Genomic DNA, 143,247 nt, shown 5'->3' on the forward strand with positions numbered 1-143,247 from the left:
CAGCCCTGCAGGATAGTCCACTGTTAAGATAGCAGGTCAGACATGGGGCTGAGGCTCCTTTGGATTCCCAGTCAACACCCCCCCCTGCCCCCCAGTCCCCTGCAGTTTGCAGCAAAGAGCAATCTACTTCATTTGACCCTTAAGACTTCCTCCTAGGCCAAATCCAGCACTCAAATACATGCGGAAGCCTTTTGCTCCACTGATTTGTGTGCAGACTACTTGCAACTTTTAGGGTGCAGTCATCATATGCCTGTTTAGACAGGGAAGAGTCCTATAACTCCCAGCATGCCCCAGCCAGGCAGGCTCATTGAGGGATGCCGGGAGTTGTAGGACTTTTTCCTGTCTAAACAAGATAGGATTGTACATGCTCCAAAACTCAAGTTTGTCACATGAAGACACCCAAGTGAGAATAATCTCTCTGTCTCTCTCTCACACACAAAGAGGGACCTCTAATACCAATACCCCGGAAGTAGTCAGGTGTGCTTGAGTTTTATTTTATCTTTCTATTTACATATTGCCTGACTTTTAGCAACCGCTGCTGCCCTTTCAATCTAACTCAGGGCATCTCTACACCAACCTAAAATCCTGCATTTAAAATGGGGCTTTCTGCTTCTGTTTTAAATGCAGGATCACGACGACTCCCCTTTTCACCCACTTCCTTTCCCCCTACCCCTTTCCCCCTCCTTCTCCCGGTAGTTGAGTCTTCCATTATCTTTCATCGATCTCGCTCCATTTCTTGCTGCTTTCCCTCTTTTCACGGAGGAAGCTGAAGCGGACCGCAACGGGGTAATTCGATAGCTCATGATCTGTGATCTATTTAAAAACAGAACAAAGGGCATTTCGTGCAGGAGACGCCTTGGATGATCGCTGTGTCATGTGAAAGAGTCCACCGACTTCTGTGAAGGAGCATTCTCAATCGCAGGATAAAAGCTCCGTGTGAAGAAAGCCTCAGTTATTCCTTATTTATGTTCTCAGTGACTGGGAAGTATCCTAATTTCAAAACACTGAAACACTGTTTCTCCACACATTTCCTGAGATATATACATTGACCCCCCCGCCAGAATTCAACAACTGCTGGACACCCCCAGGACCTATTGCAGCTTTTGGGGGCCTTTGGGCAAGACACCCTTCATGAGCCCCCTCCCTCAGCAAGCCTCCCTTCTCACTGCGGGCGTCACCAGCTCCCTTCTCACCGCGGGCATTTTGGGGGGCTCTTGTGGGCCCCTGGTGGGATGTGGACCTTTGGCAGGTGCCTGCTTTGACGCCAGCCCCACACCTCTGCTCCAAAGAGGCTTTATGGGCTCCCCGCATCTCCAAGCTGCATCTGTAGTATTGTGAACACATTCCATAGGACCCAAGTAGATTGTTCCCGGAATCAGTAAAATTCAAATCTGGAGTGGAAGATTTTAATTCCCCCTTGGCCTAATTTCAAAATCTTCCACATGCGATCAGCCGATTCACTGCCAACAGGCAGCCCACAACAATTACCCACGAGGGGATGTGGTTGTTGACACACACACACAGAAAGAAGTTGCACACCCCTGATCTAATGGTTGCCTTGAATTTCCTCCCTGGAGCAAATGGATTCCTTAAATTCCAAAGCGATTAAGTCTAAATAATGATGACGATTCCTGCAAATGTGCCACAGATTAGGACCTCAGCAGTTGACACATTTCATTTGCTGGTGCGGGCGTCATGCTATTCCTTTGTCCAATGTGTTGGTGGTTGATACTGGATTGCCAGTACTGGGAGTGGGGTGGAATGTGGCTTGAATGGACAATGGATGAAGGCCAGCCTTGGGTTTAGGGACAACCTGGCCCACGCCAATGCAATGCCTGATCGAGTTAAATTCAACAAAGGTGAACCGGCGTAAGCAGGCCAGCGGACACAATCTTAAGACAAATTGGACTGAAGTGAATTGCGGCAGCCCAACAATGTATTTGAACTGAAACAAGTTCAACCTAGGTGGAAATTTGCCCCGCCAAGATGGTTAATCATTCACCCTGGGACTGCATGAGAAAGCAATCCCAGAGTGAGATCAAAATAATACATTCAAACTCAATTCAGTCTAATTATCCTGATAGGCAACCCCTCCGCCCCTGAATACTTTCTCTGAAAGCCAACTAACGATAGGGAATTTCTGAAAGATTACACGTGTGGGTATTTTTGTGCCCTTGTTTGGTAAATGGAAAGCATTTGGGAATTTTGGGCACATAAGAAGGGATCTCCCCACCCCCAAAGGGGATCTTATTCCCGAAAATGAAATGGATGCTGATATTTTGGGTGCCGGTGTGGTGTAGTGGTTAAAGTGTTGGACTGAGACTCAGGAGACCCGGGTTCTAGTCCCCACTCAGTCATGAAACTCACCAGGTGACTTAGGGCCAGTCACTGATTCTCAGCATAACCCGCTTCACAGGATTGTTGTGAGGACTAAATGGAGAGGAGGACCACCACGTATGCTGCCTTGGGTTCCCTGCAAGAGGAAAAAAAGGGGACATATAAATGTAATAATAAATAAATATTAGGGTTGCCAACTTTATGGACTGGCCCTTAATGACGATGTGATGTGTGGAAATTAAGCAGATGTAAGTCCTTTTTGCATGGATACAAAGTGAAGAGGACCAGCAGTAAAGAAGGTGGCAACAAGGTTGTGCTGGAGCCAGGGCTCAGAGAGACACAGTGCTGGCACTTTTTTATTAGCAGGGACGCTGATCTTATCTTTGGGAGCTTCAGTTATTGGGCGGTATAGAAATGTAATAAAATAAATACTTAAATATCTGCCACCCAGCTCTGGATTCCCTGTTCCCTCCGAGCTTAGCTGCAATCATGGGCAGTAGTAATGTATTTTCCAAGCAGCATTGTACAGTTTCCTAAAACAAAGGATTTTTGGATGGCTTGGCCTTGAATTGGCAATTCAGAGCCATTCGCTTTACAAAAGACCTGCTCCTGGTGGAGATGGAAACTGCTAGAACTGCTTGGCGGATATGGCTCAAGACAGCTGCCTGAATTTCTGGACTTTCCTTGGGGGCGTGGCTAGGAGGGCTGTCATGATGAGGGGTGCCTGTGCTTCCAAATTTATCACTAAGCTACTGGTGGCAACGCAACCAAATATTGACGTTCATTTCATTCTCCGAAAATTAGCGCGATGGATATCAGGATTTAACATGGGATCCCTCTTTGGGCAATGGGCATGATCCCACTGAACTACCATGTATGGCTGCATGGTTTTGATATTGGATTTGTTTGTTTTTGACGTTGTGCACACTGTCCTGGGTTCTTGAGGATGAAGGGTGGTTTATAAATCTTTAAAAATACATACATACATACGTACATACCATGGCTAACAGCTATTGATAGACCCATCTTCCAAGATGACTTTGTTTTCCCCTTTTAAAAAGCCACCAAAGAAGATGGGCATAAGGTGGTGGAGTCCTGATCTGATAGAATGAACAGTACCATTTCAGGTCACAGGTAGTAAGATCACGTTCTGAAAGTCCCCTTATATTAAAAAAACACAATGACTCCTCAACCTCTGTGTAAATATAAAATTCACCCAGTATAGAGCAGGCTAATATTCCTTTATTTTTATCCTGCTTCTTAGCCAAAAAGCCTCCTGGAGCAGCTTTTATTTTATATTCAATAAAAGAAGACAGTCCCTGTCCACAGGCTTACAATCTAAAATACACAACATGCAAGGAAAGAGGAATAGGGAGGGAAGAGGGGAAAGCCTTTCTGCAGTGCTGGTGGAATATGCTAGCTTTTAACTGGCAAGGAGCTTAAAACATGGAGGAACATTCAAAATGGCATCTGTCCCCTGTGGCCTGAAGTGGTACAGCCCTCTCTACCTCCTCATTCTGCTGTATGTGTAGAGAAGGCCTTGCTAATCACCATCAAGGACCGTAGAAGCCAAAGGGGGAAAGGGGAGGAAGAACAGAAGACTGTTGAGATATGGCCACCATAGGACTATGTCACCATAGTGGGACTATACCAGCCTCACACTCTGAATTCCCAGCTGTTTTAAAAGTAAGTCCCTCGGCCCTTAACTCAGGAAAAATATGAGGAAAATGTACAGGTAGCATTTTACACAATCGCCTGTCGAACGACTGGGATGAGGAATGGAGAGAGCAAGAGTTTACTGGAACCAGATTGTCCTGAATCATTTAATGCCTTGTGCATTTGCTCTGTTCCATAAACCTCTCTCCTAGTTGCCCTTCCTTCCTTCCTTCCTCTTTCTTTCTCTGTCTGTCTCTCTCTCTCTCTTTGCTTGCTTGCTCCTTCCTTCCTTCCTTCTTTGCTTCCTTCCTTCCTTCTTTGCTTCCTCTCCCCCTTAATGGTAGCAGTGACTAAACAGAACAGTGGGGGAGAAAATCTGAATGTATATTTGTGTGTGTGTCACTTCCTCTGTTTGCAGTAGGAATGACTTTTCCTTCAGAGGGATGGTTGACTCTGTCAGTTTCACTTTTCCCCACATTCAGTTTTGTTTTGGATGTCAAGTTCTTTCCACCCCCTTCCTGAATACATTTGTGAATTTTGGCAAGTTCTTATCCAGAAATGAACGGAATGAAATTCTCACCCATCTACACAGGCCAAACCCAGCAGGTAGAGCTATTCCCGGCGTGGAGAGGACCACGATGTGCCTGCCTGCCCTTTAGCTGTTAAAGATGAGGAGCCTGTCAGAAAAAAGGAGACTGTGGCAACTCTTTTTCAGCACCACAAATGTGGCTGAATGCACAGGGATCCAAACCCTTTTAATTGCTGAGCACTCAAAGCCAGGGGCCTCCGTACAGTCAGTAAAAACAAGACCGGGAGCTGACTGTGGCTCAGATCATGAGCTTCTTATTGCAAAATTTCGGCTTAAATTAAAGAACGTAGGGAAAACCACTAAACCATTCAGGTATGACCTAAATCATATCCCTTCTGAATATGCATTCGAACTGTGGTGCTGGAGAAGGCTCTTACGAATCCCCTGGACTGCAAGGAGGTCAAATCAATCCATCCTAAAGGAAATCAACCCTGAGTGCTCATTGGATGGACAGATGCTGAAGCTGAAGCTGAAATACTTTGGCCACCTAATGCGAAGAGAAAACTCCCTGGAAAAGACCCTGATGCTGGGAAAGACTGAAGGCAAAGGGAGAAGGGGACGGCAGAGGATGAAATGGCTAGATAGCATCACTGATGCAATGAATATGGACTTGAGCACGCTCCGGGATAGAGTGCAGGACAGGAAGGCCTGGCGTGCTATGGTCCATGGGATCACGAAGAGTCGGACACGACTGAACGACTGAACAACAACAACAAAGCCAGGGTCTGCCTGGCTGGATTAATTGGTCAGTTTTGGTTTCTCTCACATTTGATTTTTTAAATCTCAAGTTTTTTCTGCCCCATTTATTTATTTATTTATTTATTCATTCATTCATTCCTTCATTTCATTTCTATATCGCCCAATAGCCGAAGCTCTCTGGGCGGTTCACAAAAATTAAAACCAAACAACACACAATAAAACAATTTAAAATATATAGAACATTAAAACCACAATATAACAATACAACCACAATAAAACCTAGCAGCAGTGCAGGAGTTTAAAATACAGATTTAAAACAGCAAAGCTAAAAGTTTAGAAAGCTAAAATGCTAAAATGCCTGGGAAAATAAAAAGGTCTTCACCTGGCGCCGAAAGGAATACAATGTAGGTGCCAGGCGAACCTCACTAGGGAGCTCATTCCAGAGCCGGGGTGCCACAGCAGAAAAAGCCCTCCTCCTCGTAGCTTCACTTCCTTTCGAAGAAACCTGAGAATTTTGGCCAGTACTTGTCAAAGAAGTAACCCAATCAAAGGCTCAGCCCTCCCTCCTCCGTATTAGGTGGTGCACCACGGGAAGGAGGAGCCGAAAGAGAAGCACAAGTCTCAATCCAGTGCCTGTTTTTTTAAATCAAGCCATCTTGCTGCAACTTACCTGGGTAAAGGAATGTACACCTCTGAGCATGTGCAGAATGCCTGCCACCCACCAGTAACAACTGCCCAGCCCCCATCCTCACCTCCCTCAACATCTGGGATTAAGGCAATCGAGGCATCCTGTCAAGGCAGACTTAAGCCCCGTCATGTCCTGCTATGGAAACAGAAAGTCTTTGTGAAGCATCTAAATACACTTGAGTCCAGGATAAGCTCTTTTCTCAATATCAAAATGGCAAGCCGGTGAAAAGAGTGCTCTTGGGCATGTACAGAGTGCATTTCCCTCACTACCCTGTAACTGCACACACCTTCCTACCTGGTATTAAGGGATGCTTCTCTCGGGCCCCATCTACACGGAGATGCTTTCCGTGGCGATTCCATTTAGATTCAGATTTTCATGAATTCGGGTTTGCTTCTCCCATGGCACATGTAGCCAGCAGAGCAGTGTATACAGTAAAGAAAAACCCGCTTTCGTGAGGCAAACGGCACCTGAAACCACCTAAGTTTGGAGTTGGGTGGGCGGAGTCCTGCGAGTCGAATTGAACATCATGAACTGCATGGGGATGGGGCAGTGAATGAGCAGAGGCTTGCTCCCCACTCGTCTCCCTCCCCCAGGGCTCAGTGTAGTGCAATGAGTTACTTCTGAGTAGACATGTTTAGCCAACACCTCTCCTCATGTCCATCCTTTCTTGGCAGGAATAAGGGTCATTTGGGGGTGATCAGTTTTTGAAATACTTAATGTGGCGACATTCCAGATGAGGCTGGACAGCCACCTGTCAGGGATGCTCTGACTTGGGAGTCCTGCATTGAGCAGGGGGTGCACTCGATGGTCTTGTAGGCTCCTTATAACCCTACTATTCTATGGTTCTATGAAAGTTTCGCAGACCTTCACCCTCCCGTAAGAGCAGAGATTTAAAGCAACAGGCTTGCTCCCCACCCCTCTCTCTGCTCCCGTGCTGAGTGAAGTGCCATGGAAGACAATGAGTTACTTCCAAGTAGATGCGCTTAAGCCCACTCCTCTCCTCATGTCCACCCTTTCATGATGCAACTTTCCCTTCTGCCTATCAGTGCTGCTTCCCTCCTGTGTACACGCTTCCCCCCCCAAAAAAGTCGGCCGTGATAGGCTACGTAAGGATTTACATAGCCTATCACGCGGCTGACTGCAGGGATGCAAATGGCGGCGGCTATGGCCGCCGCCATTTGCGTCCCGGCCGGCCAGGAAGATTCGCGGCCGGAGGGACGGGGTGCCTCCCCCCCGGCCAGAATTTCGGCTGGAGGGATGGGGCGCCTCCCCCCCGGCCAGAATTTCGGCCCAAGGGACGGGGCGCCTCCCCCCGGGCCAGAATTTCGGCGGGCAGGAATGGAGCGCCTCCCCCCCACCGCGAAGCAAGCTGCGGGACCAGGTAAGTGACTTTCGTCCATCCCTAAATGCAATCTAAATTAATACATGAAAAGTCCTACAACTCCCAGCATTCTCCAGCTAGCATGGCTGGCTGGGGAATGTTGGAAGTTGTAGGATTTTTTTTCTGTCTAAAACATGCATAGGATTGCGCCCAAAGTAACTTTAAACACATCAGGCTTAGATTTAGTCTTTTGCTGTTACATCCCTCTAGGTATGTATGGATTGCGTAAAATCCATTCTGTCTGTGTTTTGTGGATCATCAAGTGCCTTTCGTTCTGTGGGCCGCCCATCGATGACATTGGATTTTTTTGTTTCCAAATTTGCACAAATTTGCACTTGTGAAATGTGCATTTTCCCCCCAAATGCACATTTTCACCCTTTAGTCTATGGGGGAAATGCACATTTTTGGCCAGTTTTTTTTTTTAATTTTGCACATTTTTCTACAATGAAATTTGTGCAAAATTCAGGAAAGTTAGAAAAACACTCTGCAAATCCATGGAATCCACCTGACGGGAGAATCTGCTGCAGTTCTCGTCTGCTGCGGAAACTGCAGGTCAAATTCATGAAAATTTGAATTCATTTGGCTCTGTTGCAGTTTTCTCCGACATCCCTAGTCCCCTCATGTGCCCAGAGGCCCTTGCTTTTATGTAATGTTTCCGTCTATAGGCCTGTGACCACCCTCATATTTGTGGCAGTGAGTTCCATAAGTTCATCTGCTATCGTAAACATATGGAAGTAAAAACCCATGGAACCTTATAGGACTTACTTCTGAGTGAACACGCATAGGTTCACTTGATTGATTGATTGATTGCATGTCTATACCGCCCAATAGCCAGAGCTCTCTGGGCAGTTCACAACTGAAACCACAAAATACAGCAAAAAATACAATATAAAAGTTAAAAGTTTAAAATTATAGTATACAAGTAAAACCAGAATAAAACCTAGCAGCAGGGCAGAGATTTAAAATACAATTAACAGATTTAGAACAACAGAACTAAAAGACTAAATGCCTGGGGAAATAAGGATTTCGCCTGGCGCCAAAAAGAATACAACGCAGGTACAAGGCGAGCCTCTCTAGGAAACTCATTCCATAACTGGGGTGCCATAGCAGAAAAGGCTATGTAGCCTTTCTTTGTAGCCACCGGCTTCTTTTCCTTTGGCAGGGGTTCCCAGAAATGGTCAGCTGAAGATGACCTTAGAGTCTGGGCAGGTACACACATGGGAGGAGACAATCCTTCAGGTAACCTGGCCCCAAGCCGTTTAGAGCTCTGAATGTTAATACCAGCACTTTGAATTGGGCCTGGAGATAGACAGGCAGCCAGCACAGATGGAAAAGTACTGGCACAATATGATCATGTTGGCCAGCCCCTGTTAATTGCCAAATAGCCACTGGCCCAGTTCAGACACAGCATTAAACCATTACAGGAATGAGCACAATCTTTGGACGCACTTTCCCCATGCCTTCATCTCCTGCTTTGGACTCACCAGAAGGAGATAGTAAGCTCTCACTTTTGCTTCAGAACTAACTGCATTTTCCTATGACTTCTGAACTTAGGACTGGCCTCATTCAGACATTTGTCCCCTTGGTTGCATGTTCCTTCTCTGCCACGGCTGCGTGCTCCCCCCCCCACTTGCACCCCAACGTCAGCGTGGAGATCCTGGCTTGTGATAAGCCAAAGTTCCCCATTACGGCTACCCATCAGATCACATTCTGGCTTATTCTCCTGGTTAGCTAACTGGCTCTGTTTTAACGCAAGCTTGGAACATTATGGAGAGTTTCAGGCTTATATACAGAACATGTGGTGGTGGTAGAGGGGGAAAGACTTGTAAACAGGTCAGAAGAAAAATAAATGCAGAAAGTTCTGAGCGTGACAATCACATTATTAACAGTGGTCATTCGCAGTGTTGCGGATAACAGAATAATCCTAGAACGAGATAGGCCAATTAGTGCATGTAGTGTGATAAAAAAAACATTTGTCTGGATTCAAGCCTTTGGTGACAAAATTAAACCTGTTCATGAATTTGAACTCAGCATCTCTCGCTCCCATCTCCCTTTGAGGTTTGTTTGCTTCACAGGGGCTATGGGTTCTGGGTGGCTTGTTGCCGTAGGTAAGCGGCTGGGTTTGCATGACACGACAAGCTGCACTGCCAGGGATAAGTATGCTAATCCCCCCCGGCATGCAACAAGAATGCGCAGGGAAGAGAAATAAGCCACTGTGGCTTCTTTCCCGTTCGTGATCGTGTGATCCATCCAGGTAAGTGATTGAGTGTCCTGGGAAGCTGAAGTGTTCTGCCACTGATCAGACACCACTAAGGGGAAGGGCCCATTGCTGAGTGGTCAAGCACATGCCCGGGGATGATGGGAGTTGAAGTTCAAGACAACTGGTGGTCACCACATTGGTGAAAGCTGATATAGAAACCTGCTTTGAGATGAGGCTTTTACCGTGCAATCGCACTGTTGTGTTCGCAGAATTTTACAGGAGGTGGGTAGGTGTGTCCGGATGTTGTCGTCTGCAGTGTGTGCCCCCCCCGTGTTTTCCCAGTGCATCTTCCATCTGTTTTCTTACCTGAAAAAGAAAAAGAAAGCATTACGGAAGCAAAGATGGACTAGCTGCAGAAAATGCCTTTTGAGCACTAGCCACAGGTGCCCTCTGTGTGGAAACAGGTCTGCTTCTGAGTTACTACCAGTCAAGGATTCTTACGCAAGACTCCACTGCCGGCCAGATGGTCAAGAGTTGCCTTCCCCAACCTGGTGCCCTCCAGATGTGTTGGACTACAACTCCCATAATTCCCAGCCGGCTGGGAATTATGGGCGTTGTAGTCCAACACATCTGGAGGGCACCAGGTTGGGGAAAGCTGGTCAAAAGCAACCCACCCATATTTTGCAGGCGAGTAATGCCGAGACTGAGAGATAAGCAATGAAGCGATGGCCACGATCCCCCCTTCTCACTTGCAGATCTGAAAGAAGAGCACGCTGTGCGGGCGTGCGGGGACGCAACGCAACGCAACGCAACGCAACACGAGGCCCCGTTTCGCCGGGGGGGGGGGCACGGGCGCTGGGCCGCTCGCGCCCGTGGCGGCAGCGGGGAAGCGCGCCGGGCTGGGCCACCGCCGGGTTCGGTCGCGGCGACTGTCGCAACAGCTTTGCGAAAGAGAGGGCGCAGCGCGGGGAGCGTCGCTCGCTCCGCGGAGGCAGGAAAGGAAAAGGAGCAGCATCCCTCCAGTGCTTTCCCCCGCCCGGCAGTTTTCCCAACCCGGCGCCCTCCGGCGGTGTCGGACTACAAATCCCAGCATCCCCGCCCAGCAGGGCCGCTCCGCCCAAACCTGCCTTCCCTCCAACCCGGCGCCCTCCGGCTGTGTCGGACTACAAATCCCAGCATCCCCGCCCAGCAGGGCCGCTCCGCCCAAACCTGCCTTCCCTCCAACCCGGCGCCCTCCGGCGGTGTCGGACTACAAATCCCAGCATCCCCGCCCAGCAGGGCCGCTCCGCCCAAATCAGCCTTCCCCGCCCGCCGGCGCCCTCCAGATGTGCGGGGCACAAATCCCAGCATCCCCAGAGAGCAAGATCGCTGCCTAATTCCGCCTCCCCCCCTCCCGATGTGCGGGACTGCGACTCCCAGCTGGCTGGGGGATTCTGGGAGTTGTAGTCCAACGCACCCGGAGGGCGCCGGGCTGGGGGCGGAGGGCGCTGCAGATGCGGCGCGGCCCCCCCGTTCCCCGGCCGGCGCCCGCTCGCAGGCGCCCCGCCCCGCCCTCTGCCTTCCACGCCTTCGCCCCGGGAGGGGAGGAGGGGGCGGGGCCTCCAGGCGCGTCATGCCCCGCCGGCCCGCCCCCCAGCTGGGCTCCGGCCGCCGCCGGCCTCCTCCGCTGCCTATAAAGGCGGCGCGCCGAGCCGCCCGGCGCTGATCCGGCTCCGCGGGGAAGGAACGCGATGGTCAGCCCGAGCGCCGCAGCAAAATGCTGGATGGACACCGCGCGCTGCGAGGGCTCTTCTTTTCCTCCTCCTGCGCGCTCCTGGTGCTGCTCGCCTGCGCCCCGGGGCCGTCCGCCGCCTACTTCGGGTGAGCCCGCGGCACCGCGCGCCGCCTCGGGGCGAGCTGCGGGCGAGAGCCCGGCTGGCGCGCGCTGCCTGGCGGGCTTGCCTCCGGGGCGGTCCGGCGATCGGGCCGCGCCGCCCCCCGAGCCCGGGCAAGCTTGCTCGCGAGTGAGCCCGGGGGCGCTCCGGGGTCTTGCTGCGGGGTGAGCGTGCCTGGGCTCGGGGAGCGCGGCCGCAGGGGCGCGCGCGCGCGTGTACTCGGGGAGGGGGGCTGCCTCGCGAGTAAAGTCTCGCCAAAGGCGTGCCGAGCGCATACTCTCGAGTCAAGCCCCACCCCGCTCCCCGGGGCTGTGTCAGAGCCAGCGCGCTGCCTGTCCGCTCGGATGAGAGGGCGGCATGTCTTCTGCGATCCCTCTCCCTTCGCAAACCGGTGCAGTGCAACCTGTTGCCGCCCTGTGCCCATCGCCTTTTCATCCAGCCTGCCCGCTCGCCTAGAAGCCCTGCCTTCCTCCTCTCCAGGATGCTGCTTGCAGGCCCTCAGCTGCGGCTTGGGCTGGGCTCCTCTCTTCTTCCCCTGCGCCCTGCTTTTGATTCAGGGAACCCACCGAGTGCACCCCCAGCTCCCAGGTGACTTACAGCGATCTGACTGCCTCGGTTTCCCTTGGCGGCTCCCCTAGTCCCGTTTCATCTTCTCCGGCAGAAAGCGGCAGGTTATGGCACTGGCGGTAGCACTTTCTCCTCCTGTTGTACCATGTGTGCCTGCTTCTGTTGGCTGGGGATAATGGGAGTTGTGGGCCATCACATCTGGAGGGCCCAGGTTGGGGGAAGGCTCAGCTAGTTAGTTTTGGCAAACTTCTTTCAGCCCCCCTTTTCTGTGTGAGTGTGTGTGTATGTGTGTATATAGGAGTGAGTGAGAGAGAGAGAGAGAAAGTGTCTTCTAGATTCTCTTCCCTTAATCTCTGTCTTTCCTGGCCCACCTAACTTCCCTTCCCCTCTGCACCTTGCAAGTTTTTTTGCAACTGAATTCTGGACCATTGTGGCGCAACCCTTCCTCTTCTTCTGCCCCCGCTCCCCACTTATTTGGAATTGGGTCCATTCGGCACACCACCAGATTTCCCTGTCCCATGCATTTACGGGAGTGTTTGACAGAAATCCTGCCCGGAAAAAAAAAAAAAAACTGCTTGAGGAAAACAAGCAAACAAACCCTAAATGCACTTGACTGCATGAAGGGGGAGAGGAGGAATGTGTCTTGCGTGCTGTGCACCTTTTCCCTGTGAAGGCAAGTGACTGTTCTAGCTGGTGTAAGAAGAAGTATATATTCTCCCCCTGCCCCCCAAGTCCTCCCTGCAATGACCTACAGCCAGCTGTGGTCTTCCTGGGATGCAGTTTTGAAGGAATCTCTCCCCCCCGACACACCCACTCCTTTAAGATGTGTCTGGAGGTGTCCAAAGATGCTCTGGGTTTTTCCTTCCACCCTCCCGAGCGCATCTTCTGCTAACCAGATAAGAACAGGGGGCCCTTCTTTCTTATCGTGGGTTTGCTGGACAGGTTGTGAATTTTTTGGGGGGTGGGTGGGTGGGATGTGTGTTGCTCCTTTGGTTTTCTAGTCAATGCAACTAAATCAAGGCGTCCCCCCACCCCCACGTTGGGCTTCTCATTCAACCCATTATCTGAAGGGAGGCGAAAACGGCAGAATTGCAAGTTGATTAAATGCTTTCGGGATCAGCCGGCTGTTGGTATTAGGATGGTGCTGAGCTGCCAACCTGGCTCCCTCCTGATGTTTTCGGCATCCAGTCCCATCAGCCCCTGGCCATCATGGCCAATGGTCAGGAATGCTGGAAGTTGTGGTCCGAAACATCTGGAGGGCACCGTGGGTTGGGGGAGGCTGGTGCTGAGTAATCAGTGTAAATTTGAGTAATGATCAGGCACCAGTAGGAACGGCTTTCTGCTGAATAATCCCTCCTGTGTCTCTTGATCTTGCCTTGCTTTGACAGCCCCGGCCTTTCTCCACTTTTGCCAGGCCCTTTCCAGGTGAGCTTCACCTATGGAGTTCCGCCCTGTCCGCTGGGGGGAGGCGTGTTCACTTTTCTTCCAAGTGAGCTCTCCCTCCACTTTGGAAGGGTCTCTCGGTCTGTCCTGAATTTCTCTGGAGGCTGAGCCTTGGGAGCTCTTCCTGCTATAAAACGTTGTGCTGATCTAGACACTCCCTGATTTATTTTTCTTTTCCTGCCATGTTTAGTGTTGGCCCACAGTCGGTTTCTCCAAGCCAGCATGGGTTTGAATGTGTTTGGGTCCACCCTTTCTGTCTTTTGGGTTTTTTTTTTTTGCTTGTTTGTTGGCAATGGAATTCGATGCTGACTGTATTAGGAAATTGCAAGACACACTTCTGATATGGTGGGAGGCGTTTGCCGCCTGTAGAACTGGACTGGCAGAACAACAGTGCCACCTTTAGAGGCCGACTGGCTTCTTGTCGCACATGTTTCAGAGGCGACGGTCTACTTTGTTGGATGACAGCCGGCTTCTTGTGCGTGGCAAGGCGCACAATCGAAGCAAAAAAAAAAAAAAGGAGGGGGATTTGTGAGATGGCTCTAGGTGGTTTTCCAAATTCATTAAAATTTGGATGCGTCAGCCTTACCTTCAATGCCACGAATGTAGTAGCATGGCTGTCCTGGGGTATCTGTGCTAGTAACTGAAAAAAACAATCCTTCTTAGAACAACCCTTCAGAGCTGACTTTTAAATGTAGTCGAGTGGCGTTCCGGCAGTGTCGGGGTGCATTTTGGGAAGCTCCCGGAGGGACCTGCAGAGCCTTTCTTTAGATGTTTTAAGGCTGCAATGAGAGACAGGGTCTGGATGTCAGTACAGAGGGTTTGGGTTATTTGGCGAGGGCATCTAAAGTCACTCCAGTGAGTTTCGGTTCAGACCTGGTGAGGTTTTCCATAGGCCACTTGGGTTCTGTGTTGTGTGTGAGGCTTCTCTTCTAAGGGCCGATGGGCTCCAGTTACCCCTGTGTTTTGCAGAGGTGGATCAGAGGGCTGAAATGTGTTTCCAACACTCCTGGTGTGTGTGGCTGCTTTTCCCCTGGTCAAGGTGATCGTTCCTGGCATGAGCTTCCAAGGTTTGGCATTTGGTGGGCAGGAAATCAAAGAGAACAGCAAGGAGAAGCTGTTAGTTTCTTTCCCCCCATTCTTCCTGTATTTCATAAGCTTCTCTCCATGTCTGGGAAAGTCCCCCCCCTCTGTATTTAAAAAACACCCCCCGCCCCAGCTGGCCTGTCCTGGAAGTAGGTTCCCCCCCTCTACTGAAGCTGGTACTTCTGATCTTTGCCTGCTCCGGTTTCTGCAACTCCCTTTCTGGAAATGCAGAATGGGTGTGGAACTGTCATGGGGTCAGGAGGTTGCTAATCTCTGCTTTTTCCAGAAAGGGAGAGCAAAATACTGCATGTGGGTGTCTTGTGGTGCCCCCCCACAAGCTTGTCCATCTCATGTTTATTTCAAATTCTACGAGATAAGTGTAATTCACTCCTGTTGGATCAAATGCTGCCGTACGGCTTTTTGGTTTTTTTGCCCCTGGACTCCTCCTCCTAATTATGCCTGCTGACAACTGAGTTTCCTCTCCGGCTGTATAAAAGTTGGCTGCCTTGCCCCTAAACTCCTTGTCACTTGTTAAATTCTCCAATTTGGGCCGTGGGGGAGGGGTGCAGATGTTCAAAGTGCAGTACTTGCTCTTGCCAGCAGAGGGTTCCATTAACCCATGAATTAAAGAACGGCGCACACACACTTAGGCACACCAACCCTCTGGTGTTGAGACTTGCAGGTGTATCCTGTTCTTTAAGAAAATAAAATATTTTCATGGGAAAGTTTCTTTTGCGCTCTGCCCCCCTCCCCTCTTCTGTTCATTTCTATTTATTTTGTTTCTCTCTGGGAGGATCCATTCTCTGTAGACTGGAATTGGAGGCGGATAGCCAACCCCCACCCCAAACACCATACCAAGATGAAGTTTCTTTTATAGAAAGAGGAAAAATGCAGGGAGTTGCTTTAATCTGCATTGCTCTTGTTGGCTTTCGCCTCTTCAACCTGCTGAGGCCTTCTTCTTGCAGCAAGGCTGCTTTCCTCCTTTGAAGCACACTTCTTAATGTAGTTTTTAGCATCGGACTCCCAAGAACATCCCACACCAGCCTGGACCTCCAGATGTTTTGGACTTCGATTCCCGTCAGCATGGTCCATGGTCAGGAACGTTGGGAGTTGTAATCCCAAACATCCAGAGGGTCCGAGGTGGAAAGAGCACTGATGTAGGAAAAAGGTTAACAGCCATGCATAGATCTCTTGCTGTATGAGCCAGAGAGGTTTAAGTAACGAAGCTTTAGGAGAGTCATTTTGACCTTTTAGATTGTGGGGAAAAACTGGGGAACCACCAAATGATTGGCGGTTGAGGGGAAGGGGTGGGGCTTTCTAGGGACCCCTGGGGAGGGCAAATTGGGACCCCTGGAGGGCTGGAGGTTCTACAGCCCTGGACTAGATGGGCTTCAAGGGTGATCCATCTTGGCCCTTGTTGCGTGCCATGTTTTGCGGGCCAGGGTAAACCGTTGCTGGCGATGGACAGCAGTCCAAGGCTGCTTGTATTTTCTTATCTGCCTCCTGGATTCGCTTGGCACCTTCGGCTGACAGAATGTTGGGCAGGCACACAGAGTCTTGTGAACTGGGCGAGTGAGCAGAAGTCGTGGCTTTGAGATGAGGACGATGGGCTTGACCAAGCACCCTTCCAACCTCCTTCATCCAACAGGTCCGGAAGGCCCCAGGTTGGAAGGAAGCTGGGTCAAGCTTCTGGCTTTGTAGGGGAAAGGCTGACTTTTGCGGCAGGGTTTGAAAGAAGAGGTTGGAAGTGGCAGCGTGTGTAGGATTTATGGGTAGCGGTTCCAGGCTGAGGGGACGGCGGCATGGGAGAGCGGGCAGAGGATTGATGAGGGCAGGAGGCATTTGGGTGGCTGAGCGTTGGGAGCAGCTCTGAGAAGTAATGACTATATAAAATTCCTCGGGCAGAACGGCTTTTGATCACAGTTCAAGCTTGGGGCAGGTTGCACGCTGTGCTACAACGACTTGTGTGTGCGAGCCAAGTGCATTTAGCACTGATGTTGTCTCTTGGAAGGCATTCTGCTCTGACACTGGCAAAACTGGGAAGCCAGAAGTCGTTTAAAATTTCCCCCAGATCTGTTCTGGCTACAGCTGCTTTCCGCTCCTTGGAACCTTGTTGTGTGGAAACGTCCCTTCCGTCCTGGTGGTAACGGAGTGGGAGCGGGGACGGATGGTCTGTCCAAACATCTGCAACTGCTGCCCCTAACTACTTGGTTCCCAGGGCTTAGCAGCTGGGGGAAATTATTCTTTGTGAATTAACTCCAAAGGCTTTGATCGTATCATAAGGGGATCCATTTAAGAGCTTCACATGTCAAGTGGATGGCAACAGCCTTGGCTAGTTTGTACAATGGTTTGTGTTTGGATTACAGTTTTGTCAGCACTTCTGGGGCTACCACCCCATAGTTGTGCTTACAAACTGGCCGTTCTCTTTTTTTCTGCAGCAGTCTCCCTCTGCTGATGGCTCAGCTTCTGTGATGTCATGGCATGTCAGGCCCAGGCTAAAAGCTCTTGGCACACGAAGCAAGAGAGGATATTTTAATGACAAGAAATTTCACACAAGACCCAGGGACAGGAGAGGCTGTGCATGCTGGAAAGGAAAAATCACATGGGCAAAGGGGGGATCTGGTGGTTTGTGGATAGGGACAGGTGAATACATCGAACGTGACTTTTCTGGCCCAGGTTCTCATTTTTCCAAAGCCAAGTTCATTCCATCCTGATCCTGCTTTGGAGTGTGGTTTTTATTTTTAGTTTGCACAATTTGTGTACATTTCCCCCAAGTGTGCACATTTTTGTGTACACCCTTGCAAATATGCACATTTCTGTCTGCATTTTTGTACACTTTTATCTAACATCTCAATTGAAAAATGCATTTTTTGGGTACATTTTGGCCAATGCACAAGTTTTTGCGTGCAGTTTAAAACCATACATGATTTTGTTTGCAAACTGCTTTGTAAACTCTGGAAATCTGTGGATTTCAGGGGCAAACTGTGTTCTGACTCGTGTTTAGATTTAGAAAGTGTGAATTTAGGAAGTTTGTATTGAAATGTGAACCAAACAAATTTCTTGCTCATCCCTAACTGTGGATTGTAGAGGGCCAATGGGCTAGACACAGGGGTGGGTGACTTGTGGCCCTCCAGATGTGTTGGCTTACAACTCCCATAATCCCTTGCTGCTGGCTGGGGCCGATAGCAGTTGTAGGCCAAAACAGCAGGCAGGCCAAGAGTTGCCCACCCCTGGGCTGTAGGTTGGAAACTAAACATTCTCTTTTGGTTTGAACTAGGGCTGTGCAGGGACCCCTCCAATCTGACTTGGAAGCTGCTTTATGGCTTCGGCTTGGGCTGATTCGGGGGCCCCCTGACTTGAACCAGAACTGGGGTTCAGATGGCCAAACCCCGCTTTGGGTCCCCCGATGACACCCCATGCAACCCCCCAGCTCCTTACCTTGCTATCACCGCCGCCTCCTCACCCATCGCCACCGCCAGCTCCTGAGGCCTGGACGCATGCTGGCTCTTATCGCAGGGGGTTGCCATTTTTAAAATGGCAACTTCCAGGAGCTTCTTTTTAAAAATGGTGACTCCCTGCACTAAGAGGTGGCACGCATCCAGGCCTTAGGAGCTGCTGGTGGTGGAGGCAGCGGAGAAGGTGACGGCGGAGGCGGCAGCAACAGTGGCGGTGGCAACGGAGGTGGATGGCTCAGGTAAGGACCTGGAGCCGCTGGTGAGAGCCCCCAACACATGCTGGGTCACTTCGTGCCCCCTGTGCTTTGCCTTGGAAGGGGCTTAAAGTGACCCGAAGCAGCCCGCTTTGACGTGAGCCTCAGGCCGAAGCGGTGCACAGCCGTAGTTTGAACTAATCAGCCAGATGGTTAACCCTGTTCGCACTCTGCACCGCGGGTTGTAACTGCAGCAAGAATGCCAAGGCAAAGGCTTTGGGCGAGTTTGACCTAGGTTTCGGCCTTCCATTGCGTCTCCATAGATCCAAATGCTTCTGTCCACAGGTTTTGAGGTCTACTGGGCAGTGATGGTGGATTAGGTCCCTTATGACCATGATGCACATGAGGTGCTACTTGAAGGAGCCTCGAGATCAGGTATAAAATTCTTTCTTTTCGCCACCCCCTCCCCTTCCTAGGGTGGCCTGGTGTCCTACTTTACAGTCCTCAGTTCGAAGGGCTGTCAGAGGATGGTCCTCTCTTTGAAGGTGTCTTCTGTTTGAAGGGCTGCCCAGTCCAAGTCTGGTTGAAAGTGAAAGCCCCATAACAACGGAGAGCAGTGGGGGCTCGAAGGTCCCCATCCGCAGTTAGCACCTGGGCAACAGGCTGAGCCGGTGCACCCCGCTGATCTTCCCTGCTAGGCTGAGATACATTGTATTTCTGTTTAAATTCTAGTAGTATTTGCATCGACTCATATGCATGAGCTTATGCACATTTTATGCTCAACTTTGTGCCCTCTTTTGTCCTCTTTTTTTTTTGGTGATGCATAAATGCACCGTAGCTCAGGGGATGGGCCGTAGCTCCTTGGTCAGGACACATGCTTTGAGTGCAGAATGCCCCAGCTTCAATCCCCAGCATTTCTGGGCAGGGCCAAGGAAGGATCCTGCCTGAAACCCTGGCGAGCCAGTCAGTGTCAGCAATACTGGGCTACATGGCCCAAGCCTCTGACTCCGTATATGGCAGCTTCTTGTGTTCCATTCGTGGGAGCACTCATTCCATCTGCTGCCGAACCTCTTCTCATCCCAACAGCCTCTCTCGGCCTTACAAGGGCCTGAAAACCTGGGTCATGCAGTTAGCTGTAGTAGTAACAGCGTTGGTTGTCCCTTGAGCTAGAAACCGGCAAAAATATACTACAATACACAGGGCCTGTTCAGACGTCATGCTAAGCCACTGTGCTTTGTGTTTTTTTTAGCGAACTGTGTTGGCTTAACGTGTCATGTGTGGGGTCAAAATCCTGACCATGATGGCTAGGGAACCACCCTGGTTAACCACCCCTCTGTGGTGGGGTTAAGGGGGCCCGGGATGGCTTACTCTGTTGTGTGGCAGGATCTCAGTTGTTAAAAATGGCCGCTTTGCACGAAAACGCAGCCACCGTAGAGATGGCAGCCTAGAACATCCGCCACTTCTGGGGATGCTCTAGGCGGTGCGCCCGGCCTCTGGGTTTGCTGTCACATCACACTGAATGGAGTGGCCAGTGTGCACGATTTCCCAGTGCGACGGCTGCTGGGCTAGCTGGCAGTGGCAAAAGGATGATGCGGTAACCCCAGAGCGAGGATGAGTAAGAAAACCATGGTGTGCCGCATAGTTCCTCGGCGTGTGCTGGGCGTGGGCATTGCGGTTAGCCTAATCCTCCCTGCTCTGTAGCTACCCTAACCACCCTTCCCCCTTTCGCATGTGAACTGTTTGTAATCACAGGTACAGAACTATGCACTAGCGTAGGCCTGATGGACGCATGCAGAGTCTTGGGTAGAAGAATGGACTGTAGCACTCTAGACGCATCACAAGTTGGAAGGGACCTTGGGGGGCATCTGGTCAAATTTCTGAATGTTTTCCCTATGTGGAAAAAAAATCTCCTTTTTTGGGGGGGGCAGCCCAGGTAGGAGCAGGTCAGCCTACAACATTTCACCCTGCTGTGCTAGTTTTCACTGCAGGCATCTTTCAAAACACCTGTGGTGGAGGGACGTGTTCGAAAACGGGATTTCTTGGCTGTGGTCTGAAGTGGTTCAGTCCATTCTGCTGCCTCATTTTGTTGCACGTAGAGACCAGGCATGGATCCCCTTTTAAAAGGGGGATTAGATTAGTTCAAAGGCTAATCCCCCAGATAGCTCAGTGGAACCTCCATTTTCAGGGGCAGTGCATCTCTGCCTGCCCGATACTGGGGAGAAAGGAAGATGGCCATCGCCTTGGTGCCCTATTTGTGAACTGGACTAGATGGACTTCTGGTCTAATCCAGATGGTTACCTGTATTCTGGAGGCCACAAGAGTCTGATAATCACATCAGACAGTTGGTTAGATGCCGCCCTTTCTTGCTGATGGGCAAGACACAAGCTGTACCTTTTGGCCTTGATTCAGTGTTTGAAGAACCCTGAAGATGATTCAGTCCACTGCTAATTTCCAAGGAGGTGCAGTCGTGGGGCATGTGAGCCCACTGTGGTAGATTTTAGTAATAGGTCCCGATGTGCAAAGGGGTGCAATGTTTGTTCCTCAGCATATGCTGAAAGCTGTTTTCCATGCCTTGCCCTCCAATGCATTTATATCCCGCCTTTCTTCCAAGGAACTCCAGGCAGTTAACATGGTTCTTCACCCCCCCCCCCCTTATTGTAACAAACCACTCTGTGAGGTAGGTTAGGCTGAGAGACAGAGTGACTGGCCCAAGGTAGCTTGGAGAGCATCATGGCTGAATGGGGATTGGCACCTGGGGTCTCCCCACCCCATGTCTAACACTCTAACTCAGCCTCACCCAACCTGGTGCCCTCCAGATGTGTTAGACTGCAACTCCCATCATTCCCACTGGCCATGCTGGGTGGGAATGATGGGAGTTGCAGTCCAACACATCTGGAGGGCACCAGGTTGGGAGAGGCTGCTCTAACTGCTATGCCACACTGCCCCATCTTTGCTGTAGCTCAGTGGTAGAGCACATGCTTTGAATGTAGAAGGTTCCTAGTTTGATTTCCTCCATCTCCATGTAGGGCTAGAGAACAATCTTGCCTGAATCTCTGGAGAGCTGCTGCAAGTCAGTGTCGACAGTACTGGGCTAGATGGACCCTGGGTCTGACTCAGTAGACTGGCTTGTGTGATCACAGGGTGGAGAATAAGCCACGATGGCTTGCTAACCACCCCACACGTGCTGGCCAGATTTACATAATTACCCTCACTGGCATGGTTTGTTGTGATGTCCCAACTGGTGAGGGTGGTTGGTTGATTGGGATGGTTAACAAACCACCCAGCGACCCTAAAACAGTCCATGGGTTGCTGGGTGCTTTGTTAACCACCCCACCCACCCACCCTTTCCAGGTTGGGATGTCACAACAACCCACGCTGGTGAGGGTAATTATGGAGATCTGGTTGGGATCTGCAGGGTGGTTAACAAGCCACCATGACTTATTAACCACCCTGTGATCATGTGAACCTGATCAGAGTAAGGCAACCTTCTGTGTTCCACATGTAAGCTTTAGGGTGGTGGTGGCAGCTTCAGATAATTTTGACTATCAACACCCCCTTTCCTTAGGCTACATAGGCTGGGTTCACACAACATGGTAACCCATGTGCAGTGCATATAGACACACAGACTGTGGGTTGTTGTTCAGCTGTGCGTTAGCATGTTGTCTGAATGCATCATGTTTTCCACAGGGTGGGTTAGCGTGTTGTCTGAACCCAGGACATTTTCTGCAGTGTGGCTTGTTAACCACCCTGAGCAAGGGGGAAGGAAGGAAGGGGGAAGCAAGTTTGACTTGGTGGCTGGTGAGGAAAGGGGGGGGGCATAGATCCTGGCCCAGGGTTGCCCTCATAAAGGCTTAAACTGGGTGAACTGGAGTGTGGGTCTGTTTCAGTGCTCCCCCCAATCTGGTGTCTTCCTGATTGTTTTGCATGACAACTGCCATCATCACTGACCATAGGCTGGGTCAGCTGGGAGTTGTTGTAGCCCAAAATATCTGGGGGACACCAGGTTGGTGCGTCTGGGTCCACACAACATGGTAACCCATACTCTGTGGTTGAGTGTGGATTGTTGATGAACCATGGGTTAGCGTGTTGTCCAACCACAGGACATTTTCTGCACGGTGGCTTCTTTTTCTCAAAACACCTCGAGGGCCCATGGTTTGTTGTTGGTCTGTTCAGGGTGGTTAACAAGCCACACGGCATAGTTAACAAGCTGCCCCATCAAAAGTGTCCTGTGTTCGGACAACACACTAACCCACGGTTCAGCCAACAACCTACGATTTAACCATAATCCACACTCAGCCACTGAGTGTGTGTCTGTGTGCACAGCAGCAGCTCAGAAACCACAAATGCAGCACCTGCCGCTCTCCCCTCCTTGGGCTGGACTGCAGTAGCAGCAGCTGTCGCAATGTGCTTAATGCTGTTTTCCAGTGCGTCTCGGCGGCATGCATGTTTTCGCTAAGCCTCTGTCGCACTTGGCTGGATCTTTCCACTTTTGGCTGCATTGGGAGGCTCAATAGGACTTCTGTTCCAACCTGGTCTTTGAAGAACATGCTGGTGAAGGGGCAGTCGACCCCCCCCCCCACACTGCCCGCGCCCCTGGACAACTCTGGCACAGAATCCTGGCTTGCCTCATCTCCTGCAGATGCCAAGTCTACCTTAAGCTAGTCCCGGGTCCAGTTCACATGGAGGAGGTCGACCCATCTCTGAACTGCATTCGGATGGCCAAATATCCCTCAGTACCCAAGAAAAGGACAGCTTATTCCACATGGAGAATTAGTACGTTGAGTAGGGATGGACGAAAGGGACTTACCTTGTCCCGCAGCTTGCTTCGCGGTGGGGGGGAGGCACTTTGCTTCTCCCCCGAAGTTCAGGCGAGGGGGGGGAGGCACCCCACCTCGCCCGGCCGAAATTCAGGCTGGGGGGGAGGCGCCCCATCCCTCGCCGCCGAAATTCAGGCCGGGGAGGAGCGCCCCATCTACCCGGCCGTGAAAAAAAAAAGCAAAGTAAAAAAAAAACCACACACCCGCGATAGGCTACATAACGATTTACGTAGCCTATCACGGCTAGATTCCTAAAGTCAACTGTGATAGGCTACGTAAATTGTCACGTAGCCAATCACGGGTGACTTTGAAAAAAAAAAGCGCTTACGCAAAAGGCGGTGCCCATGGGGCGCCGCCATTTGCGTTCCTTAGTTTGGCACGTCTAGTCTACGTAAAGATTTATGTAGACTACGGCAAAAATAGGGGATTTGCGCTGCCCTTATTTTTGCCATAGCCTACGTAAATCTTTACGTAGACTAGACGTGCCAAACTAAGGAACACAAATGGCGGCGCCCCATGGGCACCGCCTTTTGCGTAAGCGCTTTTTTTTTTCAAAGTCACCCGTGATAGGCTACGTGACGATTTACGTAGCCTATCACAGTTGACTTTAGGAATCTAGCCATGATAGGCTACGTAAATCGTTATGTAGCCTATCGCGGGTGTGTGGTTTTTTTTTTACTTTACTTTTTTATTTTGCAGTGGCGACGGCGGCAGCTGGTCAGAAGACCGGCCGCCGCCGCCGAACTGCCACTGAACCGCCGCCGGGACCCACCGCCGAGAGGGACATTCGCATGAGGTAAGTCCCATCCTGGGGGGTGGGGGCGGCGGAGAATTTCTCCACCAGTTCCGGGGGGCCGAATGCGTTGGCATTCGGCCTCCCGGAGATTCGTGGAGAAATTCTCCGCCATCCCTAACGTTGAGGAGGAAGTTCTATCCTAGCCTTTCCCAAGCTGGTACCTCCAGAGGGGTTAGACTACATCTCCCAGAATCCCCAAGCCAGATGCTGGGTGATGTGATCAACCCATCTGGAGGGGGCCAGGTTGGGGAAAGCTGTTCTATGCAAATCATTGCGAGCTCCCAGATGTAGTGTGACATGGTTTGGCTTAGACAGTTGATGCTGCAGCTAGCCAGATCTGGTCATTATGAGGAACAGGGCTCTTTCTGTGGTGGCCCCCACTCTGTAGCACTCTGGCTGAGCATCATCTGTGCGGACCGGTGGTGGGTCTCAGGGCAGAGTGGGGGCATCCCCCACCACCGGCTCTACCTGATCCTTAGGAACGGCAGGTGCTGGGAATTGAACCTCTGACCTTGTGCGCACAAAGCATTTGCTCTGCTGCTGAGCTGTGGATCTCTGGTTTTAAAAAGGGGAGGCAGGCACCTTACAGAGGATGGTTAAACGAAAACTCGGCATTGCAGAGTTCCTGGTCCTTTTCAGATTGCAGGGCATGCTCTCTTCTGGGATAACCTGATTTGCTGGGTAACTCTTCCGTGGAAGAAACATCCCAAATCCTATGGAGCCACTGGCATTTGGAGGCTTTGCCATGCGCCATAGCCTTCCTCTTGCCATCCTCGCAGCCACCAAGAACTCTGACTTTTGAAAGTACTTGAGCTGCGTATTTGAACCATAACATTGAACACCAGGATGGGGAGGCTTCAACCCGCCAGACGTTTTGGATGACACCTCCCCTATTCTCTTACTGTTGGCCCAGCTGGCTGGGGCTTCCTGGAGTTGAAGTCCCGAACATCTGGAGGGCCAAAGGTTCCCTCCCTCGTTTTTAGGGGCTACCCATACCCATGCTTCTGGGAGATGATGGGAGCAGGAGTGGGCCATTCAGTAGATCTGACACGCCGCTAACTAAACGGTCTGTGCATGGAAGCTATTTGTGTCTGAATGGATCTCTGCTGTTAAGGCGAATGTCCTATTTCACAGCCTTCTGCGAAGTGGGATTTCTTTTGGGTATAGAGGAGTGGCCGTGTTGACGTTCTTTCGCATTCGGGGCACCAGCAAGCAGCCGTGTTCAGCAGAAGTCGCTTGGGAAAGGGCCACTGCCGCTCCCTTCCATGGTCTGCTGGAGGAATCGAGACAGCTGGGGCTAATCTCTCTTCCTCTCCTCTCCACACCCCCCTCCCCAGCCCAAACTTTGCTTTTATTTCAAGCAAAGAATTTTGGGGCTTTCCAAATGTGTGGCCTGCTCAGGAATTGGAGCAGTGGGATAGCAATCTTTCATGGTTGCCGGTTAATGGGATAGTGTCAGCCTGCAGCTGTGTTGTTTGTCTGGCCCTTTGGCTGGGTTGGCAACTGGAGGGGGGGAAGTGGGCAGTGTCAGGTGGTCCTGGGCAGTGTGGGCTAGTGACATCTGGATTCCTGGGGCAGGTCGATGGGCCTAAGTAGAGGCCTCACTAGGTGGGGAGGGGTCACACTGGGGTTTGAAAGCCCTTTAAACCAAGGGTGGGAAATACGCGGGCCACATGTAGCCCCCCAAGTCATTTGGGCGGCCCCCCAGCCACTGAAAATCACCAACACTGGGCCCTGATCTTGAGTGCTAACCAGAGATGTATCCAGTCTTTCCACTTGGTTCGGTGGCAGTGTTCGCTTTGTGGTATGACAGCTTTGGGACTCATTTTGGCAAGTCTTTATGCCACCATTGCAAAGGTCATAAATTGCGCGCTCTTGTTGTGGGTGGGTTCCCCCCTCTTTATCCTGGCCTAATTGTTGGCATGTTAGTTTACTTCTAAATTGGCCTTGGATTTCTATGCTATTTAATCTTTTGAGATTGGGGCTGGCAACCTGGGATTGCTTGTGGCCCTCCACCTTATTTCAAAAGCCCTCTGCATGCAATCCGTTCAGACCTCTGGCAAGAGTGATCTGTCCCTTCCTGGGCAACCTGTTGGGTGGGAAAGAAGAGAGAAGGGCAGGGAGAGAAATGGAAATAGAAAGGGGTGTCAGAGAAAAGGGGTGGCCCCTCCCAGTTTTAGCTCTGACCCCACCTACCTCTAGCATGCGGCCCTTGACAGATCCCTGGGGTCATGGGTTGGCCCTTGAGTAAAAAAACCAACGTTCCACTCCCTGTTTTTAAGAGGTACTCATGTCCTTATTCTTTACGTTGTTAAGCAAAGGTTTGAAAATATTGGGAAATATCCTTGGAAGGGGAAGGAGACAAGGAACAGATAGTGTGCATCTTTCATTGGCCCTATTCTGTCCAGTCTATGAAGACCTGTCCTCATTATGTGCAATTGTGCATGAAGCCGTGGCTCCTTTTCAGTCTGTGGATTCGCAGTGGTGGTCTGGGGACCTATTGCTTTCTTCAGGATGCTTATCCACTGTTGCAAATCTGGAGGAGAAATGGTAAAATGACACGGTGGTGCCATTTATGAGCTGACTTGTACCTACAGTCTCCCCTCTCCCAAATACACCTTAGGCCGCAGTCCTATGAATGTTAGGCAGAGAAAAGGCCTACAACTCCCAGCATTCCCCATCCAGCAAAGCAGTGGGCCTTTTCTCTGTCTAAACATGCATAGGACTGCGCCCTCAGTGACATAGGCAAGATGGGGCTGTGTGTGTTTGGGTTCTTCGATGCAAGCACAGCTCCCGCTCTAAATGTGCCGCTCTGCAAAGCTACTCTAGCCAGAAGAGGTGGTGGAAATTGGCCCTCATTCTAGACCAGCCATCCCCAACCTGGTGCTCCTCCTGATGAGTTGGACTGCAGTTCCCATCGTTCCCAGCCAGCATGGCCAGTGGTTGTTCTAGACCTAGCATTGAATTACGTTCTAGCAGTGGTGGTTTGGTAAATTTTGCAGTGCAGATGCTCATCATGACCGTCCCCGTAGCCTCCTCCCCCCAGGAGAGTCCAACATTGCAGGCAGGTATGTTGATCCATAATAAACCATTTCTAGAAGTTCTTCTCTCCTAGGAAGCAGGCCTGTTGTAAAGTTAGTGGGTCTTAATTGCCCATTCAAGACCAAGCCTCTCTGAAATACTTCATAACAAGGAAAAATACACTGTTGGGAAAATTCATCCCCCCGCCCTCGCAGCTACTGTTAAGGATCATAGCTGAGATCAGAGCCAGAAGGGAATTCTAAGGGGGGTGGCAGATGACATCAGTGACCCTGCTAATAAAAAGTGCTGCCTCTGCATCCCTATGAGCCCTGACTCCACTACACCACTGCTTATTAGGTAGTTGACTGTCCCCCTGCCCCGCTGGCAATTGCTTTAAAGGTGTGTAACGAGTGCCGTTAAATGATTCCCCCCTCCCCGCAAGACAAAGTGTGCAGGATTGCACTGACAAGTTAGTCGTGCTGATGGCTTACCAACCCTTGGCAATCCACTCGAACCACAGTCTCCGTAATATGCAGTAATTTGTGCAATTATTATGCTTGGCTGGTTTTGTATTTCCTTGCTCTTGTGGGGTTAGAAGTACTGTCTTGAGAGCAGCCTTAACTCTTAGAGTTTTTTCAAGTCCGTGTGATTCAGTGGGCTGTGTCACGAGTTCAGGAGAACTTTTCAGCTTGCTACTGTCTGCCTTGACTCTGTTCTGCTTGCAAAATGGGAGGGGTCTTGCGTTCCCCCGAAAGTGCTTCCGGCTTTCTGAAAGCACAGGGCTTCCTGTGTTGTTCTGGATGCTGTAGGTCAGGTTAGAGAGGAGTTGTCTAGATGGTAAGTAGCTCTTAAATCTAAAAGTAGAGGTTGCAGATTGGCTATCCTGCCCCAAAGCAGCCCAAGGCCCCCCCCCCCCCGTGTCAATCCATGACATCAAAATCTAAAAGAGGTTGCAAATTGGCTATCCTGCCCCAAAGCAGCACAAGCCCCCCCCCCTCACATGGTGTCAATCCATGACATCAGTGTAGGCCAGCTTTCCCCAACCTGATCCCCTTCTGGTGAACTTCAACTCCCATTAGCTCTAGCCAGCATGGTCAATGGTCATGAATGCTGGGAGTTGATGTCTACAACATTTGGAGGGCACCAGGTTAGAGAACACTGATGTAGTTGGTTGATTTCTGGAAGCCAGTGGGGTTGTCCAGCTGGCCCAGACAGTGGTCCCAATATGGGCAAGAAGAATCTTGGGCAGAAGGACCAGCGTGGCTCTGGTTGTGTCTACACCGGGCCCTGTTGGTGTGGTGCAGGCGTTTCTTTTCCTAAAGATGTGGAATTAAAATGGTGGTTCCACCCAGTGCTTGATATAGAGCCAGTGTGCTGTATTGGTTAGAATTGGACTGGGAGTTGGCAGATCTGGGTTCTAGTACCCAATCAGCAATGGAAGCTCACTGGGTGACTCTGGGCCAGATATAGACTCTCAGCCCAACCTACCTCATAGGGTTGTTGTGAGGAGGAGGATTATGTATGCCACCTTGGGTTCCTTAAGGGGGGAAAACGGCGGGTTATAAATGTAATAAATAAATGTGCTGTATTATCTAGCATTGCTTTTCCCAGGGCCAAGATCTTCCTAAAGTTTACTTTCAAGTAACACCTCTTCAGCAAAGGTTCTGAGCAACAGTAAGCTTTGTCTTTTCAGGTTCACACAGTGTTATTGTTTCCTGTTTCATGTGGCGGCGGTTACTGATGGATAGCCTCTTAATTGCTCTAGTGTCAGTTTCTGTTCCCATGAGGGGGAAGAGGTTTTTATAACTGCTTTCTCTCTCTCTCTCTCTCACTCTCTCTGTCTCCGTCTCCCCACCCCCAGTTTAAAAACAGAGGAAACCAGTCATTAAAGCCTCCCTACTTTATGGGTACAGATACTAATGGGGGGGGGGAATTAAGAGGCTGTTCATTGCTGTTCTCCCCCCACCCCCATGCTAATCATGAAGCAATAGAATGGGCTGAACCAGCAATTAGGAAGTGTTTAAAGCAGGAGTGAGCAACTTTGGGTTGGGAAGCCGCACTGCCTGCCAGAACCCACTGTGGATCACACCCCTCTCCTGTTGCTGGGAGGAAGTGGCGGTATGGGTGGATTCCCAGCCATTCTGCTTGGAAACTGAGTGTGTGGGGAGTTCTCAGATTGTTTCCAAGCAGAATCTCACTCCCCCTAGCTTGGCAAGGGGGCGGGCGGGGGGGCGGAGCATGATTCTAATGGGAAACAAGGCACACCCTTCCCATGTACCCTGTTTCCCAGCAGAATTACCATCTCTGTAGAAAACCAGGGCATATGAAGGTCCTGCACACTGTTTCAGTTGCCGGGAAACTGTTGGTGGCAGGGGACCCAGCAGGGGCTGTGAAAAACCACAGGGGTCATGTGTTGCCTACCCCTGGTTGAAAGGCACAGGAGACTTTAAAAGCCTCAATGGTCCATTTCCTGTTTCTCCCTAGAAAGCCCGGTGCTGGAATTCCACGCTTATTACAAAACAGCCCCCCCCCCCGCCCCAAATCAGGTCTGGAAATACCCAGGCATGACAGCACAGCACTGAAATCCCACCCGCTGACAGTGTTCTTTGGGTGCTCAGCAAAAATCAGTGAATCCCAAGGATGGCAAGTTCAGAGAAGGGCCAAGGTGGAAGGAACCTCAGACTTAAAGCAGGTGCTTGGCTACTTGGCAGCTACTTTTCCCAGAATGGCGCCCAGCTCTTTGGCGGAATAGAAACCCCATGGAGTAGTACTGCCAGCCGATTCATTTGTTCTGACGTGTCTCAGAGAGGTGCAACTATGGGCTTGAGTGGTCTCCATGCGCTCAGCAGGGCCTGGCAAGGCTACTCAACAGAAGATACAGTGAGAAGTTGTCATTCGCTTGCTCGGTTGATCACCATGGGCAAATCTGAGCATATTGGGTGTCTCTGTGTGCTGCGTCTTTATATGTTTGTATGTAAATGGTTTTTATGATGTGTTTTTTAATCTTTATAAACCGCCCAGAGAGCTTCGGCTATTGGGTGGTACAGAAATGTAATAAATGCAGTGGAATGAAAAATGAAATATTGCAGTGCTGTGTTTGGGTTTATGCGAAGGTTGACAAGGGGTGCTTCAAACCGTCCCCATAGTTTTGCAGTTTCTGACTGCATGTTCTCGGGTGACCTTGCTTTTAGGAACCACCAGTGTCCAAAGGATGGGCATTCTGTAATGTTTGAACTTGAGAATGCAGCAGCCCAAGACGTTCTTCTGATGAAAAGAATTTGATAGTGATCTGACGGGGAGGAGTTGGCTGAATTCTCCATACTGGTAGAACTGCGGAATCGGGGGGCTTGAATCTATTAATAATGGGGCCACAGCTCAGTGAGAGAGAGCACCTGCTTTGCATGCAGGAGGTCCCAGGTTCGATCCCCGGCTTCTCCAGGGAGGGCAAGGAGAGAATCCTGCCTGAAACCCTCCAGAGCCTTTTCTGCCAGTCAGCGTCGACAATACTGGGCTAGACGGACCAAGGGTCTGACTCGGTAGAAGGGGGCTTCCTCTGTTCCCGTTGGATCGCCACGGCACTCCTATGTATGATTTAATCCAGATTAAGGAGAAGGATCCAGGGTAGCCGCTGGTTTGGGGATCAACACATGGTTAAAGCAGCTGTGACAATGATTCACGGTTCAAGGTAAGCTGTCACTGAGCTTTGTGCGAGATGAGATTCCTGCTTCCTGTGGACACTCTGTTGCTGAGCAGTCGGAGCCTCTGACCCTTCATGACAACACACTGGGTGGGGTTCATGGGCAGCATGCTGCCTCTTGGATAGCCTGGGGGTGGGGGGAGAGGATGAGAAGCACGTCTGCAGCATGGCGGAGCCTCTGGTCCCAGGCAGACGCAAAGAGGTGGAAGGCAAGGTCAATGATTAACTTCTCCTTTTGCACATTGCTGACAGCAGTGGAATGGAAGCGGGGGGAGCACCCCCTCATTTTGGTCCCCCCTCCCCTACAGGAAGCCCGTTCTGTTTAATAATTAAAAGGCTTGTGCTTTATCTCTTATTTTAAAGTTTCCTGTTAGGCCTCCATAGCAGCAGGTAATTGAATTTGCATGATGAAGCAAGGAGGCTGCGGATCCAGGATTTAGAGCTGGGTACGGGAGTGGGCTGGGTGGGAAGGAAGTGACTGCAGTGCAAACTGGACATGGGCAGGGAATATTGGCTCTGAAGCTTGTCCGTGTTGGGGAGGAATATGCATGAGTTTGGGCTCATGCCACCAGTCTTCTGTAAAGTAGTCCACCTGGCCACCCTGCACAGATGGCGAGGGGGGATGTGGCAGCCTGCATACAGTGCACAATGATGACACCCGACATCATGGAATCATCCTGCAGCTGAGCCTGTCTCTCCCCCCTCCCTGCTTCTTTTTTTTCTGTTTTTGAGAGGGAGAATGAACGGCCCACCTATATTTTGAAGGAGGAACACAAACCTCATCTTGGTTTTAAATCTTCCCTGTTACCCAGCCTTTCTCATTTTTGCAGAATCACAAGGAAAAGCGCTAACGTAGTGGGAAGGAATCACTAAACGGTCTGGCAAATGCCGAGGTTTCTGGTCTCTAGATGGAAAAAGCAGAGTAAATCTACTCATTGCCGTTGCTCTGAGCAAGTTGAAATAACTTCATGTCCTTTGTGTTGCGTGTGGTTCTCGGCTTCTGTTTCCGATATTAAATCTCTTGTTTCCAGCAAGAGTTGAGGGTGGGGTAACTCCATGGTTTGGCCTGTTTATGTTAAAAAAAAAAAAAAGGAACTGAGGGTGGCAGGGGGGAGCATTTTAAGACTTGAAGCTCCTTCTGGCTTCAAATTTGGCAACTTATCTGCAACAGAGAATATGCAATAGGTAAGCCACCATGGCAGTTCATGAACTTTAAACAGATATGCTGCTGAATTCTGAAGCAAGCTAGAGACCCTGCCATGAGAATAAAACCAGGGTAGATGTTTTTTGAGATCTTAAAAATATGGAGTGCAAATAGGAACAATGATCTGCTTGTGAGTGATTCTTAAAAACAGCAACACAGCCCCTCCGATTGAGCTGGGGGAATCTAGGCTGTACCGCAGTAGCAGAGCATGTGATCTGCGTGCAAAAGGTCCCAGGTTCAAGTTCTGGCATCTTCAGGTAGGGCTGGGAAAGTTTCCTGTCTGAGCCTCTGGAGAGCTGCTGCCAGGCAGCATAAAGCAAAGCAAGATGTACCAGTGGTCTGACAGTTTTCTATGTTAAAGACAGTGTTCAAAGCAAGCCGCTATATCTGCGAATAGCCATTGACTTGTCAAACGGGGCTGTGAAGCCCCTGTTCAAAATTTCGTCCATGAACCTTTTAGGGGCCAGGGTAAATGCAATGCTGTGGGTTTCTCAAGCATGGTTGAAACATCAGGAGTGGGCCGGAAGGATCACATGTTCTCTCACTTATGAGGGGAAAAGGATTCTCGCCTGCCCTTGCTGTTCTTAGTAACTGCATCTGATGAAGCAGGCAGTGTCCATGAAAGCCTATGCCATAATAAATATGTTAGTCTTTCAGATGCCACAAGACTTGTTTTTGCATCAACCATGCTTAAAGTTAAGCACCCCTTCACGGATCACTGCCTTGTTGTGGCGAAGGGGCTTGCGTAACTCAGTGAAGCCATAAGCTATGCTGTGCAGGGCCACCCAAGACGGACAGGTCATGGCAGAGAGTTCTGACAAAATGTGGTCCACTGGAGAAGGAAATGGCAACCCACTCCAGTATTCTTGCCAAGAAAACCCCATGGACCGTATCACAAGGCTAAAAGAGATGACGCCGGAAGATGAGCCCCTCAGGTTGGAAGGTGTCCAATATACTACTGGGGAAGAGCAGAGGGGATTTCCAAGTAGCACCGGAAAGAGTGAAGCGGCTGGGCCAAAGCCGAAAGGACACTCAGCTGTGGATGTGTCTGGTGGTGAAAAGAAAATCCGATGCTGTAAAGGACAATAGGAATCTGGAATGTAAGGTCAATGAATCAAGGTAAGCTGGAGGTGGTCAAACATGAGATGGCAAGATTGAACATTGTCATCTTGGGAATCAGCGAACTAAAATGGACAGGCACGGGCAAATTTAATTCAGGTGACCATCATATCTACTAGTGTGGGCAAGAATCCCTTAGAAGAAATGGAGTAGAACTCATAGTCAACAAAAGGGTGGGAAAGGCAGTTGTTGTTGTTCAGTCGTTCAGTCGTGTCCGACTCCTCGTGACCCCATGGACCATAGCACGCCAGGCCTTCCTGTCCTGCGCTCTCTCCCGGAGTGTGCTCAAGTTCATATTCATTGCATCGGTGATGCTATCTAGCCATCTCACCCTCAGCCGTCCCCTTCTCCTTTTGCCTTCAGTCTTTCCCAGCATCAGGGTCTTTTCCAGAGAGTTTTCTCTTCGCATTAGGTGGCCAAAATATTTCAGCTTCAGTATCTGTCCTTCCAATGAGCACTCAGGGTTGATTTCCTTTAGGAGGGAAAGGCAGTACTGGGGTACAGTCTCAAAAACGACAGAATGATCAGTACGAATCCAAGGCAAACCATTCAACATCACAGTAATTCAAGTCTATGCCCTAACTACTGATGCCGAAGAAGCTGAGGTTGATCGGTTTTATGAAGACCTACAACACCTTCTAGAACTAACACCAAAAAAAGATGTCCTTTTCATCATAGGCGATTGGAATGCTAAAGTAGGAAGTCAAGAAATCACCGGGATAACAGGCAGGCATGGCCTTGGTGTACAAAATGAAGCAGGACAAAGGCTAATAGAGTTTTGCCAAGAGAACATGCTGATAATAGCAAACACTCTTTTCCAGCAGCACAAGAGGTGATTCTACACATGGCCATCACCAGGTGGTCAATATCGAAATCAGATTGATTATGTCCTTTGCAGCCAAAGATGGAGAAGCTCTATACAGTCAGTAAAAACAAGACCTGGAGCTGACTGTGGCTCAGATCATGAGCTGCTTCTTGCAAAATTTCGGCTTAAATTGAAGAACGTAGGGAAAACCACTAAACCATTCAGGTATGACCTAAATCATATCCCTTATGAATATACAGTGGAGGTGAGGAATAGATTTCAGGGATTAGACCTGATAGACAGAGTGCCTGAGGAACTCTGGACTAGGGTTGGCGGAGAATTTCTCCACGAATCTTCGGGAGGCCGAGCGCCGACGCATTCGGCCCCCCGAAAGTGTTGGGGAAATTCTCTGCCGGCCCCCCGCCCCCCCCCGGGATGGGACTTAGCTTTGGCAAATGTCCCTCTCGGCGGCGGGTCCCGGCAGCGTGTCGGCGGGGGCGGCGGCCGATCTCCCGACCGGCTGTTGCTGCCGCCGCCATTGCAAAAAAAAAAAGTAAAGTAAAAAAAAAAACCACACACACCCATGATAGGCTACGTAACGATTTACGTAGCCTATCACGGCTAGATTTCCAAAGTCAGCCGTGATAGGCTACGTAAATCATCACGTAGCCTATCACGGCTGACTTTGGAAGAAAAAAAAAAGCAAAAGCATGTACGCAAATGGCGGCGCCCATGGGGCTATTTGCGTTGCCCTTATTTTCGCCGTAGTCTATGTAAATGTTTACGTAGACGAGACGTGCCAAAATAAGGAATGCAAATGGCGGTCCCCATGGGAGCCGCCATTTGCGTACGCGCTTTTTTTCCCCTCAAAGTCACCTGTGATAGGCTACGTGACGATTTACATTGCCTATCATGGCTGACTTTGGAAATCTAGCCGTGATAGGCTACGTAAATCGTTATGTAGCCTATCACGGGTGTGTGTGTGTGTTTTTTACTTTTTTTTTCATGGCCGGGTATACGGGGCGCTCTTCCCCGGCCTGAATTTCGGTGGCGAGGGATGGGGCGCCTCCCCCCCGGCCTGAATTTCGGCCGGGCGAGGCGGGGCGCCTCCCCCCCCTCGCCTGAACTTTGAGGGGAAAAGCGAAGCGCCTCCCCCCCACCGCGAAGCAAGCTGCGGGACGAGGTAAGTCCCTTTCGTCCATCCCTACTCTGGACGGAGGTCCGTAACATTGTTCAGGAGGTAGAAATTCAATCCATCCCAAAGAAAAAGAAATGCAAGAAAGCAAAGTGGCTGTCTGATGAGGCTTTACAAGTAGCTGGGGAAAGAAGGGAAGCGAAAAGCCAGGGAGAAAGGGGAAGATATATCCAACTGAATGCACAGTTCCAAAGAATAGCAAGGAAAGACAAGAAGGCCTTCTTAAATGAACAATGCAACGAAATCGAGGAAAACAACAGAATGGGAAAGACTAGAGATCTCTTCAAGAAAATCGGAGATCTCAAGGGAATGTTTTGTGCAAAGACGGGCATGATAAAGGACAAAGAAGGCAGGGACCTAACCGAAGCAGATTAAGAAGAGGTGGAAAGAATATACAGAAGAACTATATAGGAAAGATCTGAATGTCCCTGATAGCCATGATAGTGCGGTCACTGAATTTGAGCCAGACATCCTGGAGAGTGAAGTCAAGTGGGCCTTAGGAAGCCTTACTAACAACAAAGCTAGCGGAGATAACAGTATTCCAGCGGAGCTATTTGAAATCCTAAAAGATGATGCTGTTAAAGTGCTGCACTCAATATGCCAACAAATTTGGAACACTCAACAGTGGCCACAAGGCTGGAAAAGGTCAGTTTACATTCCATTTCCAAAGAAAGGCAACGCCAAAGAGTGTTCAAACTACCGTACAATTGTGCTCATTTCACATGCCAGCAAGGTTACGCTCAAAATCCTACAAGCTAGGCTTAAGCAGTATGCGAACCGAGAACTACCGGAAGTACAAGCTGGGTTTCAAAGAGGCAGAGGAACAAGAGATCAAATCGCCAACATTCGCTGGATCATGGAGAAAGCAAGAGAATTCCAGAAAAACGTCTATTTCTGCTTCATTGACTACGCTAAAGCCTTTGATTGTGTGGATCACAACAAACTGTGGCAAATTCTGAAAGAGATGGGGGTACCAGACCACCTTACCTGTCTCCTGAGAAACCTGTACGAGGGTCAAGAAGCACCAGTAAGAACCAGACATGGAACAACTGATTGGTTCAAAATTGGGAAAGGAGTACGACAAGGCTGCATATTGTCGCCCTGCTTGTTTAACTTATATGCAGAGTACATCATGAGAAACGCCGGGTTGGATGAATCACAGGTCGGAATTAAGATTGCTGGGAGAATTATCCACAACCTCAGATAAGCAGACGATACCACCCTAATAGCAGAAAGCGAAGAGGATCTCAAGAGCCTCTTGTTGAGGGTGAAAGAGGAGAGTGCAAAAGCTGGTTTGAAACTCAACATTAAAAAAACGAAGATCATGGCATCTGGCCCCATCACTTCCTGGCATATGGAAGGGAAAGAAATGGAAGCAGTGACAGATTTTATTTTCTTGGGCTCCAAGCTCACCACAGATGGTGACTGTAGCCATGAAATTAAAAGACGCTTGCTCCTTGGGAGGAAAGCTATGGCAAACCTAGACAGCATAGTAAGAAGCAGAGACATCACCTTGCCGACAAAGGTCCGTATAATCAAAGCTATGGTTTTCCCAGTAGCAACGTTTGGCTGTGAGAGCTGGACTATAAGGAAGGCTGAGCACCGAAGAATTGATGCTTTCGAACTGTGGTGCTGGAGAAGACTCTTACGCGTCCTCTGGACTGCAAGGAGGTCAAATCAGTCCATCCTAAAGGAAATCAACCCTGAGTGCTCATTGGAAGGACAGATCCTGAAGCTGAAGCTCAAATATTTTGGCCACCTAATGCGAAGAGAAAACTCTTTGGAAAAGACCCTGATGCTGGGAAAGACTGAAGGCAAAAGGAGAAGGGGACGGCAGAGGATGAGATGGCTAGATAGCATCACCAATGCAATGAATATGAACTTGAGCATGCTCCGGGAGAGAGCACAGGACAGGAAGGCCTGGCGTGCTATGGTCCATGGGGTCATGAAGAGTCGGACACGGCTGAACAACAAAACAAAAGTTAAGCAGTTTCCCTCTTCACCAGGGTTTCCCAACAAATTTCATATGCAGGGTTAGGAAGGTACCCTGATTGGCATTAATGTTGCTTCTGGTGTAATGATTAACTCTGGTTAACAATGGAGGAATTTGTGAGCTGGGGTAGGAATACCCTATACTGTGGCCTCTGACCCCAGGTTTTGGAGGGCCTTTGGGCAAGATAGACTACCTCAGTGAGTCTACTTTCTCACCAGGATGGTCACCAGCTTGTGAAAGTTCCCCCTGCTTCTCGTCTTCATCGTGGCTCCCTCTTGCTTGCTTGCCAGGAAGAGCCAGTGAGCAGGTAGGCAGTGGCATCTCCTGGTCCTCCTTTTCACCACCATCATTTGAAATTCCCAAGGTTTGGCAAATGCCGACCAAAAACTAACTGCAATGCAATTCTCACCTATCCCTGTTGAGTGGTCCTGTTGCGCCGCTTACAGCTGTGCATGCTAGGGATGTGCGAACTCACCCCTGTCTGGGTTCTCCAGATGCCTGCCCAGCCCCTGCCCCTGCTTGCCAGTCCCTGGACCACACTCACGCCCCTCCCACGCTCGGCGAACAGCATGCACTCATTCCAGTGGCCTTGCCGAGCTCTGCTGTTGCCATTTTTTTGAAAAATAAAATGGTTATCGCAAAAATACATGTGTTTTTGTACGCATGAAAATGCACATTATCCTTCTCTCTTTTTCTCTTATTTTATTATTGATGGGTTCTCTTAAGAATACTGTAATTTTGGAAACTGTAGAAGATGATTATGTTGTTGGTGTTCCTTATTTCATTTATAAAGATAAAAGTAGAATAAAAAGTATTATCAAAAAGAAAAAGAAAAAAGAAAATGTGCATTTTCTCATGTATGACATGCGCTTTTTTTTGCAAAGGTGCATATTTGCATGAGTGTAAAATGCACATTTTTAAAAATACACATTCTGCACATACACAAATATGTGCATTCACAAAATGCGCATTTTCGCAAATGTGAATATGCGCATTTGCAAAAATGCGCATTTTCGTATGTGTGCAAGTATGTGCATTTTTGCTATCACCATTTTATTTTGCAAAAAAGGGTGACTGCGAAGCTCAATGAGGCCACCCAGGCGAATGCAGGACATTCTCTGAGCACGGGCAGAGGGTGAGCAGGGGCACAGCGAGTGGGGCTTGGGGGTGCGGGCAGGGGCAGTTCCTCTGGATCCCCAGACTGAGTCGAGCACCCACACCATCCCTAGTGCATGCTGCCTTCTCAGTGTGCTCAGCTAGGCGCTAACAGTAGCTCATTAGTTTAGGAAGAAACACTGTTAGTCTGCCAGCCTGAAAAGAAGTTAAACTCCTGCAATGGCTAGACAATGCCCCACCTTGCATTGCTGTTTCCCCAGAGGCAAAAGCACTTCTGGGTTGGCCCAAGAACTAAAATGAGGACGTCTCTTCCCCCACCCCCAAGCTCAACAGACCGGCACAACGTATAAGCCCAAGGCCATGCACAATGAATATGGTTCCAGGCCAGAGTCTGAAGGCACATGAAGCGGTCACCTTGCTGAAGCTAAGCAGGTCTGGGTCTGGTCAGTGCTTGGAGAGGAAACCACCTTGGAAGCAAATGTAGCCACCTCGGCTTCCAACATGGAAGAAAGGTGGGATATAAATGTAATAAAATAAATCAGCCTCCAAGCAGAACACAAGCCTGACAACTGGGTAGCATAGCCCCAAAGTGGGTAACACCCACAGTTTTTGCATTCCTCTGGTGGGCCTCGCCACCCACATCCCACAGGCCAACCTAATATGGAAAGCCAACTGGGCAGTGCCAGGTCCAGGTTTTGGAAGGCCCTTGGACAAGACACCCTCAATGGCCCCCCGCCCTCAGTGAGTCTTCCTTCTTGGTGCCAATGTCAGCTGCTACTGCTTCATTGTTACCACTCGCTTGCTTGCCAGGCAGAGAGCCAGTGAGCCAACAGGCTGTGGCATTTCCAGCCCCTCCTCACCACCACCACCACCGTTGTCTGGGCCGGAGCAAGAGGCAGGTGGACAAACAAGGGTGAAGAGCACTAAGGGCCTTTTCTGTTGTGGCACCCCGGCCGTGGAATCTGCTCCCTAGAGAGGTTTGACTGGCACCTACGTTGTACTCCCTCCAGTGCCGGGTGAAGACCTTTTTATTCTCCCATTATTTTAGCGTTTTAGCTTCCTAGTCTTTTAGTTTGGTGTTTTAAATCTGTATTTCAAGTCTCTACATTGCTGCTAGGTTTTATTCTGGTTGTACTGTTATATTGTGGTTTTAAGCTTTCGTATTTTATATTGTTTTATGCTGCGCTTTGTGGTTTTAATTTTTGTGAACTGCTCAGAGAGCTTCGGCTATTGGGTGGTATAGAAATGAAATGGAAGAAAGAAAGAAATAGGAGGAGCAACTCCAGGGGGCTCTTATCAGTGGGTCCTTGCTGGGGTGAGGGCCCTTGGCAGGTGCCCAGCCATGCCTACCCTTGATGCCAACCTTGTGTGGCCTGCTCCCTTGTCTATATTTAAGGGATCTCTGGTGGTTTTTGTTTGCCAAGGGCAGAGTCGCTAGGCTAACATTGGGAAAAAATGGTCTGACTTACCGGGTTGTTTTGAGATTTAGGGAAGTTGATATGGTGTTTTAGAGTCATGTAAATGTGCAGGGGCAAGGAGTTTTTGACTAGTGCAGGTAAGAGTCCTGGAGTGGGTGGTTGTCTTTATTATGTTTTAATTGTGTCTAAATTTATGTATGAGTTTCTATTTCGAATATCACTCATGGCTTTTGTGTGTGCATTGAAAGTTTGTAATGCCTTGCGAATGGATGCAGTTAGTCAACGGTATTTCTTATGCTGTACATTTTGGATGTATAAAATCATAATATGTGGTAGCCTCTGAGGATGGAGTTCATCTCTGAAACGTTGGGTGGGCTGGCACTAAACAAACCAGCACTTTTGTGATTTTGTGTTGCTTTTGTTTTTTTGGATGCTGCTTTCACCACTGTGGCACGGAGGGCTTTAATAGGATTTGGCTTTGAATGGGAGTTTCCCCTCTAGATCGCAGGGTAATGTTCAGATTAGATGAAACTGGGGCAATCCAAGCCTCGGGGAGGAAGACATGATTTGAGGGGTGCGGGTAGGCCTTGGGTGGTCCTGTGGGGGCCACGGGGATGCTGCTAATACCTTTGGCTCTGAAAAAGCCTGGCCCATGGTGGATGCGAAAGGGACTTAAACAGAGAGACTAGCAAGGGCTGCCGTAAAAGCCTTGGCCGCTTGGGCCTTATTTTCCTTGGTTCCAGGCCACTTGAGTTGCCTTTTTTTCTCCGACAAAGCAAACCATGAATGGAAATAGCTCTGGAGGCGTGTGTGGATGTGTGGCCCAGAGCCACGCCACGATGGGCTGCAATCTCGCCAGGCTGCTGAGTCAAAGCAGGTCAGTGATGGAACGGGAGACCTACAATGGAGAATGATGCATTAGTACAGGGTCTCCAATGCAACACCTGCAGGAACGTCCAATGGCGTCGGCGATGCTCTCCGCACCCTGTCCCCTTCAAAAAATTATTTTTAATTAAAAAACCTGAAAAATATTAGGGTGCCAGGTTCTCCTTCCTGTTCCTGAACCTGCCACTGATCAGCTGTTCAGTGGGCAGGAAGAGGAGGAAAGAGTTCCTTCCTGGCCTCACCCAATCTTCTTCCATCCACACAGACCTTTCCCCTTTGCTCTCTCTCTGTTTCTTGCCCCCCACTCACAGCCTCTAGCCTTGCTCTTTCTCTCCACCCAACCCTTTTCCTCACTATTTCTCTCCCTTCTCTGTCCCTAGCTGCCTTTCACTTCCTAGCCCCTAGCCTTGCTCTTTCTTTCCCACTCACCCCTTTATCTTGCTGTTTCTCTCTACTCCTAACCTCTAGCCTTGCTGTTTCTCCCTCCACACCTCACTGTTGTTTCTCCCCCTCCTAGCTTCTAGCCCTGCTCTTTCTCTTCCCTCCACCTCTTTGCCTTGCTATTCTCCCCTCCCTTCCAGCATCCAGCCTCAATATTTCTCTCCCCCACCACACACCTCTTTTGACTAGCCACACCCTGATGGCAGCCATGTCCGCCATGGGAACCATTTTGTGATGGTGCCCACAGCAGTTTATCAAATTCTCAAATGTGCCCATGGGTCCAAAAATGTTGGGGACCCCTACATTAGTGGCTTCCCTTTTACGTTCCTAGGTGGAGCTGTGTGGGATTGGAACAGAGGTCCCATCTAGTCTAGAATCCTGTTTCTGAAGGCGGTCAGCCAACTTGCTTCTGGGAAGCCTACCAAGGGGGCATGAAGGCAATAACCTTTCCATGTCCTGTATTGAGGGGTGGACTGTCCCTGAAACTGGGGGCTCCATTTAGCTCTCGTGGATATGTCTTACCAAATGGGGTCTTCCGCTAGCTTCTCTAATTGTCTTAGAGGTTGCCTAAACCAGGGGCCATGACTGCATCATGTGTCAGTGCATTCTATACATCAGCCTTCCCCACCTTGGAGCCCTCCAGTTGGGTTGGGCTGCAACTCCCAACATCCCAAGCCTAGGGATGGGTGAACAAGCGATGCTCAAGATTGCTAGGATTCTCTAAACATCTTCTTGCCGCTCGTCTTGTGTCCAATTTTTGTTCCAGTTTCTGATCATAGAATCATAGAATAGTAGGGTTGTAAGGGGCCTACAAGACCATTGAGTCCAACCCCCTGCTCAATCACTGCTCACACAGTGCGAACGTGTGCAAATTCAGCAGTGATCGAATGTGAAATTTGAACAGAATTCCTCCATAGACAAAAGTGGGGCTTTCAGTCTGTTGGGGGAAATTTGTGCAAATTGGGAAATTTGCACAAAACTGAACTGGGAAAGTTTTGCAAATTGAACACAAACTTGTCTGGCAATTTGCGGACATTTTCAACAGACATGTGCTTTCACTCACATTTGGGGCTTCGAAGAGGGCATGTTTGCATGATTTGCGAGCAAAAATGAAATTCCCATACACTCCTACCCCAGCCGGCATGCCATGTTGGGGAAGGCTGCCAGAAACAATGGCTTGGGAAGTATTTGCTCTGAATCTACTGCCCTGTGGTTTCCATGGATGACCCAGAGTTCTAATGTTGAGGGGGAAGGTCTGATATTTGCTCTGTCCATGTACCCATTCGCCCTGTGAAATGATCTTGTAAGCTTCAATCCTGCTGTTCCCTCTCCCCCCGTTGCCCTGCTGGTTAACGTTTTGCTAAAATAACTCCCCCACCCCCTTGCAATAATATTTTAGCCTTTCCACATAGGGAAGGTGCTCTAGCCCCCTGATAGTTTTGGTTCTCATCCTCTGTGCCTTTTCCATAATAAACTGTGACTCGATCCAGACGAATTGGGAGGTATGGTTAGTGGATGGCACATCCACCTGGGTGAGTGGTGCTCAAATTGTTTCAGAAGGGCTTGCTTTTCTCCTAAAGGAATCAGATTTGCGGTCTGGTGGTGCTCATTAAACCAGCATTGTCACCAAAGCAGGGATGGGCAAGCTGTGGCCTGCAACTCCCATCATTCCTCATATGTGGTCTAGGGCTGATGTGAATTGTCGGCCAAAACATCTGGAGGACTACAAGTTCTCCACCCCTGCGCTAGAGGCTCAAATGGCCTTTGTGGCTCGAAGCACCTGTTAGCCTGGCCTCCGCAGATCTCCCAGTCAGACTATCACAGTCACTTTGATCTGAAACTGCAGTTGGTTCAAAACAGGGCTGCAGGATTACTAAGTGGAACCTGGGTGCTTTGGTTGTGTTATGCCAGTGTCCCCTGTCTGTTTCTGGGGCTGATTTTAAAGTGCTGGCTTTAAACATTTAAAGCCCTAAATGGCTTGGGACCGGCTTCCTGGAAAGATTGCCTTCTTCCATACCTACTTACCTATCAGGTCTTCTTAGGTGGTTCTGCTTTGTGTGCCCCTGCCAAGCAAGGCGAGGTGGGCACCTACTTGAGCGTGGGCTGCCTTGGGGGTGGCACCCCGAATGTGGAATAGCACCCCCAGAGGCTTTCCTGGCTCCCCCGTTATCATATTTCTGCCTTATGGGGAAGACCTTTGAATTCATCTAGGCTTTTTAAACAAGTGGCATTTTCAAACAAAATTGGAGCTGCCCTGTGCAAGCTGTGTCTGGTCATTTGAGCTGCTAAGTGATTTTTTTTAAAAAAAAATTCTCCACCAGAGAGGAATCCTCTTACATTGCGTTTTTTAAAATGTTTTTAATTATCTTGTGTTTTAATATTGCATGTTGTTGTGCTTTGTTAGCTGTCCAGGGAGCACGTGTTGTTGGGTGGCCAGATAAATTCAGTAGTAGTTATGGTGGTAACTGGTGGTGGTGCAATTTCCTCTTTGAGTTAAGGCCTGTGTGGGCTCATGGCTGCCTCCGAAAGATTGCGGGAGGGCCTGTTGCATTCAGTGCCGGGTGTCTTGGATTTAGGGTGGCCGGGTGTCCTTTCTTCTTTTTCTTTTATAGTGGACAGTCCTCTATTTGAAGGGCTGACAGGGGAGTGTCCACTATTTCAAAGTATCCTCTATTTGAAGGGCCAGTTTAAAGAACCATAAGAACTCTTGCCCATCAACACCTAGCACCTGAACAGCAGACTGAACAGGTAGGCACACTGGGCATCGGGTCATGGTCATCTGTACTATGGTGAGATGGACTGCATTTCTAGATAAATTATAATTATTTCTATATTTGCGACTGTAGGTATGAATTAGCAAATGCAAAGTTGTGTCTTGTCCTCTTTTTTAATGATTCCTAAATCTCCCCTACCCTACGTAGATTGCTTCAGGTATAATGGGGTACTGTAAATGTCTTGTATGTACGTGAAGCTGTAGAGATGCAGTGGGCTGCATCTGAATTCCTGGAGGCAGGCTGCGATTGACCCCTGTGTGAAATATCAAGTGTGATAGGTAGTCTTGGTGCAGGCTTGAACAAATTTTGACCCAGTTCAGCAGGGCCGGCTTCAAGGGTGGGCACACCCAGGCCCCTTCCAAGGGCCAGCACCCCAGCAGGGGCCCACTGACAAGAGCCCCCAGGACTTGTTCCTCCTCTTCACCGTTGCACCCTGCTTGTCCACTTGCCTCTCGCTCCGGCCCAGACGACGGTGGTGGTGAGGAGGAGGAGCAGGAAATGCCATGGCCTGTTGGCTCACTGGCTCTCTGCCTGGCAAGCAAGCGAGTGGTAACAATGAAGCAGTAGCAGCTGGTGACATTGGCACTGAGAAGGTAGACTCATTGAGGGCGGGGGGCCATTGAGGGTGTCTTGTCCAAGGGCCTTCCAAAACCTGGACCTGGCACTGCCCAGTTGGCTTTCCATATTAGGTTGGCCTGTGGGATGTGGGTGGCGAGGCCCACCAGAGGAATGCAAAAACTGTGGGTGTTACCCACTTTGGGGGCTACGCTACCCAGTTGTCAGGCTTGTGTTCTGCTTGGAGGCTGATTTATTTTATTACATTTATATCCCACCTTTCTTCCATGTTGGAAGCTGAGGTGGCTACATGTGGTTCCAAGGTGGTCTCCTCTCCAAGCACTGACCAGACCCAGACCTGCTTAGCTTCAGCAAGGTGACGGCTTCATGTGCCTTCAGACTCTGGCCTGGAACCATATTCATTGTGCATGGCCTTGGGCTTATATGTTGTGCCGGTCTGTTGAGCTTGGGGGTGGGGGAAGAGACGTCCTCATTTTAGTTCTTGGGCCAACCCAGAAGTGCTTTTGCCTCTGGGGAAACAGCAATCTTGCTTCGACATAGAGATACAAGGTGGGGGGGGCATTGCCTAGCAGTTGCAGGAGTTTAACTTCTTTTCAGGCTGGCAGACTAACAGTGTTTCTTCCTAAACTGGACAGCTGGTGTTGTACTGTTAGCGCCTAGCTGGGCACGCTGAGAAGGCCAGGAGAGGCAGTGTGCACGGGCATAATTAGTGTAACAGGCCCACTCAACAGGGATAGGTGAGAATTGCATTTCAGTTAGGTTTTTGGTCGGCTTTGGCCAAAACTTGCGAATTTCATCATATTTAGAGTAGAAAGAACCTGAGATTTTTTTTAAAAAGGAAGAATGTGGGAGAAACCAAAACTGACAGATCCTTCCAACCCGCTCCAGGACTTCGACTGCTTAGTAGTCTGAGTTTGAATCCTTGTGTAATCAGCCACAATTAATTCAGTTAATGGTACAGAATTAGGGTTGCTACCTCTTTTCCCCTGACAGGTTCCACGTCTTTAACAGCTGTATGGCAGGCAAATACAACATAGTTTTCTCCAGGTACCTATTGAATTTGGTCAGCGCAGAGCGGTGAGAGTTTAAATTTGGTTCATTTTTGATAAGAATTTACCGACATTCAGAATTTTTTTTTCATATTCGAGATGGGAGGAGCTTAAGATTTTTTAAAAAATCAAATGCAGGAGAAAGAGAAACTGACAGATACGTCAGTCACTAGTCCTCAAGACCAGGTGATGCGCTGGGACTCTATTCGTGGTGGGCTGCCTGAGGCCGGGGGACATGGCTCCTGCCTGTGTCCTCTGCATCTGTAAGCTGACCTAGTGAGGCACTAGGGTGCCCTTTTGGGGTCCTTGTCCCAAAAGGCCAAGGAAGTGCTGCAAGAGATGTCTTGGAGTCCAGGGCTGAGCCTGCGATACCCTCTTCCATATAGGAGCTAAGTCCAGGAATGTGAAGTAAGCACAGAGTGCCTTTTCCCTCACCACTGAGTAGCCAGGGTCCTGAGAATGGTCTGACGAGAGCCATGCTTGCTAGTAGCCATGGTTGTTTGCAATGAGTAGCCAGCTTCTAATGTAGACAATTGGGCAGGAAGCCAGATGAGTTTATTTAGGCTACTAACGTGCCACAAATGACAGCCAGACCGACTAATCTATTCTTGGCAGCAGGGGTTGGCTAGTAACTTTTTTTTTCTTGTGGGCGACCTGCAAAGCTGCATGGTAAGAGAGCATGAGAGCCTGTGTGGTGTAGTGGCTAGAGTGTTGGACTCGGAGCTGGGAGATCCGGTCCCTGCTTGGCCATGGAAGCTCACCAGGTGACTTTGGGCCAGTCAAAGACTCGCAGCCCAACCTACCTCACAGGGTTGTTGTTGCAAGGATAAAATGGAGAGGAGGAGGATTATGTATGCCACCTTGGGTTCCTTAAGGAGGAAAAAAGATGGGATTTAAATGTAATAAATAAATGAATAAATAAATTTAAATAAATAAATAAATTTAAATAAATAACAGTGTTGCTGCTGAAGTTGTGCCAATCTGTCTCTGTTGGCTACCCAGACGGGAAGTAGCCTGGGAACTACACCTTAGCCACTCTGTGCTCTTTGGAAGAAAGTCACCCTGCAGGTGAAACTGCTGCCCCCCTTTCCTATTAAGGAGCAAGGACTCTACCTGGCTTGCAGGAAGCTTTGAGTGCCACCTCCCTCCTTCACCTCCCTGAGAAACATGATCACTGTGGCAAGGCAGGAGGCCTGTAGCATTATGTAGCATGGAGGGGAGGGGGCAGGTGAATTGACTAGAAGGGGCAGTTGAGGGGCGACCTAAGCATCCTGCACTGTTAGATTTAATTTTCCTTGCTAAGTTCCAGTGCTGTAGATTTGGCATTATGCAATGGCATGTTTTGCGAAGAGAAAACTCTGGAAAAGACCCTGATGCTGGGAAAGACTGAAGGCGAAAGGAGAAGGGGACAGCAGAGGATGAGATGGCTGGATAGCATCACCGATGCAATGAATATGAACTTGAGCACACTCCGGGAGAGAGCGCAGGACAGGAAGGCCTGGCGTGCTATGGTCCATGGGGTCACGAAGAGTCGGACACGACTGAACGACTGAACAACAACAACAACAATGGCATGTTTGGATTTACCGTACCTGTTCCACTTTGCAGAGGACAGTCCTTTATAGCGTTAGGCGAGCGAGCCTTGAATGCATGTGCTCGCCACCCTCCTCTGGAACAGCTGCAAGGGGATCAGAATAATTTGCTTCTCGTTAAACGAATCATAGTTTGTCTGTGTTGACTATGGTTTACCCCAACCTTCTCCAACCTGATGCCTTCCAGTGGCCATGCTGGTTGGGAATTCTGGGAGCTGCAGTCAACACATCTGGAAGGCACCAGAGTCGGGAAGGCTGATTTATCCAAACAAGCCAGAATCATTAACCTCAGTTGGACAAACCACAGTTAAGGCTAACCACAGTCCATCCGAGTTTGCACATAACAATAAACATGGTTGGCATCCCATGGACCTCCATTTGATCAGGATTCAGTTTCAGTTTGTTGGCCCCATCCAACCCATCACTGCATCCAGACGCTGCTCCAGGACCTGCATAGCCTGTCCTGATTCAGGCGTAACAGAGAAATAGAGCTCCTAATGATCATGCTCCTAATGACTTCTCCCAACCACTTCATATGCATGTTAAACAACATTGGGAGAGAGTAGTCCCAGTGTCATGGCCCTTGTACCCCCTTCCACAGTAAAAACCACAGGGCCCTGTTACGTGCCTTGGCAGCTGACTGCACATGAGAGCCAAGAAGCATACAGAGGGGAAGACTTTTACTAGGCAGGTGGGAGCTATAGGGCGTTTTGCTTGTGGCTAATCTCCCGCGTGAGCGTGTTGGTGGAAGGAGCCAGTGTTGCTGGTCCATCTGACATTGATCAATTCAAAACCTGGTCCAACCAGGAATTCAGGGAGTCGCAGGACATGTGAAGGATGATGGGGCCATATGGTACAGCTGAAGGTTGTACCATATGGTTCAGACCTGGTGAGTTTCTGGATGGGGCATGACCTGGGAGACCTCCGTACACCAGCATACATAGTCTCATGAAATGCAGATGGGGGAATAAACGTAAGCTATCCTTGGTATGCAACAGTTTAATGTGCAAATGAGACAGTTCTTCACAATCATGTGTATAGTACTTTTTGGTCAGCCGGAGTTGCTGCCATTCCCTGCCAAGCTTACACTTCTATAAGCCTGTGCCTGCTGCCATATAATGTGTAAGGCCCTGCCCCCCATGTTGGGGGCAGCATAGAGTAGGGCGCAATAAGAGTTTTGTTGACCCATGTGATTGTGGATATATTGAGGCACTGGAAGCCGAAGTCTCCTTGGATTTGGATGCTTCCACTGAGGTGTGTGTGTGTGCGCATGTTATGAGGCCTCTGTATGAGGCCACTCTTACCCTGTAGTTAAGGAAAACTCCCAACTTTAGAGAGCTGAAACTTGGTTATTTCGGTTGCAAGACAAGGCCCATCTGAGGTACTGTCGGCTGCCCCTTCCCCTCATGAATCTTTTGTTTGTGTATCCCTCCTCTTGTAAAAGGGACGGAATCTGCCTATTGCAATGGAAACGTCCCATTCCGTCAGGGAGAACTGTAGTTTTCAGGCCGCAGCTTGGGAGAGGACCTCGGCTGTCCGCTGCCGCGTCTCTCTCCTCTCCAGGAAGTTCAGCCAGAGAAAATATCAACAGTTCCATTAAAAAGTCTGCTGGTTTTGCTAGAGTAGTGAAATAAACATACCTGTAGGCAGAGCAGATTGAACCGCACAGGAAACATTAACTAGAGAGAACACACACGGAGCCCCGCTCGCTCCCCCCTATATAATCTAGCCGATAAAAACATTGCGCATGCATATGGCGAGGAATAAATCAAAGCAACTGTGGGGACTGTGCTGGGCATGGGGAGGGGGTGGTGGTGGTGGTGGGTGGGGTGGTGGTGGGAGAGGAGAGACCCAGCTTGGGTCGAATGCAAATGGGGCTGCTGCACAGCCAACGAAGAAGCCTCGTGCCATAGAACTTGAGATGCAAAGCATGAAACTGGAGCTGTGAATGCAGCCTGAGCTAAACTGGGCCACTTTGTGACTCTCCATTTGTAAGTGGGCAGGGGTGGGGCTGTGGCTTGGTAGCAGAACTCATACTTTGCACGCAGGAGGTCCCAGTTCCAGGTTGAGTCCCCAGCTCCTGAAATCAAAGGGCCTTGATAGGGCTGGGAAACCTGAAAACGCTGCTGCCGGTCGGAGTGGAAAACAGATGCTCCCACACCAACCAAGGGTTGGTAGAAGGTAGTTTCCAGTGTTGGAGAGCGTGCCTTGCGGGGTCAGGCCAGGGTCCATCCTGTCCAGCATTATGTCTCTAGCAGTGGCACAGGGACACAGGAAGCTGCCTTATACTCACTCAGACCATTGGTCCATCTAGCCCAGTACTGATGCCACCGACTGGCAGTGGCTCTCCAGGGTTTCAGGAGGGAGTTTTTCTAGCCTTATCTGCCGGGGATTGAACTTGGGACCTTTGCATGCAAAGCAGGTGCTCTACCAACTGTGCTATGCCCAGCTACATGCTTCTGGGACCTCAGGAGTAGGGGGGTAGAAGGTGATGGCCCTGTTACCTCCAGAAGCTGGTGCTCAGAACTGTGCTGGGAGGGTCCATTTAGCAATTGTGAGTAATGGCTGTTGAAAGGACTATGCTGCATAGCCTTGTCTGGCCTGAATGTGTTCATGCAGTATGCATCCAGGACTTCCACACTGCCCTACATGCTGCTTGGCTCTCTGCCCTGCCTCTGCATTTGTTTCTGCCTTACGCCATCACTGATGCTAGCTGGGCATGTGCTAAGCAGTGGGTGTCATGAACTGAAATGCCGAAGCTGCAAGAGGCACGCAGCTTAGAATGTTGTTGAAGGTTGTGTGTGTGTGTGTGTGTGTGTGTGTGTGTGTTGAAGGGGTGTTGTGTTAAGGGGTGTAGCAACTTGGAGGTTGTGTAGCGCAGTGGTAGAGCAACTGTTTTATATGCAGAAGGTCCTAGGTTCGATCTCCAGCATCTCCAGGTAGAGCTGGAAAAACTCCTGCCTGAAATCCTGGAGAGCCATGGCTGCCAGTCAGTGTCGACAGTCCTGGGCTACATGGACCAAGGGTTTAATTCGGGATAAGGCAATTTCTTATGCTCCTAAGTGCTTCTTTGGGAGACATTTGACAATGGAGGTGCGAGGCACACCGGGGAGGGATGAAGGCTGAGCATTGCATTGGTGTGAAAATACAAAGTAGATCTTTTCACTGCAGGCCCTTTTGCAGAGTACTGAGAAATGTCCTAGCATGTGCATGTCACCATGAGTCTGGGAGACATTCACTAATATTTTGGGTTGAAACTAGAGGTTGATGGAGTGCACATTTTTCCTGAAACACATGGACTGGACAGATATTTGAGTGTGAGAATCTGCTCGGTGCTGTTGTGTAGGACCTGTTGTGTAGGACCCATAGTCCTACTCATCAGACTACATAGTGACCCGGAGAGTGTCCGGCATGTTCCGTCTGTTGTGACATGGATGTTTCTGGGTTGACGCAACCAATAAGACCTCTCTTACACCAGCGTTCTCCAACCTGGTGCCCTCCAGAAGTTTTGAAGCAGAGCTCCCAGGATTCCAAACCATTGGCCATGCTGGCTAGGGCTGCTGGAAGCTGAAGTCCAAAACATCTGGATGGCATCAGGTTGGAGAAGGCTGACCTGCATGATATCAGGACAGTTTCACTTCACAAGGGGATGCTGATTGCCAGGAGGCCCGGCGGTTCTGATATGACCACAAAGTTTGTCAAAGGCAAGCAGTCTTGGCTGGTGTGTGCGTGTGTGTGTGCGCGCGCGCGCGCGCTATTTGTAGGTCCCGTTTCTTTGGGGAGGGGCTGTAGCTCAGTGGTACAGCCCCTGCTTTGCATGCAAAAGGTCCCAGGTCTGATCCCCGGTATCTCCAGGTAGGCAGGGAAAACGTCTGCCTGAGACTTCGGAGGGCCTTTGTCAGTCAGTATGGACAGTCTTGTGCTATATGGCCTAATGGTTTGACTCTCTATAAGGCAGCTTCCTAGGTTTCTGTATCTTTATGCAGTATTGCTACATCCACTCTGTTCAAACTAGACCCTCTTCAGAAAGAAAACCCCCATCTGTTGATTCCTAGCCAGCTCTTTGGGTGTAGCAGTCTCTTTGCCTCATAACTTCGTTTTCCCGTTCTGGCACGTTATAATCTGGCAAGAAGTAATTCCACTGGAACATGCTGTGTGAAACCTGGGCAGTTCCAGGGGCCTTCCTCTCCAGTTTCATTTTAAAAAAAATACTGGGCCCTCCTTGGCAAGAGAATTTACCATCCTTCTCCTCCTCATCTCCCCCCCCCCCAAGTCTTCTCCTCTCAAGGATGGATGGAGATGAGTGAAAACTTGGCTGGCGAGGCAGAAAAGCTTGGCAGGCAGGCCTCTTGGTTGACTCCCATCTCTCGGCATGAAGGCTGGTGAGTGGTGATGAAAGCACTAAGATTCCAAGTTCGGACAAATTAAGAGGGGTGGGGGAGAACCGTAGCGTGCCACTACAAATCACAGCTCCTTGCAGGCTGTCTGGAGCAAAACAGGCCTCTGTTTCTATGGTAACCTAACAGCATCTTTGAAGCGTGCAGTGGGGTGGTGGTCTGGGATACTCCACTGCTTAATGTGCGTACTCCCGAGGGACCCATCTGACTGACCACCCGCCCAACTTGCGTGGAGTGACAGGAAGCGGAGAGCCAGGCTTGGCTTCACTTCACTTCTTTGTGGGCCTTCGGGGATGAGGGCATTGGTTGAAGGCTGCACATCTGACCTTTCCAACCCCCTTGGCCAGGTCTAAAATGGATGCCTTGGATGACGGGTACTTTTCAGGGGGCTGGGAAAATAGTGGGCAAATTCCTTCCAATTGCCACTTCTCCAGTACCCAGCATGGCCTGCCTTTAAGCATGCTTTCCGCCTCTCTGGGCCTTTCTGCTTTTTGTGGCCAAGTGTCGAACCCCAGCGGGCCCATTTCATGATGCTAGCCAGTGTAATTCCTTTATTGTTTCCACTACAACTTTGCTAGATGAGCCCTGAGTGATGTTTGAAAACAGGGGACCTCGTGTTCTCGTTCTGGTGTAAAAATCTGGCTTCGCAAACGCAACCTGCAAATGCGGATGCCTTTCGAGCTTTAAAAACAGCCCCTTATTAGCAATGCAAAGACCTTCTGGGCACTTCATAATCCAGTTAGCTTTACAAAAGAAGTTTGTTTGTTTATTTATTTATTCATTTAAAGTATTTATATACTGCTCCACATCAAAAGATTTTGGAGAGGTGAACAGCAAAGATGAAAGAATAAAACACGGTGTTAGAACAATTAAAACATTTCAAAAGAAACAAGTTCTGAATGTAATAACCACAGCTGGTCACTCAAGGAAGGCTTCTCGAAATAACAGCATCTTCAGGAGGTGCCAGAAGGAACACAATGTTGGCGCCTGCCTGACCTCCAAAGGCAGGTAGTTCGACAGGAAGGGGCCACCACACAGAAGGCACTTGCTCTTCCATTCCTCTGATTTTTCTTGGAAATGCAAGAGCTTCTGTATCCCTAGAGCCACCAAAGGCCTAATAGTCCAGCTTTCCCTTCTGGTATATCCCCAATATAAAGGACATGGGTGCCCACTCTGGTTGGATGGGTGCATGCTTGCTAGAGGTTGAGCATGTTCCTAAACTTGGCAGATGGTTGACTTACAGTGCCTTTCCCCAACCTGGTGCCCGCCAGATGTGTTGGACTGCAATCTCTGCCATGATAGGGGTTGTGATCCAACCCGTCTGGAGAGCACCAGGTTGGGAAGGGCCGGCCTATAGGCAAGGCCTGTTCCTCATGTAAAGTGCGTAGGCTTTTTGAAGCGCTGTGGGTGTTTCCAGATGTGGCTCTTATTGTGCAGTCACCTGCTTCCATTCAGAGTTTTGCTGGGCTCCAGGGTTTGTCCTCCGTTTGTAACCTTGCTGCTTTTCCCCACCGCTTCCGTCACTTTTCTTACCACAGAAAATTGGTTAAGGAAGGAAAGACACAGGGGCACTGCTTGGCCTGGCCCCATGGGGCTACAGCCCCAAATCGATTTCTTAAGGCCCTGGATCTGTTCCCCATAGCCCTCAGGTTCTGTTGGTGCCAGTAGAAGGTTTTTTGTTTGTTTGTTCGTTGTTTGATTAATTGCCATGCCTGGGGGCAATTTACAAGGGGGATTGCAGCTGGGAAGGAAAGGGTTAACTCTCCCCGCTCCTCATGTTGTTACCCCGCCCCCCCCAATCATCTCTCCCTACATGGCAATTAAATGGAGAAAAAACTTTTTTCCCATTGGTTTAGTTTGAGGTGGGTCAGGGTGCAAATTAATTGAAGTATTTATATATTTTGAGATTCTTTGGGTGAGAAATTAATTGACTGGCTTTGCCGTCTGTGAAGTTTAAATAAATCCAGTAAATATTTCTACATTTGCATATGTAGATATAAATCAACATAGAATCATAGACTCATAGAATAGTAGGGTTGGAAGGGGCCTACAAGGCCATCGAGTCCAACCCCTTGCTCAATGCAGGAATCCAAGTCAGAGCATCCCTGACAGGTGGCTGTCCAGCCTTGTCTTGAACACCTCCAGTGTGGGAGAGCCCACCACCGCCCTAGGTAATTGGTTCCGTTGTCCTACTGCTCTAACCGTTAGGATGCTTTTCCTGATATTCAGCCGGAATCTGGCTTCCTGTAACTTGAGCCGATTATTCCGTGTCCTGCACTCTGGGATGATCAAGAAGAGATCCTGGCCTTCCTCTCTGCGACAACCTTTCAAGTACTTGACGAGTGCTATATCTCCCCTCAGTCTTCTCTTCTCAAGGCTAAACTTGCCCAGTTCTTTCAGCCTCTCTTCATAGGGCTTTGTTTCCAGTCCCCTGATCATCTTTGTTGCCCTCTGAATCCTCTCCAGTTTGTCTGCATCCTTCTTAAAGTGTGGTGCCCAGAACGAGTAGTTCCCGGGATTTGGAAGCTATGCTTCTATTAATGCAGCCCAAAATAGCATTTGCCTTTTTTGCAGCTATATCACATTGTTGGCTCATATTCAGCTTGTGATCGATAACAATTCCAAGATGCTTCTCGCTTGTAGTGTTGTTGAGCCACGTATCCCCCATCTTGTAACGGCGCATTTGGTTTCTTTTTCCTAGGTGCAGAACTTGGCATTTATCCATATTAAATGTCATTCTGTTTTCTGCCCAGCACTCCAGTCTATCCAGATCATTTTGAATTTTGTTTCTGTCTTCCAAAGTATTAGCTATCCCGCCCAATTTTGTGTCATCTGCAAATATGATCAGCATTCCCTGCACCTCCTCCTCCAAGTAGGGATGTACGAAAATTCCGCCACAGATCTCGGGGAGGCCGAATGCCAGCGCATTCGGCCCCCTGAAATCGGTGGCGGAACGGCCCGCCTCCCGGCCCCCCCTGGGACGAGACTTACCTTGGGCGGATCTTCCTGGCGGCGGCGGCGGTTCGGCGGCGGCTGCGGCGGCCGGTCTTCCGACCGGCTGCCGCCACCATTTCCAGTAAAAGAATACAAACAAAAAAACGTGATAGGCTATGTAAAGATTTATGTAGCCTATCACGGCTAGGTTTTTTAAAAAAACCGTGATAGGCTACGTAAATGTTTACGTAGCCTATCACGGCTAACTTAAAAAAAACCAAAACGCGCGTACACAAATGGTGGCGGCCATGGCCGCCGCCATTTGCGTTCCTTATTTTGGCACGTCTTAGTCTACGTAAACATTTAAGTAGACTAAGACGGCGAAAATAAGGGGAACGCAAATAGCGTAGACGCCATTTGCATATGTGCATTTTTTTTTAAAGTCAGCCGTAATAGACTATGTAAACATTTATGTAGCATATCATGGCTGACTGCTGGGACGCAAACGGCGGCGGCTACGGCCGCCACCCTTTGCGTCCCTGCTAGCCAGCAGCCAGATGTCTGGCTGCTGGCGGAACCGGCTGGCGGCTGCGCAGAATCGCTGCAGAGCACAGCCAGCCGGCCAGGATTCCGGGGGGGGGGGGGAGGAACGGAGCACCTCCCCCCCCCGGCGAGGATTCCGGGGGGAGGGACGGAATGCCTCCCCCCCAACCATAAACATAATTCGCGAAAGGTAAGCACCTTTTGTACATCCCTACCTCCAAGTCATTAATAAAAATGTTGAAGAGCACTGGGCCCAGGACTGAGCCCTGCGGTACCCCGCTCGTTACTTCTCCCCAGTTTGAGAAGGTCCCATTGATAAGCAGTCTTTGAGTCCGATTCTGTAGCCAACTGTGGATCCTCCAGATGGTTGTTTCATCTAGCCCACTTTGAGCTAGTTTGCTCATCAGGATATCATGGGGCACTTTGTCGAAAGCTTTGCTGAAGTCAAGGTATATGATGTCTACAGCATTCCCACGGTCTACAAGGGAGGTTACTTGATCAAAAAATGAGATCAGATTCATCTGGCAGGATTTGTTCTTGACAAATCCATGTTGGCTTCGAGCAATCACTGCATTGTTTTCAAGGTGCTTCCAGATGGATTGCTTTATTATCTGCTCCAGAATTTTCCCAGGGGTTGATGTCAGACTGACTGGTCTGTAGTTCCCAGGTTCCTCCTTTTTACCCTTTTTGAAGATAGGGACAACATTAGCCCTCCTCCAGTCATCTGGCACTTCCCCCGTCCTCCATGATTTCTCAAAGAGAATAGACAGCGGTTCTGAGAGTTCTTCTGACAGTTCCTTTATTCCTCTAGGATGCAGTTCATCTGGCCCTGGAGATTTGAACTCATTCAAAGTAGTTAGGTGTTCCTTGACCATATGCCTATTGATCTCAAGCTGCAATCCTGCCCCTTCAGCCTGTACTTTGCCTTTGCCAGGGGGGTCATAGACCCTCTTTTGGGAGAAGACTGAGCCAAAGTAGGAGTTGAGCACCTCTGCCTTTTCTTTGTCATCTGTTATCCTTTTGCCATCCTTATTTAATAGCTGAACCACCATTTCTTTCCTCTGCCTTTTACTATGCACGTAGCTGAAGAAAACCTTTTTGTTGTTTTTAGCATCCCTCGCTAACCTCAGCTCGTTTTCAGCTTTAGCCTTCCTGACGCCATCCCTGCAATTCTGTGCTACCTGCCTGTACTCTTCCTTTGTTACTTGGCCTTCTTTCCACTTCCTATATGTGTCCTTTTTTGTTTTCAGGTCATCCCTAAGCTTTTTGTGAAGCCACATTGGCTTCTTCTGTTGTCTTCCACCTTTTCTTCTTGTTGGAATTGTTTGTAATTGTGCCTTGAGAATTTCCTTTTCTAAAAACTCCCACCCATCTTGGACTCCTTTTCTCGTTAGCGTCGCTTGCCATGGGACCTTCCTGATCATTGTTCTGAGTTTATTAAAATCAGCTTTCCTAAAATCCAGGGTACGCATTTGACTGCACTCGGCTTTTGCTTCCCTTAGAACCAAGAACTCAAGTACAACATGGTCGCTTTGACTACCATTTGCTATTTGCGTTGCCCTTATTTTTGCCGTAGTCTACGTAAATCTTTACGTAGACCACTGGGACCAAATAAGCTTTTGCTTCTGGGTAATCTCTTTGTCTTCCAGCTGATTGTACAGTGCATGCTGTGTGTGTGTGTGTGTGTATGAGAGAGAGAGAGAGAGAGAGAGAGAGAGAGAGAGATTGAGAGAGAGAGAGACCTGTATTTGGGTCAGTCTAATTCAGGCTAGTAAATTTCCCTAAATCTGATAGCTTGGATCTATTTTTAGGGGGTTAGAAATCCTACATGGTATCTCGGGGAGCCCCTTACACAACTAGATCGCTCCCAATAGTTGTGGGTCTTGAATGTAGCCTGATTGGACTGAAATACTTTGCTATGTCTTTAAGGCTCGTGTTTGTCCCACTTCTTAAAAGGTGATGGAGTAGAGATCTTAAACGGAGGTTGGTTTGGTGGCCGAGAAGTCTAGTGTGCCTTGGCTACCTGTTTCACTGGTCGTCCTATCTGGGGCCAGGAAATAGTTCTGCCTTTGCCTGTAGCATGTGACTTGTGAATTGTAATCATTGGTAGGCCTCTTGCAGTGCAGTTAGAACCTTGTCTTGTGGATCGGTGCCTTACATTGGATGGTTTATCGCTGTCCATACCAGGGGTAGGCTGCATGCGACCCCCCCCCCGGCTGTTTTTGAGCCCCCCCCCATTTGCTGCTGTGCTGGTGAAAAATTATGGTTTTCCTTTCAGACAAGGTGCACGGGGAGTGCACACCTTGGTGGAAACATGATCGTGCTCCCAGAAGCCTCCCAGGAGTGCAATATTGTTTCCCAGAAAGATATGCACTCTTGGCATGCCTTGTTCTAAAGGAAAAGGGCAGAGATTTCTTCTCTGCAGTGGCAAAAAACATTACAGGGGTGGCAATTTTGGCGGCAGGAGGGAGGGGTGTGTCCCCGGTGGGCTTGGGGGGGGGGAGAGCGGAATTGACTCCCAGACCCACTGAAGTGACCCACCTCTGATCCATACCGTTGGATGAAATCCATGCTGTATGGAAAGGGAAGAGGCTCTGGGTTCAGAGATCCAGATCTGCACTGGAATGGTTGGAAGGTTTTTTTTAAGAAGTTGGAGCTTGAGAAATGCTGTGAATTCCTCTGTGGTTGTATGGAAAGGATACATGCTGCAGCCCCACCAGGTGCCTAGAAAATATGGTACATATGAACCTGCCTTCTATGGAATTGGGCCACAAAACTACTGACCACTAGAGCCATTTTGTAGCTGTAGAATATGCCTGCACAAACTTGTGACCCATGAAATGGAATGGCTTTTCAGCCTGCTACTGTTCTATCTCAAACCAGTGGCAAACTCAGGAGCCTGGCTGAGTTACCAGGGGGCACTGTTCAGCTTCGTGGATCGCAAGGTTGTGCAGGCCTCTGAGGGGACTGTGTGTGGGTTCGGTAAGCAAGCGCAGGCCTGCACTGCCTGTGCAGCAGCGTGCCGGCTGCAGAGGAAACCAGAGGCCTTCAGCACCTGAATGGCTTTTCTTCTGTCTTCTTGTAGACCATCCTTCCCCAATGTGGTGCCCTCCAGTTGAGTTGGACTATAACTCCCGCAGTCTCCAGCTAGCCTGGCATTAGTGATGGCCTCCAACAACTTGGACGGCTTTAAAAGGGGATTAGACAAGTTTATGGAGGATAAGGCTGCTGGACTTGATGGCCTTGTAGGCCCCTTCCAACCCTACTATTCTGTGACTATTCTATGAAGGCTATCAGTACCTATCACCATCATCATCTACATTTCTATACCGCCCCATTGCCAAAGCTCTCTGGGTGGTTTACAGAAGGTAAAACATTAAAATGCAATATACAAAGTTTAAAAGCCATTTACATAAAAGCACACAGACAGTCTACACAAACAACATATAACTAAAAACAACTTTGAACAGTCAGTCAGAACTAAAGACACATGCGGAACCGATTAAAACTCATTGTGTGCTGCCCAATGCCTGGGAAAAGAGAGAGGTCTTAACCTGGTGCTGAAAAGATAACAATGTCGGCGCCAGGTGGACTTCGTCAGGGATCTTATTCCACAGATGGGGGGCCACCACTGAGAAGGCCCTCTCCCTCATTGGCGCCTTCCAAGGCTCCCTCGGAGGAGGCACCTGGAGGAGGACTTTAAATGCTGAACATAAAGTACAGGGGGGTTCATTTTGGGAGAGGCGTGCTGTCAGATATTGCGGTTCCAAGCCGTGCAGGGCTTTATAGGCTACTAGTCATGATGGCTATATTCTACGTCTGGGAGCCAGTTTGCCTCTGAATGCCAGGTGCTGGGAAAGAGCAGCCGGAGTGTGAAACCGCGCTCTGGTTTTTCCACTTTGGGAGCAGCATGCTGGACTAGAGAGGCCTTTTGGTCTGATCTAGCAGGACTGCTGTTACCTTCCTATGCCTTCCATGAACTTGGTCATCAGAAATGAGGGGTGGGATGGGGTGGCAGGAATTCATTCAGTTTGCATGTTAATGTCAACTGATGTCATTTTTCACCAATAGGCAAACCGAAACTCAGTTCTCCTTCAAAATTCGCACTCCTCCAAATTTTGCAGTGGAGTGCTCTGGTCAAAACAAAACAAAGTGCCCCCAAGTGTCTATATTAGATAAACCTGCTCACAAAAATGCATGTAATAGTAAAAATGATGTTCAAAAATACATTATTTTAGAAAAAATGTTCAAACGATTTGTGTATTAGGTAAAACTGTGTACAAAATGCACATATTCAGAGAGATGCACACAAAAATGTGTATGAATTTTCATGCCATCTTTAAAAAAAAATTCTCAGAGTTTGAGATGAATGGCGGAACTGAGAGAAACTGAGACTGGTTTGTCCATCCTTAAATTGGGGGTCCATGGGTGGTTTTCCCTCCAGTGGAACTGTTGCCAGTGGAAAGGTGCAAATGAAGTGTTATCTCTAGCAACCAGGGTGCAAACCTTGTTCCATCACCCTAATGGTGCACACAAATGCAGGCATGAATGTGCCCATTCAAAATGCTTAGTGATTTCTGCAGTTGCAGGTAAGCCCATTTGAATTTGCTCCTAAGCCCTGCCCTAAGGTATAGAGTGGAATCGAATTCTAGAGTATGGGACATCAGCCATTTTTATATGAGATGCTGTTGGTGTGCTGTGCAGCCGTGTTCTTTTATGCAGCTGTGCCTTTTAGATAGTGTATCTTTGACAATTGTGAACATAGGAGATTAACAGTCATATGTGGCGTTAACAGGGAGAGGCTTGTCTCTACCTTGCTCTTGCAAGGACTCCCATCACAGCAACTAAATTACGCCGTGTCTGTGACTGGGTTGGTGTCTTTCTTATACAGAAAGGGGGGAAGCGGGGTGGGGGGTGGCAAAGGAAGAGAAACTACATCTCAGCACAAGTGAACCACAGTCAAGGAACAGAACTTTCATGTGCCACTTTCTGTGGGTTTTGCACTTGCTATGCAGAAGGGATTTTGTATGTAGCAAGCTCAATGTGCAAAGCAGCTTTTAGAGAGAAGAGAGATGGACCTGAAGAAACTAGCTCACGTGAACCCGGAGTCAATCCCTTTCATACAGGATGGATTTGTTCTTACGAATCGGGATGGATGGACTCACCTCTCTCCAGTTCAGCCAGGGGCTCCTCCTCCCCCCATCAAGGCGCTTGTCTTTGCGGTAGCCGGGATGGGAGGGGGAGAAAGGACGAACACCCCCACCCGCTGAGCTGTGTGCCCGCAGCTGCCCATCCTCTGCCCATGTAGCCATTATACATAGAACCGGTGACTTGCTATTTTCTGTAAATTAAATTTTGCACACAGTGGCCGGCCGGAATGTGCTGGCCATTGTGTGCGAGTTTTAATTTATGGAAAATAACAAGTCACCATTTCTACATATAATGGGGGCTTGTAGAGAGGACGGATGGCTGCGGGTAGAACTGATAAGTCCCGGTGGCTTGCGCAGCTCAGTGGGTGGGGCTCAGCGAGCTGCATCCAGGAGACCGAGCAGGGTGGAGTCTGTCGGACTCCACCCCATACATGGGCACTTGCGACATCCTTACTTATGAAACTGCCGCACACAAATGCAGACCCTTGATCCTTTGGGCCCAGTATTCTAGCCTTCTCTAACCTGGTGCCTTCCAGCTGTATTGGACTACAATGCTCATCATTCCCAGCCAGCCTTCTTCTCTTGGGGCAAGGGCAGGCAGCCCAGTGCTCTCCAGATGTTTTGGACTGCAACTCCTATAACCATGGACCATTGGCTATGCTGGAAGGGGATGATAGGAGTTGTAGTCCAACATATCTGGTGGGCACCAGGTTGGGGAAGGGTCGTCCATCCTGGCTGGCAGCTGTTCTCCAAGGACTTGGCTGGAGAAGCTTTTCCAGGCCCTGGAACTGGCGGCTGAACCGGAGACCTGCATGCAGGGCAGTTAGTCTGTCACTTTGCTGTGTTTTGACAATCGAGTGAAAACGTCTCCTCCTCTGTGTGTCCTCAAGGCTCTGCTAGCATGTATTGCATGAATGAACTGGTCCAATAGCAGGATTTGCACACACGCCAGATAACTCGCCCCACTATAAACGATACTTGTGTTCCTCCTGCTGCCATATAGTGGTGTGTGTGTGTGTGTGTGTGTGTGTGTGTCCCTTCCTTCTGCCAGGCTCAGCTGTCTGCTGACATGTTTTTAAGCCAGGGCGCATCAGCTGCAAACCACCCTTGGCTCTTGTGTTTTGGGAGGGGGTAAACAATGCCGCTTATCGGTGCTGGCAGAGCAACGCCCAGCCTGCAGCAGGATGGCCCGTCTGTCACGGAGCTGTTTAAATTTAGGAGGTGAGACTGAACAAAAGGCTGTGCGAGGTGTTAGGGAGACAAATGGGTGGCTGAGTACAAAAGTCAGCTATGTGTTCTCTGGCGCTGGCAGGAGCGAGCCGAGACTGACATGCACACATGGGCCAGCGGCGAGCATTGCCGGAGTGCTGCCGGGGTTCTCGAGGCAGGAGAGCTTGGCCTCGACATACGAACTGTTCTGGGCGATCCTCGGACAGGTTCCCTGCCTGAGCTGCGAGCGAGGGAAATCCAGCTCGAGCACCACGGGCGTCTCGCTGTGATAATGTCAGCGCCGCCTGTTGCAGGAGTGACTGTGGCAAACTCTGCCCATCGAACAATGTGTCACCTATGCGTCCTAATTTATGGGCAGGGCTTGAGGGGGAGAAGCAAGTCTGGCTTGCGCAGGAGGAGGCCATCCGGCTACGGAGAGGCACCGTGCGGCCACCTCAGTTGGGCGAGTGCGTGGCGGTGGCTGGTGCATCTTGGCCTTGCGCAGTGCCACTCCCCTTCAGCCCAGCGGCACTCGACGTTTTGAGCAAGGCTGCCGCAAAGTCCTGAGGTTTGAGCAGTGGAGGCTGGCGGCTCCGATGTCAGTGGGACGGTGAATCCGCTCCAGGTTTCGGTCAGAACCAGTGAGAACTCTAAAGGAGCTATCCAAGGTGCGTCGCATTGACACTGCCCCACTGACGTCAGAGCCACCAGCCTCCACTGGGTTTGAGCACCGCCGACATGCACGTGGCGTTACCCATGTGGCATCCCTGCCTTTCCACCAGGTGTAGCTTAGATCCAGGTCTGTGGAGCCAGGGAGAAGTCACAGGAGCAGATGGAAGAAAAGAGGGCTGACTCCCCCCCGCCCCCAGCCAGACTTGTGGGCTCTTGTGTTCCACTCCAGGAGTGTCTGTAGCTCTTACCTGTGCAGCTGGCGGCTCCTGTGCTACCGCTGAAGTTTTAGCCCCAAAGCCAGCCCCTTGGCGTTTTGCATCCCTGTCCCAATGCTTCCTTCGTTCTCTGCGCTGCAAGTGCAGGGTGGCTCTTGCTGCCAAAGCCATTGCGATCACGCTGTTGTGTTCTATGCTGGCTGCGGGGTTCTGGGAGTTGTCGCTCAGCGCATCTGGGAGGCCCCAGGTCTGGGAAGGCAGGCACAGCCCCCTTTCCAGAGGGTTCGGTGCACTTTGCCCTGCAAGGTTCTTGTAAGGATGGCTGGATCTCTGCAGGCTAGTATTATCCCTATATTTGTGTATGTGCGGCTTGCTGAAAGCCAACCAGGGTGTTCACGGCCGAACTAGCTTCCAGATCTGGAGTCTCTCTCTGTTTGAGGTGAAGATCGAAATGCACGTTGCCTTCAACCAGCGTTCCCTAGCTTGATGCCCTCCAGATGCTTTGGACATCAGCTCCCATCAGCCCCAACCAACATGGGCAATGGTCAGGAACACTGGGAGTTGTAGTCCAAAACATCTGGAAGGCTGCAAAGGAGTTATCCCGGTTTCAAAAAGAGGGTTAACTTAGGGGTTGATAGTACGTGCGCTTGGTTGCCTTAAACTCATGGTGACTGCCCCGTATATCCTCCCAGTGATGTTCAAGTCGCCATGTGTCTTTATGCATTCAGTGTTCCCTTGCTCAAGAAGGGCTTTTTTTTTTGCTTGCAGGGGACAGAGAAATGCTCAGGGTTGACATAGCAACGTGCTCCTTCCTTAAATATTATCCAGAACTGCAGAGAGGTGGCTGGTGGCGGCCGTGTATTTAAAGTAACTTGCAGTTTGTTCCTAATGTTCTTGGCAATTTGAAGGCTTGCCATTTAGCCTTACTCTGGCAGGCTGCGCCAGCTGTTGGTGCCAAACGCTCAAGAATTAGCTACTCAATTAGGCAAAACTGAGAAATCCTTATCTCCAAAACATGTAGTTTTTTATATGGCCAAAACGAGATACGTGGAGTCTTTGTAGTATTTCAGGTTCTTTGTGGCAGGGAGCAGAGTTGAAGGAGAAGCAGGTACATGAAAGGAAATGGGAGTCTTTGGGGGTGAAGCCCTGGGATCCAGTGTCAGCCCAGTAATATTGCTGTGTGTCTCCGCATGCATCCCTTTGTGTGTTTGCCTCTGTGTGTGTGGGTGTGTGACAACTGGCTTTGTTGGTTTAGTTTTTCGCCCCCTCCATGGTACATTGTGTGAACCCTCGCAGGCAAAACACTTACTCAAAATCAAACAAGCCTTCTGTCAAACAGAGTGGCCCTTAAACTGTAGGACAGTTGGTGATGGTGGGGAAGTTAACCATATCTATATTGCAAAGAATTCTGGGGGTGGGTGGGCTGCCTAGAGCTGGCAAGCCTTTAGTTGTGGGAGGGTAGGAATAAATCTTGGCAGCCATGATGCCAAAAGGTTAAAGCAAAAGGAAGGGGGCACCTGAGATGAAGAGTAAAGAATTCCAGCATTCTCCCATCCACGCACATTCCGTTGATGCCGCAGTCATTTTGAAGCCAGGAGAGAACTCCTTCTCTTCTCCCTCCTTCTTCTTCCTTACATGTTCAGCCTTGAGAGAATGGGCATGGATAGGTAATGATGGTTGCTTTGAAAATGTGCATGATTGCTAACTAAAACCTCCTTCAACGATGCCAGGCTGGAAACCCAGGAGATACCAAAAGTGTTGCTCAAATAGACCTAGCAGTCACTCTAGCCTGCTGACTTCCTGTCCATAAATTCTTGAGAACATCTAAAGGAGATGGAAAAGGTTCAGAGGAGGGCAGCGAAGATGGTCAGGGGACTGGAAACAAAGCCCTTTGAGGAGAGACTGAAAGAACTGGGCATGAGAAGAGAAGATCCTGGCCTTGAGAAGAGAAGACTGAGGGGAGATACGATAGCGCTCTTCAAGCACTTGAAAGGTTGTCACAGAGAGGAAGGCCAGGATCTCTTCTTGATCATCCCAAAGTGCAGGACGCGGAATAATGGGCTCAAGTTACAGGAAGTCAGATTCCAGCTGAACATCAGGAAAAACTTCCCGACTGTTAGAACAATATGACAATGGAACCAATTACCTAGGGAGGTGGTGGGCTCTCCCACGCTGGAGGCATTCAAGATGAGGCTGGGCAGCCACCTGTCAGGGATGCTCTGACTTGGACTCCTACATTGAGCAGGGGGTTGGACTCGATGGTCTTATAGGCCCCTTCCAACCCTACTGTTCTATGATTCTATGAGATTTCCTAGCCAGCTTTGATGCCCTATTCCAAATTGACCCTAAATCTACCCTGCTCTAGTTCTGAAATCCTTGTTCATCCCATCTCAATACATAGATGAGAACCACTGTTTGCATGCAAATCCTTGCTGCTGCTTATTTTATTACCACTTTTAAACTGTCCTCATCCTTTTGGCTATATTGGCTGGGGATGACAGGAGTGGCCATTCTAGGTGGGGATGATAGGAATTGGAGTCTATCAGTCTGGAGGGCTGCATCTTGGGGAAGGCAACTCTAGACCTCTGATTCTTAAACTGAGATCTGCAGGGCCCTTTCAGTGGTCTTTGGGAGCCCAATGGAAACAAAAGTGTTATCCAGAATAGATGCCCCATTAAAATCTGTTGGTGCTTCCAGATGAGGCTTTTATTGTGCTTTTGCCATGCCTCATTCACAGATGTCATAGGGGGAAGTGGAGAGCAGACGTCTTCCATTTGTAACCCTTCTGTGTTTTCCCACTGCTGCTTCTGTCTTTTTTCTTAAAAGGAAAAAAAAAAAAACTACGGAGGAAAAGACAGAAGTGCACAATGCCTTTTGATTGGAAGGGGTCGTCAGCATGGTTAATGAGCAGTGTTAAGGGAGTTATTAGAGAAAAGAGGGCTTCCTTCAGAAAATGGAAGTCTTGCCCAAGTGAGGAAAACTAAACTAAACTAAAGGGAGCACAAGCTTGCACAAAGGCGATGCAAGTAAGGGTTGCAAAAAAGCATTTTGAAGAGCATATCGCTAACAACTTCAAGGCCAACAATAAAGAATTCTTTAAATATATCAGAAGCAGAAAACCAGCTAGGGAGGCAGTTGGATCACTGGATGACAACAGAGTTAAAGGAGTACTGAAGGAGGATAAGGAGATTGCAGAGAAGCTGAATGAATTCTTTTCATCTGTCTTCACTGCAGAAGATATAGGACAGATACCTCTACCTGAACTAATGTTTTCAGGAAGGGAGTCTGAGGAACTGAGGCAAATAGTGGCAACAAAAGATGAAGTTCTTGACCTTGTTGATAAACTGAAAGCAAAGAAATCACTGGGCCCAGATGGTATCCATCCTAGAGTTCTCCAAGAACTCAAATATGAAGTTGCTGATATGCAACATGTCCCTAAGATCAGCCTCTATACCAGAGGACTGGAATATGGTCAATGTAACACCCATTTTTAAAAAGGGATCCAGAGGGTATCCGGGAAATTACAGGCCCATTAGCTTAACATCTGTTCCGGGTAAATTGGTTGAAGGCATTATTAATGATAAAATTAGTAAGCATATAGAAGGATAAGCCCTGCTGAAAAAGAATCAACATGGCTTCCACAAAGGTAAGTCCTGTCTCACCAACCTTTGAGCATTCTTTTAGAGTGTCAATAAACATGTAGACAGGGGAGATTTGGTAGACACTGTTTAGTTGGACTTCCAAAAGGCTTTTGGCAAAGTCCCTCACTGAAGACTCCTGAGCAAACTTAGCAGTCATGGAATAAGAGGACATGTCCTCTTATGGATCAGCAACTGGTTAAAGAACAAAAAGCAGAGAGTAGGAATAAATGGTAAATTCTCCCAATGGAGGGAAGTAAATAGTGGGGTCCCACAGTGATCTGTTTTATTTATTTATTTATTTTATTTTATTTTATTTTATTTTATTTCTATACCGCCCAATAGCCGAAGCTCTCTGGGTGGTTCACAAAAATTAAAACCAAACAACACACAATAAAACAATTTAAAATATATAGAACATTAAAACCACAATATAACAATACAACCACAATAAAACCTAGCAGCAGTGCAGGAGTTTAAAACAGCAAAGATAAAAATTTAGAAAGCTAAAATGCCTGGGAAATTAGGAACAGTGCTTTTCAACCTGTTCATACATGATCTGGAATTAGGAGTGAGCAGTGAAGTGGCCAAGTTCACGGATGACACCAAATTATTTAGGGTGGTTAAAACAAAAAGTGATTGTTAAGAGCTTGAAAAGGATCTCTCCAGTCTGGGAGAATGGGCATCTAAATGGCAAATGCAGTTCAATGTAAGGAAGTGTAAAGTGATGCATGTTGGGGCAAAAAAAAAACCAACTTCAAGTATAGCCTGAAGGAATCTGAGCTAGCAGAGGAAAGAGATCTTGGGGTTGTGGTGGACAGTTCAATGAAGATGTCAACCCAGTATGTGGCCGCAGTAAAAAAGGCAAACCCCATGTTAGGCATAATTATAAAAGGAATTGAGAATAAAACTGCCTAAATCTTACTGCCTTTATACAAATCTATGGTACGACCACACTTGGAATACTGTCTCCAGTTCTGGTCACCACACCTAAAAAAAGATATTGTCAAGCTGGAAAAAGTGCAGAAAAGGGCAACTAAAATGATCAAAGGGCTGGAGCATCTCCCCTATGAGAGAAGGTTACAACAGCTGGGATTGTTCAGCTTGAAAAAAAGGAGGGTAAGGGGAGACATGATAGAGGTGTACAAAATGATGCATGGTGTGGAGAATGTGGATAGGGAGACATTTTTCTCCCTCTCTCAAAATACTAGAACCCAAAGAGGTCATCCTATGAAGCTGATTGGTGGGAGATTCAGGACAGATAAAAGGAAGTACTTTACAGAGTACATAGTTAAACTATGGAATTTGCTACCACGGTGTAGTGATGGCCACCAATTTGGATGGCTTTAAAAGGAGGTTGGACAAATTCTTGGAGAAGAAGGCTATCAATGGCTGCTAGTCCTGATGGCGATGTGCAACCTCCAGTACCAGAGGCAGTGAGCTTATGTACACCAGTTGCTGGGGAACATGGGTGGGAGGGCTCATGTTGCGCTCATGCCCTGCCTGTGGGTTCCCTGTCAGCAGCTGATTGGCCACTGTGTGAACAGAAAGCTGAACTAGATGGACTCTTGATCTGATCCAACAGGGCTCTTCTTATGTTCTTATGTGCTAGGAACCCTCCATCTGGAAGCACCATCAGTTTTTTTTTTCTGTTGCAGCTGCATTTGAATTTGCAGGATGAAGAGAAGCTGCCTATTACGTAGGGATGTCAGAATTCCTCCATGGACTCCAGTGAGGCTGGATTGTAAAGAATCTGGCCCGCCGGAATCCATGGCGGAACGGCCTCCTGCCCCCTCCCACCCCGCGGAATCCCCCCGGGACAGAGCTTACCTGGGGCAGCGGCGGCAGCTCCGGCTGGTCTCCCGGCTGGCTGCTGCCGGGCTGCTGTGGCTGCAAGTGGCTACGCCGTTTGCGCCCCCGCTCTTTGCCGTGATAGGCTACATAAATACTTACGTAGCCTATCACGGCTGTCTGCAAGGACACAAATAGCGGCCACTACGATGGCCGCCCTTTGTGGCTGCAGCAGCCTGGCCGCGGCCAGACCCGGCCGGCGGCTCTGCGAGCTGCTGTGGAGTGGAGCTGGACGGGGAGGATTCCGGGGGGAGGGACGGAGTGCCTTCCCCCCACCACGGATGTCCTGGTGCAGAGCCAAGTAAGTGTTTCATACATCCCTACAATTATGTGGCAGTGACTCAGCAAACCCCTCCTTGTGACGGTGACTGCTGCTGCAATGAGCGACTTGTGCCAGCGAGAGCAGCCTGGCCTGTGGAGGCCGTAAAAGTTGCCCTATGCGCTGATGTGTACCTGACAAATAAGGGACGAGGAAGAGCAAGTGACTTGTACTTCCTGTTTCTCTGCACTGCACGTCGGTGTGAAATGAGACTGTGGGATCTCTTCTGATAGGGTGATGAAAAAGCTGGCCCTGGGGCAACAAACATATGAACTTCTCTCTGCGCTGAAGAAACATGCAAAGTGACCGTTTCACATGAGATCGAAGTGTGGAGGAGCAGGAATGCAAGGTGTTTCCTTCCTCTTTCCTTTGCATTGTCACAACACCCAGAAAACCAATGGGTAATGGAGTCTATGCAGGGGAGAGCAACCTTGTTTGTCTCTCCACCATGCTGTATTGGCCCCAGGAGCGTAGCCAAGTCATTTGTAGTGTTAGAGGGGCCTAGAGATCCATAATGCTTGCTTAAGTTCATTATTGGTGCAATTCGCATGCTAGTAAGCCTCTGAGCATGTGCAGATGAGTCAACAGGCTGATAACAGCCTTCTTGGTGCATTCCTTGCTAATGAGGAAAGAGTCTTTATGTCTGATGTGCCTGGGAAGCAAAGTCTGTTCACAGGTGGCTGTGCTTGAGAACCAAGTGCTGTTAGTTTATGCTGGGAATGAACGCTAGGGGCACTTGCTGCCATTATGCTGCCTCATGGCTGACATGTATTGTATAAAATCCATTGGACCCCGTGGCTCGGGGTTCAGAGAAGCTGTGTGATCCAACCATTGGGTATGCCTGTGTGCTGTAAGTTACCCAATAAAGTACTCCTTGTAAGTAAACCTTTGAGTCTGATTTATCACTGTCTTGGCACCTCTAACCTAAGAGTTCAACGCCCACTGCAGGGGTGACACACATGCGTATTTTTGTCATGGGTATGGCTGCACTGGAGTGCACAAGGAGTTGAGTTTCTCTTTGGAGTCTTTCATGTTGTCTCCATATGGCTTCTTAAAACAGACTGTTTACTATGGACCCTTGATCAGCCTCTTAGCAACTCAGCATCCCTCTTCTGTGTCCACTCCTGCTATAGCTATTGGGCTTATGAGGGCATCTTCCCAGCAAAGGTACTGTTTGGAGCTCCCTTATGGTTGGTATTGCTAGGAGGAAGGTTGGCAGGCAGTAGAGACAGGGCCTTTTCAGTAGTGGCCCATACCCTATGGAAGTTCCTCATGAGAGAGATACAGCTGGGCCCCATCTCTGGCTGCTTCTAAGAGTTTCAAAACCTCATCTCTTCTCCCTAGCTTTTAATCAAAAGCTCTTACATTAATTTGCTCCTAATGGGTATTTTGAAATGGCAGTTTGTTGACACTGGTTTTATTTAAAATGGTTTGATATGATTTTATTATGCTTGTGTTGTTTTTATGATGTAAACCACCTTGGAAAGACGACGGCCTTGAAAGGGGACAAGCAAGTGCATATAATAATTAATAATAATTAAAAAGTTGACTTGGTGGTGTAGTAGGATAGTCTGAACCTTAGTCTGAAGGCCCCGCCATATTAATGCAGCTGCCCTACTCCAGAAGCTTAACAAGCCATTTCTGCCTTTAACATGGCGAAACTTTCCCTGTTGGCATGAGCAGTTTGAACAAGCTGGGTGTGTGTGTTTGTGGGGTGGGAAGGGGGAGGTGGCAGGAAGAGAAGAATTGGACTTGGCGTAAGTGCAGGTCTGCTTATGTCTTTTTCAATCCAAGTCGTTTGCTTTTCTGGAGTTTTGCTTTTTGTTTTAATCTCCAGGAAGACTCCTCCAGCGAGGGAGGTCCAAGGACAGGAATGCAATATTTCAACAAGCCTGTCACCCCTGTTGGCCGTTGTCGGCTTTTGCTCATAGGCGATGGTGGGCAGGATTCGGCGTGTAGAGAGGAGGGGAGTCTTTTGATCTCTGCAGGAGCGAGGTGCAGTTCTGTGTCTTGAGCCTGAGCCCCAGATCAGAGTTCCAGGTGAGGCTTGTTTTGCCAAGGGAAGCAGCCCTCGACTTGGATGGCCCGGCACAAGGAAGAGGCGAGCATCCCTGGGGTTTAGTGGAGGCTGGTGGCTCTGATGTCAGTGGGGCTGTGAATCCGCTCTGGGTTTCAGTCAGAACACTAAAGGAGGTATCCGAGGTGCTTCACAGACCCACTGACACCAGAGCCACCAGCTGCCACTGCTGGTGTGCTCTGGAGGCCATGACTGTGCTTCTTCCTGGCGGAGTGAAGAGTGGGGCTGGTACTGTGCTGGTTCCGTGTTCTTGGAGGGTGGCTGAAACATGGCTTTGGTGGATCTAGTCCTTTCCATTTTCCCCCAGTGGTCCAATCCCCACTGCCACACACAGGGAATAGGGAGGTGGGAGCACCTTTGTCGACCACCACTGCTCTCTCACTCTCCTGAGTAAGCAGCGGTGGCCGGTGCACACTTGCCTTCTCCAGCCCTCTAGGTGGCACAGTAGTGAGGATTGGGCCCGCTCCCCAGTGATTATTGGTCACCTCTTGGCAGCTGTTTTCCCCTTAGCTCGATGACCATTTTCCTTGTTTTTCTAGGGCAACACGGTCTCCCTCCAGGAAGAACGTATCCCACGTCTGCCACCAAACATAAGCTAGTCAAACCAGGAGGCATCATACCTGCTTTTCTTGGGCTTTCTCTTCTGGATAAAACTGTATAAACAGGCAGTGTTCTAGCTATAGCTGCTTCTCTCTTCCTTTTAGTGGTAAGGATGGAATGTTTAGTAGGGATGTCAGAGAAATCCGCTGCGGATTCAAATGAGCTGGATTCTTTGGAATCCAGCCTCAGGAATCCGCAGAGGATTGGGACCACTTATTTCCACTCCAGGAGGAATGGAGGCGGAATGGCACTCATCTGCTTCTTGCCAGCCAGAGCCGTTTGCCTCCTCCCCGTCCCGGCCGATTTCCCTTTCTTTCTTTCTCTTTCTCTTTCTCTTTCTCTTTCTCTTTCTCTTTCTCTTTCTCTTTTTCTCCTCCTTCTCCTTCTCCTTCTTTTTCAAAAAGGCGATCGGCAGGATGTGCCCATAGACTTATAAGCAAAATAGAGCCATGAATGTTGCATATAAGCCTATGGGAACATAGACTTAGATGCAAGATTTATGACTCTATTTGCATCTAAGTCTATGGGCACATCCCCCCGATTGCCTTTTTCTTTTTCTTTTTTTAAGAAAAGACATGGCAATCGGCAGGGACAGGGAGGAGGTGAATGGCTCCAGCTAGTGGGAGGGAAGGTAAGCAGCCCCCAAGCCGCCCCCCTCCCCCCGGAATCCTCACGGAGCGGAACTGCTCCAGAGGATTCTGGCGGGGAGGAACGGATTGCCTCCCTGCCCACAGATTCCCCACCGGAACAGACGGTGGGGAATCCGTTTACCCCTAATGTTTAGTGAGATGGATGAATCCAGTGTGAAACCACTTGATGGACCAAATGCCCCCTCTTCACTGAGTGGCAGATACCTTTTTAATTAACACAAGTGCCTATAAACTACACATGCAAAGCACTATCTTTCCAAGGCATTATTTCCCATGTGAGAAAGGTGGTGCTACTTTTAAGATGCTCACTGCAACGCAAGTGTGTGTCAACTTACAGTACGCTATTTTTAGAGCTATTGTCTGTGCCACACAAATTTGTGCAAGCTTAGTCACTTAATCGTATGTGCATGTTCAACTGGATGAGACTCCAGTTTTTTATGACCTAAAACAGATTATAGCTGTGATCCTGTAAAATGTGCCTATCTCATTTTTTAAATTCAGTTGTCTTAAGTGCTATTTCAGCCTATTCACGCAACCATCAGGGCATAGGGCATTTGTAGGGGAAAGGCTTTTAGAGCTTTCTAGTGTGGAATGCACATGTTTTCAAAGAGCTTAATTCTGCATGGGTGGGTGGGTGGCACATGGCTAGCCAACTTCAAGTGAGGGAGGCACTGCTATAGGTTCCTCCCGAATTCTCTTCCTGGGGCTACTATGTCCCCTATGAATAGGCTGTCATTTCAAGGTAGAAAAAATGTCAGGTAGGGATGTCCCTACTTTGTGAAATCTGTCTTGTATGTGCTTCATGGATTGTGCAGTGTCATTTGTTCCGTCATCAGTTGACAGACGGATTCGATTCCCCCCCCCCATTATGCAGAAAAATACTCAAATAATTCCGTTACAGTGTTTGCAGCAATTTACACAATTTATTTTAGTATGTAACATTTAGCGTATTGTCCCCCATTCCATGCAACTTTTCCCCGCGTATATTTTCCAGATTGGCATATGTGTCAGCTGAACTTGTTTATTTTTCTATGAATAAATTTGCGTAAATTTCAGGAAAGTACCCTGACCCCCCAATCCATGGACTCCAGGCAGCCTGAGGAGGCTGGTCTCCAGGGGATTCCACAGGTCAGATTCTTAGAAATCTGATCCTGTTTTACTCTGTCTCAAATTTCTCCAGCATCCCACGTGTCAAGCCGCCAATTCTTCAGAAAAAGTGCCTTTTCACAATGCATAACTAACGCAGGTAACTTACTGCCACCTGATATGGTAAGGGCCAGTAGCTGAGAGCTTTTTTCTTAAAAATAAAAAAAAACATGTATTGTGTGCAGGTTAATTATTGAATGGCTACTAGCCAGGGTGGCTCAGTGGAATCCCTGTGTATACAGTAGTATACTGCTGAATACTAGATGCTGAAACAAATGGGATGACATCACTGTCTCCTTCATACTTGTCTTGTGAGCATCTCAAGACATGATGTTGGCTAAGGATGGGAGAGGATTTAGTTTGGTTCACATTTTGATGCAAAGTTACGTAATACACACTCTCTGGGCTTGTACAAGAACCGGAACACAGTTGCGCTTCAGAATCCACGCACTTCTGAATGTTGCGGTAAAGTTGGTTGGTTCAAAAATGTACACTTAAAAAAAACAGCCCATATTAGGGGAAAGCGTGCACAAAATTGCTATATACAATGGAGGCAAAATGTACAGTTTTTTTTTAAAAAACACCTGCATACAAATATTGGGAGAAATGTGCACAAAATTGTGAACTCATTTTCACACGGACTTTAAAAAAAACAAACTTTGCAGTTTGACGTGGAAAAATGGGATGTAACAAACTCAATGGAGGAAATCTGACAAGCTGAACGAAAGTGAACATGACAGGTTCATCCTCCCTTAGTTGGGATTAGATGTGGTCCCAGGTCTTGCCTTCGCGAATCTGTGAACTGCAACCTTGGGTTGTGTGTTCCTTAAGGTAGGGGTGTTGCACTTCATGAGCACAGACCAAATCCAGCCCATCCTGGGGTCCCAAACTGGTCCTTCGGGGTTATTCACAAGGCCATGCCCCCTTACCTTGGCTGCACCCCCTTTCCCCTGAGTGCTGATCGTCTGATGGTTTTCTTACTTATGTGTTGCTTTCCACTTCTAAAAGGCTGAAATGCTTCTCCTACAGCTTCATTACTGGCAAAAAGAGTTTTAAGCTAAAATATGCTGGCTTTTCGGCCGAGCCCCTTTGGCCAACCCCCTGTCTTTGTGTCTTTGGCTCCACCCACCACTGGAACGCAGTCCCCGAGAGCTTCTCCAGAATTGAATTTGAAGGCTAAAAGAGGTCCAACGCCCCTGCCTTAGCGACAGAAGCAACTCGGATATTAGAAGCGCGGCCAGAGGACACCCTTGCACTTGGCGTTTCAGTTGGAGTCTCCGGTGAGCTTGTGCCAAGCCTGGCAAAAATAGCTCCGTTGCTGGAGTGCTCAGTGGGTTTCTGACACAGTGACCTCAGATGGTCCCTCCGTCCCACTTTCCATCCCTGCTTTAAATTGCATAAAAGGGTTTTAGGGGATTACATGGGTGCCATGCAGAGGCTGCTCGCAGCTAATGTTTTAAGCCATGGGCATGGATCTGGCTTGCAATGCCTGTCCTTGTTAGCTCTTTCTAAAAAGAGAAACTACCTTGGCCATGAAACATCAGTGCTCTGTAGCAAAGCTCCGGGGCGTATCTGTTACACGCACAAAGCCTTTGCCTGTGACAGCGCGACATGCAGCCACCCTGGGTGGAAAGGGCTCTTTCCTTTGGGGGAAAGGTATCTTGCAGCTTCTATTCTGGTGCTTCAGTGGCGGCCCATCCAGGCAGAAGAGATTTCTTTTCCTGTCCCAGACCACAGTATTGTTGGCATTGAGCTCCTTGCAGTCAACTTAGGTCTGAGATCATGAAGACAGATAACGGCAGAGCGGGGTGTGTATGTGTGTGTGTGTGTGTGTGTATATATATATATATATGTGTGTGTGTGTGCGTGTATCAGCAAAACTTGACCACGCCAAAGTTCTCTGACTTCCCCCTTGACTCTCGTTCTGACTAAAGCCCGTATCAGGTTGCAAGCATTGTTGTTTCATTCCGCATGGAAATCCGTGTGTATTTTTCCATGTTTTGTTCCAAATGTGTTTATCAGTTGCACGCATCTTTGAAATGTACCCTTTGGTTAACATTTTTGTGCGCATTTTTCAAAAATATTCATTTTTTCATGCGTGTATTTCAAATGTGTGCATGTTGTCAAATGCATTTTTGGGGTCTGTGAATCGCGCTGAAAGCTCAGAAATGTAGAGACTTCAACCACAGATTGTGTTAGAGTCTGTGTTCAGTCTGGAAGGTTTGAACTGGGTAAATCCTGATCAAAACCGAACTGAAACAGATTTCTCATACATCCCTACAACAAAGGGGGGGTGAAGGGATTGCGCCCCTTTTGCCCAATGGAGACCTCTCCCATGGACCAGAAGGCCTTTAAGGAAGGCATCATAACCGCAAGACTCTTGGGAGCCCAGGAAGCTGCCTTATGCTGAATCAGGCCGTTGGCTCCTGTCGCTCAGGGCTGTCGACAGTGAATGGCAGCAGTGGCTCGCCAGGGTTTCAGGCAGGTTTTTTCTCCCCAGCCCTACCTGGAGATGCTGAGGATCGAACCAGAGACCTTCTGCATGCCAAACAGCTGCTCTACACCCAAGCCACAGTGTCTCTTGCTCAGCAGACTTGCTCCTGGCTCTTGAACTGTTTCAGCCAGTCCTTCTGGCACTAGAAATAGTTCTTTCATTTTTTGCCCTTCAGTGCTGGAGAAATGTACTCAAGCTCGTGTATGGTGACTCTTGCTGACTTGCTCCACTGTGCCCCCCACCCCACCCAGCCTGGCACCCGGTTGGAAGAAAGTCTCAGCCAGTGGACTGGGTGACTGGCAATCCAGCCCGTGAAACCAATCCCAGTTCTGACAGATGTTCCTGCAGCTTGGGTTGACTCTCCAGGAGCTGGTGCCAGCCTGGTCCCCATCCAGCATGTTGTCACACAAGGCTGGGAACAGGATCTTGGCTTCTCCTTGTTGCACGCGTGTGTGTGTGTGTGTGTGTGTGTGTGAGAGAGAGAGAGAGAGAGAGAGAGAGAGAGAGAGAACAAACACAGCAGGGCCTGGTACTGTGCAGACTGGGCAGGAACAGGATGGAATAGCTTCCACTTGAGTTTGTGTGCTTGTTTTGAAGGCTGCCGTGCCAAGAATTAGAGTGGCCCGTAACAGTGTTAGTAGCTTGTATCTGGAAGGGTTGCATATCTGGGGCTTAGCAAGTTCCTTTTCCAGAAAGGGCTGTGTATTGGCCCCAGGAGCATAGCCAAGTCATTTATAGTGTTAGAGGGGCCTAGAGATCCATAATGCTTGCTTGAGTTCATTATTGGTGCAATTCCCTTGTTAGTAAGCCTCTGAGCATGCGCAGATGAGTCAAAAGGCCGATAACAGCCCCAGCGCATTCCATACTAATGAATGCTAGAAGGCCTTATCAGGCCGTGCCTGGGAAGTGAAACTATGTGTTTATGCTGAGATACAGGTGGCCGTGCTGAGAACCTAGTGCTGTTAGTCTATGCTGGGAGTGAACGCTATGGGCGCTTGCTAGTGTTATGATGCCTTATTGCTAACATGTATTGTATTGTACCCCATGGCTCTGGGTTCAGAGAAGCTGTCTGATCCAACCATTGGGTACGCCTGTGTGCTGTAAGTTGCTCAATAAAGTATCTCCTTGTAAGTAAACCTGGATCTGATTTATCACTATCTTCGCACCTCTAAATCAAGAGGTCGATGCCCATGGCTGGGGCAACACAGGCTGCTGCTTGGATGAAAACAGGGCTGAAAGATGGCGCTTTGGGCAGGGTGTGTCCCCGCTGTCAACGAGTGCTCATGTAGCACTTACCATTTTCAGGGGACTTGAGCAGAAGATCGCTTGGCCGTTCAGGCATTTGCAACCTTGAAGCTGGATGGCTGCCATGACCTTTATGTGGGGCTGCCCTTTAGGCTGCTCAGGGAGGTGCAGTGAGCTTCAGCTAGGGGGTGCTGAGTGGGGCGACTAATCAGCAGCCTATTACACCTGTGTTGAAGGAGCTGCAGTGGTTGTCTATTTGCAGGGCCAGTCCAAGACATTTTGCTGCCCAAAGCAGAGAACAAGATGGCACCCCCTCCCATTTCATCTGTTTTCAACACTGATGATGGTACAGCACCCCCCATTGCACCTGAAAGCTGCAGGCTAACTTAGGGGGCACAGAGCAGGCTGCATGGCCCACATGTTTTTTCTCCAACACCTTGCTGCCACCTTCCAAGATCTTCTGCCTGGGGCAATTGCCTCATCTGCCTAGTGATAGGGTCTGCCTTGCCTATTTGCTAGTGGGCCACGTTTCAGGTTTTGTTTCTAGTATCTAAAGCCCTAAATAGGGATGTACGAAACTCACTTACCTTTTTGTGGAATCTTTTGCGGTGGGGGGGGAGGTGCTCCGTCCCTCCCCCCGGAATCTTCGATGGGGGGGGAGGCGATCCGGTTCTCCCCCCTGAAATCCTTGATGTCCGGCGGTTCCGGTGGCGGTGGCTCCTGCGGCGGCGGCTCCTGCGGCGGCAGCTGGTCTCCTGGCCAGCCGTGGCTGGGCTGCTGCTGCTGCCATTGCCATCCTGGCTTGCAGCAGTGATAGGGTACGTAAGAATTTACGTAGCCTATAACGGCTGGGTAAACAAAAAACAAAAAAAACCCCAGTGTATGCAAATGGTGGCGGCTATGGCGGCCGCCATTTGCGTTCCCCATTTTTCGCCGATTTATCTTACGTAAATATTTATGTAAGATAAAAAGGCGAAAAATAGGGAATGCAAATGGTGGCAGCCGTAGCCGCCGCCATTTGCTTACACTGGTTTTTTGTTCTTTTGTTTTTTACCCAGCCGTGATAAATTCTTACGTACCCTATCACGGCTGCAAGCCAGGATGGCAATGGCGGCGGCAGCAGCCCGGCCGTGGCTGGCCAGGAGACCAGCCGCCGCTGCCACCGCCGCATCCGCCCCAGGTAAGTACTGTCCTGGCGGAATTCCGCGGGGGGGGCGGGGGGCAGGAGGCCGTTCCGCCACGGATTCCGGGGGGCTGGATTCTAAAAAATCCGGCCTCACTGGAATCCATGGCGGAATTCTCCGCCATCCCTAGCCCTAAACAACTTGGGTTCGGGTTACCTGAGAAGATTGCCTTCTCCCCCATGGACCCCTTTGAGGTCCTCTTGTGAGGTCATCCTGGTGGTGCCACATACTCTGCAGGCCTGCTCTCCAGGGGTTTGGAGCAGGAGGTAGATCTCCAGATGTTTGGGACTTCCAACTCCCAGAATTCCTGATCATTGGCCATGCTGGCAAGGGCTTCTGGGAGTTGAAGTCCTAAACATCTGGAGATCTACCTTCTGCCTACCCCTAGTTTGGAAAAGGGCCTTTAGCATAGTGGTGCCCACTGTGTGGAATAATCTACCCCGAGAGTAGACATGTGCCAATACATTTTATCTTTAGGTGCATGTTGAAGATACATCTGTTTATGCAAACTTTCCCTGTTGTAATTTTGAAAACAGAAGGAGGTGAGCACCCAAAGTAGATCACAAAGAAGAGAAACAAGTTCTCAGGATGCAAGATTGAATTTATTGGGAGAAGCCCAGTATGTTTTGGCCTTCCTCCCGCACCAGTAAATTCAACCTTACATCCTGAGAACTTGTTTCTCTTCTACGTGACCTGTTGTAATTTAGCCTACTATCTTATGCATATGTAGATACATATATTCTATTTATTGGTTTTATACATTGATAGTTTTGATATGTGTACACTGCTTTGAAATCTGTAGCTGTAAGCGGTTTATAAATGCTTGCAGTAAGTAAATAAATACCTGACAAACCATTGTGTTTGCCCACGGGTGAAATGTCACCTTCAGCTCTGGGCACCCAGGCTTTCACTGCAAGGATGTGGTAAGGGCAGAGAAGTTTAAACTCGCTGGTATAAAATTCAGATTTCATTTTTGGGCCAAGTTTAGGGCGCAATCCTATGGGCATAGGCGGCCGCCTCCGAACTCGGAAGCAGCCGCCTATCCAATGCAGGGCAGGAGAAGCACGGAGGGGATCATTCCCTCTGTGGTTCTCCTGCCCTGCATTTGCGGCTAGGCAGCCGATTTTGGCTGTCTAGCCACGGGAAGCCGGAGTGGGGGAGGAGGCTGCTGGACGACACATTGGATGTGTCGTACCAGCATCCGCCTTCCCCACCCTGGAACGCCCCCTGGAACGCCCCGTTTTGGCCATTCCGTGCTCCTTTTCCAAGTGCAGAGCACAGGGCTTTTCCACGCTGCCTCACAGGCAGCGTGGAATGGGGGGGAAGGCCGGTTTTCTGGGAACTGACCTTGGAGCATGGGCTCTGAGGTCATTTCCTGGAAAACCACATATCCTATGGCCATCTAGCTGCTGACTAGTGGCCATAGGATTGCTCCCTCCAATGTTTAAATGAGACAGTGATTTTCATTTACCTTTTTCATCACTTGCCCCAAAGCCAGATCACTCTGGGCGAAGAACAGATTAACAAATTAAAATTGCAATTCAGTAAGACATCAGTCTGTACTGGGACAACATTTCAGTAAAACACAATAAGCAAACTGAGTGGTGATTTAACCTATTTCAGCCCCAATTGTATGATACGGAAAGACATGCAACAATCCACATGGACCTAAGAGCTTCCATCCTAAAACCCCAATGAAATGCAGAGACTAGGATATTACAATAAACAATTTAAAAGGCCTGGGGGAAATAAAGTCTTTGCTTGGCAGTGACAAGACATGAAAGTAGGCATCAGACAAGCCTCTCTGAGTAGGACATTCCATAGGTGGAGGGCATGGCTGAAAAGCCCCCCCCCATCCCGGATTGTGGGGACACATGACGCGTCTCCACTAATCATCTCAGGGTCCGTGCAGGCACATGTGGGAAGAGGTGATCCCCCACTTAATACAGCACCATTCTAAAGAGCTTTGTTGTGATCCAGAATGGTTTGTGCTTTTTTGTTGTCCATCTTGAATGGTTTGGGCTTTTTATAGTGAAAGTTCATATGTACGTTGCTTCAGGTGATGATCAGGTGGCTGTGCCCCTCTCAGCCCACCTGAGAGCTCTTCAGGTTACTCACAGAACTCTCTTTTCCTCCCCAGGCTGACTGGGAATGAACCCCTGACCATCCTCCCTCTGACTTCAGAAATGGAGGAAGCTGCCGTCAAAGCCCATTATAAAGTGTGCGACCGCCTGAAGCTGGAGAAGAAGCAACGGAGGATGTGCCGGAGAGACCCTGGGGTGGCCGAGACCCTCGTGGAGGCCATCAGCATGAGTGCCCTGGAGTGCCAGTATCAGTTCCGCTTTGAGCGGTGGAACTGCACCCTCGAGGGCCGCTACAGGGCCAGCCTGCTGAAGAGAGGTGAGCAGGCTAGGGGTGGGTGAGAAATTCATTCCGTCCGAATTTTGGGGTGCATTTACCAGATGCGCACCTGCCAAAGCCATGAGCGAACAGACCAAAGTTGTGCACGCTTTGCCAAACGTAGTGCTGCAGTTCTCCTCTCAAAAATGTGCATGCAGTAGTGTGCACGTAAGGGGAAAGTGTGCACCAAACGCCAAAAGTGCACACCAAAATGCATGTATTTGGAGACATGGACGTGAAAATGTATATGAATTTCCATGTGGATTTAAAAATAAATAATCGGTATGTTTTTGAAATTCACCAAGCTGAAGGCTGGAAGAATGAGAAACTAATTGGAGCTGAAATTGGCAGATTCTCCCATCCCTAGAGTCTGGAGTGAGGGTGGTGGGAGGCAATAAAGGATGTGTGGGAACCTCAGTAATGCAGTGGGAGAGCAGAAGTCACCACAAGGTAGCTACTGCACTGGTTGTGATTCTGGGTTGGAAGGTAATCCAGACATGTTGAGATCATTCCATCGGATTTGGCTCTTGAGGCCACAAAGCTAATTGGATGGAGATCGTGTGGAATGCAACATGCAAAAGATGCTGGAACTGGGGTCAGAGGGTAGGCTGGCAACTTCAGAGGGACAGATTTGGCTCTGAAGCTTCTGGGGAGTACCAGCTGCCTCCCAACCTGGGGCTGAGAGGGGCGTGGGAAAGGAGTGTGGTTGTAGGGAGGTGCTGGCAGTCCTCTTCAGGGATGGCTGGAGCAGGGAGCTCCTGCTGTTAATCCTGTCCTGCAAAACCCAGTTGCCAGTTCCAGACTTGGGTCTGCAGTGCATCAGGGAGGAGGTGGACAGGGTCACACATCCCGTGGTTTTGAGCAATAACGAGAGGAGCTGATTTCAGCCCAGGGCTGTCATGGAAAAGCTGGATTCTGTGACTTGTATGGGTAAGGCAGATTGAGCAAATGCAAATGCTTTGCATAATTTTTGTTTTGCTAGCCCTTGGGAAGGGGCTGAATGCACTACGCAGTGCATGGAAACCTCCTCTCCAGTATCCTGGAAATTTTGCTTAGTCTGGCTTGCAGAATCTCAGCAAAGACTCTTTTCCTCTAGCCATATGGGCTAGAAACTTGCTTCTAATTTTAAAACAAGGCCAAGGCTCTTAAGAAGCTGAGTTGCTAGCCAGATAATGCATGTGAGCATGGTCCTGAAGAATCTGTGAACGTGCCTAGCTCTTACCTGCATTGTGGCATCAATGTTGTCATTGTCGTCCTCCCTCCTCCTCCTCTGCAGGTTTTAAGGAAACGGCCTTCCTTTATGCCATCTCTTCGGCAGGGCTCACCCACGCCATGGCCAAGGCCTGCAGTGCTGGGCGCATGGAGCGCTGCACCTGCGACGAGGCCCCCGACCTGGAGAACCGTGAGGCCTGGCAGTGGGGCGGCTGCGGTGACAACCTCAAGTACAGCAACAAGTTTGTCAAGGAGTTCCTGGGGAAGAAGTCCAACAAGGACCTGCGAGCCAGGGTGGACTTCCACAACAACCTGGTGGGCACGAAGGTACGCGCATGCCGGACTTGCATTGCCCTTGCAGACAAGCAGCACTGTGTGTTGGGTAATGCAATCCTATGCATGTTTAGAAAGAAAAAGGTACTACAGCTCCCAGCATGACCTTTTTCTGTCTAAACATGCATAGGATTGTAGGACTTTTTTCTGTCTAAACATGCATAGGTCGATAGGACTTTTTCTGTCTAACGATACATAGGATTGTGTCCTTACTGAATTTGCAGTAGGCTGTGCAAGTAGGGACAGCCTTCCCCAACATGTCGCCCTCCAGGCATTTTGGACTACAACTCCCATCCACCCAGACTGCTGGCTGGGCCTGATGGGAGTTGTAGTCTGAAACATCTGGAGGGCCCCAGGTTGCAGCTGCTGCGGTAGTGCCATGGCATTGTTGTGGGGGGAAATGGCAGCTGTCGGCCTGGGATGAGCACAGGCGAATTTTGCTGTCCCAGCTTGCAAAATTAGCTCTACCTCCAAAGCAGCCTTTGGCCCTTCCCCTTGCCACTCACACGGCCTGCGGACAAGAGTCATGGAAGCAGCTGGATGAGCTGTGTGTTCGATTTGCCCGCACCTAGTTTCTAATCTGGCACTGACAAAGATGTGGAGTCTGATCTATTGAGCTACATCAGGAGTGAGGAACCTCTGGCCCGTGGGCCTAATGTGGCCCACAGGCCCTCCTGGGGTCTCTCCAGGGGGCTGCTAAGCCCTAGTCAACATACATCTCATTCCGCTGCCGGAGCGCTGGTTTGCATTCTTTCGGACTAGGGACGTCCGTCGTTTGCCAGTCCGGCCCTTTTGGGGCCTGATGGATTCCCACTGCCTGCCCAGTTCGGCCTTCATTTGTGTGCCGAGCTGCGGGTTTCCCCTGAAATCCAGGAACGTTCCCAGGTTTTTTCTCTCATAAACAGAAATTTGCACACATTTCTATTTACAACCCCACCCCAGAAAACCCATGAGCTGGCCCAACTCTGTGCAGATCGAGTCCGGCCAGCTCACAGGGAAGCAAGCCAAAGTAAAGGGGGCCGAGCTGATGAAACCTCTGCGAGCTGCACCCCCTGGATGGATTTCTCTGACATACCTACTTCAGACTGGATGGGGAGGGTTGCACGTTTGGGTGCTCGCAGCTTTAAACCCCCTGCAGTGAAGCAGCACATCAAGCCCAGGGGCGCGGGAGACCCACTTCCCCTGATGTGTTAGTCTCTTTATATGCAGCGCCTTCCTTTTTCTTTTGCAACGCGAGCATTCCCAAGAGCATCCCTCGCTTGTAATCTGCGTGGGGCGGTCCATCCTACCACTCCCGTTCTGCTGCATGCGCAGATCCAGCATCTGGTCCTGGTGCGCACGTGTAGCAGAATGAGGTGGCAGAACCTTAAGGTTTGTGGCAGGGAGGCAATCCACAATGCAGTTCTCCACCCCCCCGCCCCCCAGTCGGTCCCTTGGCAAAGAGCTTTGCAAGGAACAGAGTGAATGGGTCAGAGTGAGCAGCAAAAGGCAGTTGTTCCCACCCCGCTTTGAGGTGGCTGCTGTTTTTTTTGGAGAAAACTTCAGTGCATCTCAAAATGGATAGTGTGGAACCAAGAACAAACCCCACGAAACTTTGACGCAGCCCTAGGAGGTGGTGATGGGGGAATGAAATAGTTTGAACATTTGCCCCGTCTCCTCTTTCCCTGCTGCTAAAGAACCGGGGCATCTTGTACCGAAGCCTAACACGGCACCCTTTGGGCATGCTGGACTGCAACTCCCATCACCCCCAGGCATGTGCTGGATGGGAATGATGGGAGTTGTAGTCCAGCACATCCGGAGGGTGCTGTGTTGGGAGAGGCCGCTGCTGTATTGGAATGTCTCTGTTGCAGTGTAGGCCTTTTTTTTTTTTTTTGCAACTGGCGCTGAACTGCCCTGAACATAGACGGCTAAAAAGCTGGTCGAAGCCGCTGAGATTATGTTTCAGTGAAAACAAAGAAGGCCTGCATTGGGGGAATGGGGTGGAGGGGGGCAAGGGGGAAGCTGATCGAGGTAAGCTGATGCTAATAAGATTTGGGTTGGAGCAGTGTGTTAATCAGACTCGTGGGAGTGTTGCCATGGGGATGGCTTTGGGGTGTGGGCATGGGTGTCGGCTTGGCCCTCCCAAGAGCTGTAGAGAATGCTTTGTGCAGGCGCATCGGACAGGGTGCATCAGATTGTGGAATCTGCATGTTTGTGCCGCACTGAGAAATGAGCTTTTAGGGCACTGAACAGGGATTACGTTTCTGCCCCGTTCTTACACCTAGCAGCTCAGGACAGTGTGTGTGTGTGTGTGTGTGTGGTTCCCCCCCCCCCTTTTATCCTTGCATTACTCCTGTCTGGTAGGTGAGGTTCTGATTATTTCTTATTTTTTTCATTTCTATACTGCCCAATAGCCAAAGGGGTGTGTGTGTGTGTGTGTGTGTGTGTGTGTGAGAGAGTGAGAGAGAGAGAGAGAGAGAGAAACTGGCCCAAAGTAACCCAGGAAACCTGATGGCTGAGTGGGGATTTGAACCCAGGCCTCCCCAGTCCTAGTTGGGCACTCCAGCACACAGTTCTGCCCCCTGTGTGGGGGTGGGTCTTAAATTCTAATGTAGGGATGGAAGAAACTGTCTAGGAAGCTTCTGATTTTGCCCTATGCTTTCCCAACATCACCTTCTCTCAGCTTTCCATTCCTCATTCTTTGGGCCATTGTCATGTTCTCCTGGCCCTGTGACCACCACGCTGTAGGCAGCGGAGGCTGGTGGCTCCGACATCAGAGGGGTGGTGAATCTGATCCGGAGCACTTTGGGTAGCTCCTCCAGAGTTCTGCCTGAAACCCGGAGCGGGTTTACTGCCCCACCGACATCGGAGCCACCAGCCTCCACTGGCTGTAGGCGCCCTCCAGATGCTTTGAACCACAGCTCTCAGCACTGGCCATGCCGGCTGGAGCTGATGGAGCTGGTCTGGGGCGGGGGGCATCTGGCTGGAGAGGGCTGCTGTAGCTGTATGTGGTAATAAGCCCCTGTTAAGGCTATGCCGTAGTGATGCTGTTACTGGGCAGGGCTTGAGTTTTAGAAACTGCACGCCAGTGGGAATTTCTGAAGATGTCTCCTCCACAGCACAGGCTCTGTGGTCTCTCGGCGGTATGGAATGTTGTTTTTCCATTACACATACAAACGCTCCTGATCCTAATGGGTCTCCCGAGGCTTGGTAGACGGGTTTAGACCCCCCAATCCCTTGAGCTGGAAACGGGTGGAATTGTTTGCTGCTTCTGCACAAGGAGAACTCTCTAGGCCTCATGCTGGAAAACAATTCCTGGGTAACGCAGCTCTTCCAGTGCCAAGTTCAAAACCCCTCCTCACCCCCTTCCCGGCAAAACTCCGGGTTAAAGCATGTGCTGCGAGAAGCTCCTTGATGGAATTTCCCCCCTCTTCACACCCTCTCCGGCTCAGCTGCGCATGTTTGCCGCAAATGGTGAAATCATCACCCGCCCAAGCCTGTTGCGCCCATTTCATGCCTCGCTAAGCGCTTACGATATGACCTCAACGCCAGCGACAAGGCGAGCTTGTCTGGCACGGGCGATGAGGTAATTAGCGAGAAGGACTTCTTCAAGCGCCTTCTCTCTTTATTGATGAGTGGAAGCTTTAGAATATGCAGCTTATTTAAAAAGAAATCCCCCCCTGCCAAATCCGTCCAAGTTCATTCAGGTATTCTGGGATGCGGAATTGGTTTTTTTGGGGTTGGGGGGGGGCTGAAGGGAGAGGGAGTGAGAAACTGCAGGTCTTCCCCCCCTTGAGTACTTGCAACATTGGGTGATCTTTATGTATATTAAAACGTGTTGCCGTATTCGACCAGTTCTACCACCACTCCTGTTTTCTTCCGATACTGCCCCCTCTCCCAAATTCTCCCCTCAATAGCGTTCCTCCCTTTGTATCCCGTTAATGAAAAGTCAAGAGTATTAGTACACTTGATTTGTTCCACTAGGCCTGAGTTAAGTGATGTTTTAATTAAATTCCCCCCTCCCCTTGTCTGTGTTTCTCAAAGTATCATTAAACATGACTTTCTAACCACATCTCTCTGGAGCGTTGCTAAGTTCCTTAATCCCCAGAAAGGCTGACCCCTTCTCTCTCTCTCTCTCTCTCCCTCCCCCGTTCCTATTTTCCCTGGAGGTATGTCTGGTCAAGCATGTCTTACAAGTCTGAGGGGTGCTAGGAAAAGCAGTGCTGTTATCCAGGGCAAAATAATATCCCTGTTCGCATCACCTTTCCTAGAGAGAGAGAGAGAGAGAGAGAGAGTGTGTGTGTGTGTTTTGCCTCAGGAACTTGGGTTGAATGTGGGTGACAGTTTACCTTGCAGTGGTTTCATCATCTGGCAAGCCTGTGAGTCAGGAGCTTTCTACCCCTTGGCTGCACTGCCCTGGAATTCTGATTAGGTGCAGAGGAAGGGGCAGAAGAAGAGTGGCCACCTTGTTTGCATGCCAGAGGTCCCAGGTTCAAACGCCTTCATCTCTAGGTAGGGCTGGATCCAAAACCGTGGAGAACTGCTACCAGTTTGCAAAGACAATACCAAGCTTGATGCACCAACGGCCTGACTCTGCGTAAGGCATAGGAACACACGAAGCTGCCTTATGCTGCGTCAGACCCTTGGTCCATCTAGCCTGGTACTGTCGACACCGATCGGCAGGGGTTCTCCAGGGTTTCAGGCAGGAGTTTTCCAGCCCTCCCTGGATGTTTCAGGGCTTGAACCTGGGGCAACCTTCCTATTTTCTTAGATGCATGGTAGAAATTATCCTTGCCGCTTTTCAGTGCTCGAGCCCCCCAACGACTCTGAGGTTAGTCAGTTCCTTCTCTGTAGCCACATTCAGATGTTCTGTTTCTGTGTAGATTAAATGTGTGAGAAAGGGAAGTGCTCTAGCCCTGACAATTTCTTGCGTGTTTTCTTCACCCTGTACTCACTGGGCACAATCCAGTGCTGCCCATCTGCTAGTAGAGCTGGCCGCTGATTCTGCTCTGTGCACAGCCAGCTCTGTCAATTCCGTTCCGCAAGCGGTCACTACCACTCGTGGAACGATGATTCCGTGTTTCTGGGGGCAAGCCCTGAAACAAGCGGAAATGCTCATTTCTGGAAGAGGGAAAGGTCAGCACAGCTCCCTTATGCAAGTTAAGTATGTAAGATGTGTTGACTGGCCAGGAGGAAGAACTGCGTAGGGTACTGAAACCCCCATGCCGCTGTGAAATGTTACCAGGAAATGCTCTCTTCATAGCTTTCAGAAACTTGCTTTTTAAAAAAGAGCAAAGGTCCTTAAAACACCTGCCCACATCATCGCGGATTCTATTTCCAAACTTCAGAGGAGAGTGTCCCACAATTATGTGGCTAAAATGGCAGCACCCATGCACAAGAGGGAGGTACCCGCACGCTCAGGAGAACCTGAGGTTTGCAGAAATACAAAAAAAATGTTGAGGGGGGAAATATGTAAGGGGGGGGGGAACTCCTAGAACAGCCCAATGTGGAGGGATCCTGCTCCATAGGCATAGACTGCTGACTGACGTGTGTGTGTGTGGGGGGGGACACAAAACCAAGGGGGAGGGATAAGGAATGTCCTGGAAGAGGGCATAGCCTATTGCTGTCCTAGCTTAGCCTATACTGAACAGGAGATCTCTGCATGGCCATGTTTTGTTGTGGCTCCCACTTCCCTTCTGAATTAACGTTGGTTCGTTATCTGCAGGTTATCAAAGCTGGCGTTGAGACCACCTGCAAATGCCATGGCGTTTCAGGCTCCTGCACCGTCCGGACCTGCTGGAGGCAGCTCTCCCCGTTCCATGAGATCGGCAAGCAGCTGAAGCAGAAGTACGAGATGGCGCTCAAAGTGGGCAGCACCACCAACGAGGCCACGGGGGAAGGTGACATCTCCCCACCAAAGAAATCTGTCCCAGGCCACGGTGACCAAATTCCACGGACTACGGACCTTGTCTACATTGACGACTCCCCGAGCTTTTGCCTGATGAGCAGGTACTCACCTGGCACGTCGGGCAGGAAATGTTACAAAGATAAGAACTGCGAGAGCATTTGCTGCGGCCGCGGCCACAACACCCAAAGCCGTGTGGTGACGAGGCCCTGCCAGTGTCAGGTCCGTTGGTGCTGTTACGTGGAGTGCAAGCAGTGCACACAGAGAGAGGAGGTCTATACATGCAAAGACTGATGTGGAATGAGCGCCCTTGTGTTCGAAGTGGATAGCCCTTAATGGCGGGAGATGCCACCCTCCAGCGAGCGCCCGTGGAGGCAAGACAGGGTTTTGTGGTGACTGAAAGCTATGCCAAGATGAGTTAAGCACTTTGTAGGGTACTGGTGACCCAGCTGTATTTCTTTTTCTCGACTGTGTTCCCTTCTCTGCAAACCCTGATTGACTTTGGGGCTCCAAGTGTATGAAACCTAAGTGCCCGTCATGTGGAGTGGGGTGCTGACTTGGGGGCGGCCAGGTTATTCCCAAAGCAACGATGGAACACTTCGCCTTGACTGGATGGGGCTGCTCGCCCTTCCATCCTGGTCCTGTCTCATTGCTGTCCTTTGCAAAGCCCGAGCTGAATAAGGAATTCTTCTTAGAAATTGAACCATGTGGCATGTATTCCAGATGCTCATGTTTTGTTCCATGGCTGGCCTGACTACGTCAAGAACTGCAATAAGGAACTAAAGAAGCTGTTTTTAGGGAAGAACCTGACACCAAAAGATGGTCGAGGAAAGGGTTGTGATGGTGGATTTCTAGTTTGACACCTCTGAAGCAGGAAAATTGAAATGGAGAAGCAGTATCCTGTTTGCAGGAGATGCTAGTATTTCAACATGGCTTGCTAGAAGGAGAGCTGTTGTGGTTCCTCAAAGGGGAAATATTTGCTTCCGCCACCTGCACTTCATAACAGACGCTGAAGTTCAGCCAGCACAACTTATTTTTCTTGTTGCATGCTCAATCTCGAACTACCTTTTGCTTTTTACTTGTCACCTTTACTTTGTAAACGATGAAAACCACTAGAGGCCTTCTTAAAACGTCCTGTAGACACCTCCCCCCCGCCCATTATAGATCTTTTTTGGTACCTCTTACTGCTCCAAAGTCACCCTGTGGAGGCTGCTTTTAAATCCCAGTATGGAACATAAGCCCAGTTTCTGGATGTGTGGTTTGACAAGTGGCCTTCTCGGGGATAGAGAACACCTATTGCCTTATGGATAGTTAATGCTGCTTTGAGCTTCCTTGAATTGTAAGCCATTCTGGACAGGAACACACCTCCCAAGATTCTATGTCAATGAGAATGTCATTCCATTTCCTCGCAGCAGTGGCAGCGATATGAACTGGCACAAATCTCTATACAGACCTTTAACTTAAACAATAACAACAACAAACCACTAGAGGCATGTGTATTAGGACTTCAGCAACAATGCAAATACTGAGTTCCAAGTAACCGTTATCAAAAGATCAAGAGGGAGAGAGAGAATCTGGAGGAGAAACTGAAATGACAGCAGTGATCAAAAGCACTGCTGGTGTGGGCTACTTGACATCCTTCTGTTGTTTTGAATTGGGATATTACAAATTTGCGACTTGGACGTGGCAACTCTTCTTCAACAATACTACTTGGATCGGAAGCTGCTGGCTGATGTCCTGGCAAAGGGTCCACACAGTCAGCAATATTGGCAGTGGGCCCTTCTGATTCTCCCGTAGTAGCAATTTCCCAAGTTTAACCTGTTGACCTGGTTTTCAATGGGAGCTGGATTAAGAAACCTTCTGCATAGTTTCCATTTGGTTGTTTGGGGCTGTCCAGCCTTCTGAGGACCCTCTGTCTTGACTGGAGCATCTTTAAAATCCAAATTAGCCACTCTTTATCTAAGCTTTATGATTGTGCATCTACTGGGTGGGAATGGCTTTGGATGGCTTTGTGTCCTTGTGAACAACCAACCAAATTACAGCCTGGTATGTTGGTTGACTATTGGAGGGTGGCCGCAAAAGAATGGCAACTTTCATTTTGTTGGGCCAGGATCCTTCAAAAATGGAAGACAGCTACCTGTTGTACATCTCTTTGAGACCGGTTGAGACCAGTGTTGAAACCCAAGACCACCTATTCCTGTCCCTCTCTGCCCTGGTGGCTCAGCATGGCTATGCGCAGCAGAAACCCTTTGGCATGAATTGTCCTTGGCTTCCACGCCAGGTGGGCCAGTCCTGAAGCTACATGCAAATGACTTAAATACAAAACCAAACCAGAGACAGAATAGAAACCTATTATCTAGTGTGGACACACACACACACACGCGCCTAAATATAAACATTGAACATCTATTTATTAAGCCTTTCAGAAGGACCTTCTTATGGTTTCAATGTGGTATTATGTTCAGTCCTCTCTTGAGCATGCGCACTCTCTCCCCTTTTTGCACGCACATGCACGTTTTGTCCCCAAAGTGTCTCTTCAAGTTTTCCAACAGCATTGGGTGTAATGATGGAATTAGATGCAGGCCATATTCTTTAGGGGAGGGTGGGTGGGTTGCTTGGGTGACGAAGGATCTGAACCACTTGGCTTTGTCCCATCTCACTGGAAGAATGGATCCCAGATGAGTCCCTTAAAAACTGCCACTGTTGAGTGCAGAATACCACCTCCTGTTATGTGCAGGGCCAGTGCAAGCTACCTTGCACCTTTGGGAGAAAGGTGTTTTTAATTTTGCTACCCCCTGCATATTGGGGCTTTTGTTGGGGGGACGGGATGCAATTTGCGCTTTTTTCTTGGAAATATTTTTTTTCCTCCATTTATTTCTACAAAGCAAGGAAGGATATGTAATCAGAAGCTGGGGGTACTGTGGTGGAACAATTCCCCTGCCAGAGATGCCGCCCTCGAAGATTTGGGCGGAGGGAGGAGAAACTGAGTTCCCTCTCCCCCTTCCCAGTGAATATTTACTTGGTTTTGGGTTTCTGCTTTCAGCACCAAAATGTCTTAAGTTGTCTCTAGTTTCATGGAATGATTCTGTCCCGTCTCCTCTGTCCCAGCAATGCTTGGTGGACTTCCTAGCAGAAACTCAAGCTGAAGCCTTCTGAATTGGGAATCCTTCTGAACTGGGAATACTAGAAATCTCTTAAAAGTTAAAACATGGAAGAACAGGTTTTAAAAACTTATTGGCACTTCTGGGAATATGGGCTCAAGTCGTGTACAGCTTTCATACACCCTTGCTTTTAATTCAAGCATCATGTGCAATGGTGCAGGGGGAGACGAAAATGAGCAGATGGGGCACATCTCTTGCAGGCCAATCCTATGCATGTTTGCTCAGGCGTCAGTCTCACTGAATTCAAGAGGACTGGCTCCTAAGTTAGTTTGCACAGGATAGCAGCTTTTGAGATGAAGAGATGAAGGAGTGAATGAACTACTGAGTGGGAAAAAGCTCTTTGTAAAATAATTCACGCACTGAAGCCGAGGTGTTTCTGTAAGTATTTAAAAATGTATTTATGTTAATGCAGATATTATTGTTGCTTTCTTGTTATATATTGTAAATAGTAAGGTTTATGCTCCTGTGGTTTAAAAAGTATATAAATATAAATATATATATATATATATATATATATATATAAAAATAGTACTGAGGCACATGCATTAAATGTATAGGCAGGTGTAATACATATACTATTAAGTTAACCCCCTTTTGAAATTGAGATAATGTCTTTGAAAACTGGGGCAGCCTTCCACAACCTGGTCCCCTTCAGATGGTTTGGCCTATAGCTCCCAGCATTCTTGACCCTTGGCCATGCTGCCCAGGACTGATGGGAGGTGAAGTCCAAAACACCTGGTGGGCACCAGCTTGGGGAGGGCTGACCCAAGGTTATAACAGAAGTTACCGGGTGGTGGTCTTGATGCCAGCCTTCAGTGCTTTCTCCACCTTTAAAATGTTGATAGGAAGGCATGGGCCAGGATCCAAAGACTGACTCTTCAGGAGCATCCAAGGCCTGTCCCATGTCCTTTGAGACTTTCCTGACTAGAAACGGATACCCTTGTTCTGTCTCAAACTGGGCCTTAGCTCAGTTCTAGAGCACATACTTTGCAGGCAGAAGGTCCCAGGTTCAGTCTCCTGCAGTATCTCCAGGTAGGGCAAGGAAAGAATCCTGCCTGAAACCTTGGAGAGTCGCTGCCAGTCAGTGTCAACAATACTGGTCTAGGTAGACCCATGGTCTGACTCAGTATAATGTAGCTTCCTATGTTCCCCTCCATGCAAAAAATCTTTGTACCGTGTGGAATGGCGTGGGTCTGGTGGTTGAGGAAAACCTCTGGGAATTAGCCACATTGATTCTTTGGACCCTGGCCATGGATTAGAAGGACTGAGGCCAAGCCCTTCATGAGTGAGGCCTGCAGTAGTTGAGAACCAGCAGTGTTCTTATATCCTGTATCTTCTATTTTGCTTTCCTTGTTGCTTTGATCCTTGGGGGATGTTTTTTAATGTTTTATAATGTTTTTTAATGTTTTTAATTAATGATACATTAATGTTTTTTTAAGCAAATGCTTGTTATTTACATGGAACATTTTAGAAAGACATATATATCATGGGTACCTACTGCAGAGCACTCTTTTGGCCATGGTGCCATGCAGCATAGACCCATGTGAGGAAAGACATCAGTGTTCCTGCATTCCGTGGGTAGAAAATCAGTAGCTTAAGGGTCAATGTTTGGATTTCAGATGACAAAACAAGACATGGTATATTGAAGCCATTGAAGAGAACCTGTGACCTTCTATCTGGTCAAATCCTGAATGGCCAATTGGTATGTTCAGACAATGAGTTGACTTTATCTGTGCAGAGTTGGGCACCCAGTGAATTGTATCTGGCACTGTCACAGTGCACAGGGAGATGGCTTCAGTGAGTGCCAAACTCTAGCTCAGGGTGCAGAACCTATGGGAGTTGCTACCACAGGATGTTGTGATGGCCACCAATTTGAATGGCTTTAAAAGGGGGTTGGACAAATTCCTGGAGGAAAAGGCTATCAATGGCTATTAGCCCTGATGGCTACATGGTACCTCGGGTACCAGAGGCAGTGAGCCTGTGTACACCAGTTGCTGGGGAACATTGGTGGGAGGGTGCTCTTGTGCTCATATCCTGCTTGTTCCTGGTCGACAGCTGGTTGGCCACTGTGTGAACAGAATGCTGGACTAGATGGACCCTTGGTCTCATCCAGCACGGCCCTTACGTTCTTAACCTCAGGTCCATGGGCCAAATCTGCCCCACCTGAGGTCCTAGTCCAGTCCTCCAGGGCTCCCCAGGTGGCCTCATTCCCTTCCCTGACCCACCCCTTTCTGACTGCAAATCATTTGTTGGTTTCCTGGCTTTTGCTTGTTTTTTCCTCATTCTAAAAAGTTAAAATGCCAGTCCTAAGGGTTAGTTAGTGTCAGAGCCTTAAGCTAAAATAGGCTGGTATATTTGGGGCCCACCCTCTTTGTCCTTGGCCCCACCCCCTTTTGCCTTTGGCCCCACCCACCACTAAAATGCAGCCAGCAGGAGCTTCTCCGAAATGGAATTTGGCTCTCGGGCTGAAAGAGGTTCAGTGCCCCTGCTCTAGTTGGAGCCAATAAACCTCTGCTCTCAAAGGGCCAGTTTTGTTTCGTGGCATACTTAGACCTAATTAGATAGGTTTTCTGGGCTGTCTATTGTTGAAAAGGGCCTTGGCCTACTTGACTCTAACATAGGGATTGTGCCTTAAGGTAGATGGGGCCCTGGTCTGCAAGCGAGACCCTCCAGCTCTGAGCTGCTTCTTCAGACGTAGTGCTCTTAAGAGAGCTGGTTCTGCTGCACCACTTTCTAGGGATAATCACAGGGGTTGGCTGTTTCATAAAACCTGGACCATTCATCTTTGTCCAGAGTCGAAAATGGAAAGCAGTTAGCATTTTCTAAATCTGACTCCATAGTAGACCTAACTGAAGAGGGGGAGAAAATGGAACACAAACCACCACAGCCATGCTAGACCCTAACAAATTGGGGACACTCTTGGGGAGGAGGTAGGGGTGTGCTGAACCAGTAGCCCTTTTGCCTTAAAATGGTGGCTTTCAAACTGTGTTCCAGGGCACTCCAGATTTATTTAGGAGATTATTAGAGTAAGGGAGGTATCTTGCCAAAGAGACCAATATTGGTGGACGAGCTTTCTTGAAAGACAGCTTGCCTCTTTCTACTGATTTTCCCCATGGGTGCAGCCACAGAGAACATTGGGCGGTTCTAGGTCACACCCTCTGTCCTCATGGAGCGATGGGTGAGGATTCACAGTCCTGTCTGCTTGCATGACTTGTGCCTGGAACATGACCCAGAACCCTTGGCAATCCGTGGTTCCATGGCTGATGAGTTGATGTGGAATGGGTTCCCTGAAGGTTTTACTGTACGCCTCCCAGAGTACTTGGGTTATTGGGCAGTTTAAAAGTGCAATAAATAATAAAATAAGGTTGGAAGGTTTGAAAACAACTGCCTTAAAACAAGGGAATACTGTCTTTGTTGCAGGGTTGCACTGATATACTCTCCCACTCAGGCCAACTTTGACTCTGAAAAGGGGATTGTGTTAACGTGAACAGAGTTGTGTATGCATACCCAAGGGGTCACATGATCCAACCACCCTCCCCACCTCCATGTGCTGACATAATTGGGTTATTGAGGTGAACCACCCAGTTTTGCAAGCAGCATACTAAAAATGCCCTGCACTTGCAACTTGGATCCTGTTACATTTTGCTCAATGGTAGTGTTCTTTCGAGATATTTAAAGGAAGAGGGTGATTGGATCCAGTTGGTAAACCAATCCCACCGGTCACTGCTAGAAGAAGAAATGACCGTCTTTAGTGTCCATTCTCCTCTTCCTCTTTGGGCACGAGTAGACATCCCAGTGTCCTCTGGATGTCTTGGACTTCACCTCCCATAATCCCTGAACATTTGCCATTTCGGTTGGGGTTGATGGAAGCTGGAGTCCAAAACATCTGAAGGATACCAGGTTGCCTGCCTGCCTGCCCTAATATAACAACTCAATGAATGAAAGCTGGGCCATCATGGATTAATGAATTAAAAAGTTCATTGCTGCACCAGTTAAACAGATAAGGCTTGTAGCTCTTGGAGTAGTCTGAACTGAATGCAGGGCATCTTGGATCAGCACAGTCTCAGTGGATTGTGCTCAAGGTGGATCATTTTGGTGGTGATCTTGCATCTAGTTCTTTGCTTCCTTCTCCACATTTCTGTCTGTCATGGATGGTTCTTCTTGCCCAGTCAACCTTACCGTGCCAACATTCTCCCTATAGGGGGTGCAACCATTATTTATATTTTATTAAATAGTATTTTAGTTACATCAGGTTGGGGCGGTGGGATTTTTTTTTTTTTGTAAATGAGACAACTTTGTGGTAGACTTGCTGATTTTGTATTAGAACCCACAAAATGTTGCACCAGTCTTTGTGTGTGTGTGTGTGTGTGTGTGTGTTTTCTAAAAAAAAGTAAAATCAAATCTGTCTTGTGTGGCTGCCTAATGTGTAGTATTCAAAGATGTGCGCAACAAGTCTTAAACTTCCATCCCATGGTTAAGTGGTCATGTGGTTGTGTGTCCCCGCCGTCAAAGCGCAATTCAGCACGTGCTGGGAAATGTTTTTGAAAATGGAGAATGAGCCAGGTTAGGAGAGGTGGCTGTTTTGTTTTTGTAAGGTGGCTGCAATGAGTAGGTGCCATACAGGGGTTAGGATCAGAGCCCATGTTTGGGAAACTTATGAGTAGACACATGAGGGAAAGGAGAAATTTACCCTCTTAATGCTAGAACTGTGCATTGCACAGGGTATCTAACATGGGACCTCCGTGTTAAATGTTTGGGGAAGAGGGGAAAGAAAACTATTCAACATCTCTTCCCTTCATGTGTCATGATGTGGAGTGGAGATGGGGGAAACTCTCTCAATGGGATGTCCAAACCACTACACCCCACAGTAGTCTTCCCCAACTGAGGTACTTCTAGATGTTTTGGCCCACAGCTCCCATCACTCTTAGCCAGCATAGCCAATGGTGAGGCCTGATGGGAATTGTAGGTCAAAACATCTGGAGGTACCTTGATTGGGGAAAGCTGTCCTAAAGGTTCCAGGTGTGACAATGAGTGTTCCATAGGGAGTTGTTTAGAGCTGCGCCCTTTGTCCTTTAATGGTTTCAGCCCCCTTTTTGGTTCTCAGCATTCAGAGGGATCACTACTTTCCACCATGCACCAAAAGTGAACCCTTAATTTTTAAAATTGCCACCTGACTTGAATTAGTGCAGGGGCGTTGCTAGGGACTTCAAAGTTTTGAGGCCCACAGGCCACAAATCTGCATAACGTTTGCATATGTTGATTTATATCTAGATATACAAATGTAGTGCTGGGAAAGACTGAAGGCAAAAGGAGAAGGGGACGGCAGAGGATGAGATGGCTAGATAGCATCACTGATGCAATGAATATAGACTTGAGCACGCTCCAGGAGAGAGCGCAGGACAGGAAGGCCTGGCGTGCTATGGTCCACGGGGTCACGGAGAGTCGGACACGACTGAACGACAACAACAATACAAATGTAGAAATAATGAGTAGAATTCATTTCAATTTCAGAGGAGGCAAAGCCTGCCAGTTAATTTCTCATCCAAATAATCTCAAATAAAATAGCCATCAGTTAATTGGCACCCTGCCTGAGATTATCCCAAACCAAAAGAAAAATGTCCCCCCCCCCCTGCTAAACTTAATTGCCATGCAGAAGGATATTTTTGGTGTGGGGGGAAGAGGTTGCAGCGCATGGGGAGGGGAGACTTAACCCTTCCATCCTCAACTGCAATCCCCCTTGAAAGTCACCCCCTCCATGGCAAGGAAGCTAAGGAAAAAAAACTTAGGCGCCAATGGACCCTCTGGGGAATAGATCCAGAGCCCCAGGAAATAGATTTGGGGTTGGGCCCAGGCCTTGCAATGCCCCTGGCATTTTTCTGTGTTGCTGAGGTATTGATCCTTTTTATCCAAAATCTAGTGGAGGCTGGTGGCTCCAGTGTCAGTGGGGCTGTGAATCCACTCTGGGGTTCAGTCAGAACCAGCCAGAAGGAGCTATCCAAGGTGGTCCACAGAGCTCCTTTAGAGTTCTGTCTGTTTCTGACTGAACCCTGGAGCGGATTCACTGCCCCACTGACAAAACCATATCTGGGCCTAGGATGTCACTGTTCTCTGATCTCGCAGTTCCCCTAGGAAGCATGAAGGTGGACTTGGAAGGCTTGTTGCGTTCACCCCTAAAGAAAGTTCCTTCTGGAAGGGTTGTGAGGAGCAAATACTAACATATGAAGGATTTGTAGTATTTTATTTCTCTCCGTGGGGTGGGGTGGGGGGTGGTTAACGTCTTATGGGGAGCCTAAATTATTATTTTTTTCTCTCTACCTCATATGTACAGCGTTGTAGGTATAAATCTGATTCTTGAGTGACTGTGGAGAATGTATTTAAGTTATTTAACATCTTTGTATAACAAATGAGAACAAATGAAACAATAAATGTATTTTAAATTATACATGGAGACTGGTCTGATGTGTTGCGGAGGTGGGATCATGGTTATGAATTCCCCCAACTTCTGCGCCGCAGTGGGGCCAATGGGAGGGAAAATGCCATGCAGAGGAGCCAAGACCCACCCCCTGGAGGAACCCATGGCTCCATGGGCCAGACTGGGGACTCTGGTGGGCCTACAGCCACCAAGGCCTACAGTCACCAAGACTTCTATGATCATCAAGGTTAGGCCTACAGTCACCAAGACTTCCAAAAGTTTCCAGAAGCAAATACTGACAATGGGAGAAGTTGCCAACTGCCTATGTAGCATGATACCATGCCCAATTCTTAACTACAGTGAAGATGGATGCCCAGGACTGCCCAGATAACGTGGGTTAGGTGCCTCCCAGAGCCAATTGAGCTAAATAGTTTTGTAGCCTCGTCCTTTGCATGTTTACTTAGAAGCAAGTTTCATCTAGCTCAGTGGAATCGGGCTAACTAGCTAGCATGTGACAATTTGACATTTTGACCCTAAAGTGAAGATTGGTGCTCTGGTATACTTAAAATAAGCATTAATCCTGACCTGCTGTTGCCAGTTGCTATCTTGCCATGCTTTTATTCCGAACAATATTCCAGGGGCTTAGTTGAATTTGGATCTTCTAATCCGATCACGGAAGCAACACCCTTTTCTCGTCTTGATGTGGTTTTGGCAGTATGGACCTTCTCATGCAGTGATATTAAAATACCCTGTTTTATTTCATGAACCACAATGAGATTTTTTTTGTGTTAGTTTTGCTTGTATAAAACAAAGCAAGTTCTTCCAGTGCAGGCTGGGAACCTGATCAGTCAAACCTTAATGAATATCAGTTCTATGTGGTGGTTGGTCTGGAGCAACTACTGTTTTTGAGGGCGGTGTAGAAGATACCTGTGGCTTCTGCTTTAACTTAAACTGAAAAGAAATGACACTGATTTTTTTTCATGCAACCACAATCCAAGTGAAACTACATTTGCGCAAGTGGTTTGGCATAGCTCTCATGCAACCCGTTGTGCATTCCACTTGTGCAACCTGTCATGTGTCAGGGTGGACACTGAGCCCATAGAATCCCAGAGTAGTTCTGATGCTGAGGAAGAGCAGTCGCTCCTTCGGGAGAGGAGCGCACTCCTTTTTTCCCAGGACCAACAGCTGATGGAGCTTCCTCCCACCCACATTCCTAGTTTAGAAAGCAGTCCAGGGAGTGACTCAGCACAGATAGCAGACTGGGGGGGATGCGCGGCGCAGACGCAGAGAGCGGCGCCAAATGGTTCACGCTCAAAACGGTTGCGCCCAGAGGATCCAAGGGAAAAGGGGAGGGATTCTCCCTAGTCCTTATATTCAGGGGTCTGCCAGTAATTGCCCTTCAAACGGGGACCAACTGTTCTAACTTAGGGCATAGGGATGCTGCTGCTCAGATCTAGTTGCTACCTGTAGAGCTGTTAAGTTGTAAAAGAAGAATAAAGCTTTGAAAAGAATCCCTTTGTCCGTGTCTGGACTTGGCTACTGGATTAGACTGAGAGCCCTCCAAGGAGCCCTTGACATCGTGCAACCAGTTGTGCAACCGTTTGCACAAGCGTAATGGGCAACCACAATCCAAGCGAAATTACATTTGCACAAGAGGTTTTGCATAACTCTTGTGCAACCCGTTGCGCATTCCACTTGTGCAACCTGTCATGCAACTGCTTGAACAAGTGTAATGCGCAACCACAATCCAAGTGAAATTACATTTGTGCAAGCGGTTTTGCATAACTCTTGTGCAACCCATTGTGCATTCTGCTTGTGCAGTGGTTACACTACTGCTTGCGCCTGTGTGCAATGCAGTGGGCAACAGAAAGATTCAGCTGAGCTCCACTAGCACCATTTGCATTTGCGGAATGTCACCATTAGATACTGCCCTTTATCTTCACTTTTATTCCTCCAAGTAGCTTAGGGTATGCACTTCTATCCTCACAACAGTCCTGTGGGGCAAGTTAGGCTGCAGGGTAGTGACAGGCCCAGCGGTTTGACCTACTGCTTCACTCAGACCATGACTACATCGAAACACACTGCTTCTCAAATACTGGTGATTTGGGTAGGGTACCTCTGAGGCTGTGCAGAATTTCTGTCCGCCTAATGGTAATTGCTTCATTTTTTTTTAAAGAAGTCAAAAGTGGATGCAAACTTAAGTTAAAGGCTTCCTTGGAAAAGGATCCACAATTTTGCAGTAACTTTGTGTGTGTGATAATTACAAAGCCCCAGTTCTTTCCAGGTTGCCAGCATTAACACTGCTCCTTGTAGATGTTAACAGCTAGCAGTTCTGCAGAAATGAGTAAGTGGTGGTGGTTTCCATGCTGTGAGGGGGCACTGAGGATCTTGCCCAAGAGTCCCTCAGAACCTGGAAACTGGTCGCAGGTGAGCTTGTGTTACTTATTTATTTTTATTTATTTAAAGCCCTCCCAAGGTGGCTTACAACAATAAAATACATAAAAACAGTTAAAATATTAAAAGTGACAAAAACATAAGAACAATAAAAGCCAACAATTAAAACAACAATTAAAACCAATGATGTTAACAGCAGCCGTAGAAGTCATTAATAAAAGGCCAAGGTAAAGTAGTATGTTTTCAAGGCCTTCTTAAAAGTCTGCAGTGATGGGGTGTGGTGGACCTCCAACGGCAGCTTGTTCCAAACATGTGGGGCCACTGCAGAGAAAGCCCTCTCATGTGTATTCACCCACCTGATTGCTTGCGTGCTGAGTAGGAAGCAGTCTATTTCTGCTCCATGATGCTTCTGCAGGTCTTCATCCCCCAGTCTGTTCTGTTCTGTTCCTGCATTAATTTGCTCATTTTTCAAATCTGCACAAATTTATATTTATATCTCCTTTGGAATATATTTTGCTACAACAAGATTCTCTAAATGTATGCTATCCACAAATGCTCATCTTGAAAGATTTTTATTTTCAGTTGAGTGCTACATCATAAGTTCAGAGGGGCACAAAATCCATAGGTAGCAATATTCTCATTCACACATCAGTCTGGCAGTTGTGGCAGTGAGTTTCTGGTACAGCAGAATCCAATGCCCACCATTTTGTTTTTCTTTAGACCAGCCTTCCCCAACCTAATGCCCTCCAGATGTCATTGGACTACAACTCCCACCATCCCCAGTCTACATGGCCAATGGTTGGGAATACTGGCAGTTGTAGTCTGCTATATCTGGAAGGTACCAAGTTGGGGGAGGCTGCATGAGACCATGTTGACTTCCCATGGTTAAGTGTGTTCAGAGCTGTACAGGTGTGGCTTCTTTGCAGGACATGCAGCATGCCCAACTGATAAGACTGACCCTACTGTCTCCTCGTGAATGCCTTGGGAAGTGTGTGGTGAGACCCAGCAGACATTGTGGGCTTCCTTTCACATCCAACATGTTTATTCCATGAATTTATTTTCTCCCAGGTTCCACCTAAACATCAGGGTGCTTTGTTTTTAAGCTGCTACTTCCACTAAGCCCTATTCAACCCCCCCCCCTGCAATTCACATCCTTACTCAAATAAACATTTTTATATCCACTGACAACTTTTTTTAAAGGTATTTCTCTGGAATTTCTCACTCACATCTTTCCTGTGGACAAGACTGCCTGGTATTAAGCTACCCCCTTAAAGTTGAAGGCATTTAGAATGATAGAATCATAGCATAGTAGGGTTGGAAGGGGCCTATAAGACCATCGAGTCCAACCCCCTGCTCAATGCAGGAGTCCAAGTCACAGCATCCCTGACAGATGGCTGTCCAGCCTCGTCTTGAGTGCTTCCAGTGTGGGAGAGCCCACCGCCTCCCTGGGTAATTGGTTCCATTGTCATATTGCTCTAACAGTCAGGATGTTTTTCCTGATGTTTAGCCGGAATCTGGCTTCCTGTAGCTTGAGCCCATTATTCTGTGTCCTGCACTCTGGGATGATCGAGAAGAGATCCCGGCCTTCCTCTCTGGGACAACCTTTCAAGGACTTGAAGAGCGCTATCCTATCTCCCCTCAGTCTTCTCTTCTCAAGGCTAAACATGCCCAGTTCTTTCAGTCTCTCCTCACAGGGCTTTGTTTCCAGTCCCCTGATCATCCTTGTTGCCCTCCTCTGAACCTTCTTCAATTTCACAACGTTTGGTTGAATTCTGTGTCTTCTAAGTTCTCAAAAAGTAACTCAAGTGCCAGGGGGGCTCCAGACTCCACTGAACCCTTGGCATGCTGCTGCTGATGGCCTCTGCTGCCCAAGTCTCCTGCCCACCACCACCACTGAAGCCCCCCGCTGCTACTACTGAAGCCCCATTGCAGCCACCCAGCTCCTCCCTCGAAACCCCTCCACGCCCTGCCCAAGCCCCCAGCCAAGCCCCCCACAACCATCCTGCCACTTTTTTTTTTACCTGGGGCAGAAGTGTCTCCTCACCTAGCCATCCTCTGGCAAAGTGCCTCAGCACCCAGGCGGCCAAGTGCAAGTAAACATTTTCTTTCGGTACTTAAGTTTTGAGTAGCTGTGATCTGAACCAATCAGATGCTGCCTGTGCGGGGACTTAGCCAATGAGGGCACAGGAGCATGGTAAAGTCTACCCTGTGCCCTCAAAATGTAAGTAAAAAAAATATTGTCTTTTTAAATGGGGTGCTGTGGGGCCTGCAGGCTTGACGATGGCACATCCCAGGTGGCCAAGGAGGAGGATGGCAGGGGCAGGGATGAACTCCTGGGCCCTCGGCAGCTGACCGCCCATGCCAACTCCTGATGCCAGGCCTGCGAAGGGTGCAATCATATGCATGTTTATACAGAAAAAGGTCCTATAACTCCCAGCATTCCTCAGCCAGCCACACTGTAGGGAGTTGTGGGACTTTTTTTTGTCTAAACATGCACAGGATTGAACCCTATAGCTCCTTTTAATGGTTCTCTAGAGCTTGGCTGGAGAAAGGAACCCTTGTCAGTAGGGCTTGGTCAGGCATGGTCTGCATGACTTAGAACCCTGATCATGCCGAGTTCTAAATTGTGTGGGGAGCCCTACATGTGTAGAGTGGGCTCCCCACTTCAGGCTTTCTTTCCCCCCATCTGACAATTATTTCACACCTGCGTAAGTAGGGATGGGCAAACCCCCTGATGTCCGGTTTGGGAGGGGTGTCTGCAGTGGGAAAATCCGGGCCAGTTGGGGCCCCATGGATTTCCCTGGAGCCCTGGTGACTCGCAGGGCAACTCTCCATCTTTCCAAAAGTGTGATAGGTGAATGGTGACTGCTGTTAGCATATTGTGGGAAAATTAAGGCAGCAATTGGTGTATTTTATGCCGTTTGTGGCCATAAAGCACTTCTACCTAAATTGCGGCTGTAAATTGCTGCCATTAGCTTATCGTGCCTTTTAGCAATATGGAGAGCCACCCCGTGCAAAATCCAAGAATGTGTAGGTAAGGGGGGACAGCACTCTGCTGTGGGCTCCGGAGGTTGGATTCCTGGGAATGTGGCCTCATTGGAGTCTGCAGCAGATTTCTCCAGCATCCCTACCTGTAACTCATCAAGTATCGAGACGCTCCTCCAAAGAGCACTGCTTAGGGTGGCCGCCTATGACCCCCCCCCCAAAAAAAGACAGGACGTTCATCACCAAAAAGGGGGACAAAAGAGGACATGCATGTGCATATGCTAATTTATATGAATAGATGCCCATTTAGAAATATCATTTATTGAAATACTGTCTGTCTCACCATAGGAGAGACAGTGACCCAGTGACCTGTGTGCCTACCTGTCCAGCCTGCTGTCCAGGTGTTAACTGCTGACAGGCAACAGTTCCTATGGTTCTTTATCTTTAAACCAGACTTGGACAGGGCAGCCCTTCAAACAGAGGACTGTCCTCAGTAAAAGAGGACAGGAGGCCACCTGAGCTGCTTGAGGGGCCAAGTGACAGTGGTATGGAAGTTGCACGAGCGCCGTTTGATGTGGAGTCGCTCATTCACAGATTTACATCACCACTTGCAAACAGCAGTTTAAAAATTTGATATCGTCACGGGGGGAAAGCATGGCGTGGGAAGTGTTACCGAGGGCAGGGGAACGCGGCTCAGTGGTAGAGCACTTGCCTTGCATGCAGAAGGTTGCAAGTTCAATCCCCGGCATCTCCAGGAGAAACACTTGCCCGAGACCCTGGAAAGCCACTGCCAGCTGGGCTAAATGGACCATGGGTCTGACTCTGTATAAGGCAGTGTCCCATGATCCTAACATTACTCCATTCAAGGAAGGAAGGAAGGAAGAGAAAGAGAGAAAGCTTCCCTTCTAGATGAGAGTATACCACATCTGCTTTAAAGTTCCTGCAATCCCGCACCATTGGCTATGCTGGCTGCAGCCCAGCAGCATGTTCCCCTCCCCTTGTGCTTCTGGGTCAGTGATCTTGTCTCTGAGCAGCAGCAGATATTCAGCAGGGACGTCTCTGTCCCAGGCCTTCTACCCGAGATTGGTTCCAACTGGACATGACGGGGATTGAACCTGGGAATGTTTGCCTGCAAAATGGATGCTCTGCTACTGGGCTATGGCTCTTCTAAATGAAGTAGAACTTTTGGCCACAGGACATCCCCGCCCCCTCCACCTGTGTTGCGCTAACTGGAGTGCGCTCTTTGCAAACAGCTCTTGGACCCAAACAAGGAGGCATTGATGGGCCTGTTTCCACCCGCTCGGCGACCACCTTGGGGGAAGGCAAAGGGAGCTTGAGTGTACCTGTCATACGTTAATCGTAAGTTACGCCCAAATCCTAGCTGACATCAAGAGAAGGGAGATGCAGTTTCTTTCCTCCCTCCTTGGTGGGGTTGTTTACATGTCGCACGGCGGGTGGGTCTGGTTTGGTTTGGGCTGCCTCTCCCCCCCCGTGCTACCAGCGATGCCACCCAGCTTCACGCAAACTTTATTCTTTTTCCAAGCTGTCCCTTTGAAAAGGCTCAAGGGGGGTGTACGCCGAGAGGTAGCACAGGTCATAAAAAAGCCGTCGCCTTGCTGCTAGGCAAACAAGTTATGTCACACTGTTTAGTAAACCCGTTTCCCCTCTCGCACGGTGGAAAGAACCTGTCCATTTGCAAACTCCTGGAAAGTATAACGTCTGTTCTTCCCCTCACCCCCTTCCATATTCCAACTCGTTAGGTTTATTCCATTGGTTGGCATAATCCACCTTTTGATTTTTTTGGCGAGGAGAAGTTTTTGATTGTCGTTGAAGCAATTCGAGGAGCCGCTGTTCCCTCTACCCAGAGAATAATCCCCCACCCCAAAAAGGTCCTTCTTAATTCCCCAGATAAATCCAAGGAGCAGTTAGCATGGATTTTATTTTCATTGGCAACTGGTGAGACTGGAACGGCCCACACTTTTCCATATAGAAGGCCTATTAATCAATACTAAACAGCTGCTGCTTCAAACAGCAACAGAGGATTGCATTAATCAATGCAGGAAATCGTAGCCTGCAAAGAATGTGTAATGAGACCTCACTTCAAAGAACAGTTGGGCAGCTAGGACCAGGATTTCAAGCTCTGTGAAGATGAAGCCCATCTACATCTTAACAGAGCCAGCCCAACCATTAGGGAGTTGGGATGCAATCCTAAACACACGCTGCTTAAGCCCCATGGACATCAATGGGATTTGAGGAGCCTAGCAGGGTGCCGAATGACATCCATGTTTGGGAATCTCGTCTAGGGGATGGAACCTCCTGGGATTGCTGCCACAGCACCATCAGTTCCAAAGTTAAGTGATGTCTGGACTTAAATCCGGAGCAGATCTTGAACAGCTGACGATGGTGACCTCCGGGATGTCAGGCTGGGATTGACGTATGCCACTGCATTGCTCTGGGGCAAATGGGGGGAACTGCAGGAAGGCCAGCCATGTTGATCAAGGTAGCTCCCTTCGACCAATCAATAACTGCAGGTTAGGTGGCGTCTCCTGTCCTGCTGTGGATGGTTCAGTGTCCAGCCTGGTGTCGTCTATGGAGCAAGTCCATTTCAAAGGACAAAAGGGAGGCAGTGGTCAGAAGTACAGGGGTACCAGTCAAGCAGAGAGCGGTCTGAAAGCAGGGCCTGAGGGGTAGCCAAGGGCAAGCACTGGCCAGGAGGCCAAATCGAGCACAACCCAAGCAACAGGATCTTGTCAGGAATTCAGGCTTCAGCAGCACAGATCAATCCAAAGAAGAAGCAAGCTCAGGAAAACTAGGCTGCAAAGTAGTAGGAGCTAAATTAAAGGTGCTGTTCCAGCAGCAGCCCTGGCCTAGCACTGAGGCATATAGACTGGAGGTTCCGGAGTTGCACCCAGAACTCAGCTGCAGCACATCAGGGGCTTGTGGAAGAGGGACCTTCCTTTCCAGTCAGACATTCCTTCTCACAGAGGCTCTTTTGGCCTTCCCGTTGAGCTGCCACCACTCTTGGAGGCTAGGTGGTCACTCAGCCTCTGTCTCAGAGGTGGAGTTCCTCTCCTCTTGCAGGGATGGTCCTGTACCCGCCCAGCTCCCCCAAGGACCCAGGCTCCTCCTGGTCTTCTGGTATGAGCTGCTCCTTGATGTTGTTTGTCTCTGGGGTCTCAAAGATCTTCCTTTGAAGAGGATTCCTCCAGTGAGGGCTGGGCATTCCCTGATCTTCATTAAAGCTTCTAGGTTAGGCAGCTTGATAGTTAAGCAATTAAGAGATGCTGCTTTGGTTGACAGCAGGTGAGGCTAGCCTTCCCCAACCTTGGGGATAGATAGTCTGGAACTGTGAGAATATGATGGATTGATACTATTGTTTATATTGTTGTTGACTTTTTTAAATTCTAAAATTGTATACTATTTTAATATTATTGATTTAATTATATTTTTAACTTCTGTATATTTCTATGTTTTAACTGTACAAGTTTTTAATGTTGTAAGGCCACCTTGAGTCCCAGTATTGGGAAAAAGGTGGATGATGATGATAAGAATAATCAACCTTGCACCTTCCAGTGAGATGTGTGCGTTGGACTACAACTTCCATCATCCCCAGCCAGCACTGCCATGGGAGTGATAGGGGTCAGAGTCCAATGAGGGACATCCAGATTTTGTAAAATCTGTCATGTGTAGATTGTGCGGTGTCATTCATTCTGGTACCTGCTCACGAATGGAATCGTTTTTTCATTATGCAGAAAAATATGCAAATAATTCCATAAGAGGGTTTGCAATAATTTACATAATTTATGTTAGTACATAACATTTAGTGTATTGTCCCCCATTCCATAGAATCATAGCATCGTAGGGTTGGAAAGGCCCATTTAACTTTTCCCCACATATATTTTCCAGTCTCGAAACTTGCTCATTTTCCCACGAATGAATTTGTATAAATTTTGGGAAGTAAAAAAAAGAAGATCCAAATGTCCATGGACTCCATGTGGCCTGAGGAGGCTGGTCGGCAGCAGGTTCCACAAGTCAGATTCTTAGAAATCCGAGCTCATTTTAGTTCACCTCGAATTTCTCCAGCAGCCCTAAGTCCAATCCATCTGGAAGGTGCCAGGTTGGGAAAGGCTGGGTGAGATCATCCTCCCCTTTAACTACCCATGAGCAAAGTCAGATGGGAGGACACATAAATGAAAAAGCTGAAGGATAGCCCAGGTTTATCCCCTTTTCCTGGATGGTTCCAGGTTGAGTTGTAGGTGGACATTTCTATATTTGAACACTTCTTAGTCTCACATAACCTCTTGAACACCCAAGCAGCATGTAGAAGATGCTCCTTGGGTCTTCAAGAGGTTATGTGAGATAGAAAGTGTTCAAACATAGAAACTGTCCCCTACGACTCAACCTGGTACTAGGAAGAAGTTTGCCATGTGATTCTGGTCAGCGGATAAACCTGGCCTCTCCTTCCACAGAAGGGAGAGCCTGGATCAAAGCTGTTGCCTCTTGTCTTCGTGCCAGGGCTGTGGGGGAAACAAGCAACCAAGTTGAAGCTTATCCATGCATTTACACCACGATCCTTCCTTTGAAATGCAAACGCTCTCTGAGTCCTGCAGTAGGGCAGCAGAGAGAAAAGGTGCAGGAAAAAAAGATGGTGATGGGATATCTGGGCTGAGTCCTCTCACTTCTCATGGTTTCCTAGCATTTTGTTTTGTTTCAGTTCTGTGTTGGCGAGTTTTACGAGCTTTGCGCTCATTATTTTCTGGCACTTTCTTTTCTGGCATATTATTTTATGGAGAAACGGATTACGTCAAATGGCACATGATGCCAACAGGACAACTCAGATAGGAACTCCCTGCCCTTCCTTACCTGACGTGGCATAGGGAGCTGGAGGCCCTGTCTTTTGAGTCTTTGACAGCACTGAATGGCAGCAGGAGTCAGCATGGCAGCTGCAAGAGGACTGACAGGTGCTTGGAAAGATTTGATTTACATGGGAGCATAGGGAGCCGCTGTATACTGAGTCCGACCAACGGTCCAACCAGTCCAGTCTTGTCTATAGTCGCGCTCCAGAATATCAGGAGTTTTTCCAACCCTCCCTGGAGATGCCAGGGATTGAACCTGGGGCCTTCTCCATGCAGGGCAGGGGCTCTACTAGTGAACTCCCTAATGCTTTCTAGGTGTGCAAAGGTCTCTCTCCTTTCCCCTCTCTTTTAGTTGGGAAGCATTTCGATGTGCAGCCCTCCCACCCACTAAGCCTGAAATGGCACAGTCCAGGAATAGCTTTACCTGGACTAATTTAGAGTTTTGTGGGGGACTCTCTTCAAGCACATTTCCTAATTGGGTTTTGCAAACCTTAAATGCACATGAAGGTGGTTTCTGTTTAAAGTTCCAAGTCCTTTTGTGCGTAAGAAGAACCCTACTCAGACCATACAGCCCTTCAAACAGGATGCGTTCAATTAGACCAGCCTCTGTAAAATAGTACACCTGGCCACCTTAGTTGTTCAAAAGAGGGAAATGAGGGGAGTGGGGCAGGAAGAATGGCTGGCCACTGCGGCCACTGCCACCCTACCAGAATCTGTGGCCTGAGGCAGCTGCCTCACTCTGCCTCCTGATTGGGCCGGCCCTAGAAACATTGGTCTATGTGAGGAAGAGATGAAAGGATCCGAGCCGTATTCTACCAGTGTTCTCACCCATGACTGCAGGCATGTGTTGTTTCTGCAGGGACTCCCTTTTGTGTCCCCCCACTTTTTTTCTTTTGGGTTTTGTTTCTGTCTGCTTGACTCATCTCTGGATCTTTAGCCAGCATACTCCAAGGAGCCGAACCATCTTCACCTTCTTCTTTTTTTTGCCACGCCTAGACTCCCCCTTCCTGTTTCGTTCGAAAACTCCTCTGAAGTTAGATTATTTTTGGCACGACTTCAGGAAGTCAATGTCGTCTTTGGAAATGTCAACTCAAAGGGGAAACCAGGTAATGCAAATTCCCCATGAATAAGGCAACCATGGTGGCCTCCTGAGAAAGGCTGCATTTCAGACGTCCCGTATAAAACCAGAGTTCAAGTCTGCAAGAACCTTTCCTTCTGCGTAGCTGTCTGCTCCGATCCTTCCCTCCCTTTGCCCTGTAGCCTGTGTGTTTTGGATTCAGTAGCAGCTCTTGCTCTCCCAGGCTACAGGAGTTGGGGATGCATCCACCGCACGTGTTAAAAGAGCAGATAAACCCCGGGAAGCTGCTGTTTCCAAAAGTGAGTCATCACAAGAGCTGATCTGAACAAACAGCTGTGCTAACATTGACTAAGTTGCTTATTAAAAATATTGGCAGCTCAAGAAGGATCGCTCACTATTTGATCATCCTCTTCTTTGGGATTGGAGGTGGGGATATTAGCAAAACAATGTGGGGAGATTTCAGAATAATATTTTTGGGTCAAGATAGGGCCTGTTGTTCTTAGCTGAGAAACCATCCTCTTTCCTCTATTCAAGCATGTGTTTCAAACAGAGGAAACATCTTTACCAACCATTACACCCTTCCCCCGGGATACCATTTAACCCACTCCCTTGCTTTCCATTTTGGAGGATTGCAGCGGGCCAAAGGTCATGTGTTCCAACATACTGTTGCACGTCTTGGGCTCCTCTTGAGCCTGGCTTGAAATTTGTCCATTAAAAATGGATTAAGAGTGACCAGGAGTCTGTTGGATGGCTGAAATAAAATCAACCCATTTAATAGCCCAAGGCAAGGCTGTAGAATTTCAGGGCTGTGGGGCAAATCTGGCTTACCAGGGACCCCAATCTGTCTCTCCATGGGTAAGAGCAAACCTAAGCCAATGGGTCTAAGAGTAGATCCATTGAAATGAATGGGATTTAAATCTCATTCATTTCAATGTGTCGACTGTAAGTAGGACTTAGGTTGTATTTTACCCCATGGTTCCCCAGATGGCCATGCCCTTGGGCTGAAAGAGGTTCAAAACACCTGGCCCAAGGGTCCTGAGCATTCCTGGAGACATCATTGGGAGTATACAAAGGCCCAGTAGGCTCTCATTTCAATCTGAATAGGACCCTACCCACCATCAGTGGGGAGGAGGATGATCCTATTTGGATGGGGAGAGGCTTAGGCTGCCATGTATGTGTGTGTGTGTGTGTGTGTGTGTGTGAGAGAGAGAGAGAGAGAGAGAGAGAGAGAGAGAGAGATGGATGCTCTCCCATGTATGGTGTGCCTGGGGATCCTGGGAGCTGGAATTCAAGAGAGGGGATTTTGAGAGTGAATTGATTCCATTTCTGCTTCCAACTCTGTCATTCCACGAGCCTTCCTTACCTGTGCCTTTGCAGTCACTCTGTATTTCCAGAATGTAGGGCAGGTGGGAGTTAATGCTGTATGTTCAGGATAGCTATAGGCCAGGGTCACACAACATCTTTCAGGCTGATGACCAAATTCTAGTGCTGCGCGGAAAATTTTGATTCTTCAATTTTTGGCATTTTGTGGGGGGTGGGGTGGGGGCTAAATGAAAACTCTGTTGAAAGGGACTGGGAGAGGTGAGAATTTCAGAGAATGTTCTCCTTGGGGAGGGGGACAGGGTTTCCCACATACCTTTCTAAGTGCAGGCAATTCTTGAGGGACCTTCTTTCTATTTCTGTTTTTTTTTTAAACTACCCCCTGAACTTGCAGGAGCCCAGGACTGTTCTCCAGCTGGGAGTTCTTCCTGAATGCCTATTGGAGATGGCGAGGTCACATGGTCTCCTGAGAGTTCAGAAAGAACTGCCCGACTTCAGAAGTGTCCTGGGTTCCTGCAAGTGCAGGGGATAGTTAAAAAAAAATAAAATAGAAAGAAGACCCCTGAAGAATTCTTCTACACTTAAAGGGATGTGGAAACCCTGTACCCCTCCCCAAGGAGAAAATTCTCCAAAATTATCACCCTCCCTGAGAAAAAGGCAGAAAAAAAATGCTGCTTTCGCAGGGAGAGAAAAAGTTCCTGAAAACAGGGGGCAGGATTTGGCACAGCACTGCCAAGTTCCATTTCAGAGAAGCTCTCAGGGGCCACATTCCAATGGTGGGTGGGGCTGAAGTCAAAGGGGGGGGGGCAAAATACAAAAAGATACCAGCACATCCTAGCTTAAAGCTCTTCCTGTCTATAACTAAGGCTAAGGAGAGGCTTTTCACCCCTTTAGAAACTGCACTAAAGCCTGGAAGCTACCAAAGGAGGCTGTGGACAGGGGAAGGGGAATGGCCTTTTGGGGACCCCCAGAGGGCCAGAGATAGCCCCCAGGCTTGAAATTCTACACCCCTGCCATAGGCCCTCAATTTGATGCATGTCCCTTGAAACCAAGAGTCACACACACTCCAAATCATCCTATTCTATGATTCTGTGTTGATGTTATAAAGTTAGATATATGTATTTCACCCATTAGCCTAGGACTGACCCCTTCTGAAGTGAAGAATACTTGTGGATCTCTGTTGCTGCTCAATTGGCAAGTTCTTGCAGCTCTGTTAGCCTGCCCTTGTACAGGAGCTTGTGCAACTGAAGCAACCCGTATAGCAGCTGCTATTCAGTTTCCAGCAACTGGCATTCACATCTTTCTGATTTCTTCCTCCCCCACTGGCAGTGCCCAGAATAGGGGTGGGAGGTGGGGAGTAATTTGTTCAGTTTGCATTTTAATGTGAATTTTGCCATTTCCAACCCCGATGTGAACTGAAACTCAGTTATCCTTTGAAATTTCCACTTCTCTGAACGTGCAATGGAGTTCTCCAAAATATGCATAGAAAAATGTGCATATTAGGGAAAATAATGCTAAAAAATGCAATACATTAGGAAAATTATTTGCAAACACTCTGTATATTAGGCAAAAATGCATACAAAACAATCATGTATCAGGAGAAAGGTGCACAAAATGCTTACGAATTGTCATGCAAATGTAAAAAAAGGAAGAAGTAATTCTCAGAGTTTGGGATGAGCTGAACTTCAGACTGGAGAAATTCTCAGAGTTTGAGACAAACAAAGATTGGAAAATTGAGAAACTGAGTAATCAAGATTGAGAAACTGAGAGGAACCAAACGAGGAAAAATTCAAAGTGCATGAAAAAGTGAGTAAAATTGTGAGAAAAAATTGAGAAAAAGTGAGAAATTGTGAGAGAAATTCTCAAAGTAAGAAACATTTCTCACCAAAATGAGAAACAGAGTAATGAAAGTTGACAGATTCATCCCTTGCTCAGAAGCAGAACAGGCTTTGCTGTGTTAGGCTGCAGCCATGGGGCCAACAAGGAGTTTCAATCATGCCAAATATTCCAAATATTAAAAGCAGAGAGAGAGAAAGCACTGCATACTTGAGTGTTATTTTAATAATTGTTGACACATTCCATGACCTGTGATGTTCTCGGACTTGTGCTCCCACCGCTGTGTCCCGGTTGTGCTGCTGCCTAGAACACTGGAACATATGAGCACTATCCAATGGTGTCATCCCGCAAATTCAGACACTGCTAACGGAGCTCCGCTGAATCAGTCTATTGCACAAGCAGTTGCCCGTCGCATGTGTGCAAGCAGTTGCACAACTGGTTGCACAACAGGCTGCACAAGCAGAATGCACACCGGGTTGCACAGGATGTTATGTGCACAACTGCTTGCACAATCATAATGCAGAACTGATCGCACAGCCATGCTTGCGCAAACGTAACTTTAGTTGGATTCTCCTCTTGCACATAGTTCAGAAGCTAGTTTCCACTAGTAGAAAGTAATTTGCGCTAACCGAATGACACAGTTGGATACTGCCCTATATATGCCCCATAGAAACTCCAATAAACTTCACTGGAGGCCCTGCTCAGCTCTCCAGATATTTCTCAAGCTTTCTTGCCGCAAAATCTAACCAAAGCTACTTCTGTTTCTGTTGGTTTGCCCATTTTAATGCCTTCCCTTCCATCTCCTGCCATGCTCCAGAGTGATGGTGTCTAGGTTTCCTTTGGTTTGTGTAAATTCTGCACAATGGGCGATCTTTGCCCTTATCTATATTATTTTAATTTTTTTTAACATGCTGTGGAATGTGGGATTATTCCTTGTAATGCTGCATTAAAAGAGCCTTAATAACTCGGTTCCCCCAATTGGTTTTCTTTTTTTTTCTTTTCGGAAGGCCCCGTTGCTTTTTCTAATGAAAAAGAGGGAATTAAAGAACAAAATCTCAAGGCTTCACAAAAGGAAAAACATCATAATAATTAAAAAAAAAAATCCCTTTCCCAATGCTGTAAAATCCTTTAGTATTTGAGAGAGCCGGCAATTTAGTAGTTAATCCATTTGGCAAATGTGAGGGAGTGCCGGCATCAATAGTCCCCAGCCTGGAGTTTTTGTTTGGGGGAATGTTTGCTAACTGAATTCAATAAGGGCAGGAAAACACTCTGCTTGTTTTCATCAGGGGCAGGCGAACATTCTCACAATATCTGTCGCTGCCGTGGCTTTGGGGCAGTGGGAACTGAGAGTTGGATGTTCGAGTTGCCGTGGTGTCGTTGTCCCCAAGACCCAGCCATGCTGCCTGGTGGGAATTCTCATCTGCTTGCTGCCCCCTCTAGTTTTAGCTGGGGGAAAAGTTAATCCTCTGACATTTCACCCAGCAAACAATATTAGTGGTCACAAATCAAGGAAGCCTTAAGCAGAAAGGAAGGAAGGAACACAGACTGCTGACCGATGCATCAGAGATGAAAACACACAAAAGGTATAACATCGCTTTAGGATGCAATCCTATGCATGTTTAGACAGAAAAAAAGTCCTAAAACTCCCAGCGTTCCCTAGCCATCCAGCTGTTATTATTTCTTACTTTATGTTACTTATTTCTTGAGGATCTGGCCTTCTCTTGAGTTGGCAGCAGTTTTCTCTGCCATCCCTAGTCAGAACTCTAAAGGAGCTATCCAAGGCTCTGTGGGTTAGATGTGTCTTGTCCATGGGCCAGTTAAGGCCCATGAGCCGGAGGTTCTGCATCTCTGGTTTATAAGGACCACGTGGAATTTCTCGGGTTCTGATTTTGGAGGAAGATTTGGCTATCTCACAAGATTTATGCTGGAACATGGAAGTGGATACCCTACACAACATCCTCTCAGCTCTGGGTTCCTTCACCCTCGCCCTGCCAAAATGTACCTCCATCATATAGCCAATGTCACTCATGTCATGGGGAGTCCCTGCCCTCCCTCGACTCAAAGTCCAGGGAGAAGGAGGGGCTGGAGAGGAGAGGTCTAGTACACCAAAAGATGTGATACTTTGCGGACTACTATGTGTGGACCAGCCCAAACAAACATAACACCTCCCTCAGCCTGGCTGAGAATATTTAGTTTGGATGCTTTGCTAACCCTTCCCATGATACCGTCAGCGCCGGCTCCAGGGTTTGGAAGGCCCATGGGAAGACACCTGCAAGGGCGCCCTCCCTCAGGGAGTCTACCTTCTCACTGGCATTGTCACTAGCTGTTGTCAGCTCCTTTGACATCTCCTCTTCCTCATAATTGCTACCACCTGCTTGCTTGCCAGGCAGAGAGCCTAGGGGGAAGCAGGCAGTGGCATCTGCCGCTCCACCATCCCACAACCACCATTGGTCAAGTGATGCATCAGATGGAGAGGTGGGTGAACAAGCAAGTTGCAGTGGTGAAGAGGTGGCCATCACTACCGCAAGACATAGCTATGATCACCAATTTTGAAGGCTTTAAAAGGGGATGAGACAAATTCCTGGAGGAGAACGCCATCAATGGCTACTAGTCCTGATGGCCCTATGCTCCCTCCAGAATCGGAGGCAGTAGGCCTATGTACACCAAGGGCTGGAGTACATGAGCAGGGTGGTGCTATTGCACTCATGTCATACTTGTGGGTTTCCCACAGGCAGCTGGTTGGCCACTGTGTGAACAGAATACTGGACTAGGTGGACCCTGGGTCTGACCCGGCAGGGCTCTTCTTATGTTCTCTGTTCTTATGATACAGGGGGCTCTTTTCGCTTTTCAGTGTTCCACCTGCTGGGCTGACCATGCCGGCCCATGACGCTGGTCCTGGATGTTATGTATGTGTTTCTGTTTGGCCCATTTGTTTAAAGTTGTGGCAAATGTTGCTTTTTATACACAAGTTGAACTAGGTACTAAATTACAGAATCACTCATCAGGTTGCATCCTTCCTCCCCCAATTTAACATCAGATCTCTCTACATAACATATCATAACTTCTCCCTCCTAAAATGTGTTGAGCAATTATCAAGAGATGAGATGGTAGCCTGGACGCAGTCAGGAGAAGTGAGCCAAGTATGATATACAAAAGAAAATGTCTGGGCATTGAGCCATCGGAATAGCATCAAATAGGAACCATTCCTATGGGGACGTTGTGTATGAAAGGTACATATTGCATTCCTTCTTCTGCCCACCCCCTCACTTTGAAAGTATGTGGAATGGGATGAAAAAAGTAAGCTACCATTCATCATGTTTGATTGGTGAGCTAAATCTACGAGAAAAAATTGTGGGGTCTCAAGTGAATAGTTGGAAAGGGTGAATGGGTATCTGTGCCAATAAAACCTAAACATCCCCCCCCCCCCATAAAGATAACAGAAGCTCAGCTGAGTTGCAAGTAACAACATGAAGGATAAACATTGCAATTTTTTAAAATTAAAGAAAGAAAAGGAAATAAGGATCCAATTAGTGGGAGGGATTGTATAGATTATACAAAGGAGATAAAAGCGGGGAAGTGTAATTGGAAACACGGATGCTTAGTATCAAACTATTCAAGGCATGTTATCTAAGCTCAAATGCTTTCTGTGGAAAATGAAAAGGGGGTTGATGCTCTTGCGGGGGAGCAGTGGAGAGCAGATGATGGCAAATTTGCTTGATGTTTGAGAGACTGTTGCTTGAGACACTTGTAATATGTCCGGATATTGGAAAAGTCCACAATGGGTTCAAGTGAGTTTGGATTTCTATGAAGCGGACTGGGCTTTTTTGAGTTACGTAGATCCTGCCCACTTGCAGTCTGGTTTTTCACTTTTGTGGAGGATTTTGCTAATGTGCATTAGCGCTAATTTGCATTGACTAATGCACATTAGTGCAAGTGTGGTTTTGTGTGGAACCAGATGCTTGCTTCCAAGGGTCCCAGGCCCCTGGACACAACAATCAGTGACCATTGCACCAGACTTCCTGAACTTGGTGATTTCCAGATGTTTCAGACTTCAACTCCTATCAGCCCCAGCCAGCATGGCCAATGGTCAGGAACGTTGGGACTTGTAGTCCAAAACATCTGGAGAGTAACAGGTTGGGTACAACTGATTTACACTAATTCTCACCCTCCCCTCTGCCTGCCTCACATGCACATCTCATATTTCAATCATTGGTTTTGTGTTGTTGTGGTTGTTGCTGTTATCCTGCTTTTCCTCCAAGGAGCTCTCTAGGAAGGAGCTGAAGACTGCTATGCCCCAGAAGCAAAGGTTCAGCAATGAATGTTGGCTTAGTAAGGTGAAGAGCAGCAGCCAGGACATCCACTCCATGGGTGTGATATAAACTTCCGATGTCAAAATCAATGGAGGCTGATGGCTCCGATTTCAGTGGGGCTGTGGATCCATTCTCGGTTTTAGTCAGAACCAGCCAGAACTCTAAAGGAGCTATCCATGGTGCTGAGCCTATTTTGGGAACAGGGTTCAGCACCTTGGAGAGCTCCTGTAGAGTTCTGGCTGGTTCTGACTAAAACCCGGAATGGATTCATGGCCCCACTGAAATCAGAGCCACCACCCTCCACTGGTCAAAATTTCAGCGGTTTGGGAGAGGGGGAAGCAAGTTTGGGGGCCCAAACAGGGGCAACTTTGCTGATGGGGGTGGTGGTGAAATCGACTGCCATTATTCAGGGGGATTTATTTCAGCAGTGGTGCCGGTAGCATCCTGAAGTTTTATCAAGGTAACTTTGCCATCACTGCCACAGGAAGTGGCAGCAGCAGCAGAAAATTCTTGGTGGCTCCAGCTGGCATTTTCTTTCCCCTAGAATGTCCCTGGGCACAGTTCCATTCCAGGTCAGTGTGGGGAAAAATGGTGGTCACCACAAAAAAATGGTGGCCTCCAGTAGGCGCTGCCATCTCCCCCACACTCCACCCAGGGCATCCTGGCAGGAAGAAAACAGTAGCTGGCACACCAAGATGGAAGTTCTCCTCTTGCTTCCGTCACTTCCTGTGGTGAAATAAAGTTGTGTTGTTGTTTTTTAAGATTAAAGGCACAACTGCCATGGCTAAGGATAAGTTCCCTGCCCTCATGAACCTGGTAGTGATGCTTTGCTGGCAACCATCCCCCCCACCTAGTAAAATGACCCCTGCTTTTGGTGGCAAAAAATGATGTCATTTCACTGCCACATTTGGATTTTAAAAGGAGGGTATTTGGGGGGGGGGTAGCAAATTCGGCAGCACAGTGGTGGCAGGGGCTGTGGGGTGTATGTGTGTGTATGTCCAAAAAAGGCCAAGGGGTGGCACATATAGTCCATGGGCTGCATGCTGCCCACCCCTGATATATATGGGAAAACATGTTCTGACAACTGAAAGGGATATTACAATGCATCTCACTTCATGAGTGAGAGAACCTGCAAGTATTGCTGGTCCCTGAATGATCTCCCATCTGGCACCAACCGTACATCTTTTGGACCCCCAGCATCACGTGCGTCCCAGCCTTGGCGTGATGCTTGGTAGACTTTGGCTTGGTGGAAAAAGTCAGGATTGCGTCCTCCCCACCCCCACCTTGAAAAACAGGACAAGAAAGAACTCTAATTAAAGATTATCCAATATCATTTGCAAGACAAGGGCTCTCTGGGAGGAGAGGGGGAAAGAGCCAGCCAGCACAAACAGGAGGCAAACAGTCTGACACTTGTGAGAAGTTGGCACAGGGCCCAGCATACCAAGCGATCCAGTCTGGCTAGCCCAAATCCTTTGAGGGCGGAAAACCCTAGTTCCATTCAGATTTGAAACAACTGCAGCGAGATGAATCACCTCAGTGCTATCATGTCTGCATTGATGCTAAGATGGGCCGCTCGCATTTCTAATGTGCAGCCAGTGTCGGATTTTTTTAAAAAAGCGAACGCTTTCCGCTTCTGTACCGACTCCATGGTCCTTTGTGCCCTTTAACCATGTGTCAGATTTATCTTCTTCTCTGTTCCTCCACGTGTTGCCAACAATAAGCCTAGGAACACAGGAAGCTGCCTTTTACTGAGTCAAACAAACCATTGCTCCCTCTAGCCCAGTGGTGTTGACACTGACTGGCAGCAGCTAGGGGTGGCGGAGAAAACCACGATGGATTCAAATGAGTTCAGATTTCTATGAATCTGACCTGTGTATTCCGCAGTGGACTGGCTTTTTCTGAGTCATGTGGATTCCACAGACTTGTGGACCATTTATTTTTTACTCTTGGGGGGGGAGGGATTTGCGCAATTTTGTTCATTTGAAAATGTGCACTGGTGCTAATGTGCATTAGCACCAGTGCACGTTAGCGCAAGTGCACATTAGCGCAAGTGCACGTTAGCAAACCAATGAAATTCTTGTTCAAAAGAATTTGATTCCATCAAGTAGGGATGGGCGAACCACCCTGTGTCTGCGCTGCGCGCTGCTCGCTGGACCCCTGCCACTTACCCGCCCCTGTTCGGCTCCCTGGTCCATTAAGACAGACCCATAGCTGGCTGGGGAATGCTGAGAGTTGTAGGACTTTTGTCTGTCTAAACATGCATAGGATTGTGCTCTTAGTTGCTGTTTTTATCTTTGATTTGCTGGCTCTGATGTTCTTTTTCATCTTGCTGGTTGTCATTTAGAATGAAGCTGGACAGCCACCTGTCAGGGATGCTCTGACTTGGACTCCTGCACTGAGCAGGGGGTTGGACTCGATGGTCTTATAGGCCCCTTCCAACCCTACTGTTCTATGATTCTGTATCACTCTGTTGTGTTTCATTGCTTTAAGCTGGGGGGCGGGCTGGGCAGAAGGTAAATCGGGATTATTGATCTCCTGGATGATTTGCAGGAGATCAGCGAGGGTGTCTGATTTCTAGTTGTTTAACAATGGCAATAACGAAATGACCTTCCCCACTTAAGTTAGGCAACTGAAACAAATGGAGGTCGGGGTAACCAGGACTGGATGTTTTTGTGAAAGGGACATGAGCTTAGTTCCATTCTGGTATTAAAAACAGATTCCTAGGCTCAGAATGCACTCAGAGGCACCCTCTTCTTTAATTCTAAGTACTGGTGTAGTGGTAAATGCAGGTGCTCATAGCTGTGCTCCCAAGGGGAGCCAAAAAAATGCAGGGAGCTTTGTTGATCTGTGTGTGCTCGCGTGTGTGCATGTGCATATATATACACACTTGTTGCTGAGACACCCCCCCCCCCCACAGCTGCTCTGAGAATGGAAAGATGGAATAACTGCTAGTGCTTGGGATGGAAGAACCAGGGATGCTTCAGCTTGCTGAAATTCCCCAAACTTCACCTCAAAGCTCAGTTTGGCTTGCTCCCAGTCTCATTTGTGACCTGCTTACTTTGGTTTGTTTGAACAGGGAAAAATGCCCATTTTGAATTGGAAAAGTATACATTTTGCAAAATGGCACACTTTCCCCCCATTGACCAATGCAGGACAATGCGAATTTTAAAAAAGTTTGCAGTTTTAAAAAGTGTGCATTAAAAACAAAACAAAAGAGTATGCATTTTTTTTAAGTGTGCATTTTTTGAAATTGAACACAAGTTTGGGAATTTGCAAACATTTTTGGAGAACGTGCAGTCCTGTTCACGTTTGGGGTTGCGAATAGGCCATTCTCGAGTGATTTATGAACTGAAACAAAATTCTCGTACATCCCTAATCACTGCACGATGTTTTTGCTTGGTGGTGCTAGGAGCCGTCATTCTGGACGCATCTGTTGACCACTTTTGTATGGCACCAAGTACATATTAGGCACTTTTATAATAATAAAAAACTGATGATAGTTGCATTCGTTTATTAATGACTTGGGTGAGGAGGTGCAGGGAGTGCTTCTCAAATTTGCAGATGACACAAAATTGGGTGGGATAGCTAATACCCTGGAAGACGGAAACAAAATTCAAAGTGATCTTGATAGACTGGAGTGCTGGGTAGAAAACCACAGAATGAAATTTAATAGGGATAAATGCCAAGTACTGCACCTAGGAAAAACAAACCAAATGCACAGTTACAAGATGGGGGATGCTTGGCTCAACAAGACTACAAGCAAGAAGGATCTTGGAATTGTTGCCCATCACAAGCTGAATATGAGCCAACAATGTGATATGGCTGCAAAAAAGGCAAATGCTCTTTTGGGCTGCATTAATACATGTATAACTTCCAAATCACATGAAGTACTAGTTCCCCTCTACTCAGCACTGGTTAGGCCTCATCTGGAGTACTGTGTCCAGTCCTGGGCACCACACTTGAAGAATGATGCAGACAAACTGGAGAGGGTTCAGAGGAGGGCAAAAAAGATGATCAGGGGACTGGAAACAAAGCCCTATGAGGAGAGGCTGAAAGAACTGGGCATGCTTAGCCCTGAGAAGAGAAGACTGAGGGGAGATAGGATAGCGCTCATCAAGTTCTTGGAAGGTTGTCACAGAGAGGAAGGCCAGGAGCAGTTCTTGATCATCCCAGAATGCAGAACATGGAATAATGGGCTCAAGTGACAGGAAGCCAGATTCTGGCTGAACAACAGGAAAAACCTCCTGACTGTTAGAGCAATACAACAATGGAACCAACTACCTGGGGAGGCGGTGGGCTCTCCCACACTGGAGGCCTTCAAGACGAGGCTGGACAGCCATCTGTCAGGGATGCTCTGACTTGGATTCCTGCATTGAGCAGCGGGTTGGACTCGATGGCCTTGCAGGCCCCTTCCAACCCTACTATTCTATGAAACAAGCATTCAGAGACTATCCAGAAAATATTTGTCAGGTATATTTGCAAAGGAGAATTTTGAAGAGAAGGTTTTGGAGCAAATTCATTTCCTCCTCCTCCTTTTATTCTTATTTTTCTTATTTTGCTTCTTGCAGCATAGACATAATCCTGCCCATTCTCCAGTCCCCCATATTCCTCACCTATGAAGCAGTACACTGAGAATTCATGGAGGATGAAGCTATGAGTAGCTAATAGTCCTTAAGATTATATGCTACCTCCAGTATTGGAGGCAGTATGTCTTTGTATCCCAGTTGCTGGGGAACATGAGCACATAAATACATAAGAAGAGCCCTGCTGGATCAGACCAAGGGTCCATCTAGCCCAGCATTTTATTCACCCAGTGGACAACCAGCTGTCCACGGGAAACCCATGAGCAGGACATAAGTGTAACTGCCCATGTTCCCCAGCAACTGGTGTACATAGGCTCACTGCCTCTGATACTGGAGGCAGCACATAACCATCATGACTAATAGCCATGGATAGCCTTCTCCTCCATGAATATGTCCAATCCCCCTTTAAAGCCATCAAAACTTGTGGCCATCACTATACCTTGTGGAAGGGATTGTTTTAGATTGAGAACAAGCTAATTTTGACCCTTTTGGTGCTCTGTAGCCACTCTGGACAGCATTTTTAATTTTCCCTCATCCCCATCCAGAATGGCCAATGGTCAGGAATGGCAAGACTTGTCATTTGTGGAGGGAACCATGTGGGGGAAAGCTATCCTATTGACTGAGTTTCTCCTCCTGAGCAACAAGAAAGGGAACCTTTGTCACTATGGAGCTGGGTTAATCTGTGAGACTGGCCATTCATACTGGGGACGATGGGGATTGTAGTCCAACACTTCTGGAAGACACCAGGCTAGGGAACTGATGGTTCTTTCACTGCCACTTTCACTACCAGGGTTTCTGTGGTGGGGTGTGCTCCCCCTGGCTCAGATGTCTTGGGGTTAAGGGGGATAATCCTTCACATTAGCCAGTGTATTAACTCTCCTGCCTGTACAAACACCCTGGGCCTGTCGCTGTTACCGCTGGCCCACTTCCCTCCTGCCCATCAACTGGATGGGAGATCATCTGAAATGGGATATTGCCAGGGCCGTGTGCTGTTGACATTGAGGAAGAAAGAATTTGGGGTTGGAGTGCCACTCAGGTTACCGATGATTTGGAAAATCCGCCCACTCTGAAGGGTGTTGACAGTTCTGTATACAAACTCTTGCTGCCCGGGATATCGAGATAGCAGCCGGCCAGGGGCTAGAAAGACCGTGATAGACAAGGGCCCTGGAGAGGGTTGATAGGGAGGTCAGAGAGCCATCTCTTTTTAAAGCCATGAGGCTGCTGGATAGGGTGGAACTGTGCTGCCTGTGCTTCAGCAGTTCTCATTAATGAAACACAGCTCCTCTTCTGACTCCCCCTGCCCTGTTCCTGATCATTCACTGTTAAAGCATTGCTAAGCATGAACTGCCTGAGTTGTTATCCTTTCAAATTCGGCTCCCTCCCCACCTCTGAGCTGGGGATGGATTCATTTTTTTCTCGCCCACGCATGCATAGAAATGGCATGCGCATGGACACTAAGGCTCCCTTCAGTGCACGGTGTGCCATTTCATACTGCACATGCAGAGGTCTGTTTTGAATTGTGATTGCGCATTGTTGGACAATGTCCCCCCCCCCCCCAACTTCTTGGTAACCAAAAGAACAAATGCTGCCTTAGCTCTGAAATGAGCAGAGAACAGGCCGTTATGAGTAAAAGGATGCAGCCAATGGCATACAGCCTACAGCAGCTTTCCCTTTTGGACTTCAGCTCTCATCAGCCCCAGCTAGCATGGCCAGTGCTCAGGAATGCTGGGAGTTGTAGTCCAAACCACCTGGAGGGCACAAAGCTGGGGAAGTACAGCTTACCGCAGGGATGTGAAACCTCTTTCATCCTGAGGACCAGACTCCATTTCAGAGAAGTTCTCGGGGGCCACATTCCAGTAGCGGATGGGGCTGAAGGTGGGCCCAAAATTACCAGCATATTTTAACTTCAAGCTCTGACTGCCAGTAACTCAGACTTAGAAGAGGCATTTCAACCTTTTAAAATGGGGGAGGGGGACTGCACAAAAGCCAGGAAACCCCCAAATGACTGGTGGTTGGGGGAAAGGGGGTGGGGCCAGGAGGAATGGGTATGATCCTCTGGGGAACCTCAGAGGGCCAGATTTGGACCCCAGGAGAACTTGATGTTGCTTCCAGACCTGATGTTCTGCACCTCTGGTGTACAGCAATGCATAATCAGGTATGGGTGTGGGAGGAGGCTTGGTGGTGGTCTTGAATATGAGACAGGCCCAGCATCAGGGCCAATGGCTGCTGATGTGTGCTCTGGATTGGGCCCACCCAGCCGTATCTTCCAGCTTGGATCCCATGCAATGTCCCAGGGCAATATGGGAAACATGGAATGTTGGGTGACCACAGCCACCCGCCTCAGGTCCTACTTGCTGTTGGCAAGACTGCAAGGGTGTAGCCCACAGATACTGGTGGTGGGGGGGGTGGGTTATGAGATACCACTTGATCTCAAATTTTACCCTGGTATGGTCAAATCAGTCAATCCTAAAGGAAATCAACCCTGACTGCTCACTGGAAGGACAGATGCTGAAGCTGAAGCTCAAATATTTTGGCCACCTAATGTGAAGAGAAAACTCCCTGGAAAAGACCGGAAAAGACCCTGATGCTGGGAAAGATTGAAGGCAAAAGGAGAAGGGGACGGCAGAGGATGAGATGGCTAGATAGCATCACCGATGCAATGAATATGGACTTAAGAACGCTCCGGGAGAGAGCGGAGGACAGGAAGGCCTGGCGTGCTATGGTCCATGGGGTCACGAAGAGTCGGACATGACTGAATGACTGAACAGCAACAACAACATGAGAATAGGGTGTTACGAAAGTGTCTCAGTTTTCATCTGTGAACTGCCAGAGGGCCTGGTGCCGTCCCCTGAACAGAGAGTCTGTTCCTTCTTCTTGGTCCAATGTGGCATCTGAACATGTGGACAACAGAGATGTGGCCACGTCTGTGAGCAGGCCACCTAAACGTTAAAATAAAGTGATATAAAACTACCATGCTAACCAAGTCCTGCACCATCAAAAGCTGGATTTGCAACCTGCATAATGTGCATCAATTATTTTGCATGGCAATGTATTGCTAAAGCAATGAAAACGTATGTACTTGCAACTCAATAGAACTTTTATAGTACTCAGGACTCTAATCCCAAACCGCTGGTCGCTAGCCCCGATGACTTTCGCAGTACAGAATTTATGCCCATGGACAGTGAATGAATGCTGTTGGGACAACAGAGTCTAAACATTCATGATTTGCATAATAATAAATACAACTTATGGCCCACTGTATTGTATTAATAATGCTTGACCTCAAATGTCACATATTTTTGCCCAGGTTTGTTCTTTTGCGTATGAAAGCTGGCTTTAACTCTATGCATTGAATCCAAGCTTAATCATACCTAGAGTCGACCCACTGAAATAAATGGCACTTGCGTTAGTTGTGGATGCAGCTTGAAGAGTTTGAGTGTAGACTTGGATATGTTTATTTATGTTGCAGACTGCATTCCTATGCCTGGGATTGATTGATTGATTGATTTCATTTCTATACCAGCCAATAGCCTGGGCTGTTCATAAAAATCACAACCCGCAAATATAAGATAATAAAAACACAATATAAAATCTTTAACATATAACATTTAAAAACAGTTTAAAGCCACTAAAAACAATTAGAGTAACATACAAGTGCCGTAAGTGCCCCATCATATGCCGTCAAATGCCTGGGAGTAGAAGACAGTTTTAACCTGGTGGCAAAAAAGGTACAATGTTGGTGCCAGGTGGACATCAATGGGTAGAGCATTCCACAATCAGGGGGGCCACCACCAAGAAGGCCCTCTCCCTTGTTGCCTCGGAGCCTCGGTAGAGGCACTCAGATGCTGATCTTAGAGTCTGAGTAGATTCATATCGGGAGAGGTGCTCCATCAGGTTAAACCTAACTGAACACATTGGGTCCTACTTCTTCTGAGTACCCATGCACAGGAGTGCAATGTGAGATGCCATTAAAGTGGGTTATTTTGGAGGAACACTTAGTCCAGTCCATATCTACTCAGAAACAAGCCCCACTGAGCTCAAAAGGACTTACTCCCGGATAAGTGCGTACAGGAGCCAGCCCAACTCAGAAGCAAGTCCCACTGTGTTAAATGGAGCTTAGTAAGTATGTCTGTGTTTGCTGTCTTCAGGCTTCATTCCAACAGCTACTTACTTTAGAGTCAGTTCCACTGAACCCAATGGGGGTTATTTCTGAGTAAGCATGTATAGCAGGGTGACCTCTTCGGGTGCAGGGCCTGGATTGTCGCACAGGCCAAATGGCATCAGGTAGCATGGTCCTGTCCATATGTCAGGGATGAGTACACCTCCTCCCTCTCAATGTTTTTGGGTTGCAGGCCAAACAGTTGGCTGATCCTCCGCCCCCTGTCTGATCCCCCCCCTCCTGTTCTGCCTGGGCTTTCTAAGGCAGGGAAAGCCTGAGTGGAGTGAAGCCCAGCCAAGAGCTGACTTTGATCCTCTGTCACCCTCCCTGCATAGGGAAGGGAAAGTGACGAAGGACCGAAATGGACTCAAATGGCTTCCCTCTTCTGTTGCTGTCCCCATGCAGGAGGATGAGGAGGAATGAAGCAACTCAGTCCTGCCTCAGTCGCTCTCCCACTCCTTTCTCCCTTTTGAGGGGGCAGGGCCTTGTCCAAGGCCTGCAGGCCACATGGGATGGCTGGGGGGAGGGAGCTGAATTTGGCCCATGGGCAGAGGTTCTCCATCCCTGATGTATAGGATTGTTAATATAATGGCATTTGTTATAGTTTAAAATTCTAAACTTTTTTTTATTTTTTATCCTCACAACAACAGCCCTGTGAGGTAGGTTGGGCTGAGAGTCTGTGACTGGCCCAAAGTCACCCAGTGAGCTTCCATGGCCGAATGGGGGCTAGAACTCGGATCTCCCAGCGACCAGTCCAACACTCCAGCCACTACACCACACTGGATCTTCTTCCTCTTCCTCTTCCTCCTCCTCCTCCTTGGACTACTTCTGTTTGTTTTCAAGGATTCCCTATCACATGTTCCTTCCTTGGCTATAGTGATTCTCTTCCGTAAAATGGGATCAACAGTGAGTTTAGCACTCCTGAGGGCCGTCAGGCAAGTCACTTCTCTCCGGGCCTCAGAATCCCCCAGCATAGAATTTCTACTCCTGCCAGTCTGGAAGAATGCGCTGAAATAATAGAAATACAATTCCACTTGTACAATGCTGGTGAAATAGTTGGGGACTTCACCTCCCCCATGCTGCACGAAGCTGTGCTATGGGTAACTCCATCTGGGCCATTAAACCCAAAACCTCTCTCTGGTGTCCATCCGGGAGGAAGTTCAGCATCTCCGCTGCACATTTCCCAACAAGCAGATCATCGCTCACATGCCCAGAGCTGATGTTTCCTCACTCAACAAGAGGCTGGTCAAATGTCCAGGGATGCATCCCAAACAAATTCCATTCAGCGTTCAAGCTCTGTGCCTAAAGAAAGCAAATGAATAACCAGCCGGCCTCAGGGCTCAACATGGTACATTTTCTCCACAGCTGTCTCTGTCGGTAGCAACAGGCAGGGTCCTTCCAGATGACAACCTGCTGGGGTGTTTATGGAAGGGCTGACTACGGGGGGCACTGTTGGGCTGCCTACAGCTGTGCTTATCCCCCTCCCATAATGGGAACACAAGAATCCACCATACACTGACTCAGAACACTTGTTCCTCCAAGTGCAGGGTTGTTTCCTCTGACTAGGAGTGTGCAGTCATTTTGGAACAAATGAAAAAACAAACTGAACCGGATGGTACCCCCTTTGGCTCACTTTTAATTTGTTCCAAAATGAAGGCACAGGGGGACAGATGGGGAAATCAGTGGGGGTTCAGCTTGTTGATGTTCTCTGAGTTCCACTTCGAAGCTCAGTCCACCTCATTCCTGAAGGTGAGTTTTGTTCTTCGAATGGGAAAAGTGCACATTTAGGTGCACATTTTTTTAAGTGCACATTTAGGTGCACATTTTTTTAAGTGCACATTTAGGTGCACATTTAGGTGCACATTTAGGTGCACATTTTTTTAAGTGCACAGCCAAATGCGTACCTTCCCCCCATCGACTAAGGTGTGAAATTGCGTAATTTTTACTAAATGTGGACTTTTCTAATGAACACATTTTGCAGATGCAGTCACAAACCTGGGAATGTGCAAGCTTTGCCCCCCAAAGGCACGCACGTTCACATTTAGTGGTGCGAACAGGAAAAATTCTGGTGTTAAGTGAACTGAAATTCTTGTACATCCCTACACAAGGATTGAATGGGACTCCCATTTGGGATTCCAATTTGTCTTCTTTCATTTGGGATAGATTTATTTATTTATTTATTTAAAACATTTATATCCTGCCCTATATCATTAAGATCTCAGGACAGCGTACAGATAAAATCAATTTAAACAGTATAAAACAAATAATTTAAACCGTATAAAACAAATAGTTTAAACAGCTAAAAACATATTAAACATTAAACAAGCTAATACCAATTAAAATCTAAAACAATAAAACAGTCAAAACTGTGTGCAACTTTAGGGAATACACTTACCCCTCAAAGGTTTTGGTAAAAATCCATGTTTTTACTTGGTGCCAGGAAGCTCTGGAGTGGGCTGGTCCATGAAGTCACGAAGAGTTGGAAGCGACTGACTGGATAAACAACAACAACAAACTTGGTGCCAAAATTAAACCAATGTCTGCACCAATCGGGCCTCCAAGGGGAGGGCATTCCACAACCCAGGTGCCGCAGCAGAGAAGGCCCTCTCCCATGTCACACCATAGTGTATGTCTTGCAGCGGTGGGATGCAGAGGAGCGTCCCTCCAACAGATCTCAGTCCTTGGGCAGCATATGTAGGGAAAAGGTGTTTCTTCCTCTCTGGTGCTGGAGATGAGACCTGGTGTCAAGGGTCGGCATGGTGGGGCAGCTGCCCGTCATGATATCAGATGTTATTGCTGTAAGCCACCTTGGGAGGGTTCCTGCCCTGAGAGGCAGCCTAGAAAGAGTTGAAATAAAATAAAATAAATTCCCAATGGTGCCATCCCCTAAGGTGGGAGGTGGCAGGCGGAAAGAGGAGTTAAGTGTTGGCTTGGTTCCTATTCCTCACCACCATGAAAAGTTTCCCCTGAGGGCAGCGGCACTGTTGAATGGGAGCAGTTGCCTCCCACCATCTTAGATGACCCCCAAATGCAATGTCCAGCACATCAGTGTAATCTAAGATGGTGGGTGGCAGATGCAGAGTGGAGTGGAGCACCAGCCCTGCTCCCACTGAAAAGCACCACTGCCCCCAGGGGGAACAATTTGGGGAGGGGGAGATGGTGGCCAGTGGGGGAAACAGTGGAGGGATGGAAGAGTAGGTGGCTGTGGGAGAAGAGGAGGTGGTGCAGGTAGCTAGTGGGTAGGAAATCTCCTGCTGGCCCTGCCAGTGGTTATTTCTGAGGCTGCTCCTGAAGGCTGCCATTTTGTTTACCCATAATGCCCTGGACTTCGCGTCATTGCAGAGCCTGGTGAGGAAAAAGGGCAGCTGCCATAAAAAAAGGTGACCCCCCCAGCGGTGCTAAAGGAACCCCCCAGAACAAGAACATGATGAAAACAAATGCAATTTGGACAAATGAATAACAAAAGAAATCAACTAATTACAAATGAAAACAGACTCAGTAATGATTTCCCCCACCTCCTTGCACCCTCCTATCTTTCGGTGCTTCCAGATGGAGGGCTCCTAGCAGTATTGATCAAAAGGTGTTATGCAGCAGGTATGCCATCTTTTCTTCCTTTCCTTAAACAGTTCTTTTCCTGTTCCTGGTAAGAAAAAAGGTGGAAGATGCAGTGGGGAAACACAGGTGGGCCATGAGTGGAAGGCATTCATTTGGACCCCCAGAAAAATCCCATAAATTAGGCAGTGTACTTGCACTGTAAAAGCCTTGTCTGGAAGGCCCCCCCCACAACCCCGTGCAAATGCTTGCAGCTACCAGAAATCCTTTCCTAAAATGGAGATAAAGGGCTCAGGGCCTTTGACCTGCAAAGGACTTTGCTCTTCTGTTGAACTACATCCCCACCACACTAGGAAATTTGAAATTTGCTTGTGGATTCCAGTCGGTGGTGGTTGGTTTAACTCCAAGAATGCTGCCTTTGTGGTGTAGGATGTCTGAAATGTTTTGAGTTACCCATTTGAGATGTGGATGGGGGGAAAAATCCCAAGAACGTAAAATGTTCAGATTGCCAAAGCAAATTTCTAGCACCTTTGCCATGCCTCCCATCTGTCTATATTTATATCGATACCTATATCTCTCTATAAAGATATTTGGGTAATGGAAATGATCCAACCAGGCACCAAGAAGTCCTGTTGATTTAAATGGAAGAATTAAGTGCATACTTAAATACCCCCATTGAAATCAATGGAACTTTAATGTCCTGAATTGTGTTCCAAACTGTGGTTGTTCTATATAGCGCTTTTTTACATTATGTTTATTAACAGAGCAGTCCTATGGACAAAGTAGAATCCATGGCAGAGGAACCACTGGCAAGTGCAAAAGGTGGCATGGTTTATTTTTTCCTTCCTGTCCTCCTGTTCCATTTTTTTATTTGACCCCCTCCCATTGACACCAATGGGAATCATAGAATAGTAGGGTTGGAAGGGGCCTGTACACCATCGAGTCCAACCCCCTGCTCAATGCAGGAATAAAGTCAAAGCATCCTTGACAGATGGCTGTCCAGCCTCATATTGAATGCCTCCAGGGTGGGAGAGCCCACCACCTCCCTGGGTAACTGGTTCCATTATTGCTTTGCTCTAACAGTTGGGACGTTTTTCCTGATGTTCAGCTGGAATCTGGCTTCCTGTCACTTGAGCCCATTATTCCGTGTCCTGCACTCTGGGATGATCTAGAAGAGATCCTGGCCTTCCTCTCTGTGACAACCTTCCAAGTACTTGAAGAGGATTGTCATGGTTGTTCTCCCGTGTTGGGTACATGTCCCAGGAATGAGGGGGGTTGGATCCTGAAGATGCCCCCGCCCCATTAATGCCATTGAAACACCACTGGCAGTAAATCGACACTGCTGGGTAGGGATGTCAGAGAAATCTGCAATGGAACCAAATGAGTTCAGATTTCTGTGAATCTCACCAGTGCATTCCTCAGCAGACTGGCTTTTCCCCTGGTCGGGCAGATTCTGTGGACTTATGGACTGTCTTTCTAAATTTCCTGAATTTTACTCAAATTTTGTCATAGAAAAATATGCAAGAATAAAAAACCGGCCAAAAATGCGCATTTGCACCATAAACTAAAGTGCAAAAATTCACATTTTGGGGGAATTAGTGAATTTTGGGGGAGGTTGTTCATTTGTACACATGCAAATTTACACAAATTTGGAAACTATAGTCCAATTCTGTTGACGGGTGCCTGATGGAACGAAACGTGCCTGCCAATCGGCAAAACACAGACGGAACGGATTTTACCCAACGTGTACATCCCTACTGCTGGAGCTTTCCCTTGCCATGCCACAGGCTTCTGGGAGTTTGTCTGGGGGTGCAAGTGGTGCCCCCTAGAAAAGCTCTTCTCTGCTGGAGGAGAGCAGTTCTACTACATCCTATAGCCCTTTGTAGGTCCATTGACGGGCTGTAGGGTTGCCACCTAAATGGTGACATGTCCATTTTTGAAGTGTGCAGAATACTTTACTATATCTCCACATATCAGCATCACAATCACCCTGTAAAGAAGAGGTAAGGGCTATTCAAGTGCTGTTTGACATGAGAAAGTGGGTTTTTAGGTACTGCATACTCCACTTTTCTTGCTTTGTGTGCTGCTGCTGGACCAAAGCGATTTCATGAAAATCCAGATATAACCAGAAAATACTCCTGAAACTGTTTCCATGTAGACTGGGCCCTGGACAGCATCAGCCCCATACCAGTGTATGGTATGCATAGAACTGAATGTCATCAACCACGTAGGTGTTGCTCAGCGAATGAGAATGCTCTCCACCCCTTTCAATGCTCCCCTGCTCAGGGAACTTTAATGAAAGAGATGAATTCCCTCCCATAGTTTACCCCACACCTCTCCCCTGGCACTAGGGATGGCGGAGAATTCCTCCACTGACCCCAGTGAGGCCGGATTCTTTGGAGTCCATGGTGGAACAGATTCCATCTCTCTCCGGAATCTGTCTGAGCCGGCTTCTCTGCACAGTGATTCCACGGATCCGGCCACCTGCGTGGCGATCACCGAGGAGCAGCGCCAGCTCAGACAGATTCTGGGGGGAGGGATGGATCGCCTCCTCCTGCGGGCAGATTCCCACCTGGACCAGCAGGTAGGGAATCCGCCCATCCCTACATGGCACCCACCACTGTGAAGCAGCAATACTGAAGCCCTGCTCCCCGCATGAGTTACTGCCCCAGTATAATTCAATTCTGACTATCACACTAATGTGTCATTGCACAGTTGTGCGATCGCTACTTCACAGTCCTGTAATGTTGTAGTGCAAAGTAAAAATAAACAGGAAAGGCCAGCAGCCAAATAGCACGACAATGAAATAGTGCTAAGTGGGAAGAGAAACCTGGGTCCAAAGCCACTACTGCCATCGGGGGGGGGGGAGGAATGGGGGAAGAAAAAGGGGATGGCCCCAACTCTTGACCAGGTCACAGCAAGGGCACAGACACACGCCTAGGCACGCCCAGTATGCAGGATTTAATTTGGGGGAATGGGGCACACCACAGTGGAACTGCATGGAAGCCACGTTTAAGGAAAAAAGAGGTACTAAAAGAACTTTGCGAAAATGTGCCTTTTGGGGAGGGAAGCTGCACAGTTGCTGTGGGGTGGCGACAACGTCACGTGTTGCAAACAACCCTGATGTGCTCTCACTCCACACTAAATCACCCATGTAGACTGGGCCCAAGTCATGTGGAGGGTGCCAGGTTGGAAAGGCTGTCCTTCAGGTTTGTGCAACATCAATATTGCCCAAAGATCAATGATTCCACAGTCATTTAGGGATGGACGAATGTGTCAGTTTTGGTATCTCTCAGTTTGTCATTTTGATTTTTTCAGTCTTAAGTTCAGTTCACCCTGAACTTTGAGCATTTCTTTTTTAAAGCTTTGCATGAAAGTTCAGAAGCATTTTTGTACACATTTCTCCTCACACGTGCATTTCTGTATGCATTTGTACATAATATGCTCATTTATTGCAAGCCATTTTCCTAGCATAATACATTTATGAACATAATCCCCTCTGCCCAATATAGCACTTTTGTACATATTGTTTTATTGGAGACCTCCACTGCAAAATTCAGTGAAGTGTGGATTCTGAAGGATAATGGAGTTTCAGTTCACATGGTGGTTCATCAGTGTGAAATTAGGGAAGTTCACATGAAATTGTGAACTGAATGAATTTCTCCCCTGTCCATACAGTCATTCATAACAGTTTTTTGTACTCCTGCATCAACCTGAGAAAATGCTTTTGCTTGGCGTGCCACTGCACGTTCTTGGCACAACAATCCCCTTCCATTTCATTATAACGTCAAAAAAATCCCTCATATCAAATCACAACCCCAACATCATCTTGCGGTAGGAATTCGATCCCTCCTTTTCCTTTTTTGTTTATCCTGTGGTTACTGGTTCCATTCTCCTCAATACTCTCCATCCCAGCTTGGTCCACACCCCACTCCGTTGGCGACAGCAGAGCCGAAGATAAATGCTCACGGCTTGCATTTGTTTGCAGAAAGCCAAACTCCGGTAACAAGCAGCGCCCATAAGCCAGAGGTAATAATTATATTTGTTCGCTGGCACCCCCCTGTGCTTTAGTGTGGCTTCAAGGCACCAATGGGAAGGGAAACCACTACAACACTTCCAGGGTTGGCACGGCTATTCTCCCTTGTTGGGTGCGTGTCCCAGGAATGAGGGGTGGGGGAGGGTTGGATTCTGCAGATGCTCCTTCCCCACACTAATGTCATTGAAACACCACTGGCCATCAGTTGACACTGCTGGATAGGGATGTCAGAGAAATCCACAATAGAACTATGTGCATTCAGATGTCTGTGAATCTGACCAGTGCATTCTGCAGCAGACTGGCTTTTCCCCTGGTTGCACGGATGCTGTGGACTTGTGGACCATCATTCGAACTCTCCCAAATTTTGCGCAAATTTTGTGGTTGAAAAATTTGCGAAGATTAAAAAATGGCCCCAAATGCACATTTCCCCCATGGACCAAAGCACAGACATGCACATTGGGGGGGGGGGGAATTTGCAAATTTGGGGGGAAGTTGCGCATTTTTGCACGTGCGAATTTACACAAATTCAGAAACTGGAAAATCCGATTCCGTTGATGGGTGGCCGATGGAATGAAAGGTGCCTGCCAATTGGCAAAACACTGATGGGGTGGGGGGGGAAGAAGAGGAAGAGCAAAAGGAAGAAATAACAGGAAACCACACCGTGGGCTGTAGATATCCTGAGGCTAGCTTTGGTCAAAGTTCCCATGAATTAATTGACTGCAGCACTGCCCCGTTCCAGTAACTTGCAGACGAGGTTACAATATTTCCAACAGTTATGACTTCTCCCCTACCATAAGCAGTGCTGTTATAAGGTGGCCATGTGTCCTCTTTTACAGAGGATAGTCATCTATTCGAAGGGCTCCCAGAGAACTATCTTCTCTTTTGAGAGTGACCTGTATTTGAAGGACTGTCTAGTCCAGGTCTGGTTTACAGATGAAGAACCCTCAGAAGGAGGAGGTAAAGGGCCTTGGAGTTGCCACCCATCAACAGCATCTGGACAGCAGACTGAGCAGACCCACAGGTCACCTGGCCATAATCTTCCCCACTATGATGAGATGTACTGCATTTCTATTTAAATTATAGCAGTTATTTCCAGTGTATTTTAGCATATGCAGATTTCATGCCAATCTCCCCCCCCCTTTTTTTTGTGATTGTGTAAGTGGCCATCCTAAGTGCTATATGGACAGAAAGAGGCCCTGCCTTCAGTCTTCCAGCCAAGAGACTTAGTGAGGGAAGAGGCATAGAAGGAAAAAAAGGAGAGGAAGGAGATCCCTTTGAGAATGCCAGAGTAAAGAGGTGAATTTTTCCAGCAGGCCTTTTCATGCAATTGGGGCCAGGCTGACTGTTTCCCTACCAGTGTTCTTGGCTGCAAGAAAGAGCATCCAACTTGGGGCCAGATTGTCTCTTTACTTCTGTGGGCAATAATTAGTAAGCCAGTGTGGTGTAGTGGCTAGAGTGTTGGACTGGGAGCTGGGATATCTGGGTTCTAGCCCCTACTCGACCATGGAAGCTCACTGGGTGACTTTGGGCCAGTCACAGACTCTCAGCCCAGCCTACCTCACAGGGTTGTTGTTGCAAGGATAAAATGGAGAGGAGGAAGATTATGTATGACACCTTGAGCTCCTTAAGCAGGAAAAAAGGTGGGATATAAATGTAACAAACAAATGTAACAAACAAATAATAACAATACTTGTAAAGCCTCCTCAAGACTGCCGCCTTTAGAGGCAACCCAAGAGAGGGCCTTTTTGGTGGCTGCTCCCAAGCTGTGGAACTCCCTCCCAAAGGAGGCTAGGTTTGCTCCCTCTTTGATGTCCTTCTGCCAGCAAGCAAAGACTGCTTTATTTAAGAAGGCCTTTAACCTGTAAGTGGGTCTGGTGGGATGTGTGCTGTTTTTAATCATATTTTTCCTGTAATTCTTATGTTTTATTGCATTTGAATATATTGTTTTAATCAATTTTAAATGGTTCTGAAAGCCACCCTGAGTGCCATTTTTTGGTAGAAAGGTGGGGGGTAATAAATAAATAAATAAATAAATAACTTCAGAATGTTCCAAGAGTTTCAGGTACATAACCATGTACAAGAACCCTGCAAGGTAGGTCTGTATTATTATAGAGTTGCGGGAGAGTGGGGGATCAGAGAGAGAGAGAGAGAGAAAGAGTTGGTCACCTACTGAATTCACAGCAAAGGACATAGCAAAGCAATTGTCCTGCTGTATGGCCCAATCTCTTAGCCACGACATGACTGAATTAGTTAATGTCATGGGCATACATTAATGTCATTGGCGTAAACCAGCTCTAATGGGCTTCTGACCAGCCTTGCAATGGTTCTTGATGCTGGAGGAACCTTTTGAATCAGATGGAATGTGCCATGGATATCGGAACATTAGTCTGATGTATGTGAATCTACCCCAGATGTATTTTGCCATCAGCTGCCAAAGAAAAAGACCCAAATGTGTTCCTGAACAAATGCGGTGAATTGGCCAAGCCTGTAAATATTAGGGAGGGACAAATCTGTCAGTTTGTTTTTCACCCAAAATCTTTTTTTTCTTTTTAAAGCTCAAATTCTTTCTGTCCCTTTATAAAGACATTTGTGCATTTTGGTAAATGCTTATAAAAAAATGCACTGAACAAAATGCTCACTCATCCACATGGGCCAAATTCAGTAGGTGCAGCTATTCCCAGCATGGAGAGGGCGATGTTGTACCTGCCTGCCATGTAGCTGTTAAAGATGAGAAGTCTATCAGAAAAAAAGAGGTGGCCACCATATTTAAGCACAGCACATGTGGTTGGGCCTGGATGGAGGAACTGGTCCGTTTCATTTTCTTCCACATCCCCATTTTTCAAAATGCAAAGTTAGGAAGTTTTTATCAAAAACAAGCTGAAGGAAATGCTCACCCATCCTTCGTAAATGTTTGGGATAATTTTTTCTGCTGTTTCTAACAAATCGGAAGTGACACCAGGAAGGTAAGAGTTGACGGCCCGCTTTCAACTTCTGGAGGTCCCCCTAAGCCTCCTTCAGCTTCTAAATAGAACCAGGTTTTGCTCACGCACTGTCGAGATCATCTTCATTGCTATAAGGTCTAGAAACTTACTTTTGAAAAAGAAAAGACAAGAGTTGACATGCTCAGGATGCCAAATTCCCCGATGTGATTATGAAAGCGTGGAACGCCTCTGCTGTTCAAGGCACCAGGATGGAATTTGTCTTTTTTCTTCAAGCAGCTGCATTCTTCAGAATTATGGCCCGCCTATCAAGTAAACAAAAACAAAATTTGCTTCTGGATTGGAGTCGACGCATGAAATAAGAAGCTAATATGCCCCCGCTGTGGTGTTTGCCATCTGCATTAGCCTTGGTCTCAGGGGAAAGTGAATGGAGCCATTCTTCCTTGGATAGTCTTGGCTGTATAATTCCAACGATGCTGAAACTGTAGACCGCAAGAGGAAAAACATAATACTTGTGTGACCGGCTTGCCATTGGCCGACCGAGCTGGTGTCTACCTTGTTTGCGAACTGAGGAGTCGGGCAGGCAGCTTAAGGGGCAATAGACTTCAGCGTCCAAAATGCATGGCAGGCAAGCGAGTAATTAAAGTGCTGTGTGAGGTGGATAGCTGAGCTCGGAGGCAACGCAAGGTCTCCTATTGATTTCTGGAGGCTTCTCAGTGACGGGGCCACGAACCATGGAAAAATTGGTGTGGGACCTCCTGGGAAGGCATTCATGGTTCCTCTCCAAAAATCCCCCCTCCCCCAGCCTTTATACTATCTCCTTTTTTATTAGGACAGCGGAAAGCTGAAACTAAGCGGCAAATGAGATGACTTCATGAATCCTGTCTGATGTAAAACCACCCCAGTTGGTTGAGTTAAATCCTGTTAGCCTCCATACCATATGTGGGGCTAATGCATGGAGGAGGAGCAGACCTCCTGGTCTTGGCTCCAGGGTCCCCACCCCTTGCTTCTGTATGTTTAGTAATCCAAAGGGGGAGCCAACTGTCCTCACAGAGGTTCCTCCACACATGTTCAGGAGCCCCAATTCCACAGGGTCAACTCCACCTTCAGATTTCTGCCAAGCAGACAGAGGTTCAAGTGACCATGTCTTATGGTTGGGGCAGCGTTGGGGCTATGTTCTTCCAGATTCACATATTAGCCCTTTGCCTGGCTAACACACAAAAAGGACTTTGATTAACCTGGAACTGTGATCATCACTGGCTTCTGAACCTGCGGTCCTGGAAGTGATCAAGTGGCACCATCTCTGACTGCAGGTGGAGGCTCAGATAATGAATGGTCCTCTATGCAAAATATTCCCTCCACGCAGAAAAATAGATGCCAGGGAGAAGGCTGCTGGTCTAGCCTAGCCTTGTCCTTGACATGCTAGTTTGCTAAGTGCGGGAGTTGCTGTAGTTATTGTTTGTGGTCTGGAGGAACATTTGATCCACCTGCAACGTGAAGTGGTACAGTCTAGACACAGATTTGGGATCTCGATGAAAACTAGTGCCAAAGTGGATTAGAATCCCCATTTCATGTACAATTGTGTATTGAAATCATGGTCAAAGGGCATCCTTCTGCCATGGTATTTGGGAGTGTGATAGGATGGCCAATGCTCCAGTCCAGTTAACTAGGACCGCGATTCACATATTCCATTTGCATTTTTGTGTGCACACTGAAACAAGAAAAGGTAAGACAGGAAGGGCAGGCCTTCAGGGTTCTTATGAATCTGAGAAGCTGGTGTGTGTGTGTGTGTGTGTGTGTGTGCGTGCGAGAGAGAGAGAGGGAGAGAGAGAGGAAGAGAGAGAGAATGAGGGTATTCTTTTAAAGCTGAGGTGTTGAACCTCTTTCACCCGAGGGCCGAATTCCATTTCAGCGAAGCTCACAGGGGCTGCATTCCTGTGGGGGGCGGGCTGAAGGCAAAAGGGGCAGGACTAAAATGGCAGCTTATTTTAGCTTAAAACTCTTATTGCCAAGCTATAGGAGAGGCATTTTAACCTTTTTAGAACGGGGAACAAAGTGCACCAAAGCTGGGAAACCACCAAATGATCAGTGGCCAGGGGAAGTGGTGTGGACATCCGGGAAACCTGGATTTGGCCCCCAGGATGCAGCCCACGGGCCTGAGGTTCAAAACCGCTCATATAAGACATGAGTGGGGAACATTTTTCAGCCTGAGGGCCACCTTTCCTCATAGCTAACCTTCTTGGGGCTGCATGCCTGCAGTGGGCAGGGTCAATGAAAAGTAGGTGGGCCCAAATAAAAAAGAGGGTGGGGCCATGGAAGAGAACTGACTTGATTGTCTTCTATGCTGCACCCTGAGGAAGAGGCTTCACTTTCACATTGCACACAGCACAGAAAGGCAGCAGGCTGCCTGGAGAAACAGAACAGCTCACTTTTGAATTTTCTTCCATGCTGTGCACTGAGGAATTTTAAGCCCCGACCCACATTCCCAGTGCACCCCATGTCATTCAGTGTCACTTTCCCTTCTTGGTTGTAATAACACCATAAGAACATAAGAAGAGCCCTGCTGGGTCAGACCCAGGGTCCATCTAGTCCAGCATTCTGTTCACACAGTGGCCAAGCAGCTGTTGACCGGGAACCAAGCAGGACATGGGCACAACAACACCCTCCCGCCCACGTTCCCCAGCAAATGGTGTACACAGGCCCACCGCCTCTGGTACTGGAGGTAGCACACGGCCATCAGGACTAGTAGCCATTGACAGCCCTTTCCTCCAGGAATTTGTCCAACCCCCTTTTAAAGCCATCCAAATGGGTGGCAATCACTACATCCTGTGGCAGCGAATGCCACAGTTTAACTCTGTGCTGTGTGAAGAAGCCCTTCCTTTCATCTGTCCTGAATCTCCCACCAATCAGTTTCATAGGATGACCCCGTTGGGTTCTAGTATTTTGAGGGAGGGAGAAAAATGTCTCCCTATCCACATTCTCCACACCAGGCATAATTTTGTAGACCTCTGTCATGTCTCCCTTTACCTTCCTTTTTTCCAAGCTAAACAAGCCCAGCTGTTGTAACCGTCTCTGTAGGGGAGATGCTCCAGCCCCTTGATCATTTTAATTGCCCCTTTCCACACTTTTTCCAGCTCTAATGTACCATTTGTCAATGCTGATGTGTGAGAGCTGGAACAATCGTGATGTAATAGCTAAGAGCTTTGGACTGGGACTCGGGAGATCTGGGTTCTAGTCCCCACTCGGCCATGAAGCTCACTGGGTGACTCTGGACCAGTCACTCACTCTCAGCCTAACTGACCTCACAGGGTTGTGGTGAGGATAAAGTGGAGAGGGGGAGGACCATCTAAGCCTCCTTGGGTTCCTTACAAGAGGAAAAAAAGGCAGGCTATAAATGTAATGATAGATTAAATTAAATTAAAACTCACGAAGGGTACCCTGTGAGCCATACACAGTATATACAAATCAGGGATTTTAACACAAAACTCTTAACATGGCCAGTAGAGCCGCACAAAGACAACCAATTCATATTCCCATTTTACAGGTGAAGAACACTGAGGCTAAAAGAGAAGTGACTGGCACAAGGCCAGCCACAGCAGACATTTTTTTGTGGAAATCTGAGTTGCTATTGTCAAAGAATTGGAAAGCGGAAACTCTTGCTGATTTACTGCAGATCACACAGAGATCTACCAGTAGATCCCAGTCTGCCTTTTGCATACTTCTGCTCCATGTTAAGGCTTAAAAGGGGAAAGGAATATGCAGTGTACAGATATATGTGAGGGCCAAACTTGGTGTGATATTAAATAAAGAGCTGTGTGTGCACACAGCCTCTCAAAATTTCCCACCCTATTTGTGGTCAGAGAAATGGGGGGTGGAGGGAACCATTTCACTGAATTTCTCTGGGGAGAGGAGAATTTCTCAACATTTTCATACAGGTAGGGCTCACCATTAGCAGGGGTTGTAGCACAGCTTCTTACTGTTTTTGTAAAGGGTTTTTTTTTTTTTTTGCCACCTAGGGATGTTGGAGAAATGTGAAATGGAACCAAATGACTTCAGATTTTCATGAATCTGACCTGTGGATCCAGCAGCGGACTGGCTTTTACCCTGCAGGTGGATTCTGCGGACCTGCAGATGCTTTTCCGACTTGCCTGAATTTTGTGCAAATTTTGTCGTATGAAAATACGCAAAACTAAAACAACAACAACAACCCTGCCCAAAAATGCACATTCCCCCACAGGCTAAAGACTGAAAATGTGCATTTGGGGGGAATGTGCACATTCTTGCAAGTGTGGTTTTGAGCAAATGCGCATTTGCGCAATTTTACATTAGTGCAAATTCAGAAATGAAAAAAATAATAATCAGATTGTGCTGGTGGGTGGACAACGGAATGGAAGGCGCCTGACAATCCACAAAACACAGACGGGACAGATTTCACATGATCCGTATATCCCTACTACCACTGTAAGTGAAAGAGATTCAACTGTGCTGGCAGGCGAACACCCATTTTGCATTCTCCACAATGCAGGTGTAAGGGTGGGGGGGCAGTATTGTGTCCAGCTCCAGGGAAGAAGTGGAGCTAATGCTGGGAAAAAAAATTCTGTCCTCCAATTTCCTGAAAGTTCTCTTTCCCCATGAAAGAGGTTTCCATTGTTCTGCCTCATTCTCGGGATGTTTTTATAATCCATTTTTTTTCTGGTGTTGGTTGGGGACACCTTTACCTTTTTTTAATCACCGCAAGGCAGCTGCGGGTGCTGTGTGTGTTTTCTTTCTATTACACATCTCCCCATTGCTCTGCAGCCTCCCAGGCTGCCTGTGCTTCCTGATCTGCAAAAGCCATATGGGAGGAGTTATGTCGTGATGTCTTCCCCTGACTTTTAAGTGAAGCGTGGGAAGCTGAGGAGGCTACAGGCTGTCAGAGAGATGATCGTACAAGGAAAGACAGGACACTTGTGGACACCCCTTGGCCACCTCCTAAGTAAGGTAAGCCCAAGAAACCCAAACCCAACCTATGAGAATGTCTCCAAAATTTCCCCTCCTTTGAATTTCTTTTCGAAAGCTATTCCTTTTCTATCAAATTGAATGAGAATGGTCGAAAAATAAAAGTGAGATAAATTTTTGGCACAGCACCAATGAAACACATCATCATCTGTCTACCCCTCCCCTGAACGGTGGTTTCAAATCCCCCCCCCCCCCGGTGGCTGCTGATTTAAAGGGACATTGGCACAGAAAGTGATGTCCCTTTTAATTTTATTTTTCTGTCTCTCCAGGTATTTTAGTGCTTTTAGATCTTTGCCCCGTCTTATCCTTGATCCTAAATGTTAGTTCACATTGGGTTTTATTATATGTTGCATTGCATGTATCCCTGCTGCTGGTTTTATTCTATGCCATTTTATTGTCATTTGGGTTGGATCCAGATTTCATCATGGCTAACTGAAGTCCCATTGATTTTAATGGGTAGCTCTGTTCTAAGTATGACTAAATCCAGATCCAGCCCACAGAATGTATTGTTATCTTCTGTGGTATGTTTTTAATTTTTTTCTGTAAATTGCCCAGAGAACATCAGTGGTCTAAAAAGGTGAGAAATACACACATACACACACACACACACACAGATCATGGAGTGTTTAATGTTGCATCTAGTCCTCACTGAGGACAACCTGCCTCTTTATGACTTGCCTTTGTTAGAGCACCACTTCTTTTGCCCTACCACTGACTGGCTTCCAAATGTCCGACAGCAACTGCTGAGCTCAGAAGGGCTCTTGCATTCCCATCCGGAACCGTGGGGATGTCTATGGCAGAAGACAAAGGGACTGGGTGTATGAGGAATGCCCTCTTGTTCAGCCAGATGCCTTCCCCACCGTCTTCGAAAGCTGCAAAGGCATTTCCACTGTGAAGGCAGCATTGCTCGGCTTCCCAGCGGCATGGGTCCTAGTCAAAACATGGATTCAGGGCCAGTCAAAACATAGCCAGGCTACTAATCCCAGTATATCACCCTCTCCAACATCAGCTCCACATTCCCATCAAATCTGCCCGCATCCAGTTCTCTTCAGAAGCCAAGAGGCTATTCGTCCCCCCCCACTGGTATTGAGAACTCAGCACGGGCTCCTGGACTCCTGGACTCATGGGATATTTAGCATTTCCTTCCTTCCTTCCTTCCTTCCTTCCTTCCTTCCTTCCTTCTTTCTCTCCTTTCCTCTCCATCATCTCACACCCATTTTGGTGGGGATAGGACAGTTAACAACGATGCTTCTGCGTAGCATGCATACAGTTTCAGTGTTGAATGGTGCATTGAACTGGGCGTGTGTGTCCCCGCACATAGAAAACTAGTGTATTAGGGAGAAGAGTTCAGCCTGTTATATTATGCAAAGGAGCCCTGCAACAAAATGTTACGGCACAGAGTGCTCAAGCCAGCCATGTCCTCCTCCTGTATATTCTATTCCATTCCCCTTTCACCCCAATTTTCTGTTCCCTCCCCACTCCAACAGCCAGCAAGCATTTCATGTCCACTGAACATACTTCAGGCTGTTTGGGTCCCCCTCTCCATTAGAATCCCCCCTCCCCGATTGTTTGTATCTTGGGGTTATATCGAATCTGCTGATACTTCCCGCTTCTGTGTGGATGGTCCTGCATTGGCTAAGGAGTGACCAGCACTTGGAGAACTGAGTCTGCTGTTAGTGTACAGGCTTAGCTTATATCAGGGGTTCCCAATCTTTTTGGGAACAAGGGCACATTTGGCATTTTTAAAAAGTGTCGTGAACACAACCACAAAATGGCTGCAGTAGAGGGCATGGCTAGTCATAAAATGGCTGGGTTTTTTTTGGGGGGGGTGGCCAGTCACAAAATGTTGGGAGTGTCCCACTCTCTCTTTCTCTGTTTTTTTTCATATTCTCATACACAAGCACACAGAGAAAACACACACACACACACACACACACACACACAGAAACCAGAGAGGGGGGACAGAGAAACAGAGAGGGGAAAACAGAAAAAGAGAGGAGGGAGGAAAACGGAGGAAGGGAGAGAGAGGATGGGGGGGAAAACACACTCATACACACACACACACACACACACCATTTTCCCCCTATGCAAGTGACTGGAGCTACTTCTCCGATCACTTGCATTGGCAGGAAAAGCTGCCCTGATGGAAAATGGCTGAAGAAGGGAAGTCCACCCACCCTGCCAAGGACCTTTGGGACAACAGGGTTCTTGGTGGGTGGGATTCTCCACCCCTCTACCCTTTTTTTCGCAAGACAATTTCCACTCTTCAAATGAATGGAGAAATCGTGGGGCAACAGGGTCCTTGGGGAGGGAGAGTGGGCTTCCCCCCCTTCAGCCAATTTTCAGCAGGACAGCTTGCTCCGTTCTCTTGCACAGGGGGACAAAGGCTCATGGGTGTCCCAGCATGACACTGTGGGTGCAGGGGCACCAATGGGCACCATGTCAGGGATCCCAGTATCTTATTATAATGATACGTCATTAGAAAACAATATTTACTACATGATAAGTAGAGCTGCCACCCAGCATTAATAAAAATCACAATAAATCGTATGAGCTCTAGCCAGTGAATTGAACAAGTACATTTGCATACATCTACATATGAGTAAAATAATTTTGAAGGAGCAAATACTACTTTCCTTTTGCTTTTAGGTGGTGCACATTTATGTCATAGCAGGCATCCGCTTAGGAGAGGTTTTCTTTCCTATGAGTGAGAGAGAGTGTTTTATTTCTTAACTGCATTTCTATTAGGGATGGTGCGAGCGTCCGGTTGGGGCTTGAAGCCCAGCAAGAAGTTGCTGGTTTGGTCCCTGGACATCAGTTCGCGGACCTGAGCTCCTGCCTCGCAGCATGCTGCGTCGGGCAAGAGCTCAGGCACCCGCTCCCTCAGCAAGCCAATTGCCGAGAGGGGAAGAAGGCAGCATCTCTCTTCCTCCTCGCATCCTTGCTACAGAGGCAGTGGTGTGGGACAGGCCGGTCGTTTTCTGTAAGTTTTCCTGGCCTTAACGGAAAACGAACAGCTTGTCCCTTGCCACTGCCACTGTAGCAGGTGGGGGTGGAGGGAAGAAGGAGGCACCTATCCTCTTCTCCCCCCCGCACCTGCTGGAGGCCAGGGAGAGAGGCTGAGGGCTGGCCACCCAGGCCCTTATCCCCATGCTGGCCCTTGACAGCTGGCGCGAGGAAGAGGGGCAACGGCAGCACCCAACACTCTCGCCCTGGCCTCCTCTAGGGAAGGACAGGGCGAGAGGCTGGGTGTGGCTGAGGAGGCCCTTTTCCCCCACGCCAGCCCTTGACACCTGGCGTGAGGAGGAGGGGCAGCTCATGCAGCTTATGGGCAGGTGGGGCGAGCAGGGAACCTTGCTGTGCAGGCCCAGGCTGCGCGAGCTGCGGGGGGCAGTTCGTCAAGCTCCCCCATTCCGGACAGAGATGGTCTCATCCATCCCTAATTTCTATACTGCCCAATAGCCGACACTCTCCAGGCAGTTCAGAAAATAAAGGTCAAGGCCATAAAATATACAAATATACATGATGTAAAACCCACATCAAAGGGGCGAAGGCCTTTTCGAAGTGGGAGTTTTGCCATCTGCGGTTTTTAGAAGTTCTTGCATTAGAAAGAATTAAAAAGAAAAGAACAATGTCACTCCCAATTAATCAAGTGCATCCTTTTAATTCATCAAAAGATCGATTAAAAATGTATCTGTGAACCTTGGGGATCTGTGCTCACTGAATTGAAAGAAAATTTGAGGAGACAAAATAATAGATGGGAAACGAGTACTGTGTATTACGGTGCAAACGTTTCCCAATCTTTTATCAA

At 48.4% G+C, this 143,247-nt stretch overlaps 1 protein-coding gene and 1 long non-coding RNA gene across 4 annotated transcripts; one reads left to right on the forward strand and one right to left on the reverse strand.

Moving 5' to 3' along the window:
- Window positions 1-471: 471 nt before the first annotated feature.
- Window positions 472-11,089, reverse strand: LOC146345253 (uncharacterized). Of its 3 annotated transcripts, none has more exons than XR_014791898.1 (5): window positions 10,764-11,089; window positions 9,793-9,916; window positions 8,116-8,206; window positions 2,368-2,473; window positions 472-813 (listed from the first exon to the last, which is right to left on the reverse strand). It is a non-coding gene; the product is annotated as an uncharacterized LOC146345253 (long non-coding RNA). The 3 variants fall into 3 exon arrangements; XR_014791897.1 differs by lacking the exon at window positions 10,764-11,089 and adding an exon at window positions 10,300-10,683; XR_014791896.1 differs by lacking the exons at window positions 8,116-8,206; window positions 10,764-11,089 and adding an exon at window positions 10,300-10,474.
- A 182-nt stretch (window positions 11,090-11,271) lies between these two features.
- On the forward strand, window positions 11,272-87,209 carry WNT9A (Wnt family member 9A). Its single transcript, XM_084855113.1, has 4 exons — window positions 11,272-11,410; window positions 79,129-79,388; window positions 80,665-80,927; window positions 86,638-87,209. The coding sequence occupies exons 1-4, from the start codon at window positions 11,307-11,309 to the stop codon at window positions 87,109-87,111; spliced, it is 1,101 nt and encodes a 366-aa protein (XP_084711239.1). The 5' UTR covers window positions 11,272-11,306; the 3' UTR covers window positions 87,112-87,209.
- Window positions 87,210-143,247: the final 56,038 nt, after the last annotated feature.

Source organism: Heloderma suspectum, chromosome 5, assembly GCF_057233095.1.
Source record: "Heloderma suspectum isolate Gila_16-S chromosome 5, 16-S_ref, whole genome shotgun sequence".
In the NCBI taxonomy this organism is placed as follows: Eukaryota; Metazoa; Chordata; class Lepidosauria; order Squamata; family Helodermatidae; genus Heloderma; species Heloderma suspectum.

Coding starts and splice junctions, on each gene's coding strand:
- WNT9A (XM_084855113.1), top strand. CDS start 11,307: ATGCTGGATGGACACCGCGCGCTGCGAGGGCTCTTCTTTTCCTCCTCC. Junction 11,411..79,128: donor CCGTCCGCCGCCTACTTCGG/GTGAGCCCGCGG, acceptor TTTCCTCCCCAG/GCTGACTGGGAATGAACCCC. Junction 80,928..86,637: donor ACAACCTGGTGGGCACGAAG/GTACGCGCATGC, acceptor CGTTATCTGCAG/GTTATCAAAGCTGGCGTTGA.